At 47.7% G+C, this 143,587-nt stretch overlaps 3 protein-coding genes across 5 annotated transcripts; 1 reads left to right on the forward strand and 2 right to left on the reverse strand.

Moving 5' to 3' along the window:
• Positions 1-26,202: 26,202 nt before the first annotated feature.
• Positions 26,203-29,065, forward strand: Il9 (interleukin 9). The gene is made up of 5 exons (XM_021181124.3): positions 26,203-26,316; positions 26,405-26,440; positions 26,524-26,556; positions 27,760-27,891; positions 28,946-29,065. The coding sequence occupies exons 1-5, from the start codon at positions 26,203-26,205 to the stop codon at positions 29,063-29,065; spliced, it is 435 nt and encodes a 144-aa protein (XP_021036783.1).
• A 5,174-nt stretch (positions 29,066-34,239) lies between these two features.
• Positions 34,240-72,712, reverse strand: Slc25a48 (solute carrier family 25 member 48). 2 transcript variants are annotated; one of them, XM_021180338.3, is made up of 8 exons: positions 72,501-72,712; positions 68,490-68,533; positions 62,226-62,297; positions 60,027-60,285; positions 44,701-44,943; positions 43,342-43,475; positions 37,926-38,056; positions 34,240-36,440 (listed from the first exon to the last, which is right to left on the reverse strand). In XM_021180338.3, exons 1-7 carry the CDS (start codon positions 72,544-72,546, stop codon positions 37,934-37,936), a joined length of 921 nt encoding a protein of 306 aa, XP_021035997.1. In that variant the 5' UTR covers positions 72,547-72,712; the 3' UTR covers positions 34,240-36,440; positions 37,926-37,933. The 2 variants fall into 2 exon arrangements, with proteins under 2 accessions (XP_021035997.1, XP_021035998.1); XM_021180339.3 differs by lacking the exon at positions 34,240-36,440 and adding an exon at positions 36,528-37,825.
• Positions 72,713-77,041: 4,329 nt separating this feature from the next.
• On the reverse strand, positions 77,042-84,674 carry LOC110308338 (uncharacterized). Of its 2 annotated transcripts, none has more exons than XM_021180805.1 (4): positions 84,559-84,674; positions 81,729-82,178; positions 80,636-81,016; positions 77,042-77,601 (listed from the first exon to the last, which is right to left on the reverse strand). In XM_021180805.1, the coding sequence occupies exons 2-3, from the start codon at positions 82,173-82,175 to the stop codon at positions 80,789-80,791; spliced, it is 675 nt and encodes a 224-aa protein (XP_021036464.1). In that variant the 5' UTR covers positions 82,176-82,178; positions 84,559-84,674; the 3' UTR covers positions 77,042-77,601; positions 80,636-80,788. The 2 variants fall into 2 exon arrangements, with proteins under 2 accessions (XP_021036464.1, XP_021036463.1); XM_021180804.1 differs by having other exon boundaries at positions 84,455-84,674.
• Positions 84,675-143,587: the final 58,913 nt, after the last annotated feature.

Genomic DNA, 143,587 nt, shown 5'->3' on the forward strand with positions numbered 1-143,587 from the left:
GAGGCTCGGATGACCAGCGAGGCCATACCAAGAATCACATAATACAAGCCATACAAAGTAATAATGTTTTAAACCTAGAATTAGCTTGTTAACTTGTTGTGGTAGTTTGAATTTAAAAAGTCATATGTTTAAATGCTTAGTCACGGTGGAGAGATACTACGTGAGAGGGATTAGGACATGTGGCCTTGTTGGAATAGGTATGACCTTGATTGAGGAAGTGTGTCATTGGGGGTGGGCTTTGGGATTTCAAAAGCCCATGCCAGACCCAGGGTTTTTCTCTTTCTGCTGCCTTCAGAGTCAGATGTAGAACTCTCACATACTATGTCTGTCTGTGTGTCACCATGCCTCTGACCTCCCATGGATATAATAGACTAAACCTCTGAACTGTAAGCAATCCCCAGTTAAATGCTTTCATTTTTATGAGTTGCCATGGTCATGGTGCCTCTTCACAGCAATAGGACAGTTCCTATCACACTGGAGTAGTCCCACAATTCCAAAATGTTCAGCCAATACCATCCACATGACCAAAGTGAAATAATGGGGACCATGGAGAATAAAGAACCCTGAGTAGGAGGTGTGGAATTTCAGCTCAGGCTTGGTCACCATCTAGCCATTTCACTTCAGACAAGAATGTCATCTCCTTTGGAGACAGAAACCATTGTGTGATGTTACCTGGGGGAGATGTGAACCAATTATCAATTCTCCCCATAAATGTTAGAATGTAGTAATTCCAAGTGTAACATTGCACAGTGAACTTGTCAGGGTTAGTTACAATCACCTAGCTAACTCAGAGGCAGGTGCATCTCTGAGAAGCCCACCCAGCCTGAGCAACAGTTCATGAAAAGCTACATTGTTGGAGTTCTTGTTCTACCAAAGACAGCTTAGGAGGTTGGAGAGTCTTTTTCAGTTCAGTTGATGGGAACCACTGCTGGGCAGCTCAGCTGAGAAGGTGGGTTGAGTCTTTTAGGCAGTGGGCTGGTTTCTGTCTCTTTAGGGTAGCTTGCTTGGTCTGGGTGACTTTTTGGAGGCCTTACTATTTACATACTTCTAGGGGAGGGTGGGACCTAGTAAATCTGGTCAGTTTCAGGGACTTCCTAAAGCTATTGAGTTGTTTTCTTCCTGAGTTTAGCTTAGCAAGCAAGCTTTCCTACTGCTTGGACTGTTTCACCCCTTCCTGTGTCTAAAGGAGCTTTCCTCCAAGATGGAAGGTTTTATCTGGAAGGAAATTACTAGGCCACAATATTGGAAGGGAGAGAAGAGGGAGAAGGGAGAGGGATGCTAGAGAGAGGACTGAAGGAAGAGAAATCCAGCAAGTTTCCAGTAAACAGCTTTTCCTTTGTTTAGCAGACCTTATAATTTGCTAACGAGTATCTTACAAGACTTCAAAGGATGTCACGAGGCGTGTCTACCAAGCAGCTGTTTTTTCTTAAATGGAACAAAAGAAACTGCAAGAGAAACCTCAGACCACAGGGGCTTGAAGATTAGGAGTGAATGAGGTAACAGAAGATAGTGACTCTTGATACAACTCCTCATCATGCCAGTTCCATGAACTGCTTATGACAGGTCTATGGTGGTGTAGACAGCAGCTTTTCAGAGGCTCCATGTTGGGGCAAATCATGTGAAAGTGTGGGCACTCGGTGGGTTTAGTGACACAGTGAATAGAGTTTTTACAAACCCAAATGTTTGAGGAGGAGGAGGAGGAGGAGGAGGAGGAGGGAAGGTTGCTCTGACAATCATTTAGTATGGGCTGTATCAGTCTCTCTGATCAGATTTTTTTTTCTTTAAAACCACAAACAGGATGCAGAAGACTTGTGCTGAGACAAAAAAAAAAAAAAAATGTTTGGGTGCCAGAAACAGATCACTAAGAGAGTGTGTTTTGCATAACTTTGTCAAAGTAGGCGACCACTTTAAAACTTGCCATTTTCTAGTTTTAAATTCAGTCATGACAAGCAATACTTCCAGTGATTCTTTACAGCTATAAACACATGCTGAAAGTTGGCTTACCCATCCTTTTATATGCAGGCATTATGAGCGAAGAAAAGGGAAACCATTTTGCTACCATTTATATTATATAAATTATATTAAAATGATGCTTTTTTCTTATCAAGACAGATAGGTATAGTAAATCTCTAGAGAGCACCACAAACTAGAAAAAAAAAATACTCACTTTTAGAACTATAGTCAACATTCTCCATGATGTATCATGTACTGTTCAAACAACAAGCCTCAGTAAACTTGTAAATATCAAATAAAAATGAGGTTTTATTTATGTAAAAATCTTCACGGGGACATACTGAAAAGAAATCTAATTTCAGTCATAAATGAGTTTTAAAGATACTTTCTTGTAAGGCTTAGGAGATGGCTCAGCAGGTGAGAGTACTTGCCACCAAAGCTAATGACCTGAGTTTGATTCTGGTAACCTACATGGTAGACAAACAGAACTGACTCCTACAAGCTGTCTTCTGACCTTTGCATGCATGCCATGGTGTGTGTGTGTGTGTGTGTGTGTGTGTGTACGCAGACAAAGACACACAAGTAAATAAACAAACATTCTTCTACAGTCTCATATTCCAAGCTCATAATGGTACAACTATTTTTTGGCTATCTGAAGTTCTGGGAAATGGAGTTATGATACCTGGTAAGAGCCACCAATGGTGTTAGCATCAACCTGCCATGTTTATTTCCATTTGGGGACTCAAATGCAAGGCTAACTGCCTTGAAAATTGCTTTTCATTTCCTGGTGTTTATTCTTCTGTCTATGGGCCTCTCATTGCACTTCGCAGCACCGCCTAGAAATTCTAAAGACTTAACTTTGCTGGTTAGCAACCTGCCGTCTCGTTATGAGATGTGCACAATAGCACCATACGCAATTTTAACCGCAGATTCATTAAGCCGGTGCCATTCAGCAACACGTGCCATTCGCTGATCAAGACTCTGAAAGCAAGAGCGGGGCCAGACTGCTTTCTGACCTCTGGAGCATTTATCTCTGTGGAAGAGAAAGAGAACGAAATGACGTACAGACAGACGAATGAGTGGGAAATTGATTTCAGAGGCCGATAAGTGTCACTAGGGAAACAGCAGGTAATATGATAGAGGCTGCAGGAGGGGGGTCAGCTTAACTGTGCTATTTAGGTCAGTCCTTACTGAGGACATGTCATCCCAGCTAGACCCAAGGGACAGGAAGGAGCCACACTGTTCATTCCAGTCCCATAGAACAACAAGAGCAAAACAGGAGGGACTGGCATCGTGTTAGAGGAAAAGGGGTCAGTTGTGAGAAGTGATGAGGATGGGGAAGGAAGCAGAGGCTAGACCAGAAAAGGCATCATCACAGGCCATGGTGGGAAGCTATAAGTCTGGCTTCTGAGTCAAGGATCTTCACCAGAGTGAGGAACCCTGATTTACACAGGTGTCCCAGTGGGAGAGGGGAGGGCTGCTGGCTATCTATGTGGTCCTAGGTTGAACTCTATGCAAGGGCATCAGGCACAGGGGGTCAGTAGGGGCCAAGACCTACGACTTGCCTACACTGTAAGTTCTATATCCAATACAGGGATGACTACCTATACAAAAAAGAGGCTCTACTGTTTGATGAGACAAAATGGCTTCGGACTCACTATACAGCTCAGGATGGCCTTGAACTCCTGGTCCTCCTGCTTCCACCTCCCAAAAGCTGAGGTCACAGGCATGAGGTGCTGGAGTCTGAACTCTTGACAACTGAGTCCCGTGTCCCCAGCTCTTAAAAGAGATCTCTTTTTCATAGCACACAACATGCCAGGTGGAAGCAACCTCCAGAGCGAAGGCAAGGGTGTGTGTTGCCGCAACGTTTACAAGGATTAGTTGTTGTAGAGGGGAGAAGTGGGCGATTCTGGCCACATCCAGAGGTAGAGACGGCTGGTGGGTGAAATATCAAAGTGGGCCTTAGGCTTGAGGGGAGCAGTGTGGACCATGACTGAGCTAGGGAAACTGGGATTTTTCTTTGGGGGAAAGGGTGAAATATTTAGCTCAGGCTACAACAAACAAACCATGCATCATATTAGAAGCCAGAGTAGCACCTGTGTCCATTGAGGAAATTTACAGTTTCAGTAAACGTGATCCCAAAGCACGAAGCTGTACCTGCACTTTGGATCCTCCCATGATTCCCGACCCACTAGGAGATGGAGGTAAGGAAAAGATGGCAGTTAGGGCACTGGAGTTAGTTCAGCCTGGGATGCTTAGGTCAAGGAAGGTACAACCTCTCCAACATCCAGCCTTCCCCTCTTCTCTTCCCTGTGATGGTAGGAGCCTATGGAACCCTTTGTGGCGGGAGTAGTCATGCGTCTTAGGGTCTTCTCCTGCCACATACTCTGGATCTTCGCTGTTCTGCCCACTGACCTTCCCTACTAGACCCGGGAGCCAACTGTGACTGCATGAGTCCTGCTGATATCCCTGGGGGTCTCTGACTGACACAGCTCATACAAGATGGACCACTATAACTGTTGGTGTCTGTCACACCTCAACCCAGCTCCTATCTCTGTGGGCCAAGGTATCTTGTCCCTTATATAGGATGCTTGCTAAATTTCTACCCAGATGAAGTATAGAAAACCTTTGGTAACATAGGGGTTTCTGACTCCTGTCCCTGTGCAGGAAAATGAAGGAAGATTTACCTAGCTCCAGCCTCCTTCTGACTCTGTCTGACTATACCATTGAATTTACTTAGACATACTGTTACCACCTCTTTCCCAATGCCTAGGTGGGTGGCATAATGATTAAATGGGGGATAATTGCCTCTTGGGGGCTATAGTGGCTATTCCTGGTTGTCAACTTGACTATATCTGGAATGAACTGCAATCTAGAATTGGAGGGCTCACCTGTGATCCAGATCTTGAGGCTGGAAGACACAAGTTTCTGACCTGGATCTTGGCATGGAGATCTTGAGGCATAGTGGCCATGAAAAGCTTAGGCCTTAAACAAGGTAATACATGCCTTTAATCCCAGGAGATTAAGGCAAGGAGATCTAGGACAATCCAAGTCCCAGATCCACACCTTTAATCTGGGCCACACCTTCTGCTGGAGACCTACATAAGGACACTGGAAGAAGGAAGATTAGCTCTTCTGCGCCTACTTGAATTTACTTGCCAGCCGAAACAACTAGCCTCATGGGACTGAGCAGCTACTAGATTCTTGGACTTCCCATTCACAGATGACCATTGTTGGCGAGTTGGACTACAGACTGTAAGTCATCACAATAAATTCCCTCAATATACAGAGATATTCCATATGTTCTGTGACTCTAGCGAACCCTAATACAGGGGCCCTCAGAGCAAAATAGGCAAGCATACTCACCATCTTCTCAAGATTCACAGCGTAGCCCTGACTAGGGCTAGGAGAGTGAAGACAGTCACCCCGTGCTCTCTCTGTCCCCCATTCTGTCCCTCTTCTCACAAATGTCTTGGCACTAGATGAGGTAGGCTTCCAACTTGAATTCCTCCTACTCTGCATTTCTGGCCCGGGACAGCTAGCCTCACAACCCAGCCATCAGTACGGAGGGCAGCCTTCCATCTGCGTACTGGATCTACATACAGTGAAGGAATCAGCTTGCTACACCTGGGTGGTTGAGCAGTGACTAGCTATATTTTCATACAGAAACATCTCATGCTTGCAGCATGAGTCTGTGATCCATGAAGCCGTTGAGGCTGGAGACAACATCTGAGTCTGTGACATGTGTCTGAGTAACACTAGAGACTGGACAAGGACTTTAAGTCACGCCAGAAAGATCAGGACTACCTCAAGTATCACCTCCTGACCTAGGACAGCCCACTGTAAGTACACTAAATCATGAAGGCACCTCAGAGCCCACAGAAATGAGGTTGCATTTGAGACCGGAATGTGCAGAGAACTGGAGTCCAAGAGATAGCAAGTTTCCAGACAGACAATGCTCAGCTGAATCAAATGTTTCTGGAAGATCTGATTATAACAAGATCCCAACACAGATTCAGATCCTAACCCAGACAGACACTCACCCAGAGTGTGGAATTTTCCTAGAAAGACACTAGGGACTACTTTCTCCAGATCATAAATAAACTCAGTTGACCAAAGAGGACGCCTGGCAAAGAAAATTCACAAATGCACGCCACCATTTTCAAGGAAGACAGCGAATACTGTGCTCTTTGAGCCAAAATGAAACTCCAGCAGCTGACTGTAATAGGAAGTCCTGGCCACTGGAGAGTCCCCGTGGTTACTGAGAAGCATGTACGAGCACTCCAGGGGATCCGCCATCTCTTACTGAACATCACACAGACAGGGTGACTCTCTCTCTGCTTTGCCTATCATTTTCTGAACTCAACCTGGAAAACACTATCATTCTTGCAGGCACACACTGAAGTGCGAAGTCATGGTGAGCCAGACCTTTGCTGGACAGTACACATTATGTCTCAGGTGTGCTGGATGTGGTAGGGGTATCACCAGAGATAGACCCCCCCAATTCCAACAATGAAGCAAAATCCTGGAGTATAAAAGATGCCCACTTCCTTCTGCCTTACTCCACCTCCACCCTGAGCTCCTGGTACCCCCCCCCCCTCCCTTTTGACCTCAACTGCCATCTGTGATTGTGGTCATTGTGGATATTTTTATTCATGTCTCCCATTCCATCTAACCTGTTAAATCCAATTGAGATAGAGCCAAAGAGTTTGTCTCTGGGCTGTAGTCCATTCAGGGGAGCATGGTGAGAAGCAGAAATAGAAAAAGACGTCAAGTGTGCCTTTGAGGGCAACCCGAGAGAGAGCCAGCAGATCTGAAGGGAGATGAGGAAGTCACCTCTACTCTAGCTTCACCACGCTGTCCTGACACAGAGCCTTGGGGAGGGAGGGAGCAAGTGAGTAAGTTAGGTGACTCGTGGGAGCATATGCAAGCTGTGTACCCTCTCTGATGTCCCTCTGGACTATTATCTGGTGACCATGCCTTCCCTGTAGACCTGACATGGGGTTTATAATAAGATAGTATATGTATAATATTTAAGCCAAGGGCTAGTTTGTAGGAAAGGTTGAAAGAACTATTACTGAACAGCAGACTGGATGTTTTTTATTTTGAATTTTAGGGACTGGTGGGATGGCTTCACAATTCAGGGCACTTGCTGCTTCTCCACAGGACACCGGCTCAGTTCTCAACACCCAAGTAATACAAGCTCTGGCACACGCCTTAGATGCTAGAGCTCCTGGGGCCGAGGCAGGGAGATCTCTGTGAATTGGAGGCCAGCTTGCTCTACGTAATGAGTTCAGGTCAGCCAGAGCTACGTAGTAAGATCTTGTCTCAAAGATAAACGAATTGCTTAAGTAAAGCTTAGAATGTAAAAAGAATTTAAATTTTTAAAATTTGTATTTACTCATGGGGTGGGTGGGTGGGAGGAGCAGGTTTGTGAAAGTGCGAAGTCAGTTCCCTCCTTCTACCATGTGACTCCCAGGGACCCAACTCAGGTCAACAGGCTTGTAGGCGGGTGCCTTTACTAACGAAGCCATCGCTCCAGCCCAGGCTTTTTCCACTTGGAGTCTCCTATATATTTCCAACTTATGAAAAATCCCTAATTTCATGTTCATCATATTCAAAATCAGGCTCACAGTGCAAGACTAAGCAAGTCTACCAAACCACTTGTTTGTGCACATTCTTTCCTTGCAGCCCAGACCATTCCAGAAGAAAGCATGATCCCGCTAGAGCGTGTGGTAGAGTCTCTCCTTAATGCTAGTGATCCTCTAAGACTTGTGTCAGGTCCCATCTTCTGTTTGTCACGCACTGTGGAGCCCTCCTGCTGGGCATCTGAGATGGACACAGTAATGGGATCCACTCCCTCTCTGCAATGGTCCATAGATGACAGTGACTTCTGCTAGCTGATACTCACCTCAACTTGTGCACTGTGATAAAGCCAGTTGCCATATTAGAGATGCTGGCATTTTGTCTAGGCTCCACTCCACAGTTACCTGGCAATAGCCAGGTGTGTCCGACTAAAGCACAAGAGAAGCTGTGATAGCAGCTGAGATGACTCTGCAGCCAACAGCCAGGGAAGACTCACTGCATTCGGTCCGACCACCCATGAGGAACTAAATCTACCCACATCAGCTAGCAGAGGCAGGCCCTGCTTCCAATGGAACCTTTGGATGGAACCACACTCCCTTTGTTGACACCTGGTGCAGCCTTATAGGGGCCTCAAAACACAGGATACGGTTGAGCCTTGCTTGCTCTTGGGGTAACTCAGTGACTAAATAAATATTGCTTTAAACTAAAAGTGTTTTTGTTACACAGCCATAGATAACTAAAAGGGCCAACTTGGCACAGTCTCACTGGTATAAGTGTCGGGGTTAGAGTCAAACCATTGTCACCTTCACGCCAGAGGCCAGGTAATACCATCAGTGAGTGGGGAGTGGAAACAAAGTTCAGTGCTTTTGAATCTTCCATCTCAAGCACCGAAGAAGGTACTGGAGGCTGAGCAAAATGGGCCATCAACCTTGCTCCTGAGCTGGGTCAATGGCAGAGCCAGTCCTCTGGGAAAAGGAGGATTCCATGAGGTTGGTAATGACCTGGTGCCACCTAGTGAGAAGTGCTGGGTCAGCCAGCCTCCAACTTCTACAGAAGCAGGTTACAAGCCATACAAGGAGCGCTCAGATTGTACAACCCCCTCCCGAATCTCTAAGCGGCTAAGGTACACCTAGGGTCCCCAAGATCTGAAGACCTGGTTCAGTCCCAGAGCCCATGGGGTGGAAGTAGAGAATTGACTTTCAAAAGTCTTTGTCTCTGAGTTCCACGTTTCAGCGCACCAACAACCATTCACAAATAAACAGCGGCCGGGGGGGATTTAAAATACACACATAAATTGTTCTCTGTTTTTGTTAAGGATGAGGAGAAATTATATTGGAAAAATGAAAAGAAATTATATTGACTTACATAATCCCAGCTGGAGATTATCTCGGCTACTAATACTGATTTTTATTATTTTTCTGAGCAAAAACCTATTTGCATTAATGGAACAAAAACATTACCAGATGCGTAAAAGACTCAGCAGTTTAAATAGACCCCTCAGTGCAAACGACTCTCTCTCTCTCTCCTCTCTCTCTCTCTCTCTCTCTCTCTCTCTCTCTCTCTTTCTCTCTCTCTCAGTAAAGGCTCTTCCTAAAGAGCAGCCTCCATCTATTTCATATGCTAATTATAATTCTTAGTGTTATATTGTATCAATAAGGCGAGAGCAGGTTGTTAGAGAACAGAAACTATGTTTAAAAAAAATCCTCTCAGTGGGACAATAACACAATGACCACCTCTGTAAGGGCTCTTCCTAAAGAGAAGCCTCTATCTATTTCCTATGCTAATACATTGTATCAATAAAGCAAGAGCAGGTTGTTAGAGAACAGAAATTTATGTTCAAAAAAAAATTGCTGCAGACAAGTCTCAGTGGGATGCTAGCCACAATGAGTACCCCTGGTGCCATTCTTACACCTAATGTCATTTCTTCTTTAGAGAAATGGACGCTTCTAGGACCGGGAAGAGTGACAATATGAGCCTGGAGTATCTCATGGCAAAAGGAAGGGAGGGTGAAGGGGAAGAAAAGGAGGGGGAGGGGAGAAAAGGGAAGGGAGGAAAAGAGGAGAGAGGGCAAGAGGGAGAGAGAGCAAGAAGGAGGACTTTTCCCTCCCAATACTAAATCTAAAAAGCCATACTGATGAGTTCAAAGGGTACACAGAAGACAACTTCAACAGGCTCCTGGGGTGATCAAACTTGGAACTATGTGAGCCATAAGTAAAGCGCCATCAGACTATCAGATGAAATATACTCTATCCACAAATCTCTGTGGGTAAATACTTTGCTTGATACATTGGGAGGTGGCGACCTAAGTGCAGCCAGCGTGCAGTGTTGTTCTCCCGAAGAACATCTTATGGGAGAGGAGGGGGAGGAGTCACCTCAGGACAGAGAAGGGGCAGGACCACCTCAGCTGGAGCCATCAAGGCAGCGTGAGGAGTGAAAAGGTTGGCAATCTGTATGTACCTTTGACATCAAAACACTAAAAGGTCTAATTAAAAAAAAACAACAACCCTAAAGTAGAGAATGTGATTTTAAGATTAAAGTCAAGTAGATGCTGGTCAGGGATGGCCAAGGACAGATATAACCAGACACTTCCTACATATGTCTGAATTCCTGTAGGGAGGGTCATGTTGATAGGAAGAACCAAGGTGTTTCCTGAGGAGAGGAAACAACAGTAACCTCCCCAAAGGAGAGACAAAACTGAAGACAGAGACTTTAAACATTACACTGAGGGGCCGGAGCTGGCTCAGTGGTTAAAGGTACCTGCTATTCTTCCAGGGGACTGGAGTTTGGTTCCCAACATCCATGTCTAGCAGCTTACAGCTGTAACACCAGTTCTGAGGAATCCGACACCCTCTTCTGACGTCCAAGGGGATCTGCACACATGTAATATACCTACCTACCTACCTACACACATACACACACACATCAAAATAAAAAATGTGTGGTTGCCTGAACTCTGTGCTACAATCTAGGAACCGTAGGCTGTGTTCTGAAGATGGCTGCTTCCCTAGAGCATCCATGAAACCTGTTCCAAGGCCTCTTCAAGGTTTCACTTTCCTATCTTCAGACAATGGTATCAACCACTTCCATGATGATAAGTGGATCCCTCGCTGTTGTGGTGACTTCATTTGCACAAATCATTGATCCTCTCCTTATAATGGGGCTCAATGGTGACCCAGTGATATAGATTCTAATATCATCCCCTTCTACAGATGAGAAGTTAAGGCACAGTTGATATGCATAAACTCACATTTATACAGAAGCAGCAGAGGCTCTCTGGCTCAGGTTAATACTCATAGCCATCTTGCTTTAAAGACCCCTTCTGATGTCTCACAGGAAGTTATGAGGACTCGGCAGAACAGCTTGTTTTAAATGTGTGGCTGTACCTGCCGAAAGATCAATTGTAGATACTGTTTGTGTAGAAAAAAAGACAAATGTGCAACCCACAGAGAAAGAAAAGAAATGGTAAAAATAAACTTAAATCAAATAGATAATAAGGGAAAGATACATAGTCAAATTAGCGTGGTAGTTTGAATAGGAACTACCCTCAATGGACCCATCAGCTTGAATACACTGTGTCCAGTTTATGTAACTGTTTGGGAAGGACGAGGAGGTGTGGCCTTGTTGGAGGAGGTGTGTCACTGGGGGCAGGCTTTGAGGTTTCAAAAGCCTCTCACATTCCCAGTGCCCTTCTACCTCATGCTTATCAAGATGTGAGCTCAGAGCTTCTGCTCCAGCACTATGACGTGTGCCTACTTGCTGCTATGCTACCCATTATGACGGTCATGACCCTCTGAAACAGTTATCCCCCAATAAACTCTTTCTTCTGCAAGTTGCCTTGGTTATGGTGCTTTATCATAGCAATAGAAAAGCAGCTAAGACAACTGTGACAGGCTTGACTATGCTTTTTTTGAATGTGGAAACCTTTGGGATTTTGGATTAGGAATGCAGTTGGATGTGATGAGATGGTCTGCATGGGCCATTCTAGTAGGATCTTGGAAGACAGCAGTTCTGAGAGCAATGTAGATCAGAGAGATGCAGAGATGGACTAGAAGAGGTTTCAGAGGGAAAGAATATTAGCAACTGGGCTAGAGACCATACTTATGATATTTTGGCAAAGACTATTGTGGCTGCTTTCTGCTCTTGTCCTAAAAATTTGACTGACACTAAATTGAAAAGTATTGGGTTAATTTCCTGGGAAAACTCAAGAGAGTCTAACATTGACTCTGATTCATTATTAGTGATCACTCTTATGCAAGTACACAGTGAAAATTAAGAAGCTTTAACAAAATAAAAAAAGAAAGAAAGAAAGGAGCTGGATGCTGTTAGTGCACACCTTTAATCCCAGCACTTGGGAGGCAGAGGCAAGTGAATCTCTGAGTTCAAGGCCAGCCTGGTCTACAGAGCAAGCTCCAGGACAGTCAAATCTACACAGCCTTGAGCTGTCTTTAAAAAACAAAACAAACAAAACAACAATCACAAAAAACTCTTAAATCAATGTGAAGTACAAAATATGTTTTACAGAGTTTTATTAAAGGGAAAATTTGATATAGTATATAATTTGTCAATTTTTATTTCAACAAATCCCAGGTCATGTGTTGAGGTTTGGTCTATTGCTATGTATCGTAAAGCTAAGTGTGGACCCCCAAAGTCTGATTGTCTCAGAGATGGAGAGTCCACACGCAGACTCCAGTGACACTATGCGACCTTGATCCCAAGTTTTTTTCTGATTCATGAATAAAGATGCCCACAGCCAATAGCTGGGAAGAATTGAGAAAGGCAGGGCTTGTGGTTCCCAGGTTTGGAGAGGAGATCAGGACGGAAGAGAGAAGGTGAGGAAGAAGGAAGACATCATGGGTTAGAAGACAAGAGAGCATGGCCTTAAGGGCTGGCCAATTGGAGTTAAGAGCAGCCCAGACAATACATAGGAAGCAATAACTCGGGATTTTTCCATAGGAAATAGATTTTAATAACATAGAGGGTAGGTTTCTGCCCAACTATAGTGCTGATTAGGGCTTATTATAAATATAAAGGTTGTGTGTGTGTGTGTGTGTGTGTGTGTGTGTGTGTCTTTTATCTAGGAAATAAATGCTCAAAGGCAAGGTAGAAGGCCCCTGATTGAGATTACATACTCTTCTACAACCGTCATGTTCTAGGAAAATAAACATTCAGAAAATTAAGAGGTAGGAGGGCTGGCGGGTAGAAGATAGCATGCTAACACTTTTCTGTTGTGGTGGGTTGCATTTGGCTCTCACTCCTCTCTTCTCCCATACCCATGCTTTCTGCTGTGTCATCCTGCAGAGTTCTGAGCAGTGGCCAAGGAGTCTTCTTGAGTCATTCATCGACCAGCTATATGACTCTCTTTGGCTCCGCGCACTCGGCAGATGTGATTGCTGTGAAGCTGAGCTTTAAGCTTGATATACGTCCCCCGTGACCATGAGAAGAATGCCCAGCCAGTCTCAGGCATGCGAGCAGCGAGCAGCAAGCACGTCATTCAGTCCACACAAGCTCAGCGGATCCTTCTAGGAAACCCCAGCTGAGCCCCATAGATGTACGTAAACTTAATATCATTAGAATCTGGTGAAGTACTGTGGTTGGTTGTTACACCACAAAAGCTAACTGCTGTATTTAACCATCAGCAGTAACAAGTTGGAAGACACACACACACACACCACACACCACACACTATATGTATTAAAGTAGAAAACACTTCATCTTTTGCTTATACTTTAATACCTAAGTAGATATTCTACAAGGCCCATGAATACGTAATAAGGCACATCACACTAAAGCATTCAAAGTAAAATGTGCTTTGCCACAAGACCCACACCCTGATCCTGCAGCATTCTTCAGCCAGCTGACAACCACTCCCCTCAGCTTCCTTGGCAAAGGCCATTGAGTCCTTTTAGTCTCGGTCTCTCTCTCTCTCGGTCTCTCTCTCTCTCTCTCTCTCTCTCTCTCTCTCTCTCTCTCTCTCTCTCCCTCCCTCCCTCCCTCCCTCCTTCTCCTTCTCCTTCTCCTTTCCTCCCTCCCTCTCTCCCTCCCCCCTCTCTGTCTGTCTCTCCCTCCCTCCCTCCCTCCCTCCCTCCCTCCCTCCCTCCCTCCCTCCTTCCCTCCCTCCCTCTCTCCCTTCCCCTCTCTCTCCTCTCTCTCTCCTCTCTCATCACTTACCCAACGCCACCTTAAAAGATTCTGAGTTTGATGCTGGTTGTCATGTGCTACCCACAATGGGTCAGGCTTCCATCGTGTCTCACACGGGTAATTGCAGCAACATCCTGAAAAGGATGCCTGTAAAAGTATCTCATCTTCTATCCTTGTATCTCTTGCCCCAGCTATTCTCCGTGCAACAGCCAGGAAGAGCCTTCCCAAGTATAGGCCAGTTCATGCCCTGCCATTGCCCAGGCCCAGTGCCCACCAGAGGCTCCCACCTTCCTCAGGGTAGAGTCTGGAATCCACCTTCCCTGCCTATAGGGCTGAGGTTTGCCCTTTTGCCTCTCACCATAAGCATCCCCAAGCCTTTTGCATCTACCTATAGAAACACTAGCTACCTCGCTATCTGCCCTCTTGCATGGTAGGCACACTGGAGCCATGAGGGCTTTGTGTTACCCTCCCTTTTCCCCCTCCACCAGAAACACTCTTTCACAAGTTCTGTGCATGACTCATTCACTTGTTTTCTTTGAGCCTCTGCCCAAATCGCCATCATCGGAGAGCCTCTCACTAGGCACACAATAGGCCTCAGCTCTACTCTGCTCCCATATCCCCCGCCTCTTTGCTGGCTTTTGTCTTCCTGGGCACGTCTCATCACTTGACATAGTACCGGTTTATTTATTTCCATTCATTTCTCATTGTCTTTCTGTGCTTTCTACAATATAGGCTGTGTGGATGAGGAACTTGGTTTTTGTTCCCTTCTGAATCCTAAGAGGCCAGAATAATGCTCAGGATATAAGTCCTCATAAATACTGTTGAGTAGATGGGTGAACCTAGGAAGAAACTTTGCAAAAATGCATTAAAAATAATAATAAACTTATAAACTTAATTGAGCAAGATAGAAAAACACACTCAAATATATAGTGATAACTAAGCTTTAGGATGAGAGGTCCAATACCTAAAAGAGATAATTCCTTTTCAAATTCATTTTAATTGGACCCATTCCATAGTATTTAGTGGAGAGATCATCAAATAGATTTTAAAGGACAATTTAGAACTGTTAATGTTTGCAACTATCTGAACTTCTCTGTAAGAATTAAATAGTAAGTGCTGGAGATATGGTCTCTCACCATGTGCAAGGACCTGTGCTGGGGCCTTAGCATTGAAAAAAAAAAAAAAAACAGAAGATAGCCGTATGTTCTCTACCATCCATTAGGACATTTAGAAAACTACAGAAATAAGGTTATGGCAACACCAGTGGGAACAAACATTTCGCTGAAGCAGAGTATATAGTCCAGAAATCCAGGATCACCCACAGTGATTTTCTTTTTCTTTTTCTCTTTCTTTCTTTTTCTTTTTCTTTTTTTTTGGGGGGGGGTGAGGCTTTAAAGTGTTTTTTGCCTTTTCTTTGTGTTTTTTATCATATTCTTTAAAATTTATAAAATATTGTAACAATAAAATTGAGTATTATAAAAGTTGTTTGATATAAAACAACAACAGTCTTATGTAGATGCTTGTCTACAGCAATACTAAAAATATATACGTTTTTCTCAATATAAATTTTAAATAACTCCAAATATATTAACTGTATGATATTTTAAAATAATATATCACTATTAGTTTTTTAAATAAACATAAAGTCTTTTTGTTTGTTTGTTTTGTTTTTAGTAGAGCTTAAAATCTTGGCTCTTACTGTAATACAAACACAAAATAAGAACAGTTTTTGGACATTGGAGTTCATTGTAATAGGGCTGTACTTGAATGTCCCTCATATCACCAAACAATTTTACCTCCATAGTAGATAAGCTAAGAGTTGACAGTTCAAAGAATGAATTGTAGGCACGATTTTTGGATACACATTTCCTGCTATGGTCAAAGCTATTTGACTTGAGTTATTGTCATCATTCTCAGCCTGCAGGGAACAGGTTACATTTGTTTAAGACATGGTATGTGTATTAAGATGGTCTATCCATGAAGTCATTCATCAACTGTTTCAATGAACAATGCTTCTGCTTGGAGGGTGGCACAGATGTTAGGTGAGGGTAAGATTCTGATTCACTGGTTGTGATGCTTTTGAAAAGCATTCATCTCAGAATAAGAGTAAATGATAAAGTTCTCTTCTTCAAAATTGATACAATAATTATAAATATCAATCAAAGCCTTCAGTCTCACTCTTTGCTGTTCTCTTACAAGCCACCTCCCAAATTAATTGTCTACATTTCTTTTGACTGTATAAATAATTTTTAAATATGTAAGCTGTTCTGAAAACCATTGTATAGTGTAAAATCATCAAACAAGCAATCCTACTAATAGAGAGACTGAGATAGGAGAAGCATGATTTCAAGACCATTATGTGATACACAGCAAGACCCTGTCATGTATAAACAAGCAGAAAGTGTATATGGATTGTACAATATTGGACCTATTTCTCCCATTACCAAATTAGAGAGACCACGGGATGACAACCAACAAATTTCTAATTTTTTTTTCTTTAGACAGTGTTTCTCTGTGTAGCCTTGACTGTCCTGGAACTCACTCTGTAGACTAGGCTGGCCTCGAACTTAGAAATCCGCCTGCCTCTGCCTCCCGAGTGCTGGGATTAAAAGTATGTACAATCATGCCTGACCTAATTTCTCATATTTTTGAATTTCAATGGATTGGGATATGTTGGTAATATTAATTTTCATATTAAGAGATATTAAGGAAAGGTGATTGTTACTTTGTGCTAATTTTCTTGTAAGAGGTGGAATTATGTTTATGTGAGTTTGTTGGAAGATTACTTTCTTGCTTCTTCTAGAGTGTAGTTTCACTCCTTGTGTTGGTGTTTTCCATCTATTATCCTTTGTAGGGCTGGATTTGTGGAAAGATATTGTGTAAATTTGGTTTTGTCATGGAATATCTCGTTTTCTCTGTCTATGGTGATTGAGAGTTTTGCTGGGTATAGTAGCCTGGGGTGGCATTTGTGTTCTCTTAGGGTCTGTCTGACATCTGCCCAGGATCTTCTAGCTTTCATAGTCTCTGGTGAGAAGTCTGGTGTAATTCTGATAGGTCTGCCTTTATATGTTACTTGACATTTTTCCCTTACTGCTTTTAAAATAGTTTATTTAGTGCATTTGATGTTTTGATTATTATGTGACAGGAGGAATTTCTTTTCTGATCGAGTTTATTTGGAGTTCTGTAGGCTTCTTGGATGTTCACAGGCATCTCTTTCTTTAGGTTAGGGAAGTTTTCTTCTATAATTTTGTTGAAGATATTTACTGGCCCTTTAAGTTGGGAATCTTCACCCTCTTCTATACCTATTATCCTTAGGTTTGGTCTTCTCATTGTATCCTGGATTTCTTGGATGTTTTGGGGTTAGGGGCTTTGCTTTTTGCGTTTTCTATGGTATCTTTTGCACCTGAGATTCTCTCTTATATCTCTTGTATTCTGTTGATGCTTGCATCTATGACTCCTGATCTCTTTCCTAGGTTTTCTAATGCCAGGGTTGTCTCCCTTTGTGATTTCTTTATTGTTTCTATTTCCATTTTTAGATCCTGGATGGGTTTGTTCCTTTCCTTTGCCTGTTTGATTGTGTTTTCCTGTAACTCTTTAAGGGATTTTTGTGTTTCCTCTTTAAGGGCTTCTACCTGTTTACCTGTGTTCTCCTGTATTTCTTTAAGGGAGTTATGTATGCCCTTCTTAATGTCCTCTATCGTCATCATGAGAAGTGATTTTAGTTCTGAATCTTGCTTTTCCAGTGTGTTGGGGTATCCAGGACTTGCTGTAGTGGGAGAATTGGGTTCTGATGATACCAAGTAACCTTGGTTTCTGTTGCTTATGTTCTTACACTTGCCTCCTGCCATCTGGTAATCTTTAGTGCTACCTACCCTGGCTATGTCTGACTGGAGCCTGTCCTTCCCATGATCCTGGTTGTATCAGAACTCCTCTGAGTCAAGCTGTCTCTGTGATCCTGTGATTCTGGGATCCTGAGATCTTGGTGTGACCAAGCTCTTAGGAGTCAAGCTGCCTTTGGGACCTTAAGATCCAAGCTCTTGGGATCCTGGGATCCTGGGATCCTCTGATCCTGGGCATGTTAGAGCGTCTGGGGGTGGACCTGCTTCTGGGTGTTGTGGGGCTGGCTGTGAGTTGCACCCAAGGTCTGCTCAGGGCACCGGCCCAGACAGACCAGAAGGAACTCGTTCCACTGGTCTGGTAGAGTTCCTGTGTGCCTGGGTCCCACTGGTCCCAGTTACTCCCGGTGTTGGGGACAGATGTTGTGTCCTCCTCACCTCTGATCCTCTGATCCTGGACGTGTTGGAGCACCTGGGAATGGAGCTTCCTCTGGCTGATGTGGGGCTAGTTGCAGAGTTTGTGCCCAAGGTCTGCTCAGCATCCATACTGATTTTTCAACTTAATAAGCTTTAGTTTCACCTAGACAAACCTCTAGACATGCCTGTGAGGGAGTTTCTAGATTGCATTAACTAAAATGTGAATGCCCACACTAAATGTAGGTGGCTTCAATCCCTAGGCTCAGATCCTGGAGTGAATAAAAAGAGAGCAGGCTGAGCATTAGCAGATACTGCTCTCTACTTTTCTAACTGTGGATACAATGTAACCAGACACCTGCTCCTGCACAATGGACTGTAACCTCAAACTGTGAGGTGAAATCAATCCTTCTTCCCTCAAGTTGCTACAATGTTGCGATGGCAGTTTGGAACAGTAACACAATTAATCTCTCTCCTATCTACCTCCTTGTATTAGTTACTTTCCTTGCTGTGACCAAATAAAGAACTTAAAGAAGAAAGGTTTTATTTTGCTTATAGCAGTCAGGGATACAGTCCATCCTGATGGCGGCATGGCTGCAGGTTCAAGAAGCCAGCTAGTCACACTAAGGCCACAGCCCGGAAGCTGCAAGTGATGGCTCCTTGTGCTCAGCTTCCTTTCTTGTTTTAAAAAGCATTTTAAACTTATTTTATGCATATGAGTGCATGTGTGTCTATGTACCACACTCATGATTGGTGACCACCATAGGCCAGAAGAAGGCCTCAGATCCCCTGGGACTGAAATTACAGATAGTTGTGAGCCACCATGTGGGTGCTGGGAACTAAACCCTGATCCTCTGGAAGAGCAGCCAATGCCCTTAACATCTGTACCATTTCTCCAACCCCATTTTCTTCTCTCAATTCAGTCCAGGATCCCCAATTCATGGAATGAGGGGGTCCTCTTATCTCAGTTAACCTGGATAATTCCTCAAAGATATGCCCAGAGGCTTATGTCTTCAGTGATTCTAGGTTCTGTCAAGTTAACAGTGAATACTAGCCACTATACCTCTTGGTTTTTTTTTTTTTTTTTTTTTTTTTTTTTTTTTTTTTTTGTGGTGTATTGAGGCAGGGTTTCTCTGTGTAGCTCTAACTGTCTTGGAACTCACTCTGTAGGCCAGGCTGGCTTTGAACTCAGAAATCCACCTGCCTCTGCCTCCCGAGTGCTGGGATTAAAGGCGTGCGCCACCACCGCCCGGCACGTATCCTTTTTTTTTTTTTTTAAGATTTATTTATTTATTATTATAAGTAAGTACACTGTAGCTGTCTTCAGACACACCAGAAAAGGGCGTCAGATCTCATTACGGATGGTTGTGAGCCACCATGTGGGTGCTGGGATTTGAACTCTGGACCTTCGGAAGAGCAGTCGGGTGCTCTTACCCACTGAGCCATCTCGCCAGCCCCACTATACCTCTTGTATACCACCCACCATCCACTATCCACCATACCCCATCCACCACACCCCATCCATCATATCTCATATACCATCCACTATCCATTCACCATACCCCATCCACCATACCTCATATACCATCTACTATCTACCATACTCCACCCACCACACCCTTTATACACCATCCATCGTCACTACTCACCATACCCCTTATACACCATATACAGTACACCATACACTTGGAGCTATACTGCCTTTCTGATTACATTAGGTAACCTTGGAATATAGGATGTGGTGGCATAGGTAATACAAATAGAGATTGCCTCCTGACATCATCCACAAGCATGCAAGCTTTGGTATTTGCTACGTTTTATTCAAGCGGTGACTTCTGTGACTAAGACATACCTTTCCATACCTTGGCATCTATTGCCACATAAATATATCAGTTTTTCCATATAAAACATTTAAAAGAAAAAAGGTTAGCGAGCCCAGTGCGAGGAAACACAGAAGTGTGCTTAATACGAACATCTAACTGAGTCTAAGATCTCTAACATGGCCACAAGAATCATCAGCTTTTCTGAGCCATGTGGACATCAATAAATCAACCTGAGCCAAGGGGTCCCTGTAGTGCCTGAGAGACCTGGGCAAGTTTCAAGCAGTGACAGACTATGCTGGCAGTAGAGTGTGAGAACTCCATTTACAAAGACAGGCTGGGTAGTTGTTAGGCAGGCGTGGGGACTGAGAAAGCAGGAAAGAGTCCTAGATCTCAGGCTAGGGAGTGCTTCGTGGCCAGTCAATGGGGAACAGCATTCTAGCATCAGGCAAAGAAGAATGGGCTTAGGAGAGATTCTGGGGAGCAGGCCATTGGTATCCAGTTCAAAAGCATCCTCCTTTAGAGAAAAGTGTATCCAGGGGGGTTTACCCCCCGATAGCTGATGAGAAATACTGGGCTCAGAATAACTATTTGACAAGAAATTAGTGCTGAAGGATTCTTGGAACTGGTTATCTCTCCACTGTTTAGAGTAAAATGTGGAATGGGTTTTCACTTGGAAATTTAGCTATTTAAGAAAAAAATTTTGGGGGGTCATTTTGTGTTGTGACTTCCTAGAACAAATAGCCATTTTGTTGTAGAAATAATCTATGACACACTAGGCTTTTAATCACAAAATAAGTGTGTTGAGTTTTATCTTTGGAACAAAATAAATGGTTGATTATTGTCCCTGTCATTTATTGCAAAAGATAGCATCTGCACTCGATCTTGGCCTGCGTTCAGCTCCCCAGCTTCCCCTGGAGGTAATGTCAGTGAGTCATTTTGAAGTTGGGCGTATTTCCTGTGGGTCATTTGCATACTTGCAGTCTGATGCTGAGAAAAATCCTAGAAGCCTAGCTTCGAAAGTCACACAGGGCTTGGACAGCGCCTGCTGCCTCAATGGTGTGCTCAGTTGCAGTGCTCTCCTCCTGGTCCTTACCCTGCTTGTTTTGCATAAGTGAGTGTGTGGGGCTGTGGGGACAGGATGGGAGTCCCTGTCCCACAACCCTTCCTCCTGCAGCCTTCATGATGAGAGCAAGCCCTGCACCAAGGGCTCAGATCCCCAAGTCACCTCCTCACTCCTCAAATGCTTCCATGTTCAGCTTCTTAAGACCTTAGTTAATCATCTGCTGGGAATGATGTGTTGGTTATGTCTAAATTTTATACATGTTTTATAATAATTTATATTATCAATTGTTTTTATATTAGCAATTCTGAATGAGATAGCAAGTAAAAGAAATATATATTATGTACACGAGAGTTTTCACAAGAGCAAATTTATCAGTCATTTAATCAGTAGTTGCTGAGTACTTAATGACTTTAGATTCCGTTTTTACCGGTTTCTCTTAGAATGCCTTTGATATTTGGATGGAAATTGTGTTAACCCTATAAATTACTTTGGGTAGTATAGACATTTTAAATATATCCATTCCCTCGGTGCACGGGCATATGCGGGTTTCCCTTGTGTGTCCACAGACCATCTTCAGTTTCTGTTTTCAGTGGTTTGTAATTTTCACTACAGGACTTGTTGTTACTTCTTCGGTTGAATTATTTCTAGACTTTGGGGGTTTGTTTGTTGCTGGCCCTGAATGGTTCGCACCATCTTGCTGTCTCAGCATCCTAAGTAGCTGGGACTATGGGCCTGCCCTCCCAAACCTGCTCATCCCAAGGCAGCTATGTTGTCTTCTATAACTTTAATTTTGCTGCTGTTGTGAATAGATAGAATGCCTCTCATATCTTCTGAGGAAGCTCATTATTAGTGTATAAGATATGACTGGCTTTTATGATGGATTGTTATATCCTTCAGTTTCACTGCATCCCTCTACCTGTGTCTTTTGGTGGGATTTGTAGAGTTTTGATATATATATAATGTCATTTCATAACAGGTGGTTTGATTCCCTCTCTTCCTATTTAATATGCCTCTGATTTATTTTACTTGATAATTTCATCCATTATTTTAAAAAGTAGTAAATGTTGACTGGTGAGAGGCAGGGTAGAACTTGGGCACTGCTGGTGGGAAGGTAGATCAGTCCAGACAGCTTAGTGTCAACCTTTCAGAAAGATGAAGGTCAGGCTAGCTGGAGAATTCACAATCCTACATCTGGTTCTATTGAAAGGAAAGGACTAGAGCATGTAACAAGCAGAGCATGGCACTAATGCAACAGCTCAGATGTAAGATCAGCGTCCAAGTCTATGACAGACAGAAGAAGAGAAAAAGAAAATGTCTGTGTGCCTGTGCAAAGGAATTTGTTCTGCCATAACACTAAATTCTGCCACCTGTGGCAGGATGCACACAACTGGAAGACAATATGGTGAGACACAGAAAAGCAAGGCGCTCCCACACATGGAAACCAAAACCCTAGGTCTCATAGCAGACAAGAGTGGAATGATAATCCTGGAAGACAGGAAAGGTTGAGGAGAAGATGGATTAAAAGATGGATAATGGGTACCAAGAGACAGTTGGATGCAAGGAGGAGGGAGTTCCAGTGTACTATAGCCTATCAGGAGGAAACAGTAGTTCACCAAAGCACAAGAACTCAGAGATGCCAAACACAGGGAGAGAGATGACTCCCTGTGTCCCAGAGCACTGGCTTCTCTTGCAGAGGACCGGGGTTTCATTCCCAGGACCCACACGGCATCTTACAACCATCTGTAACTCCAGTTCTAGGGCATCTGATGCCCTCTTTGGCCTCCATGGGCACTGCATACATGTGGTAAAATTACACACATGCATACAAAACAGTCATGTATATAATTTAAAAAAAAACTGTTTATAAAGAAGCTCTAAATGTATAGAAGTGATAGGAGCTAGAAAGTGAGTTGTCTTGGGTAATAAGGACACATTGTATCCATGCACTGAAATATCAGCACCTGGGTGTCTCACAAATACATCCAATCATTCTGTATCGATTTTAAGGAGCTCTGGATACATAGAATTGCAATTATTCCTGTGGTCAGGGAAAACCTGGAGAATGAGAGCAGGCTCTGTCGGAGAGAGCTGAGGAGGGGCAGTCCAGGCAGAGCTTAGCAAGGTGAAGGATGACAGAGGCGGTAAGAGATATCAACATGTCCTGAGGGAGGTCAGCAACCAGATCAGACCAAACTTCCAAACTGTGGTTAACTGCTGGAATATGTATTCCGAATTGAACAGTGTTATCTTTCTGGGAGGAAGCCCTGAATGGATGACGTCTCTACCCTGATTCCTTAGAACTGAAAAGTTAGGTGATCAGCCTAAGAAGCACGCATAGGTATGGACACCATCTTTGCACCATCTCTTCTGGGTGGTGGCCAAAGGGTGACACAAGGACAATGGGTTAGGGCAGATCTTTCTAGGTGATGTAAGTAGCCAGGATTAAAATGAGATCCTGTTGCAGCAAAACTGTGAGGAAAAAGTAGGTCTTTAGCTAGTTGTATTGCCATACCAAACTCGCCAGAGTTCTGTCAGAGAGAGGTGTAGATCCAAACTGAAGTAGAAACGTAAGGATTCTTTGGGAAGTCAGTTGTGTTGGATGGCGTTTTGCTGGCAAAACACATGAAGAAGTGTTTTCCTGAAGCAGACACAAGTGAAAGGATATTTTGCTAAAACAAACATGTGAAGGAACATTTGTTGAAGATGACACAGGTAAAAAGATGTTCTGTTAAAGCAAGCACATGAAAGGACACAGGATGAAGGATTCTATGCTAAGGACATGCATGTGTTGGTCCACCTTACATTGCACAGTTGAGCTTCATTTGTTGGGACTCCGTAGAGAGAAACACCAAAAACTGTTCTGGTGTTGTGCTGCCGCTTCTTGCCACTTCCACAGATGCGTCTGAGGCAATACACGTGGAAGACACGTAATGTTTAGAAGGAGTATACAAAGGACTTAACGGACAGTGACAGAGGCTGGGCTTGCTTACATAGCTAAGCACTTCTTAGTCGCATATCTTTTTTACTTCACTGAGAGAGGCACAGCCGAGATATTTTCCTGGCATTCCTGTTGGCCCTGCTCCTTCCTGCTGACCTGTGCTGAGGATGAGGCCTGGCTGTCTCTGCTATGTCAGATCACTGCTGCTGCCATCCTGACTCTATCGAACGGGACTGCTGGTGTATCCCTGAAGTATTTGCAAGTGGATCGAGTTGCCGCTGCTGACCTGTGACCTGACCTGCTGAATTCCTGAAGACACAGATGGGATTTTTTTCTCTCATTTCTAAACAGGTCCACTTCCCCCATGTCCTTTCTTTTCCACTACCTCTGGTGGGTAGTGGGCTAGAAGGGAGGTTAAAGCATTTAAGAACCATCACTAAAAGAAGGCTTTGAAAAAAATTAAAGTTACACTGGACTTAGAAACAAAAGTGTTTTCCATAGATTAGGAGGCCGTCAGCAAAAGGCAAGTAAGTATATAGGACTAAGCTGTGAGATTTGAGAAATTTAGGAAGAAGCCATCCATCTCTAGCTTGTTTACCTCTAAGAAGACTCTCTTTTTCCCACTGTACAGCCAAATTCTGAAAGTGCCCCTTTCTCCTGAGAAAAGAAATTGAACAAAAGCACCACTGCCACCCTCTCTCACACTGCACAAAGCTTAGGGGCTTATTCCTGCTGACAACTAGAGTCAGTGTGCTCAGCCAAAGAACCTCTTTCTTGCCTGCTGATCTGATGGTACAGGAGGCAAACTTCGTTACCCAAATTTATTTCTGAGTATGTATATGTAGCCTTGAAAACTTCACAGAAACCCAGTTTAAATGAACCTTTCCAGTAACCAAAAAAAAAAAAAAAGTTTCAAACTAATGTTTGAAGTCAGTCAACAAACATTTAGAAACTGGACTGGAGGAACAGACCATAAAGACCCTGGAATATGGGTGGGAGTGGGTAGGGCAGAGCAGGGCAGAGCAGGGCAGCTAGGGGACACTCAAGAGTTGTTCAATAGCACAACTGGGAGAAGCAGCAGTGCACAAACTGGACAACCCAGGCTCAATTCCCAGACCCCACGTGAAAAGGCAGGATGCTGTGTTACTTGCCTGCTACCCCAGAGCTCTGCCAACAACAGAAGACATAAGAGAATTGTCCAGAAACTTGCAGGCCAGTTACTCTGGAGTATACAACATAGCCAAAACACCAGAGACAAGACAGAGGGAGAGAATGGACTACCCCAAAGTGTCTCTTTACCTCCATACACACATACCACTTGCCTGTCAGAATGTAGCTTGTTAGTACAGCATGCTTGCCTGGCGGAGTTCAATTTCTGCAGCCCCCAAAAACCTGCACTTGGGACTTTCAATTCAGAATCTACAGATTCCCAATTGTACGACTTTGGGGCAATTGTTTCTTTGTACCTCAGTTTCCCTATGTATAAAATCCTGAAGATAATTATAGTGTTTGCATCAGTACATCACAGAAGTGTGCTGTCTGGTCTTAGTGATGAACTAGAGGACCTGGTAGCTAAGATGTATCTAGTGACTCCAGGGGTAGAATGAAAATGGCAACTTAGTATCCACTGGCAACTTAGTATCCACCTCACTTGGTGTTAATTTACATAAAGTGCCTGGGGTGGGCTGATAGATGCTGTGAATGCTCTAGTGATAGGGGGTACCCTGTTTTAGTACTGAGTTGTTTTGTGGTTTTAACCTAATGTTGCCTAGTACACACGTATACATGGTCTGTAAAGATTCCAAGGATCCTCAAGGCCAACGCTAGCAAGCACAGTTCCAGCATCCACGTACTTACAGAAAACAACTCCTCATATACTCGCATAGAGCGACTTCTCAGAGGTGTATGTATGAGGTAGAACTTTTGTTCCTAGGCCTGACATACTGTGAGTATCTAGCAATCAAGTAAACTGAGGCTCCAATAGCCAGAGGAAAACCCCAATGAGTGAAAGGCAAGTCTTGCTTTCCCCTGATATCCCCAGCGTGACCCCTTCATTACCACCCCTGTAACTCACTGTCTATCAGCATTTCTCACTAATGTGGAGGGGAAAACACAGACCTGGGCTTTCATGGAAAGTGTTTTGAATCTCACAACCAGAATTCCTGCCTTTAATGGGGGTTGGGGCTAGATCTTTAACTTTTCCTTTAGTATTTCAGAACCCGACTGTTTGAAGAGCATCTTTTCTGAGGAATGGTATTTCCTGGCATAAGACAGCCTTTGTCAAGTGACTCAGACTGATTTTTTTTTCAATATCTCAATTGGCCTCAACTTACAGAGAAAAAAGTGGGCACTGGGTATCAGTTTGATGTCAGGGTTTTTCCCGGTTTGAAGAGCTTTAAATACAGCTAGTCTGGAAGATGCTGGTAGACTGAGTTCCAGACTCCCGTCAACATGTTGGTGACATACATCCTTGCCTCTGTTTTGCTCTTCGGTTCTGTGCTGGGCCAGAGATGCAGCACCATATGGGGCATCAGAGACACCAATTACCTTATTGAAAATCTGAAGGTAGATTTAGGGGTCTGGGGAGAGCCATCAGCTGGAGGATGGCAAAAGGGGCTCAACTCACTGGGGGTTATCTCTTTGCCTACTGTAGGATGATCCACCGTCAAAATGCAGCTGCAGCGGCAACGTGAGTGAATAATCTTTAGAACTTTCCAGACTTCTCTCAGTGTTCACAGCTAGAATGCTCATACCGAGATTTCTCTCTTGCAGGTGACCAGCTGCTTGTGTCTCTCCGTTCCAACTGTAAGTATAGTCAGAAAAAGGTCAGGGGACACTGTTTACGCTTTGAAGAGCAATCACGCAACTCATTTGACATTCTAAATTCCAAATTACTGTTTAAGTGGGACTGTTAAAGTATAGACCCCACCTTTAAAACTTATATTTATATATGCATCATACACACAACTATATGTTTAAGCTAGCATCATGCCCTTGAGAAATCTGGATATTTTTCAGAGTCTAAAACGTATTGACTCTCTTCTGAGATCAATGGGCATGTATAAAATGAAAAAAAGAAAAGAAGAATATTGCTTACTGGTTGATCTGTGGTAAGTCCAGATTTGTGAAACAAACAAAATAGTAACATCAGGCAGGGATCATCCAGATATCATTCATACACACACACGCACGCGCGCACACACACACACACACACACACACACACACACACCTCCTTTCTCTGGCATCTTCCTACTCTTTCCCCCTCCCAGTCTCCATCTCTCCCTCCTTCTGCATCTCCTTGCTGGTCTTTAGTGGCTCCCAAATGGTTCCAACTATCCTCTGGGAAGACAGTATCTAAGTTTGGTGCTGAATGGGACCCTAAGAGAGCAACTCCCATCCTGGCAGGGAGGGGAAGGCAGGAGGCTCTGGAGCTATTCTAACTCCTGGTTATGATGAGGGAGTGGTCACCCAGGCCTGTAGCCACTGCAGGGCTCACTCTTCAAGTTGGACCAGGGAAAAGCTGAGCTTAGAACCCTGTGGAAGTCAGAAGCCCCATTTACTGGAGTTCTATGGCTAGGGGAGGGTCCAATCTACCCACTCCCTTCTCGATGCAGGGTTGTAGCTTGCAGCAAACAGGAGCCCTATGCAAATGGCTTGTCCCATCAGCTGGCATGAGAAAATGCTTTTCCTTTCTCTGGACTTTCAAACTCTCAGCCACTGGACCTGCACAGGGCCACCAGGTGCGAGACAGATGCAGTACCACCTTTGCTAGGGCATCAGGTCTACATTTCCTGTGTGGAGTCTCCTCAGGAATGTCACTGGGAAATTGACCTCACCTCAAATTACTTAAGAGAGTTTCCTCGGGTGGCCAGGAAGAAGAGCATGAGTTTGGGCGACATTGGTTAAATTAAGTTGCTCTTTAAAATCCTCTTGGCGATTCTTCCTGAAAGCAGTCCTAGGCAGTTTTTATTATAAATCCTTTTTATAAGTCCTTGTTATTTACCAGGATGATTGTACCACACCGTGCTACCATGAGGGACTGTTACAGCTGACCAATGCCACACAGAAACCAAGACTCATGCCTGTTTTCCATCGGGTGAAAAAGATAGTTGGAATCCTAAAGAACAACACGTGTCCGGTGAGTTTTGTGTCCGTGTGTGACAAAAGTAGGACCTTTGGGTCAGAGCCTGTGGCAGAGGGCCTTGAGAGCAACAACTGTCTGCTCACATCCAAGCAAATGAGAGAGGATGGTAAAGTTAAAGCAGGTAGGCCCAGGCCGGAAGGGGGTCAGGCAAGAAATGTAACCAGGAACAAGATCACTGCAGTGGAACAGATCTGCTTCGGGGTCCGTGGTTCCCCTGATTAAATGGAGACCGTTGATAGTGAAAGAATTCACCTAATTGTAAGCAAAAGCCAGACTCTAGAGAATCAGACTGTAACTCATGCAGCACTAAATCATCCTAAAAATTCACTTTACTAACCGAGGATGTGGGAGCCTCTAAGTCAGGTTTGTGTGTGTGTGTGTGTGTGTGCGTTGGTTTGTTGAATGACTGAAAGGTTTTGTAAAAGAAAAGACGCCAAGGTCTAGGTAAGTACTTCCGCCTGCCCTACTGACTATCAGCATATACCCTGGTTCCTGAGGCAGTGGTCTGTCACCGTCCTTTCTCCCTGTGTGTCCTTTCATAAGAGAACACCAGCAGTCCCAAGTGCTGTGGTCGGCTAGCCTAGTCACATATCTCTGCCCCCAGTGGCACCTGCACTTGGCTATGTTACATGAGCCATTACGCTGAGCACCTGCCTTAGAGGCCAGCTTTAGCTCTGTTCGCCAGCTCCATAGGGAGGAATGCGATACCCGGGAAAGTTATTTTTCTGATGCTATTGTATTTTATAAGAGACAAAGCTGTGACTTAAACCCTGGTCTCTGTGAATCCAAAGTCTCACTCAGAACTACGTGTGTGTGTATGTGCACAGACTCCTGGAATCGTGACCCCAAATTAACACTTACATGGTCTTACCAAATGCTAGCTAGCCCAGGATCAACCTTCTTATTTCCCTCCCATCTCAAGCTTCTCTCCCCTGCCCATCAACTGGCCCCCAGGTTTGAGGGAAGCTGGTCCTGGGCTGCTAGGAGTGTATTGCTGCAAAGTGGGCTGCGGATGCTCACCCTGTTCTGCCCACTTCTCTCCCTGCAGTCCTTTTCCTGTGAAAAGCCATGCAACCAGACCATGGCAGGCAACACACTGTCATTTCTGAAGAGTCTCCTGGGGATGTTCCAGAAGACAGAGATGCGAGGACAGAAAAGCCGACCATGAAGACAGATGCTATTTATTCTATTTATTGAATTTACAAAACCTCCCCTCCTTAATTGTTACAGTGAAGAAATAAACTAAGCTATTCTAGACCAAAGCCCTTTTGTGTCCTTTTGCTTCACAGTTGCTTTTGGAACGATGGGGAGGGAGAAGTAAAAGGTATCTGAAATAAAGATCCACGGGGAGGGAGAGAGACAAGCTGTCTCCAGACCCTTCCTCCGTGCCTACTCCTTCCTGTTGCTCAGAGCAAATGAAGCTCCCGGTGTTGCATAGGTAGAATGGATCAAAGACTTGGTAATAAACAGAGTTATAAGCCAGAGCACAGAACCAGAGGCTTGAGCCTTGTCTGGTCTATAGGCAAGCAGTTACAAGGGGGCACAGCCTGAAAGGTGACAGCAGACAACAGCAGCAGAGGCTAAGAACAGCATGAGGGAGACACAGGGCACTACCAAGTTCTGAGACCCCCAAAGTAGAAAGGACCATTGTTTGGTGAGTCCAAAGGCTGAGAGAGTCCTTGGGAATCTGAGCATGGGAGCTGGAGAGATGGCTCAGTGGTTACAGCATTTGCTGTTCTTCCAGAGGACTCAAGTTCAGTTCCCAACACCTTTGGCAGGAGGCTCCCAACCATCTGTAACTCCAGCTCCAGGGGATCTGATGCCTCTGCCCACCAAGGGCACCTGCAGTCATGTGTACATGCCCACATGACTTTGCAAACAAACACACCTACATATAATTTTTAAAAAGTAATTTTTTTTAACCTAAGAGTGCAAAGGCCTGGCACCAGGTCTGGAGCTGGGTCCCAGAACAGGGTCTCTTCAGGTGAGAGCTTGAAGTAGGGAAGTGTGAGAGCAACGTGGCATATTTACCTGGAGCCTGCTCGGAGAGTGCCCACCATGGGCCAGCCAACAAAATCCATGAATCAGACTGAATGACTGGCAGAACTCGGATACAACCATTCCCCTCAGCCTAACACCCTACATATCCCACCGCAGTACCCACTCCTGGTCTCTGTCCCACGATGCTCGCAGCCTGCTAAGCATGCCTGCTTGCCTCTCCCGATCACACCCCGGCTCTCCAGGGACCAACTCCATTCACTCTTGGACTAGCACTGAAATGCCCTGCAGGAGGCGCCATGTGAATGTGGCCTGAACAGATGACTGGTCTCCAGGGTGCAAGGGCACAACTGGAACTGGGTCAAGAATATGCATGCCTGGTGGATAGATTGGGCCTAGATCATTCTGTGGGTGTCTCTGCAACACCTCCAGGCAGGTCAAGGGTCAGTTTATACTACCTGCCTATCCCGGATAGAAGACTTCAGGCCTTCTGTTTGGCCCCTTCAGCCCCGACTGATACGCTGGCAGACACAAGGTCAAGGATAGGATCTTTGGCAGAGAAAGTGGTCCTCTCCCCTTCTACCTGCTGATACAGAGGTGTGAGGGAGAAAAGAACCTGGGTTCTGTCTTCATGCATGAAGTTTCCAGAACTATTATTCAATGCCTCTATGCAGGGCATTGAATAAGGAGGGTGTCTGAGTCTGTGTTGTGCCTAACTCATGTCTGGTCTGTGGTTCCTGCCAAAATGAGCCAAATCCTTCCAAACTTAGCACTCAATGTGTGACAGACACGAGATGCTGAGGGAGTGCCACTCATTTACAATAATCATCAGATCAAACACTTCACATTCTGCACTGTTTCTGTTTGTACCAGGAGGCAGAACTCAGGACTGGCAGGAAGTAGACACTGGCATTTCTTTTTTATAAGCATGAGAGTCAAAGCTTTCCAGGTTGGAGACGTTCCCAAGAGCCTTCAGCTGGTGGAAACTGAAAAGCAGAGAGCCACTTCCAGCTGGTTCTGCTTGCCAACCCCTCTCTCTGCCCACCCCGTTCTGTCGCTCCCCTATCTGTGTGAGATTTCTACACTACTTCCTCTGACAGCCTGAGGGTCAGATGGGTTCACCGCAGCCCCAGGGCACACTCACTTATCCAGCAAGCAAAGGTCAGAAAGGGTTCAGATTTCACCCTCTTTAGTCCTTTCAAAAGTTAATGCACAATTCAAGTGCCAATCCTTACATAACACCCATAACAGGACCTGGGGCAAAATTCTGTAATTAAACGCATCAATATTCAAAGCCCAAGAATGTTCACACGGATAGGTCAAGGTTTACAGCCAAAAGAGTCACAACAATGTTGAGCTGGCTGAGCTGTTTGGGTTTCAGGGTGGCGCTAAGGGATTGAGGAGCTGAGTGTACAAGACAGCTTTACTCCAGCCTGGGGCTCACTTACGCTCCCTCTGGCTCTGGGTCATCTCCAGGAGGAACAGAGGTTTCTGCAGCACCCTGACTGGCTGGCTTCATGGCAACCCGGGTGGTTTCCCCTGCATCTGGGTCTTCTGAGTCAGACTACTCATTGTGGTTTGTGCTGACTGTACTCACTCAGGATTGCAGGGAGGGGCAGGCGGATGCTGGTGGTTGGGATGGTCTCAGAAGACAACACCAGCTACTGCAAGGGGGAGAGGCCGAGCAATAGAAACCGAGGCTTGCTGCCACATCAAAACCACCTGCCAGCTTGGTGCTTTCCCTTGGCTTGTCTGTAAAGTTGAGTAAAAAAAGATTCACTCCTGCAGACAAAGTCCGAGGATGGCACACCTGGAGTGAGGAGGACTCACCTGGAGTGAGGAGGACTCACCTGGAGTGAGGAGAGCTCATCTGGAGTAAGGAAGGAGCACACCTGGGGTGAGAAGGGCACACCTGGAGTGAGGAGGGCACACCTGGAGTGAGGAGAGCTCATCTGGAGTAAGGAAGGAGCACACCTGGGGTGAGAAGGGCACACCTGGGATGAGGAGGGCACACCTGGAGTGAGGAGGGCTCACCTGGGGTTCCTGAGGCTGTATCCCAGCCTCAGAATCCAAAGTCACCTCCAAACGGGAAAGGGAGCCATCTCGAGTTGAACATTTCACTTGGAATTCCGAAAATTTCCCCACAAGTGGCAAAATCACACCCCAGACCCACTCCTGGGTATTGGATAGAATGGGGCTTAGTGGGGTGGGGGTGGGGGGTGGGAGAAGTGAGGCCAGCTGGGGAAGGAGGAGGACAGTTAAATTTAGGTAGAACATAAAAACAAGTTGCATCTGTGTCCCACGCACCCAAGGACGCGGTTCGATGACTCCGCAACCATAATAAGCATGCAGGTGCAGGAAAGATGACGTGCTGTGGGACCATGAACACCGTTCTTAGGACTTGGGTTACCTAACCCAGGGGGGCCCCCTCCATGCTCAGGGAAACCAAGCCCAGTGAGCCCTCTCTATGCTCGGCCAGTGGCCAGAAGTCACACTTCTCTGGATGTACGGCTCCCTGGATGTCACAACCGAATCACATGCTTCTGGAATCTTCTTTGACAACAGCTTAGCACAAAGGATTCTGGGAGTTAGAACCCAGACCAATAACCCGTCCTGTGTCCTGAGCATTCGAAGACCCATTCAGTATTTGCAACTACCCCACTCCAAAGCATGCTTATGAAGACACCAGGGGCAGCTGTGGCTCTCGGGGTTTCACATGGACCAGGCCCAGGGTACACAGATACATCATCCACCCTTTGTCAACCTCTGGGCAGAAAGCTGAGCAGCCCTGAATCGCGGAGGAAGACTGGCTTTTGTTTTTGTTTTTGTTTTTGTTTTTTATAGATGAGGAAAAGAGAAGCCCACGCAGGCAGAACACGTGGAGATTATGCAGATAGGCATTGAGGCTGGAGCCCAAGGAAAGGACAGCACCCTGGGGCAAGGCAAACAGTGAGACAGGGAGGGAAGTGCCCAGGACCTATGCTCTACAGGTCACCAGCTAGCAGACAGCCTTGGGATTTAGTTGATGTCTGCTGCCATCAAGTGGCGATTCTATGGCATATCAGCCAAACAGGCTTTTGAGGGACAGTGTTTGTCCCACAAGACCAAAATCTAACTTCACATGATTCTAAGATACCGCCTTCCTCTCCACTCCTGTTTTCTCGTGTGCACATGGGATCTCACAAGGACTGTACAGCAAGCGATGTCTCAGACGACAAGAAGGGCTTCCAGCTGCCCCCTATGCATTCACTACAGAGGAGTAAACTCTCTGCCTATCTAGGAGCACACAGTGGGAGATCCTGGCTGGCCTCTGAACACACCACTCTTCCAACCCAACTGTGCAGCCAAGACATGCAACCAGGGCACGCCTACTTGACACATCCTGGAATGGGATAGAGGAGGCACTCTGGGTCCATCTCGGCATCCTGTAACACACTAGGAGCATCTCCTTGCCAGCACCCTCAGTACCTGCCTGTGGTGCTGTGGTGGGAATGAAGCCAGTCTCTTCCTGTTAAAGGGTCTAGTAAACTAGAATGAAAACTCTGCTGGGGCTCCTCCACTCTTACCCCTGGAGACAGTGCCTACAACACAGCAGGTGCTCAACACACGTGTGATGACTAAGTGACCAGGGGCCCCATAGCCTTGGGTTCAGAGCTGCCCAGGGGAGGGGGCTTTGAACTCCAGGAGCTGTGGAGGATGGATGTGGAGAGAGCACTGTGAGGAAACGCCTGTGATCTACACAGGGGAGAGTGGCTATGTCAGCCTCGGGGTGGGGGGGCAGCTGTGATTTGGTGCTCGGTCTAGATCACATAGAGGTGGTGGATCCCCCTACTACCTCTTCCTTGGAGCAAACCAAGGGAAATCTTTTTTTAAAAAGATTTATTTCTTTTATGTATGTGAGTACACTGTCACTATCTTCAGACACACCAGAAGAGGGCGTCAGATTTCACCTCAGATGGTTGTGAGCCACCAGGTGGTTGCTGGGAATCGAACTCAGGACCTCTGGAAGAACAGATGGTGCTCTTAACCACTGAGCCATCTCTCCAGCCCCCAAGGAAGATCTTAAAGGCTTGTTTTTTACATGGCTGTGAGGACAGTTCCTCACTGGAGTATAAGATCACCCTGGAGCACATTTCTGCTTGGCTGGTGGTGCCTGCCCAGGTGACAGTGTTGGACGGGACTCTGAAGCCACATTCCAGCCGTGGGTGTGCTGAGAGAGGTTTGCGGGGTGCAGTAGGTGTGGCTGCTGCAAGTACACACGTGAACACATGCCACACAATAGCAATGCTACCTCCTAGGCGGTTCCCATAGGAGGTAAGACAGATGCACAACGTCACACTGGAAAGCAGACTGTGCCTTTTATTATGATTCCCACATAAAAGTCATGTCCACAGAACACCCACCCCTGCAAGCTCTGGCTGTCACCTGCCACGCACAACACCATCACATGACACTGCTCAGGCTTGGGAGAGAATCTTTGGATATTCTTATCCTATATGTTCTTTTCTAGACACCGAGCCCTCCCTCTCAATCTTGAGGACCGGGAAGAAAATGACACACACTGGTTTCTCTCTGGGATGGCAACATCTCCACAGATCTAAACTGGATAGAGAGGAAGGTGACCAAGGTCTCTCAGAAGCCAGGGTGAGAGCTCTGCATGTCACACAGAAACAACCCAAGGGGCTTACGGTGGTTTTATTTGGGAACTCAAGTCTATGCTGGGTTTTCATCATCTGTGGGCACAGAATGTTTTGCCTGTTTTCTCAGGTTCTAATCCAGAGCTGAAAGAGATGGTGGCTGCCTGGTTCATGGTCTGCTGCTTCCTTCCATCATTAGACTGGGGAGAGAAACAGAGTCTGCAATCATGAAGGGAGGGAGTCCAAGCTCAGGATGATGGCTGTGGCCCACCTGGCACTGAGCAGAGATGGCTGGGTCTTCTACTCTCCAGTAATTTGCTCTTGCTGGTTCTACAGGTATTGTCAGCATCTGCTGTGGGATGAGGCCTGCTCAGATTACAGTAGCCCTGAGAGGAGAGGGGCCACATAATGAGTTCTCTTTTTTCAGCCAGCAGGATCTAGGCTCGGACAACCCACACGGAGATGGCTCTCATGCCACAGAGATGCGGTAGTGATCACCACGTGCTGCAGTCAGTCAGGAAGGCTGTGTGGGAGTGTTTGTAAATGTTCAAACAAGGGGTCACAGGAAGAACGCATCTCCTTTCTTTGTTTATGAAGCTCCTTGTAAACAGAAAGCAAGCTCCCAGGTTTGGAGGATACACATCAGGGCAGAGTATAGCACAGCTCCGTTCTAGGAAGGGATCGGCTACCAGGATCCTGAAAGGGCATGGACTGATAACACAGGACTCATGAGGAAACCTAAGGACGGCTTATGAGTGACTGGGACCCTCTTCCTCAAGCCATCCCCATGACAACGAACTACCCCATACAGGGCTGACCACTGAGCTTCACAGCTCTGCTATGAGTAGCATGGAAGGAGACAGAACTAGGGATGGACGGGAAGGAAGGTGCCATCTCCCCGAGACTCTAGGGAGCCGAGTCCTCTATCCCAGGTATGTATTTGGAAACCATTTTTATTGACCCTATGCCTGGGACTTTGGAGACCGTCCCCATCCCACCATTTCTTAGGGTCTGCAATGAGTGTTCCAAGGTCATCTGAGATACACTGTCTCCTCCATTTTGGGGACTAGGTGAGGAGGGCGGTGTTGCTGTTCACTTCTTCAAAGAGTTCACATTTGTGCTGCAGACTGTGGCCTGCTCCAAACCTTTGTAAGTTAAAGCTCACGCTTGCTGGCAGGCCTGGTGTACATGGCTTCTGGTTAGAACACGATGTTAAACGCCTTGTTCAAGACTATGCTGCTAGCTGGGCAGTGGTGGCGCACGCCTTTAATCCCAGCATTTGGGAGGCAGAGGCAGGCAGATTTCTGAGTTCGAATCCAGCCTGGTCTACAGGGTGAGTTCCAGGACAGCCAGGGCTACAGAGAAAAACCATGTGGGGGTGGGGGTGGGGGTGGGGGTGGGGGTGGGGGGAAGACTATGCTGCTGGTTCACTCTGTCCCACTTGAGACCTCCAACCTTACTGCTGCTGCTTAGAGGGTTTTATTTTGTTTTGGTTTTGTTTTTGTGTTTTTTTCCCTAAGGAGACGGGTTTCCCAACCCTTTACAAGGGAGAAGACATTCAGAAAGGAAAGCTTCCAGCTGGCTCGGATACCGTGCTCTCAAATGCCACGAGTTGGCTCTCTAGAAACTTCCTCCAGCCGCCTTAAAGAGCCAGTCCTCAGGGTGGCCAAGAGTGGCCTAGTGTGACAACTAGGACAAGTACCCAGTCACTCCGGGGAGCTGAGGTCTTGCTTCTAAAGCCATTTTGTAGCTGAAGATTTAAACCACGTGACTCGGACATGGTTCCAGGCCATTAGGCAGGAAGGCAGCTGCGCTGTGCAAAGTCGGCTCTGGGTTTCAGGCTACGATTGGACCTTATGGTGATCACAGGAATTCTTGCTTTGCTCTTTCTGTAGTTTCTATATTATCCTACAATGCAAAAACACATTGATTTTGTTGCAGGATTTAAAACATTTATTTTTCCCTGTTGGAGATCTAGTGGGGGTGGGGGTGGCGTGGGGTGGCGTGGGCGTGGGGTGGGCGGGGGATGTCTGTACACAGCATTAGGAATGAAACTGTGGTTCTGCTCTGCCCTGCCTTGACCTGGACTCCATCCAAACACAAGGACGCTTCACCAAGAGCTTTAATCTTGTGAAATGTGCAACTACCCTCTTTTTATTTTATATAAAGGGGGCAAAGAGCCGGCGAAGCTGTGAGTGTTGCAATTCTAGTGAAAGGCTGCAAAGGTTTATTTAAGGCCAGCTTCTAGGTTCTCTGTGGTCAGCCTGGCTGCAGGCCCTCTCTGCTTGCATCTAGGACCCAGCATGCTGCACTGTCTGTCTGTGCTTCCCAGCAGCCCCTGCAGTGTGGGATTGGAGGATCTAAGTCAGGGCTTCTAGGCTTCCCTGATGGTGGCCATCCTCCTTGGATGAACTGGTGGCCACAGAGGCAGAGTAACAGGCTTCTCGCTGATGTGAAAATCCAGTGACCGAGTCCCTCCATCTTTGGAGCTTGGCAAGTGACGCGTTAGAGCCCAGGAAGGAGCAGCAATAGCAGGGAGGAACCGTGCTGAGTCACCATCATGAAAAGGGTGGAGAGAGGACACCTGTTGTTCAGGGCCATCCACTGGGAAGAACGGAGGGCAACCAGGGCAGCTAGGGGGTGGTCCTTAGTAGGCAGACCACATCTCAGCAAAAGAATCAAGCTGCCTTCCTGGAGGAGGAGTCCTCCAAGCAGCCCCGGAGGACAAATAACTGGTGAAACCAAGACCAAGAGGGAGTTGGCTCAAGGCACCATGGGAATACAGACGGGGGGGGGGGGTGGCGGTTAGGGGTGGGGAGAGGTACAGGCAGAAGGGGGGTGTTCAGGATGGGGGGGAGCCTGACTGAAGGATGAGGTGGCAATATGGACTGACTTCCGGGAACTGCTGAGAGCATTTGAGCAAGCAGTCAGCTGTGCAGAGCTATACTGATCCTTCCTTGTGAGAAAGGAAAAGAGGAGACTCCGGTTGTAAGTGGCCGTCCTTCAGAGCTTTGCAAAGGAGTAAAGTAGGCTTAGTCGGAAGAGGGGAGATGGCCTTGTGTGGGCTTGGGTGGCCACTGGGGATAGTGTCCACAGATCAGAGATCACTATGTTTTAAGAAAGAGGCTATAGGCACTTCTCTCCAAGGGCTGCGGAAGCTGCGAGGGGGGACCAGAGCAGGTGACATGGCTGTGAACTGTGCCCAACTTAGTCACTGGAGTCCCACACACCACTGCCAGCCACAGCTACTTCAGAATTGCAACGTGATGGTGAGAAGGCAGGCCTCTCCGCTCCTAGACTTACCAGGGGGGACAGAGGGGCACTTCAGAAACAGTTTCACCAGGAAGAATGGAGGCCCAGCTCCAACCCTGGCCAGGAAGAAAGCACACTGACCTGATACCTCATTCGCTTCTCACGGTGTGCTCTCCCCGGAGCGCCTTCAGTGAGAGCTCATACCCAAGGAACATGGCCGCACTCATGGGGAAGCCGCGCACAGCATTCACAGTGATGCCCCTGAAAAACACCTTTGTGGGGGAGAGGGGGGTTATGCCAGGGTTAACCCTCCAAGTGCCAACCCACGCTCTTGGCAACACTGCCTCTGAGGGTGAGGGGGGGTGACTGCAAGGTAGCCCAGTCCTGGACTGACTGGAGCCCAAAAGATCTGAATGTGGAAAGACCCTAGCATGTTTCCAACTCACAACACCTGTGATGGCGCCGGGCCTCATGGGCTCTGATGCGCATGCGCTGAAGACTTCCGAAAACTGAGGTCCAATCAAGTCTATACTGTTATGCCTATGTTCGTTCTCTCTGTCTCCCTGTCTCTCACTGTCTCTTTCTCTCTCCCTCCCTCCCTCTCTCTCTCTCTTCCCTCCTCCCTCCTCCCTCCTCCACGGGGCTGGAATCTGATTTTTAAAAAAGCACCCAGCCATGTACAATGATAGATGGTGCTTTCTGAAACATCCCTAAAGCGGTGGTAGAGGATAGGACAGATCAAGGACAATGCCTAAGATCACAGGCATGGATAAGGTGACACCATGGGGAGGTGACAGCCTCTCTAATTATAGTATGTAGAGACAATCTCTTGCACTGTGTGGAAGCATCACCTGTCAATAAAATGCTACTGGCCTATTAGCATAGGCAGGAAATAGGGAGGTGGGAGTTCTGGTACAAGAGAAGATTCTGGGAGATGGTCAGGGCAGGAGATTTTCCCCAAACTCTGAGGAGGAGACAGATACCTGAAACTGACAAGGACATACCAAGTCATATGACACATTTAGAATAGAATAAATTGGATTATTGAGATATGAGCTAGTCGGGGAACAGAGCCAGTGATATTGGGCTAAGCATTTATTCATATATAAGAAGTCTTAGAGTCATTACTTTGGGGGACAATGTGGATAAGTGGAAAAGCACGAGGTTACAAGTGTATTTAACTACAATAGTGGCAACATTGGGCCGCTAAAGGGTGTTCCAGGGAACAACCCAGACAATGCTTCTTAAAGCCTTCCTAGTACTCATTGAACCAGTGGGCACCCAGTGACTGCTCATCACCTGTGGGAGCTGAGGTGGCATGGTCTTAATAGAGAAGCTGCTAGCCTCTGCTGTGTCTGTGTCACAAGACACGGGTATCATGACTGGTCACTTGTGTTTTGTCTTCTATCCCTAGGTAATGCTTCCCATGAGCTCCTGGCACCCCACATCTTTCTGCTTTGTGCTAGGTAGCTACAGAGAAATGTGGGCAATCTAGAACCTCTTAGATAAGCCCAATCTGGAGCAATGGCAATGACGGGATCAGAGAGGGGTCTAGGGAGCTGCCCCTTAAGGCCTACTCTGGAAACTGCACACTCAAAAGGTAAACCCTACCCAAAGCAAGATCAGAGAGCTATCAGGAAACGAACTTCTCTTACACTGAATCACTTCAAAGCATAAGACACAGAGTGGCTCATTTTCAGAAAGAGGCAAACGTCCGTGCACGTGCCCACTAGCAGCCACAGGATGCAGCTCAGCCTAGGAGAGGGGTTGATGGGCCACATCCTGGTGCCCTACACATCCATGTGGGATGTGGGCAGTGTTGGCACTCCTTTCTCATGCCTGACTGTCTTGGAATTCTTCAGGATCATTCAGAGTGACTTGAATCCAGCTCCAAGGGGAAATTTCCATGCTGGTGCCCAGACTCCCTGGAACCTTGGCTTGAGTCTGCTCCAAGGCAGTACCAGGTGCGCCTGGCCTTAGAGCACAGTTTGCTTCACAAAACAACATTCAAGACACTGGGGCCAAGGCATTCCTCATGAAACCTCCATGGTTACCTGCTACCGGCATGCGCCTACACTCCTCAGCCTGTGAAGGATGGCCCTCTTGTCCCAGTCTTGCATGCTCTCAGACTGCCTGTCCCATCTACCTCTCTAAGCCACCTCTGGTCTCTGCTTTGGATGCCCCCTAGACCTGCTTGCAGCCTCTGTCTATCCAAGCATGGCCACGCCAGAGTGGACAGCAGCACCTTCTTGATCACAGGATGCCCTCATTGTTCCTCATGGTCCAGGACTCGGTAGACCATGACAGGGTAAGGAGCACGGTCTGTGGGTATGGTTCCCCTGGTCTCAGCACTGATGGGGCCTCAGTCCTGAGTAGACCTTCTATAACTGCTTATTAAGCGAGCCCCTGAAGGATGAGCGAGTGCATGGACAACAAGGATAAGCAAGTGCATGGGTGAGCCAAGAGGACCCAGTGCTGAGGGATTCCTCGCAGTAGTAGTTGTGAATGTTCAAGTAGTGTTAGGACCTCAGACCCCTAAGGGGCAGGACCACCAGGCCACTGACCCTGGCCCCTCACAGCGCCTGATTACCACAAACTCTTCTCCCAGCCCTGTTCCAGGCTCGTCAAACCACCAAGAACCCGTGGCTCAGCCTCCTCAGTTCAGGGCTAAAGTCTCCTTTCAGGAGACGGCTCACACGGCCCAAGACAACCCTCTAAGCGCGCGGAGAACAGGACCAAAGCATCAGGTATTGCTTTGGTTGTAGGTTAGGGGTGGGTTCCTAAACTCTGGGCTTCTGGGTTTCTCCCTTGAGATATGAAGACCAGATGAACCTGCCGCACGAGTCCTCTCTGCGTCCATAACTAATAACCCTGAGGTTTAACAGTCCTAAAGCTCAGCTCAGTAAACAGCTTAATTTCTAGTCACCCGTCTACTTCAGGAGCTCCGTCAGCATACATAGCCCACAGCTGCATCCTTCCAGGCAGGGATTTCTACCCAGAAGGCCTTGAAACCACAGACAGGTCCTCCACCTGCTTGGGGCTCAGGGCTGAATTTGCTTCTCACATTGCCAGCATATGTAGGTGAGAGCCCCTGGCACAGCAGTTCTCAACCTTCCCAGTGCTGTGACCCTTTACTACAGTTCCTCATGTTGTAGTGACCCCCCCATCGTAAAATTATTTTTGTTGCTACTTCATAACTGTAATTTTGCTACTGTCATGAATAGCAATGTAAATTTCGGATATACAAGATATTTGATTAAGTGATCCCTGCTCAAGGGTCAGTGAACCCAAAGGGGTCATGACGTACAAGTTGAGAACTACTGCCTAATCTAGACTATTGGCCACTCCAGGGGGGTACAGTCTGGGGAGTTTTTAGAAGAATTAGACAACCTGCCCTGTCCACAGACTATAAAACTAAATACGGATAGCAGAGGGCTCTAGTGCACACACACACACACACACACACACACACACACACACACACACAAGCAAAATGAAGACAGCTCTAGTAGACAGGAAACACTCATGTAACACAGAGTAAGCAACAATATAAAGCACAGGAAACCACAGGAAAGACAAGGTCACAAGTTCAACTGGCCCTCACTTCCATGCACAAAACTGCAATGTCCAGTGTTTGCAGACCACCGGGGCAGCACCACAGAAGATATACAGTGCTATTGCACACAGAGGGGATAAAGACAGTCTCCATAATGATAGCATTGGAAAAGAATAAACGACACAGAGGAACAGATGAAGAACGAGCTAGGAAAGGAATCTATCCTGTCCAGCACAGCAAATCAGCAAAACCCCATTACTAAGAGGGAAACAGAAAAGGACAGACAATAATCCAACCAATCAGAAAAAACGACAAGATGGCAGGAGTCAATAAGCTCCTCTCAATATTAGCCTAAAATGTAAATGTCATCAACTCATGAATACAGAGATTCGGACATCTGACTGGGCGGAAAGATCAGCCCAGCTGCCTGTTGTCTGCAAGAAACACACCCCACACCCAGAGTCTAAAGGCAGAGGACAAATGCTAGCTGGCCTAGACTGGAAGGTAAAAGTCAGCTGGTGTGGCTATTCTGCTATCTGATAAGATAGACAGACATCAAACCGAAACCAGAAGAGATAAGAAGGTCACTGCTTAGGAAGGAAGGGGACAGTCCATAAAGAAGACCTAGCAATTGTGCCAAATGGCACTCAATTTTGAGAATAAACACTAGAGGAAATTACAGGTCATACAGTTCCTGATATAATAATAGTGGGTACTTCATTAAGTATCCCACGTTCATCTAAAGATGGACCACCAACCTAAAAGTAAAAAAAACAAAACAAAACAAAACAAAAACCAAAAGCTCTCCACCTTCCATTACAAGATAGATTAAATGGATTTAACAGACATCAATGAGATATTCCACCCACTGGATACGGAATATACGCTTTTCTAAAGAGCCGGACGAGCCTTCTCTAAAATAGGCCACATTCTAGGACACAAATTAAATCTTGGCAAATATAAAAGCATAAACACAGTCTCTGTTTCTTATCAAATCATAGTGGAATAAAACGAAAATTCAACAGCAAGATAAAGCACAGGAGCAGTGAAGATGCATGGAGATCAAACAGTACGCTCACCAACGATTCGTAAATGTTCACTGAAGAAACCAGGGGGAAATGTAAAAATCCCTCGAATCAGACGAAAGGGAAAACCATCCATAGCTAGGGATGCTGACTTACAGGAAACCGAGCAGTTAGAGATAAATACCCTAACAGTGCACTTCAAAGTTTAGAAAAAATTAACAAGAATTAGCCAAACCCCCAAGTAGTGAGCGGTAAAATAAATAAATACATAAATAAATTGTAAAGGTCCGGTCAAAAATTCGTGAAATGGAAATTAAAAAAAAATCATCAGTCAAGGAGTTGGTTCTCTGAAACAATAAGCAAGATTGACAAATCCCTGGCTACACACACACACACACACACACACACACACACACAGAGACAGAGACAGAGAGAGACAGAGACACACACACACACACACACACACACACACACAGAGAGAACGTTTTTCTGAAATCTACAATGAGACAAGGGTGTCCACTCTCTCCTCTTCTGTTCAATACAGTGTTTGAAGTCTTCACTGGAGTATCAGGACAAGAGAGGAAATAAAAAGAATATAAATAGAAAAAATAAAAGTCAAGTCGTCCCTATTTGCAGATTAGCATAATCTTATCCTTAAAAACCTAAGTATTCCACCCCAAAACTTGATCCATATTTTCAGCAAAATATCAGGGTAAAAAATCAACATACAAAATCCAGTAACAATTCTATATACTAACAAATAAACTTGCTGACAAAGAAATCAGGAGGTGGGGTAGGGGAGAGGTCCCATCTACAATTGCTTCATAAAACATGAACTATTGAGGACTAAACTTAACCAAGAACAGGCTGGTAACCTCCAGCACCTGCTCTCCCAGTATCCTCCTCTAGCCTCACCAGCAGCAGCCTCACCCTCTGCCAGGCTGCTGCTGACCCAGGGCAGCTGCGTGCAGCTTACCTTAAAGCCTTCTTGCCGGTAACTCTGGGAGATGCAGTCCATGACTCCTCTGTATTTATTTAAATAGACCCCGTCTGCTTGGATTCGACTTTTCACGACATCCATCGGAGTTGCTGTCCCCCAGGAAATTGCCCCTGGGAAGTCAGAGAAACCACTCATGTCAGAGCTTTCTGTCTGTCTTGGCTCTTCAAGGCCTGGCTTCCTGAAGATGCTGTCCTCCAATGCCCCCTCCCCCATCCCATCCTCATAAGTGGCGGGGGAAGCGGGCTGGCCCAGAACATGACTTCTGATCCTCTCTCTCCACCCACTCGTGGTCCTAGTGGAAGCCTCCCACGCCTCCTCTGTAAACTGGGCAGCAGAGTTGTGTTGATGAGGCCGGCAGGAGACCGGAGCAAGAGACCGGACCATATCGGAGCTCCCCACACAGAAACATTATCAGTGGAATAGCGACTGCTTCTGTAGTCTCCCAAACAGGCAGAGAGCCCAGCGTGAGACCTTTGACCAAAAGCTTGCAGTTATGGCTAGGTTTGAGTCTGGGGAAACTGAACAAAGCCTGTCTGTCACAAAGACTGATCACTGAGAAGGGCCAGCCTGGGAAAATGGAAAATGTGTAAAATCATCTTTAAACCTGTGGCATAAAACTGAGAGAACACACAGAGGGGTCGTCCTTGCAGGATCAGCTTGAAAATTCCAGTCTGAGCATTTGTGTGACTTTAAAGGGTTAGGGAATTGGGAAAAAGGAGGAGGAAGAAGAAAAGGGAGAGGAAGAGGAGGAGGAGAAGGAGAAAGAGGGAAAAAAGGAGAAGGAGGAGGCCTGAGAGGCAGTAGGGAGCCACATCAAAGAAGGCATGTGGCAAACCACTTAGTGCATGCTGACTTCCCTCTGAATGAACTGGGGTTGTGGCCCAGGTGACAAAATGAGCAAGTGTGGCTAGCCTTGGATCTCTGTGACTGCTGGGCCCCTGGGTATCTCAGGGCAATGCGGAGATTGGATCCCCCTGACCCCTGTACCTAACAAGCCTGACATTTAGCAAAAGTGAACAGAGATAATAGCTTCCCCCATAGCAGCTCAGCAATGCCTGCCACAGAGAACATGCTAGAATGCACCCATTGCCTCACAGTCCAGTGAACTCACACAGAGACTCTCATAGCCCTGGAGAGAAGGACCTGGGAGGTCAAAGGGCCATTTTCTCTACTAGGTGTGGCACAGAGTCAGTGAAAGGAAGGCTCCTGCATATTTGGCTGGATGAGGCCCATCTCCTCAGGACTAGGAAAGTGGTGCTAAGCTCCTCTATACTCTACCATTACTGTGGCAGGCCCAGGACCCAGGGACGGGACTTCCGAGACTGGGGTCCTTACCTGCAATGCCCCCTGCCAGCCATGCTGCATAGGGGCTGGGCCCTGTGCAGGCCTCAGGTGTGATCCACTCACTCAGGAACACATAGGGAATAAAGTAGAAGCAATATCCCGGGATGTCTCTCAGCAGCATGGCGCTGGCTCCCCGGTACAGCCCTGTCAGGCCCTCCATCTGCACAATAGTTGCAATGCAGTGCACTGGTCCCTGGTATGCTGCCACCGCCCTGGACTTCAATCCATGGCTAGCTGAAAAGACAGGAGGGAGATGATGCCAAATGACCAGGCAGGTGAGAGACTGGCCAGCTGCTGGCACCACAGCCAGTCCCCTGACAGACAGTTCCCACTCACGTGGCTCGTTCATTTTTACCAAGCTATCTGTCACCCTTGGCAACTTATACCAGAATTCTGAGTCTCCAGGAAGAAGCCCTGGCAACCAGATTGGAAACAATATAAGCCAAGTTGCCCTGGGATTCACAGAGCCTTCTGTTCAACCATCACTATGCATTTCTAAGCAGCTGTGGTTGAAGAAAGAAGACAGTCAAGTCAAGCTCTCTCTTGATGGGGAATTAATAGTCAAATTATTTGAAACCAGGCTGTCCTGGATGCAAACCTTCCTCCACCACTTAACAAATGTCGGCGTTTTCTGCTCTTGTTTTCTAGTTCTTAAAAGACAGATCAAGAGTCATGGATACAAGTCAGGTAACATGCCAAGTCCTTGACATGGTGCCTGGAACAGTGTGGGGTTCAACAAGTTAGCAGCCGATAGTCATTGATAGGGTCCACTGGCTGACTAGAGGACAGACGTGTTCTGACTCATGCCAGCCCTGGCCTGAGCTATGCCCTAAAACAGCTGCAAGGCAGCATCAATAACCCTCAACATCAAGGGCCCTGGATTCTGTTTCCTTTTGTAACAGGCCCCAGACCTTAGCACAACTGACTCCATGATGGAAGTGCCATTCAGGCTGTAAAACTCAGCATGCAGAGAGAACCACCTGCCAAAATGAAAACAAAGACCTAATTCACTAGAGTCCATAGCTTTGGGAAGTCCTTAAATGTAGGAACCTTGATGTTTGACATCTACAGTTCTACTTCTGTTCTTGTTAGCTAAAGTGTGTTAACCCAAGATCTGGGTTTTGTGCTTAAAATCTCACCCTGAAAAGAGCTCAGGCTACAGTAGAATACCAAACACCAAGTGTAGTCACCAGAGGCTAATAAAGACTTTCTATTGGCTTAAACCTATACCCAAGCACTCTTCTCTGGTGGATACCCCATAACACTTGGAGGCTTGGGGGTCTATGCTGGCTGGTTGTGGTCTGTTCTCTCTTAGCTTGTCTAAGGTTATACAAAACAGTAGAGCAGTAGTCGCTCTGCCAGCCGGTCCTCCCAGAGGCTACCTACCATCCTCCCTTAGACTCTTCTCTGCTATGGCTCATAGTCAGAAAGGCCTCCAAGGACAGACACACTGGCACTCAGTGGTCCTTCTGAAGGGTCTTCCCAGCATTCTGTAGTCAGGATGAATCAGGAGATCCAGCCATGACCACAGCACTGTCTGAGCCACTGGATTCAACCCCTGATCCGGGCATCTGATTGGCTCTTATTGCATGCTTTGGACAGGAAGTGGTCTGCCATCCTGGGAGCTCTTTCCCAAGTCCTCAACATTCCATCTTCCCCCCACCCCCATGAGCATTCAGCCTCAAGGGCTGTGTGGTTGGGATTGGAGTAAAGGACACAGGTTTTATCTCATCCTTAAAAGTCCACAGGAGCGAGGGAGAGGCTGCACTGGCCTAAGAAACCCATCTGAGAAAACTCCATGAATGCATTTCCCCGTGGGGGTTGGGGATGGGGAGGGAGGTGGACAGGGTGGGTAAACACCACCTTGTGGTGCTTTGAGAAAAAGTAGACATTGTGGCCCTTGAGAGGCCCCAAGAGGTCATTCTTTCCCAAAACTGTGATGACATCAGCAGCGTTATCCTGGGAAATTTGCCTAAGACCAAATAGGTGTTGCTGTCTGGCTATGAGAACACTGGCTGATTGAGCATGCTCCTCTCTAGGCAAGGCTGGCCTGACCCAGGAGTCAAGGCTCCTCTGAATCAGCTTCTACAGGGTGGCTCTCCGGAGTTACTGATTGAAAGGCTGTGTCCAGATAATGATCTGCTAGTTTGGCGGTGCTGATGCTGTAAGAACTGCTGCCAACCTGACAACTAGCCCTGTGTGTCAGTAAACCCTTCTTCCAGCTTCCCCTTTCCTCCCTTGAGTTAGCAATAAGAAAATCCTCTCACATTCCCCTAAGTGTTATAACATAAGCAATCTAGCGGTGATTGGTGTATAGTATTCATTTGTGGCTATTAAAGCAATATACTAGCCAGTAAAATATATAATATATAGGCTATAATAGAAGTTATAATAGGAACAAAAACAATCACCAGATGCTGACACAGCTCTGCACCAACCCAAACTCGAACTGTTAACACTTGTCAACTTGGCAGTACTGTAACAAAATACCTGAGGTAATTAACTTTTAAAAAGGTTTACTTTGTATCATAGTTTGGGGGTGTGGTGAGGCCTTTCAATGGTTTATCAGCCTCATTGCTTGGAACCTGTAGCAAGGTGTCATGGTTACATAAGACAACTTCATGCAAGTGTGTAACATCCTTTGAGCATATCAGCCCCTTACCCTGCTGCCCACCCATCTCTTACTTCTCTATTTCCATTTTCCTTACTCAGTCTTACTTCTTGCATGCCATATATACATATATTGTTTTATGCACCTATATAAAATATGAGAGCCACAACTGAGAGAAAACATTGAATCTTTTTTTTTCTTCTAAAACTGACTTACTTACTAGATTATATCCAGATTTATTGGTTGTCCTGTAAATGACATAACGTCACTCTTTGTGGCTCAAACAATTCTACTGTGCACCCAACCACACTTCCTTTGTATACCCTGTAGTCGCCATCTGGGATGACCCTATAGCTCATCCACTGTGGCCCTGTTGCAATAAGCACTGGTGTTCAGGTGGTCCTGTTGTGTGTTGACTTGGTGCTCTTGGCAAACACCCAGGAGTGGTTCAGCTGGCTCAGTTTTGGTTTTTGAGGAACCTCCATAGTGATTTACACAGTAGTTAGACTAATTTATATTTCTATCAAAAGTTCCCCAGTACCCTACATCTTCCCTAGCCCTTCTCTTTCTTTTCTTTTCTTTTCTTTTCTTTTCTTTCTTTCTTTCGTTGTGGTGGTGGTGGTGGTGGTGGTGGTTTGGTTTGATTGGTTCATTCTTTGGAACAGAGTTTCTCTGTGTAGCCCTGGCTGTCCTGAAACTCACTCTGTAGACCAGGCTGGCCTTGAACTCAGAAATTCGCCTGCTTCTGCTTCCCAAGTGCTGGGACTAAAGGTGTGCACCACCACTGCCTGGCTGATTTATTGTTATTTAGTTATTTGAGATCTTTCTATAACCCAGGTATTAACCCTCTGTTAGATATCTAGACATCAAGAATTCACTTCCTTCCTGCAGGCCGTCCCTACACTCGGCTGTTTCCTTGTTATATAGAAGGAAATTTTATGAAACCTCACTCGTCGATTGTTAGCATTATTCCCTGAGCGACCAGGGTCCCATTCAGAAAGTCTTTGATAGGCCAATGAGTTGATTCAGTGGGTAAAGATGCTTGCTGCCTAGACTGATGGCCCCAGTTGCATCTCCTAAGACCAACAAATGGAGAACTCCCGTAACTCTTCACACATGCAGTATGGCACCTGTCTCCTCCAACTCTCAATATAATTTAAAATCAGAAAGTCCTTGCCATGCTGATGTCTTAAAGTGTTCTGATTTTTTTCCTCTAATGCTTCCAGGGGTTCAGATTCTACATTAAAGATCCATTTGGAGTTGACTTTTGTACAGGGTGAGGGAGAGAAGAGTACAGTTTCAGTCTCCTTAATCTAGCTATCCAGTTTTACCCACACCATTAGTTGAAGAGGCTGTATTTTTGTCTAATATTTATTTTTGACATCTTTGTCAAAAATCTATTACCCATAGTTGTGAGAGTCTATAGATGGGTCCTCTGTGCTGGTCTGTTCTGTTCTTCTGTTTTGTTCTGGTCTATTCTATGGGCTACATGGTTGGTTGTTTTTTGTTTTGTTGTTGTTCTTAAAACTCGGTAGAGCAACTTGAAATCAAGTTTGGTGATATCTCCAGGTCTTTTTTTTTTGGGGGGGGGGGTTAGTTTTGGTTTTCCTCCCTTAGAATTATTTGACTTTCTGGAGACTTGTGCCTCCATGGGTATCTTAAGATTGGGTTCCCCCCCCCCAATTTTTGTAAAGAATGACACTGGAATTTTTTATAGGTTTGCCTTTATATATGATTTAGTGTTTCTCTACCTTTCAATGTTTTCTTTGCTCTCTTGGTTTAGTATTATAACTGAAATGTGAAGTCAGTGGGTTCTTTCCTGGTCTTGTCTGTTTACTATTCTAAATGCCTCCTGGTTCTATGGTCATCTGTTTCTCTAGATTTGGGGAATTTTGCTCTATGGTTTTGTGGAACACATTTTGTGTATATATATATATATATATCTTTAAATTGAAGTTCTATCACCCATGACTTACAATTTTTTCATAACTTATACATTTGATCTTTTAATGGTGTCTAATAGATTTCATGTGTTCTGTTCATATTTTATTGCTTTATCTTTGTCAATGTCCACAGCATTTAACATCTGTTTTCCACCTCTGACAATCTGACTTCTATTTGGTTCATTCTGTTAGTGGGGCTTTGTAAAGAAGGGGTTTTTTTGTTTGGTTGTTTTGGTTTTTGACTTACTAAAACCTCCATTTATTAAATTCAAATTTAGCATTGAGTTCTTATGTCAAATCCTGTTTGACTCTCTTCATTTATTTAGATTCTATTTCAGTTCATTTGATAGTTTACTTGTGTCCTCTGATTTCATTAAACATTTTTTTATATAATGCTTTCTTGCTTCTTGCATAGCCTGTGCTGGGACTTAGGCATCTGGGCTTTTGTGTGTTGGTTAGATGTTATCAGCTGTATTATTTCTGTTGAGTTATCCACAATGTTCATTGTGGGGCCAGAGTACGGCAGAGTGGGTGTATAACTCAGCAGTTAAACTCTCAATCCATGTGCATAAGAGCCACCAGGCACCTTCTATTACTCCAAGAGTGTGAGCTACACAAACAACCACAATAGTTGGCTAGGACTGCTACATAAACGTCACACTGGCCAGTTGAAAATAGCCATCCCTCTGGCTTCAATAATAATTGAGGGACAAACAACAAGGTTTGAGTGGCATCAACAAGAGCCTGGGTTGCTGAGATCAGCAGCCAAGGGAATCAGGCTGGGGAGCAGTTTCATCAACTGAGAAAAAAAGCTGAAATGAAAAAGCAGCTGAGAAAAAGAAGTTGGGGTAACTTCAGGGTGCACCGAGCTCAAAGATCATTAAAGCCATGGAAGGCTCCAGTTAAGGCGTAAGAAGAGAAAGCACAGGGGGCAAGAGAGAAGACATGACATAGGAACGAATGAGGGAGAACAATAGCTGCTCACAGAAAGAACAGTAGAGCATTGACTCTGAGAGCAAGTGGAAAAACCCAGAACAATCATAAAACCTAACCAAGCAATGGACAAACCTGAACAAGAAGACTGTGATACAATCTCAGAAACGCCAAGGTTACACATTAACAAAGGTTAAACGCAACAAAGAAAGAAAAAATAAAAACAGCGCATCAGAAAGCCCAGTAGATTAAAAATCAGTCAGTGTTTCTTCTTCCAGGTGGAGTGGGTTTTAAACTCAGTCCCTGCTGCGACATTTCCTGGGGCGAACTGCTAACAGGAGGAAGCACAGTTTGCAATGACAGTTCAAAGCTATAACACCAGGTTTTAGAGTACACGTTGCCCCCAGGAGAGTTTAGATCGGCTCCCTTTCGGACTGAGTTTCAGGTGCAACTGTGAGGCTGATGGGGCATGGAGTTCTCGGTCCAGGGAACTGCCTCTCTCTGGCTCCTGTTCTTATTCTGCAGCTGCGACAGCACAGGGGGATGCAAAGGGCACACCTACCCCACCCCGACCCAGCATCACAGCACACACTTGGGGCCCAAGATTTCACAGCCGGGACTGATGTCCTAGGTCTTCTACCCATGGTGCATCTGACCCTTAGTCCTGCCACATATAGAGCACTTCTCTCTGGCTGCATAACTTTATCATATGACCTATTTCAGGTGGGCTGCATGCACCAAATGTCTAACCCTAAATACTTCTGAATGAACACATATCCTGAGGGTTGGGATGTCATCTTGCTAACCTTAGTAATCAGGTTCATTCTACACTGATCATACCCTGATCTCATCTAATATCTATCACAAAGCTGCAATTTGACCTCATGATATCCCCGATAGCATTTTCCTCCTCCAGGAAGGAATCTCGGCTTTCCATCTATGACATTCTCATGACACCCACGTTCAGGAGGGAACAGCCTCTTCTTGCTATAGAACGGTCCTCACCCAGGGAGTGTTTGGGGTTCCTTGTTCTTTCAGTGAAGTGCTCGTCTCCCAGTTTCTTCATGATTTTCTTACCTCCTTTTTCTAAGCCTCAGTTTTAATCAGTTTGATTCTAAATTTACACTTAATAAAAAGCTTATCTCGGGCTGTCGAGATGGCTCAGTTGATAAGAGCACTCACTGACTACTCTTCCGAAGGTCCTAAGTTCAAATCCCAACAACCACATGGTGCCTCACAACCATCTGTAATGAGATCTGATGCCCTTTTCTGGGGTGTCTGGAGAGAGCCACAGTGTACTTAGAATATAATAATAAGTAAATCTTTGGACCAGAGCAAGCAGGGACTGAGCAAGTGGGGCTGACCGGAGCAAACGGATTAACCAGAGCAAGCAGAGGTCCTAAGGTCCTAAAAATTCAATTCCCAACAACCACAAGAAGGCTCACAACCATCTGTTCAGCTACAGTGTACCATATACATAAAATAAGTAAATCTTAAAAAAAAAAAGCTTATCTCTTCCGTGACAATGCATGCACCTATAGAGCCACACCTACCAAGACGCTCCACAGCCTGTACTGCTCTCCTGATAAGCTCAGGTTAAAGAACACCACGCTATCTATCATCAAGGAAGTGCTCACGAAGCAGGAAACCACCTCCGGGACGGTGCCTGTTTAGCATCCACCTGCACAGGTTCAAACCTGCATGGTTTACCATCAGGACCACGAAGAACGTGTCATCAGCTGCAGACATTGCAGTGCTAGGCCCACGTGAAAACACATCACAGTACTTACAATGGCCAGGATGAAGACTTTACGTTATATTTATCAACTCAGCAGCAATGGTAAGAGCCAGGGACAACTATACCAGGTCAATACTCAGCTGCTGAGTAGGTTTTAGAATTTTTTTTCCAGAAAACACTGGGAGTTCCAAAAGGTTGATCATGCAGCACTCTGAGCTGTATTCCTTGGCCCAGAGGGTGTGACTTGGAGTCCCTACCACTGGCTGCCAAAAAGCCCTGGGTGAGAGTCCTCTGTAGCTCTAGCACAGACTATGGTTGGTGAAGGCGAAATGTGAATGATTCTTATAGGCTGATTTGGGAAATAACAGGAAAATGGCTCTTAGAAATACATGTGCTTGAATTTCCTAGACCAGCATGCCATTTGCCCAGTGTGACTAAGGAGAGATACAGGATGCTGAATCTGTGCTCAGTCACTAAACTGCTGATGCCCCGCCAACATCTTGAGCCTCCCAGGGTTGGCCCTGGGGTAGGAGTTGGGGGCCCATGTATGTGGAAGGATTAACATATAACAATATTTTCTTCTAAAATAAAATATGTTAATATCTCTAACCATACTTTTTATATTGAGGACAGTCATAAAAGAAATGAACCTCTGATTGTTTCTTAGCATGAATGCTTCATCGTGGAGACAGAGCCGCTAAGACTGATACTTTCCCTAAATCAAAAACATGTTACCATCCTCTAATTGGTATAGATTATAGATCTCAGAAGACCTACAGCCCCATTGGCACATAACTGCCACACCACTGGTTCCCAGCCTTCCTGATGCCCTTTAATACAGTTCCCCATGCTAAGATGACCCGCCCAACCATATTGTTTTGTCTCATTGCTACTTTGTAACTATAATTTTGCTACTGTTATGAATCGTAATGGAAATGTCTGATGTACAGGATGTTTGATATGCAACCCCCAAAGGAGTCATGACCTACAGGTTCAGTAGGGCAGTCGCTGCCCAACTCAGAGACTGGCAGGATGTTTGAGACAAGAAAAAGGACCCACTGCTACATTCACTTTCGCCCTGGGGTGGGAGCCCCACATAAATCTACAGGTCTACATCATCAGTTTTGGTCCCTGTCATGACTGCTTTTTGACAGTGGCTAACTGGTCTTATGGCTCTTCAGCAAGTGTCCTGATTGCTGGCCTCATCTCTGGCCATCCATCTCTGGTCTCTCTCATCCCTCTGCAGGATGCTGCTGTGCTTGTTTGGTTTTGAGGTGGGTAGATATCTGAATTTGACATTTCTATTTCCTCGTATGCTGTCTCATCCTTGAGTCCCATTACGTTTTCTTGTTTGTCTTTCTGTCAAATTGACATGGGCTGGGATCATCTAGGAAGAGGGATTCTCAGTTGAGAAGATGACTCCATCAGATTGCTTGAGTGACATTTTCTTGATTAACAACTGATATGGGCCTAGCCCACCAAGAATGGTGCCATACCTGGGTTGGCGGTCTGAGGTGGCATCAAAAAAGATTCCAGCTGAGCAAGCCGTGGAGTGTGTGCTAGCTACTTTTATGTCAACCTGACACACATACAAGACTTATCTGAACGGAGATGATCTTAATTGGGAAAACACCTCTATAATATCTGGCTGTAAGGCATTTTCTTAATTAGTTATTGATGAGGGGTGGCCCAGCCCATTGTGGGTGGTGCCACCCCTGTGTGGTCCTGGGTTCTATAAGAAAGCAGGCTGACCAAGCCATGGGAAGCAAGCCAGTAAGCAACACCCCTCCATGACTTCTGCACCAGCTCCTACCTCCAGGTTCCGGTTCTGCTTGAGTTTCTGTCCTCACTTCCCCTAGTAATGGACTCCAAGCTGGAAGTGTAAACTGAATAAGCCCTTTTTCTCCCCACCTTTCATGGTCATGGTGTTTTGTTGCAGTGATAGAAACCCTGACTAAGACAGAGAGCAAGCCAGTGTTCCTCAATGGGTCTTCTTCAGTCCCTGCGTACAGGCTCCTGCTGTGAGGTTTCTAGCCTCCTGACTTAACTTCATGATGGAATGTTGATATGAGAGGAAATAAACATTTTCTCCACAAGTTGCTTTTGGTCATTGTATTATCAGAGCAACAGAAAGCAAACACCCTTTCTGAGACAGGACACTTCCTTATGGTAGGAATCTGTAGCCTGAGACCTGAACACTTCAGCATCATCCCATACCCATTAGACGAGCAGACCTGAGCAGGTCCCCACATCAAGGCCAAAAGTTCATATACTTGGCATTCAACAAAATCCTCCCCGTCATGTTCTCATCCACACAGTCTAAGGTAACAGAGGCATCCCATATGCTCTCTGGGCAAACAAACCAGCTATACCCTCTTAGGATTGGGTTTGGGTATGAGCAGCCTGGTAGACCCCTCAGATCACATGTCGAGAACTTCTCATCTGGGGTGCACTTTGCTAGCTATTGTTTCTCAAGAGTCCATCAATTTCCCCAGGACTCAGGGGCTCCAAAAGAGTCAGGTGCTTCAGTAGAAAGAACCCTGCCTTAAAACACACCAGCATGCCCGAACCTGTTCAGTTAGTACTTACTGAAACCCGCTCAAGGGACCAGACTTCCTAGGTCTTTGTTTCTTTATCTATAAAGAGGGGACAAAGATGAATGGCGCTCTACTTCCTTGGCTTTGTGACATAGGAAGAAAGCGTTACAGACACACTTCACTGGAGTAAGTGTTTTGAGACCCCACTCTGCTCAAGAGGCATAGTTACCATTCTTCTGCTTATTGTTCTGCCCTGATAGAATCTGTGATTCTGAAAGTATACAACCTGTCAACGTCACCACCTAAATCAAGGCCACTGATAACTATCTGGGAACAAGAACATTCAAGGCTGGCGTCAAGACATCAGGACAACACTTAGTCTTGCCCATTGGTTTTAAAACAAAACCAAAGCAAAACAATAGCAAACACCACAATGTACCTCCAATGCATGCAACGTTAACTATGGTATATCATGCTGAGTGCACGGCTTTATGCACAGCCACTCTAGGCCTCCTTCCTCCACTTCTAAGCTGCCAGGGCCCCAGCCCTCACTTCCTTTTGGCATCTCAGAGCCTTCTGGAGAAGCACAGCCAAACTATCAAGGGCCGGAATGTGTCTGGGTTTTTAGGGTCTCACCTGTGTCCCCAGAGTTCCTGACTTTCCACATAGTTCTCTTATTTAGAAAGTGAACAGAGCTATCATTAATGATTTTATCACTTAGGGGATCTTAGAAAATCTGCTGCACTTCCCAACTGGAGAAGAATAGAGTATATATGGTGTGCATGTGTGTGTGTACATGTGTGTACATGTGTGGTGTACATATGTTATGTGCATGTGTGTTATGTGTGTGTTAGCATGTGTGTGCACATGCGGTGTGCCTATGTGTATACATGTGTGCTGGCATGTCGGTGTGCACATGTTCTGTGCTTGTGTGGTGTGTGTGTGTGTGTGTGTGTGTATATATATGGTGTGCAAGTATATACATGTGCAGTGTCCTTGCATGTGTGCATGTGTGTGTACGCAATGTGTGCATGTATGTTGAACATGTGTTCTGTGCATGTGTGTGCACCTGTGTGTACATGTGGTGTATATGTGTGCATATGTATACATGTGTGTTGGCATGTGTGCATGTGTGATGTGCTTGTGTGGTATACATATATTGTGCATGTATGTGTGTGCATGTGTGGTATCCATGTGTGTGTGCTTATGTGTGTGTATGTGTGGTGTGCACATATATGTATGTGGTATGCATGTGTGTATGTGGCATGCTTGTTAGCCACACATGTGTACAGCAGCAACCCAGCTATTCTGTGAAAGAGAAACTGATGCGCCCAGGAGCACAGAAGCATGGGGCATGTCCTCTCCAACTGAGGACTTCTGAGGAACCAGTGAAGCAAGAAAACAGGTCTGTTCCCATCTCTGTTGCTATACAGATCTTGTGTTCTATGCCCAAACTGCCTGGATCCAGCCCTCAGCTGCATGTCTCTTCTGCTCACCATTCATCCCCCACTGACATGTACGACCATCTCCTCCATCCCTAGCTATATTCTGGCCTCTGGTCCAGCTAGAGTTTCTTCTCTGTGATGGCACTGAGTCCAGCACCCCCTCCATGTCTCTCTTCTCACTGAGTCCAGCACCCTCCCTCCGTGTCCCTCTTCCTCACACTCAAAGCTTCTCTGTATCCCCTCCCACTTTGGAGAAGAAAGCCTTCCCCTTCTCAACTCCATCCCTTCCTCAAAAGCCAATTTCTGCAAGGACATGTCCCCAACACCACATGTCAGTGACCCTAGAGTCTCAGGATTCTGCTCCCAGATGTCAGCGCAGCTGAGCTAATTACCCGTGTCATCTTGAACACAAGTGTGAGTCCCACAGCCCAAGCACCTACACCTAAGGCCTTAAGTTCAGCTGTCCTATGGCACAGCTGTGGTGGGCTCACTCTGCAGGCCAAGCTGCATCACTGTGGGGCAGAATCTCCCTCAGCCTTGGCTAAGAAACTCTTCCCACCCCACCTCATGTCTTTCCAAGGGCCTACCCTCCAGATTACTCACCCTGATACACTATTTCCTGTCGCTGACCATTGCTCCACATTGCTCCCTCAATAGGAAACACTCCCACCCCAGATCATACTGCTTCTCAGCAGCCAGACAGCACTCGTCGTGCCTGCTGCCTCTCGTGTGCCTTCCTGACCCACACAGACAGAGGCCAGGGTTCCAGAGAGGACCCTTGACACAGATGTGTGTGGCTTCCCCAAGGCTGGTGCTGTGCACCACACATCTCTGCTTTACCTACTCTGAGGGGCTCAGAGGGGTCCAGGAAGTGATTACGAAGGATGGACTAGCCCCAGAGTAAATGCCAACAGGCAGAACACAGCACAGTTGCCTCCAGCTGGGCCTGCAGCTGACTGAGATCATGGCCAACGCTAAGTCCCCTCACGTCTGTCAACCTCCTTCTGCTACATATGAGCCTTGGGAGGCACACTTAAGGGTTTTGGTGGGTACACAGACCCAAGAGCTTCCAGGTAGAGGAGAGTGTCACTGGCCATCTAGGATACACCGTGGCAGGGCCCCCAGGTAGGCTCATTCATGCCAGTAAGAATGCAGAAGGGAAGGCAGGTTTCCTCACTGGGAGGAGCACCTCTGAGAGAACCCAAGCCACTCCTACTTGCTTACCAATGGGCAGGAGCCCCAGGAGACTAGCTATAGGGAGCTTGAAGAGTCTAGAGGAGGTTGTGGGGCATGCCTGGAAAAGTGTAGAGTGTGGTGTGTGTGTGTTTATGCCTGTGTATGTGAGTGTGTGCACTGTGTGAGTGCATGTGTGCATATGAATGTGCATGCATCGGCATGTATATGTGTGTATGAATGTGTGTGTGTATATATGTGTATGTGAATGTGTGTGCATGTATATGTGTGTATGAATGTGTGTGCATGTACATGTATGTGTGCATGTATATGTATGTGTGAATGTGTGTGCATATATGTGTGTATGCATGTGTGTGCATGTACATGTGTATTGTGTGTGCATGCACATGTGTGAGAGTGTATATGTGTGTTGTGTGTGTGTATGTGAGTGTATGCACTGTATGAGTGTGTGAGAGTGTGTGTGAGTGTGCATGTGTGTGGATGTGTGTGCATGTGTATGTGAGTATGTGTGAGTGTGTGCATGTATGTGAGTGTGTGCATGAGTATAAGTGTGTGTGCACATGTGTGTGGTATTTGTGCATGTGTGTGTGGTGTGTTTGGTAGCCACACATCTGTACAGTACCTACTCCTTTCAACTTCAGCAGCTGCCAGTGCAATGTGACAAGGCGCTTCTGCATAAATTTCACAATGTGTGCCAAGAATCTTAAAAATGGCCACACCCTTGGGCCCACTCATGAGTTGAAGAGCCCACGCACTGAGAGAAGTAGCCCCAGTGAAGGAGCTTCTTTATAAACTAATTGGCTGCTAACTTCACTGTTTGGAGTGAAGACAAAGAGCAAACAGGCTAAACGGTCATCTGCAGGGCATTTTAAATAGCACAGCTACCATACAGGTGACAGTTACTTCACAATTTCAACATGCCGGATGCTGGGCCAAGAGCTCCATGGACCTCCTGTCTGTCCTAGCAGTGAAATGACATGGCTGAAGTTTGGTGGCACCAGGTGAGTCATGCTAACTTTCTCAGTTTGGGCAAAGATAGGATTACTGACGGCCTAACTTCAGAAATGGAATTCTTATCATAGGGTAATGGCCCTGACTGTGTGCCTGTGCTTGTGTGCATGTGCATGTGTGTTTGAAGGAACAGTGCACACCTATTTTAAGTATCACACCTATTTTAAATAAATGCATATGCCATTGTGTCTGTTTCCATGGGGAATATGAGAGGATATAAAACTGTGTACATAGTCTGGGTGGATTCCCCTAGAACCCTTAACCTAAGAGATTATCAGAAGCGGGCACCGTAATGAGTCCCAGAGTGTGTCTACTGCAGGCCACTTCCTCTGTTCTGCTCAGGTTTCAGCCACAGAGTACCATCAATACACATTCAGGAGGAAGTCACTGGCTCTCCCAAAAAAACGATGACCCAAGCCACCTCACTGACCTCCAGCCCATCTGTCACATGTCCTAAAGTAGATGACACAGAGTCATCTGGCAATTTGCTTCAGAATGTCCGGCTGCCTCTCATAGCACATGCTGGTTAACCTGGACGTGGACCGGCAATTTGGGATTAAAACCACAAAGCAAGGGGATCCCAAGTGGCGCCCACACTGCCTGGAAATGCTGCTGTCGTTCAGGAGGGCGTGGCCAAAAGCCGAGACTGCAGGTTTCAGTCAGCCCCGGCCCGCTCCGTTCAGTCCACACGTCAGGCCACACGATTGTCTCTCTTAGCTTATGTAACAGAAGTACCTGACAATTTTTAACTGTGATGTCTTACAGGAAGGTCCATTTTTCTGTCTGGTCTTAAAAAACCAGAGGATCCAAACATATCAGACCACAGGATGGCAGCCATGGGTAAACAGCACCCTTAGTTGTCTTGTTGAAGGACACTGCCAAGGTCACCACAACACCACTACCCCCTCAACCTCCCCCCCACCCCACCCCCGGCAGCTTTCAGATATGGCTGCCACCCCCCTTTTGCCTGGGCTGCCTTTTTTTTCTACCCACAGAGGGAGGCACGCAATGAAGTATACCCTGGGTTCATGTCGCAGTCAAAAGAGGGAAACTGAGACCAGGAAGAAAGATTGTTTCATCAAAATGGGAGGGGGCATGCTTCCTTCGACTCTCTGTTTCCTGTGGTTACTGCCTCCAATGCAATTGTCTGAAATCTCTCCCTGCATCCTTGCTTTCACCCCTGGAATAGGACCAGATAGGCCTGCCTCATAGCTCCCTGGTGACTCTGTTGTCATTCTGTACCCCTTCCACCCTGACACTGACCCCATCTATTGGAGACAGACACACATCCTCAGAGCAGCTGAGCCTCAGGCCTGCCCTGTGTACGGTGGGGAGCATCAGTCTCACGCTCAGAAGGCTTAGGGTCTGCACCAGACACTGCCAGGACAGGGGGCTTATGGACCTGGTCCAGGATGCTCCTGAGTGAGCTTGTGGGCCTCCTGTCATGTTCCACAGCTGAACCCCAGCCTTAGAGTGCAGAGGGGTCACACAGTGACCATTCTGAAGGCTGCCAGCAAAGGCGGGGTGGTTGGGGGGACTCATCATACATACACTATAACAGGAAAGACCAGAGATCCAGCCCCTCCATTCTATAGACATGGAGACTTGAGAATGAACCAAGAACAAAACCCACGGTATTGAAATATGTCTCCTCCAGCACTCAAGTCAGCCAAAGGTGACACACAGCGGGTTCCCCTCTCCTCTCTTTCCTCCTCTGTCAAAGCCACTTTCAAGAGCAGCATGGGAAACTCCCAAGAGGAGAAAATGAGATGCTCCCTGTGGTGAGCAGGGAGGAGGGTGGTCTTGCTCACTGAGGTGGTTATGAACAATGGGACCACAGATCCAGACAAATGGGAATGGGTCACGGGTCCTCAGACACCAGATTTCTCTCCATCGGCCTCTTACCTTCCCGAAACGGCTGTGTTTGCATCTGCAGTCGGATCTTGATGAGTTCCACGGGCCCGCCCAGCCCAACAGAGACCACACCAGTCAGCATGCTAGCCAGGAGCAGGTCAGACAGACTTCGGCCAGTGCCAGCCTCAGGTTCCCCACAGCGGCACTTGCTAAGGAACCGCTGGGTGTTGCTGAAGACCCCGAACACCACGGAGTTATAGATGGCGATGCTGGCCAGGGGGAAGGACATGCCCTTGAAGAAGCCAAACACCTGTGGCAAGGAGACCCAATGGGAGGAAGTGTGAGGCCAAACGGCTCTTCAGGATCTCTCTCTGCATCCCAGGTATGGGACCTCCCCGCTCCCCAGGCTCAGAGTTAATAATCCACCATGCCACAGAAGAGCCCCCAGCAAGGGTCTAGATGACATGGACATGATAGGAGAAGGCCACATGCAACTCAGGCAGTCATTCTAGCCCCAAAGATGAGCCTCCTGCACAATGGAGTCTTGGCCTCAGATATATGCATGCCCCAAATGGCAGTGTCAGAACTGTGGCTGCAGAATGACTGAGGAGCCCTAGTGAGTAATGGGGATGTTAAGTCCCAGCACATCTACTCACTAGCCGCTCACGCAAAGCTAGTGCTGTCTGTCTGTCTGTCTGTCTGTCTGTCTCTCTCTCTCTCTCTCTCTCATTACTTTCTGTGAGTCAAATCAATAACAAAACAGTGTTCACCCTCACTGAGTTCATGGTCTTGGGGGTAAGGCAGATGAGGACAGGATGGAGGGTTTAGACAAACTGACAGGCAACACTGTACAACTCACTAAGTCTGTGGTGACCGGCTGACAAAGGGAATTACCAAGAATCCCGGGGACAGCATCTCAGAATGAGACCCTTTCCACACACATACATACACACACACACACACACACACACACACAAGAAAAGGGGGAGAGCGAGGGATGGACAAAGCAAGAAGCAATGCTTCCAGCAGGGGTCAGAGTCTCCTCTATAACTGTTCTCAATGAGCCCCCACACAGGTGCTCTAAGGGAAACCGGAAAATTCCACAGCCATCAAGAGAGCTGAAACAGTACACATTTGCCAACGCCAACGATGAGGAAGTTCTAAAAAGCCACGTCACAAACAAAAATGTAGAAAGCTATGCCACAAACAGGTTATCGTGACTGGAGAGGACACCTCACAGACGTGTGTACACATATGCACATAGGCATCCGCCTTGCCTCATTTCAGGCTCTTCCTCCATAACTTGAGACACTGAGCTACATTGTCTCAGAAATAACACCTGAGGTCCCCACCAGAGGCTGGGCACTGGGACATTGGCTGGCAAGTACTGCCGGGAATGTGAGCCAAGCAAAAGAATCAATGGCCATTTTTCAGTGGGCTGGGGAGTCACGCCCATTTACCTTAGAACACCAAGTACAAGGTTGGCACTATTCACCCTGATTTTCAGAGTGGTCAATCAAGAGTTAAAGCCACACTGGCATTCACCATGAACTTGTCTGTTGGCAAGCTTGGTACCTACAGGAGGCTGTACAAGCCTCGGGCATTTGTTACAATGTGGCCTGTGACAGCAATAGTCTCCCTGGGCACAATGCCAGGACCCCAGGAAGCTCAGAGCTGCCATGAACATGCATTTGACTATTTCTTTAAATGGGGCCATTTTTATCCTAAATGTAACTTTTAAAAATCCTAGATTCCCTCAAAGGGTAGTCTCAGAAAGCAACCTGCTAAACCTTAAGAAGGAAACGGGTGTTAAAAGTATTATTCCATTTCCTATTTGAAAATCAGCACCTCAGTCACGTGTTGGGGGTGGACGTGGGGTGGGGGTGGGGGGGAATTCCTGCTGCATCCAGATAGAGGGATGCTACTAAGGCTCAGCTTCCCTGCAATCATTGTGTCCACTTTATTTGTGCAGGAACTTTCCATTCTGTGGTTCCAAATTCCTCAGAGCTTCTCCAGAGAGTTCATACAAAACTCTTTGGGAAGTTTCTTCTCAGCAATGTACTAAGTGACCAGGGGTGAGCTGAGGTAAGGTAGCATTTGCCTGTGTGGTACCAGATGAGAAGAAATAGGTGAGCCACAGCAGGAACAAGCTGCCTCCCATCTGTTGCCGTGATGTAGGAGTGTGGCCTGGTCCATGTGGTCCAAGAAGGCTCTGACCGGTAGCACCCTCCACCCACCCCAGGCACTTACACGCTCCCTCTTGTACACCATGCGGATACAGTTGAATGTGTTCGAATAGCCGACACCAGCTTGCAGGCGAGTCTGCAGAGAGAGAGGCAAGGGCAGGGAGCCACTCAGAGATAGATCACAAGCCCCCAAAGACACCCTACCCCAAGAGACCCACCCAAGGAGGAGGACCAGACTCAGTCCTGGCCAGCCGGGACTACATAATCTTCAGGGACACTTACTCCACTATCCATCCAGCCCAGTCCCATGCAGAAGGCTGCTTTGGATCAGGGGATAACCCAGATCGGTTAGATGTATAAAGATGAGGTTGCTGGACTCAGGAGGCCAACCTCTTAGGTACAAAATGCCAGACCTCAGCTCTGTCCCTTTTGATGCTATCTCTCACTACACTCTTCTAGAAGCCTCTAGGGACACCTGCTCATTTCCCTCCCCCACCCCCGGCAGGCATCTTTCTAGGCTTTGCCCCTTTCTCACCAGAACACAGCCTTGGCCCTAGTGTCTCCCTCTCACCTCCAGCTGCTCTATGCCACAGCCAGGCTGATTTTTCTCAAAATAATTGAAATCGTGTCACTCTGTTTAAAACTCTCCAGGGCCTCCTGTGCCGAGGACTCTCGGGATTGGCCTGCCTGTTACCCTCCCAGTCACTTCCTCCAGTGACATCTTGCCTCCATGACAACTTCATCTACACTTCCTGCCTCCAACCTCTGTTCTGGCTGGTCCCCTAGAATTTCCTCCCATCCCTGCTCTCCTGTTGGGTCCGAGTTTACACATAGTAAGGAGGGTTTACATTAGGGTACCCTATGGGGCAGGGCCCCCCGCCGCCTTCTCCTCTTGCCCTTGCCTGGAGTTGGGCACAGCCCTGGCACAACTCTTTGCAGCTCTGCAGTGACTGAAGGTTACCTAGGAAAGGCAAGATGGCAGGGCACCCTCTGAGGAAGCCTGGGTGATCAGGGTCAGGAGACGACAGGCACCAAACATCGAGGAAGCTCCTAAGATTGTTCAGAATAGTGTCTGTCCTGGACTCCAAGGTTCTGCTTCTCTTTTAGTCATATCGCCTGGCATTTTCTCTAAGATGCTTCCTCAGTCCCCTTATCATGCACTGTCTGTTAGGAGTGTGAGAGCCCTACAATGGTCCTGTCCCCTACAGTATCCAGTGTGCAGCAAGGAGTGAACCCTGCCCCTCCCACCACCAAAACAGGCCACCAAAGTGGCAGTCTCCCAGATGTCGTCTTACTGCAGCCCCAACCTTCCATGATATGCAGGGCTATCTTTTAGCACATCTAGTTTTAAAGGTAACTGCTAACTGTGCAACTAATACAGGAATACATTACACCGACAAGTCTAACTGTAAGTCCAGACCCTCCTCTGACCCACAGTTCTGTCCTACTCCCCTGCCTCTGAGCAACAGCGTGGCCTCTAGCATGGCTGAGGATTTGATTGGCATCCATTAGTAGCCATAGACAATGAAGGGGAAGCACTATCGGGCTGTCTGTAAGTGTCAGATGAGTTAGCCACCTTGCCGGACACCAGTTGTTAAAAGTCACAGATCTGAATCTGTTCCAACCCTCAGAAGATTCAGCAATAAGGACAGCAAAATCTCAACCCTCGTGGCTAATACAGCTTCGTGAGGTTGGGGGGAAATATCCCCAGGAGTAGCTGGGCAACATACACTGGGCTAGATGGGATTAAAGGAAAAGAGGGACTGGAGAGGTGGCTCAGGGGTTAAGAGCACTTGCTGTTCTTGCAGAGGACCTGGGTTCGATCCCCAACACCCACAAAATGGCAAGTTCACAACTGCCTGTAACTCCAGATCCGGGGATCTGATGCCCTCTTCTGGCCTCTGATGGCACAGTGTATACACGGTTCACAGACATACTGGCAAAAATGCTCATGTGCATAAAATAAATCTAAAAACAATTAACCCTAACATGGAGAAGGGTGGGTAGTAAGGTTGGGTGGATCTGGGAGGAACTGAGACAGGGGAGTAAATGTGATTAAAATACATTGTATTTTGTACTCAAAGAATAAATAAACCATTGCTTTTTTTTTTTTTAAATCATGGCAAACAATTGGAACATATAGCAGACAGTAAACTTCAATGCTTTAAGAAATAATTCCAAAATGAAGTATATCTGGTAGCTGAATGTTATATACATATATATGTATATATGTGTGTGTATATATATATACATGTATATATATGCTTGTGTGTATATATACATGTATATATGTGTGTGTATAGATATATACATGCATATATGTGTATATATACATGTATATATGTGTGTGTGTATGTGTGTGTTTTTGCTAGTGTTAAGAAGGGCTGGGTGGGAGAGACACCCTAGAACATACATTGTGGGGCTGAGCCCTTGTAGTATTTTGGTTAAGCCTAGCCACAGAACTTAAGCTTGGGGTAGGGTTTTCCCAACCAGGACAATGACAAGGACTATGGGAGGTGATGTAGGCCTCTGTCTATATCCTATGTATCCCTCACTGGCCCCAGATCTGCCAGATCTGTCAGACCATGGAGGAACAAGCCCCCACAAGATTGAGTATTCAAAGCACTGAAGCCCACGAGTAGGCTTAACTCGTTAAGAGTCTCTTCAGGGCTGTGAATGAAGCTCTACCAGACATGCTGAGCCCTTGGCATAATGCTGAGGTCAGCCACCAAGCCAAGCTCCTGGACCCTGGTTACCATGTGCACTGACTGCAGACTGTATAGGGGCATCAGGAAGCCCTTTGCCAACCCTGCAGATGAAGAACACTGCTGGGTTTAGTTTCCATGGTTGCCATGGCGCCTTGAAGCAGCCCAGCATATTGTCACACATCTCTAGGTATCAGACATCCCAGTTCCTCACCACAGGAGCAGCCAGTAGCCCAGGGCAGGGGAAGGAGCCTTTGCCTGAGACCAGTGGCCCAGGGCCTGATGATCAAGGCGCTCCTAAGCACTCAGGCAGGCCCTGGCTTAACTCTCCTACTCCTTAGACAATCCTTATGACAGCATCACCTGGGAGGTGCTGTTTACCCATTTTACAGACAGGAAAGTGAGGAAGGCTCAGTGTCAGGAATGAGTGCATCTTAGTTACTTTTCTATGACTGTGAACAAACAAATACGGCCAAGGCAACTTATAAAATATTCAATTTGGGGGCATACAGTTCCAACACTGAAGAGATTATGGTAGTAAGCAGACAGGCATGGTGCCAGAGATGTAGGCTGAGAGCTTATATCTGACCCAGACAAACGAGTCACGGGGAGTCTAACTGGAAAAGGTGTGGGCTTTTGAAACCCCAAAGCTCACCCCCAGTGACACATTTCCTCCAGCAGGGCCACACCTCTTAATCCTTCCCAAACAGTTCCACCAACTGGGAGCTAAGTATTCAAACATGAGGCCTATCGGGGCCATTTGCATCCAAACCCCCACAGAGGGCAAGTATTGTGGCTAAGACTGGATTCTTTTATTATTGTGTTTGTGGGTACACACACACATGAGGGTGCACGTGCACATATGCACATGAAGGCCAGAGGACAACCTTGAGTATCATCTTCAGGGACTGAAGGTGACTTAGAAAAGAAAGGTGACTCATATTCACTTCCTTTGAGGTGTGTGTGTGTGGGGGGGGGGTCTCTCATTGTCCCAGAACTCATCAATCAGGTAAGAATGGCTAGCGAGTGGATCCTTCTGTCTCCCCAACTCTGGTACTGGGATCCCAAGTGTGTGCCACCATGCCTGCCTGGCATTTTAACACGGGTTCTGGAGCTCAAACCCAAGTCTTTGTGCTTGCTAGGCAAGCTCTTTGCTAACGGAGCCATTTCATCAGCTTGACCAGACTTCTATTTAGACTTGCCCAAGCCTTTTCAGTTGGCAGGGAATCTAGAGAAAAACGTTACCCAGAAGGAAAGCGGATGATCCAGAACAAACAAGAGCCTAAGGTTAGATCCAGGGCAGACCACGTGAGTCCACTGCAACACTGGGGTGTCAGCAAGAGGTTCTCAGGCTGGACACATCTGGATCTTCTCACAGGAAGGAGGGTTTTCCCCAGATGCAGAACAGAATGGGAAGGAGGTGGTACCAGCCTTTTCAGGCGTGTTTGTTGAGAGTTGGGGACAGGCTTGACTATGCAGGAAGCAAAGTTACTCACTTCCCAATGGCATGAATCCAGTGTCCCATGTCCTTAGAAAGGAGACAAATCTTTGGCAAGAGACACAGGGCCACATGAAGGCAGAGGCAGGGTTGTAGCTAGAGTGGTAAAGCCATGGTCAGAACTGCAGCAACAGACCAAGCCAGGAGGAAGGCATGGGGCAGAGCCCCACTGAGACGTCCAGAAGGGTCCAATATATTGACATTGCTTTCTGCTTCCTGACTGTAAAAGTATCTTATCTTCTTCATTTGTTTGGTTTTGTTTTTAAGGTATATTTATTTTACATTTATGTGTATGGGTGTTTGGCCTCCATGCATGTTTGTGCACCATGTATTGGCCAGAAGAGGGAGTCAGATCTGCCTGAAACTAGAGTTATAGATGGTTGTAAATCACCTAATGTGGCTGCTAGTGATTTGAACCCAGGTCCTTTAGAAGAACAGCCAGTGCTCTTAACCACTGAGCCATCTCTCCAGCACCAATTTCTGTTCTCTTAAGACAGCTAATTGGTGGTAATTTACTACAGCAACCCGAGAAACTAACACATGAGTCATCTTCTTAAAGGTCAGTTCTTCACACCCATTCAGCCATAATTTGTTAAGAATTCCCTTTTATCTGGTCAACCAGAGAGACGATGACACATGCCTGTGTTCTGACACAGAGGTACAAACTTCATGAGCAATCCATGGGCAATCTACTATGAAGCCACTTGAAAGTGTCTCCATATTTCCCTCAAAATGTATATGCACAGTTTACACTGGGGAACCGTGTAACACATTCTCCGAATTTGGCTAAAATGATGTGGCAACTGCGGAGATGATTGACATGATGATATTAAACCGATGGCTCCCCATTGTAATACCTACTGGGTTTCGAGAACAGCTCTCCCAATGTTACCTGCAAGGCAGAGTAAATTTAAAGTCCTGCTTAGCAGGCTTTGTAGGTCCAAACCAGGGTCTGTACCCATGGCCTGCACAGCCCCATAGCTCACGATTTCTGGCTTGAAGTGTGCTTAGCAATTGATCCCACAGTGGTTGCTTGTCTGTCAGGGGAGCCTTTGAGGTGGGTAGACTGGGAAGGAATTTGGTGAATCTGAGTTCAGTGAGGTAGCAGGGGTAACCAGTGTCCCCCTTGTCCTTTTGACAAAGCTAAGGATAATAGCTGAGCCCCTCCTTGGAGGAGAGGTAGACAGCACGGAGAGAGTAAACCCGGCCCTAACCTAGGAGGGGCTCATTGTCACCTGCCGAGGAAGATAGGCAGAAAGGAAATTGCAGATGCATGAGTCAGAGCTCAGAGATGCTTCTGTACACAGTCCAGGCAAGAGCAGCATTGGCGGTCATGTTTCTAGAGCCTGGCTGGGTCCTGTTCACCACAGATGGGTGGTGGGTGGTGGGTGGCGGGGGGCAGAGACTCAGAATGACCCCCTTTTTTGGTATCTTATGCCTTCATCTCTCTGTTTTTCATGGTATGACAGGGGACATGCCTTCCTACTCCTTCAGGGGTACCTATGAATGTCAGGATGGCTCTGCTGGCTTCAGAGTCCCCCTACCCTATGTGTCTTTTCAGGTTATTCCAACCAAGGTCAAAATCACCAACCTGACAAGTGATACCAAGCACTCTAAGGACTGAGGGCTGACCTGCCTAGATTTGGATCCACGGCTGTAACACAGAATCAGATGAATCAGTAAAACTGGTCTTACTGGCCTTTCCCAAGCAGAGTCCCTACCCAGGGTCCCTGCCTCAGTCTCCTATGCCTGGGAGACTTCTCCAATGACTGGAAACCCACTCTCACATGTCAAGCTCAGGCTCCATCTCACATGTCAAACCTTTCCTGATTGTTCAGCTCCCCAGGTACAAGGAGGGGGAGGGGGAGGGAGGAAGGGGGGAGGGTCAGCAGAGCCCTAGTTCCTTTCTCACTGGCTCACAAGATCGCAGGGCAGAAGGGAAACAGCAAAGGAAACAATGTTTCCTAACACCCACATCCCTGGGAGCAGCAGAGGGCATGCCTGGGAGAGTATGGCTGGAGAGTCTGGGCTGGAGGGTCTCTAGGGGATCAGAAAGTGTCACAGTCCTAGGAAAGACCCATTTGAGGTACCTCCCCAAGAGGTCATGAAAAGGCAGCTACTGTACCTTGACTGTGTCCAGAGGGTACCCAACAATGACACTGGCCACACCTGTAGGTCAAAGAACAACACCTGGTCACCCAAACTCTAGACTCCTGGTTTGTCCCTGCCAGCATCTAGAAGAGGTCAGAGAGCTGAGGCACGGCAGGCATCAGTCACAGTTAGTCACTAGAGAGGTCTTCCAGTGCGCAAGGCCTGGGTCCAGTTACTGAGGAAGGCAGAGAGGGGAGGGTCAAACCTGGGCCTTAGTTTTAAAGTGGCCCAAAATAGAAATTAAGGCTCTCAGACAACTGGATACCCACATGCAAAAAAACAAGAGTTAGTCCCCTGCCTCATACTATCTATAAAAAAATTAATCTGAAATACACCAAAGGCTTAAAACTATAAAGACTCAAATATGTGGGAACTACTTTATAAGCCTGGTTCTATAACATTTGTAGTTACAGTAACACACATACACACACACACACACACACACACACAATCAAGTACAATCACCAAAAGAACAAAATAGGTGAAGTAGATATCACACTAGATAGTCCCATGAACTGAAGGCAAACAGCTTAAAAATTGTAGATAGCTTTTAGAAATCTCATTATGTGTTAAAGGTCTCAAATCCTGAATACCCCGAGAACTCTTACAGATCAAACAATGTTTAAATAGCCAAAAACAGACGTCCCTCTGAAGAAGACTTGCTAACAGCCAACAGTACGTGAATATATAGACAACATCATTAGTCCCTAGGGAAATGTAAATCAAAACAATAATAAAATTTCCCCTCATTGCAACCACCAGGATGGCTGCAATTTTTAAAAAGGAAACAATAAGCATTCACAAAGATATAAAGAAAAATTTAAAATTTTTTTAAAACTTTTTAAAAATGTGAATGAAGGTTTGCTGGCCTGTATGTATGAGCCCTGCATGCCTGTAGTGCCTATTGAGGCTAGACAAGGAAGACTGTTTCCCAGCCACTGTACTTAGAGATGGTTGTAAGAAGATGGCCACCTCTCTTGAGGGAACCATTAGACATTAGAACATCAGAACGCTTGTATGTTGTTGAGGGAGCCAGTGCCTTCGCTCTAGAAAACTGGTTATTCCAAAAAAAAAAAAAAAGGTAAGCACAGAATCACTATGTGACTCAGCATTTTCAATCCTAGATATATATCTAAGAGCTAAAAGCAAGAACTCAAACAAAACAAGCGCACTCGTGGTCAGCACGGCATTCATCACCTGTGACAAAGGTTGGGAACAGATCCAAGGTTCATTAACTGACCTACAACAAATAAACATGGGGCACAAAAATGGATTGTTATTTAGCTGCGAGAAGTACTATGTAGCCACTTCCTCCAATTAGAAACATTCTATTTTGGAGGATCCTAACATTCAGGAAGTAAAACTTACAAGTCTCAGAATTCCCTGAAACGGGTAAGATTTACAGGATTCTCTCCCCAATGTTACATAAGCAGTAAGGACTGCTGGAGAGAGATGTCTGCTCAGCTGTCCTGAGAACACGTACGCAGCAGCTCAGGAGCCGGCAGCCGTGCTGGGGTGTGTGTTCGGAGCAGCAGCTGCCTGTGAGTCACTCAGGTTCCCGTAACTAACCCCTTGCCTACACCTCTGTAAGTAACTCCAGTAAACTGACTTGTTAAGCTAGACTTTGATGGAATCATTTCTTGGATCTGTTACCCATGTTCTACCTGGAGTCACAAAACAGGGAGGATGAACCCTACTGCAATATGAGCAAACCTTAAAAATCACGGTATGCTAAGCAAGAGATGCCAGACACAAAGGGCAGATGTGCTATGCGACCATATTTAAATGTATTAGGTAGAATAGGCAAATCCACAAGAAAAACAAATAGGTTCTAGGGCTATAGGGAGGGGAATTAGGAGTGACCACGGAATGGACATAGGCTCTTCTTTGGTCATATTAAACAGTAAGCTCTAAAGCATGTGTTTAGCAAACAATGAAATGAATAGCTTCAAAGCAGGGGTGTAAGGGGGAGACAGAGAGACAGACAGAGAGAGACAAAGAGACAGAGAGAGAAGCAAATAGAGAGAGACAGAGGCAGAGAGAGACAGAGATAAAGACAGAGACAGACAGAGAGAAAGAGAGAGGGACAGACAGACAGACAGACAGACAAAACACTTGGCTACACACATACTGGTGTAAAACAGTCCCAGACCTAGGTTAAGAAGCCTCTGTGGTACCAAGCAACTGACAGTCACACAGGGCTCTTTCTCCATGACCAATTCCCCAACCACACCGATGACAACTCTGCCATAAGACGTGAGTTTAACAAGCCAGGCAACAGGGACACTTGTCGCTTGGTCTAGAACCTCCCGTCTTCTTCACTCTCCACACTCCATGAACTTGGCAGCCCAGAGGTGAACAGAAGCAGGCAAATCCTCACTCTGTCCAGCAGGGAGGGAGGGAGGGACTCAGCTCCTAGGGTACCTCGACTCCCTGCCTAGAGCAGGCAGGTATCCCCACATCTGGAGAAGTAGCTCCGAGTCAGCTGCAGACAGGCACCTCCCTGCTCACCCTTACCACCTACCTGAAATCAGGGGTGCAGAGTAAAAAGGAGGGTGCTAAGGCAGTAGTTTCTGAAGCTTGGAAAGCCTGCTGAGCTTCAAACAAATGTGGAGGATATTGTAGTGAAATTTTGTTGCACAGTGTTATTAAGAAAGACAACTGCTATAGGCAAGTTTGGGGGTTCAAGGACTTTCAAGGCCCTAGGCAAACCCTTGGTGCCCTGTTGCCTGGATTAGAGTCCTAGTGCCTGCAGATGTTCACCTTAGGAAAGTCACCAATTTCTTCTATATTTCCATTTCCTATCTGCTGAATAAGGCTGTAAAGGCACCTACTTCATTGGGGTTGCTATGTAATGAGAGAAATATGTATAAGCAGAGCAAAGGGCACAGGATGCAGGATTCAATACACAATAGCCAAGAAAAGCAAATGTAGAGGACTGTGGCTGTTCTGAAAGGTAGGGGCACAACTGTGACTCACAGGGAAGATGAGGCATGCATAAAAATACTCTGCAGCTTAGAGGGGTGTTTTACCTCTTGGTGGAGTTACTAAAAATCATCAAATCATACACTTGAGCTGGAGGCATTTTTTAATGGAGAATACAAACCTTGGAAGACACAGCACAGGTACTTCAGCCTACCTGGAACCTGCTAAGCATCATGTCCATGGGTTGCAGGTGACTGGCTATGAGACCGGCTTTGCAGGGAGCCTAAGGCGGAGATTCAGGCTCTCAGCCTCTGACTTGACAGAGACCTCAGGACACAACAAGCTCCAGCTGTACTTTATTCAGAAACTTTATTTTTGTTAACTATTCCGGCTTGGTGGTGAACCTAGCAACAGCTGAGGGGTTGGGGTGGGGTACCAAAAAGTTCAGATGAGCTAAAGATGGGGGCGCTGAAGGCGGCCAGACCAGAGGGATTCTTCTCAGCTGTAGTGTAGAGCCACTACAACACAGCGCTCGACTTCCTACCCTGCGGGCTCCTCTCCCTTCAGGATCAACGCCCTTAAGACAACCTGATCTTGTAGTCCAAGTTCTTGGTCAACCTGAGACCGGGATTTCAGCTGCCAAACCAAGCGCTAACCCAAGCGCTAGTAACTTGGAGATGTCACCAACTCGGGTACGCCCCCCGGGTCACTGAAGGGTGTGCGCATATTCGGGTGACTCCATTGGTTATCTGCCCTGACCAGCGGTTTAATTATTATGAGACCCGAGTTACGTTGGAGCCTACGTTGAGGCAAATCAGAAGCTCGAGAAAATCGATGTGACTCTTAAAGAGCTTGGCTTCACAAATTAGGAGGGACCTCAGGACCAGCCAAGCGGACTGGGCTAGGGACACCGGGTGCTACAGGCGTCGCTCACTCCAGGATTGGCAATGCAAAGCGCACTAACTGAGCACACTGGGTGCGAACAGCTAGCTCGGCGGCGCCGCCGGGCAGTTTGCCCTGTGATGCGGGGGTGGGGGTGGTCTTTCGCAAGCAAACTCACCTCCGATCCAGCCTGCCACAAAGTCTTCCAGCTGGAAGCTGCCCATGACCGACACGGCGGCGTGCGCCTCGCCCTCCCGCAGCCGGCGCTACACACGCTCAGTGTGTGTCGGGCATGGCCCCACGGGATCAGGAGCACAGCAGAGGCGCGACTCGGTCACTCTGCAAGTTCTTCTCTAAACTCCGAGTTCCAGCCACCCGCGCTCGGGCTGTCAGCGAATGAGGGCGGGTGGTTGACAACCCGCCCCCAAAGGACCTTAAAGGCACAGCACTTCGACAAGGTGTGATCCAGGAGGCAGGGCCCCAGTCTCTTAGGGGAATTCCTTTGGTTCTTCTTGCCACTACTCTTTCCCCAACAATACAGCTTCCGAGTGAGTCTTCAGGTGGAAGCGCCAGCCAGACGAGCAGGGCCCTGTTTGTTTGCAAAGTTCATCAAAAGACATAAAGAGGTACGCTTTACAACCACCAAACGTTGCCTGCAATAGAACTCACCTGGAAGACTCACCTGTGTTAAAGCAAACAGTCCTGCACTTACTAACGGACGGACGGTTTGGTGTTGCAGTAAATCTCCTCCCAAATATGCCCGGGCAATGAAAACATGACTCAGTTAATATGAATACATGCTGTGCGCCTAGATTGGGCAGATCTACCACTCCACTACCATCTTCCACATACATCTATGAGACCCCTTAAAACTTGCGGTTTCTCCAGGCCATGTGCTTCTGAATTTCGCCTTTCATTTTCTCCTCCTCCTCTCTCCTCACCTTCCACTCCACCTTCCCTTTTATCTGCCCAATCAGCAGCCCTCCTTTATTTTACAAATTAAGGTGGGAAGCAGGTTTACAGGAAATCACCTGAGTGCTAGCTGACTCATTCCTTGTTTGCATCTACTCACAGGAGACCAGAATTAATATCAAATATAATTATCCCCAGGGCTATCCACAACAGTTTGGGGAGATAGATGGGTTAGTGGAAAGATCACCTGCTGTGCACGCATGAGGACCTGAGTTTGGGGTCCCAGAACCCATACAAATGCCTGACATGGTTGGGTGCCTGGAACTTCAGAATTGGGGGGGGGTCCTCATAGACAGGAGGAGCACTTGACAGTTTAGTGGGAGACAGAGTAGGAGACTTAAGGTTCTCCACACATACACACACACACACACTCTCTTTCACATGCACATACATGCGTGCACACATATACACTCACATGCACACACATACATAGATATACCTGTACACAACTCACACACGTGTGCATGCACACATATAAATATATACACACAAGCACATACATGTGTGCACACACATATATGCATGCAAACACATACATGCACATGCATATACATACACATATACACACACGTGTGCAGGCATGCATATACATACATATACACAAGCACACATACATACACATGCATGCACATACACACATTGAGCCACTGCTGCTCCATCCCCCCCTCCTGAGATGACTTGGTGGGGGTTAGTATGGCTCTGTGCTGACCTGGTAAGGTAATTCCTGTCAACTGTGGCCCTTCCTCTAGCCACGCCCTCTCAGAGCCCTGTGCTCAGAGAACCTAGTGGTGCAAAGTCTCTTTCAGGCATAGCTGGAGTATTCAGTGGCAGGAGATCCCCCACCAGATTCTGGCTCAACCCACACTGCTGCAGCCAAAAGATGGTCCTCTCTGCCTTAGATTCCCTCTGTAAGCAGACCACACTCCCAGCAAAGCCCCCAGCTGCAGTCCAGGGGCATCCAGGCTGGCCACATGAGGCACCTTTAGGTTCCATTAGGAATGTCCTGCCTTCCCGTGTCTGTGGGTGACCCTGTGTTCAGGGGTGTCCAGCTACCTCCCAGCAGAGATGCAGCTCGGGGTCCCAGCCACAGCCCTAAGGGTAACAGGAGTGATGGTACTGCCTATAGGAAGTGCCTCTGCTTGGCCTGCTCTTGTCCTAGGATGGCACTTTTGGGTCAATGTATAGGAGCAACTGGCCAGACTCCTCTCAAGGCAAGACTCTGACCACTGAGTCCTGCTATAGGGTCTGCTGAGGAGTGAGGCTCAGCATCCTCCTGTAGCCCTGTCTCCTTCCTCCATGGGATATGTACAGAGTTCATTTTTAAATTCTAGAGCCAAAGCCACCCCTCTGAGTGCAGGATAAAGCATGAAGCACAGGTTGGCAAGGGTAGTCTTGCAATGTCCTACGGAGGAGGGAAAAGCCACAGCCCAGAGCTGAGCTCCCTTCATATGCACATAGTGACCCACTCAGCCACACAGTCATCACCAGCACTAGGCTCCATGCTGTACTCCGCTGTGCCCATGATTGGGACCTGGAATCTTTGGGGAGTTTACTGTTGGAGTACATCCAATGTGAAGCCAGCCAGATCCCAAAGCCACTCTTGTGGGACCACCTAGTACTTCCAGGCAGATGGCCAGCTCCTCAGTCCTGTGTCAGTGTCGTTAGGGTAGTCTTGAGTTGGCAGGCAGCATTGCTGGCAGATAAGACAGCCTCCCTGGCCCAGGGTACTGCTGTTTTGATTGCCAGTGTTCTGATTGCATGCATGAGCCTGTCCTTGAAACACATCACAAGAAGGACTGAGAGAACCCTACATCATGTGGCAGCGTGGAGCAGGCCCTAGTGGGCAATGGGACCAAGCAGAACACTGTTCCAGGACAGGGAACAAAGCTGTTGTCTTTCCTGGATTTGCCTCTAGGGGGAGCAGTGCTGCGGTCTGAATCTAAGCTGTCCTCTTGGCTGGGACACCAGCAACCAGGGCTCAGAGTTAACTTCTCAGAGAAAGGTTCGGAGACAGAGACTTGGAGAGGCTCCCTGGGTTGCCAGAGCAAAATTCCATTCCATTTCTCCCTCAGTTCTTCCACACAGGGAACCCCAGCGGTGCTGCCTGTGTGGTAGGGGCTTGTCAGGGGGTGGTACTAGAATCCTTGAATAATGGGGCCCATTTCTAGTTTCTCACTGGCTCCTTCAAGGGTAACAAAAGCCAGTCTTTGCTTCTGAGAAGGCAGCCAAGGAAGAGAGTTTGTCTGGGGTGCAACATGGAAGCTACTGGGGAGCTCTCTCTGCAGCCTGGCATCTCCTGTTTGTGCCTTGAATCTACTCAGCTGAGGGTTCCAGCTTTTCAACTCTTTTCTTACCCAAGGACTGAGTCCCTTCCTGTGTGCACCATCTACACCTGAACCAGTTGCTGACCCACTGTGGTGAGGACCTGTGGTTTTGTCTCCTATCTGTATGTAGATATGGGCTTCCTTGGAGACCTCCAGGAACCTTCCTGAATTTACCCTCTCATCTCTCCACTGACAATCCTCTACCTCACTTGACCCCACATTTCACTTCTGAGCACAGAACCTCTGCTCTTCTGTACCTCCACCTAAGAGACTGATGCTTCAAGCACATCTCTAACTCCTCCCTCTGCCAACCCCCGCCCCCAATACTTCTTCCCCTCAGCTTGGGAAACTTCACCTCCACTAAGATGGCTTGCAAGTCTGGCTACAAACCTCTCTCTCTCTCTCTCTCTCTCTCTCTCTCTCTCTCTCTCCCTCCCTCCCTCCCTCCCTCCCTCCTCCCCCCCCCCCCGGGCCTCATCCCACCAGCCAGGAATTCCTGGTGTTTTCCCTTCTCAATGGCTCCAATGTCCACTGTCCTCCTACAGTCCAGTCTCTGGCTGTGCCATCACTGCCTGAACATGGTATACCTAGGCTCTTTGTTCTCTCTGACATGGTCCTGGGCGCCATCTCCAATGGCTGCTACAGCAGGCTGCTGAAGCGTGGCCTCTGCTCTGGCCACCTCTGTCCAGTGCCCTCTGGGGATTCTGTGGCCTTGACTGTACTCGCTAATTCCCTATTAAGGCCTGTGCAGGTCAGACAGAGTCCAGTGGCTTTTCGGCTCCTTCCTCCTACCACCTAGTTTGTTCAGCTGGAGTCCAGCCAGGCAGTGTGGCCTTCACACCCCACATTCCTGCCCCGTGTGGGACTGTATGTACCAGTTCCTTGTAGAGATGCCCTCCCCCAACCCCTCCCCGTCCCTACCCTGCTCTCTGGCTGACCAGGGGTGCCTAACTCCTTTGCAATCCTGCTTGCCCGCCACCTTCCCCTGCCAGGATGTCCATTGCTCAAGTACACACCAAGACATTCTGCCTTATCTGTCCCGAAAATACCCACGTGGCTGCCTGACCACTCTGGCTTGTAGTCTACCTTGTCCCCTGGGCCTGCAGAGGCCTGATATCCAGTCAACACTCAGAGGTGCCCTAAACAGGGAGGCCATGGGACAATGACTAAAGGGCCAGCCACTTTATGTCAGAGGGAGTCCTAATCATGGCAGAGCTAAGGAGGTCCCCAGGCACCTTTCCCAGAGTCCCACAGAATCCTGGCTTCTTTTCAGCCTCCAGGCTTTTGTGCTGATCACTAGACCCCTTCCCCCACCAACAGAAAGACATTTGACTGATGCCTGTGACAGGCCCCACATGTGCTTTGGGCCTGTGTTGTTCTTGTGCAGGCTGTGAGAGGTAACTGGAGGGAGAAAAAGGCCACACTGACTTCAGGTTTGCTGTGTGAGCTTGTCAGCTTGTCATTGGGAACAGGGTTCCTTCCTCAAAGACAGCTCCCTGGGGTCTGCCCAGAGAATGCTCAGATGATTTTCAGCCTGTCGTCCACTCGGTGAGACTTCGGGAGCTGCGTGATAGCATGTGGCTGGGGAGTGAGGGTGCATTGGCCGTTTGAGGACTCAGCTGCCAGGTCGCTGCACCAGGGTTGAGAGGCTGCTGCAGCTGGTGGCTGGTGGTGTCGCTCTTTATAAGGTAGGTGTGGTGCCTTCTTAGGCAGTGTCTGAAGAATCAAACTGTAGACCTCATGGAAGCCAGCTGTCCTGACAAGATGCGCCAGGAGGGGGCGCTGCTGCACAGCCCTCGGGGCCTCCAGGATGGCGAGGTTGCCGGAATGGAGGGGTTTCCTGCCACGGGCTGGTAAGGAGCTGGGCTCTGCATTAAAAAGGTCCAGCGAGAAGTCTGAGGATGCCAGCGAGGCTGCGGGGGCCAGGGAGGGCTCTCTGAGGGTGCCAGAGGAGCCACTGAGAGTCTTCTTGGGAGTTGTAGACTGGAGGAAAAACAAAAAACAAAAACAAAAAAACCCTTACTTCAGGATCACTTGCAGCTTATAAGTAACCAGGCTCCCATCTTGCGGGTGGGCAGTCAGCTCTGCCAGGCTACACCAGGCTTTCAGACGGGAGGTCAAATTCGCTAATGTCACTCAGTGGTGATGATTGTGAGACTCGTGGGCGGCTCCACTCCAAGCCCCAAATGATCCTTCAGGCCAGGACTCAAGAAGGGAAGTGACTTTCCCGAAGGCCCACAATCCCCACCCCTCTGCATAAATGTCTGGGTTTCTCTGACTCAGCTTCTTTATCATCGATAAAACAGGATTAGCATGCCAACTACATCACACCCAAAATGCCAGTGCACGGTGCTGGAACTCCTGTGCTGTCTTATGTACGAGGTTCTGAGGGCCGAGGACTACCTGACTCCTCTCCGACTTTCTCCTCAGTTGATGGACACAAATGGGAACAGGCTGGGAGATCTGAAAATGAAGGGTACCTGTGTAAAAGGCTGACAAGGGCCACCGCTGCTAGAAACCTCACTGGGAAGCCAAGAGAAGTATGTAGGGGCATAAACGGGAGGTAGCTGAGTCACATGGTTGTCCTCCATGTGCTGGAGACATAGCTGCAGGCTCACCCATGGCAATCCGAAGAGCAGAGGTTAGCAGTGTGCAGAAAGGAAATCTAAGGGCAGATGGGCAAGTTGTGGGGAGAGGCCGTAGCGAGTGGGAAGATGGCGCGGAGTCACGGTACGCCTGCGCAGTGGCCTGAGAGCGGTGGTGGGAGTGGGGGTGGTGGGGGTGGTGGTGGTGGTCAGCAGTCCTTTGCTCCCTGGTGGGGCAGGATGCTGATGGGCTGGAGCCCTGACTCCAGAGGACCTTGGGTGGCAGAGCCAGGAGCTGAGATGATCACGTGGAAGGTGGCATTTGCAGGTCGGTGGCATCTATAGGTCAGTGGCAGTCTTCAGGGAGGATGGTTGCTGCTGTGAGTGGACAATTACATCACCCACACAAGAATACAGGCTCCTCTGAAGTGTTTGCGTTCAGGAGACCTGGTAGATCTACCACCTCAGTCGACCCTCACCCCAGAGCACACATATGTGTCAGCCAATAATCTCCAACTATCCTCTGAGGGAAGCCTGGGGTCACAGGGCAAGACACGGAGAACTCACATTGTTTTGGATCAATGCCTGGGTCTGCCCACTTGCCACAAGACTTGGATGTGTCTGGTACTTCTGTATCCATTTACAGACCTACTAACAAGGCCCAGAACTTGATCCTAGAGTTTCTCCTACACCCCCAGACATTTTACCTTTCTTTCTTTCTTTCTTTTCTTTTCTTTTCTTTCCTTTCTTTCTTTCTTTTCTTTCTTTCTTTCTTTCTTTCTTTCTTTTTCTTTCTTTCTTCCCTTTCTTTCTTTCTTCCTTCCTTTCTTTCTTTCTTTCTTTCTTTCTTTCTTTCTTTCTCTCTTTTTAACTTTGAGCTAGAGTCTAGCTAAGTTGTAAAGAAAAAGGTGCACATCTTTAATCCCAGCACCCGGGAGGCAGAGGCAGGTGGATTTCTGAGTTCGAGGCCAGCCTGGTCTACAAAGTGAGGTCCAGGACAGCCAGGGCTACACAGAAAAACCCTGTCTCGAAAAACAAAAACAAACAAAGAATAACAACGTAACAATGACCTGCTTTTTCTGGCTGGCCTTCTAAATAGCTGAGAGTAAAGGCCTGTGCCACCAGTCCTACAGGATCCAATGTCCTCAGAGTCAAGTCTGAGATCACTCTAGGCTTCGGAGCACACCCACTACCCACTGATTTCTGCCCCAGAGTCAGTATAATCACCATACAGGCAAATGTCCCATGTTGAAGAACAACAAATTTCAAGAACTCCAAAATGTCTTCTGATCCCATAACAAATGGGGTGGGGGAGGATGGGGGTAAAGAATAAAATCCTAGGACTGGTGAAGATGGCTCAGTGGTTAAGAGCACTGACTGCTCCTCCAGAGGTCATGAGTTCAAATTCCAGCAACCACATGGTGGCTTACAACCACTCGCAATGAGAAACAAATAAAATCCTTAACCAACATGGATTTTTTTTTTCCTTACAAAATGCACCTCCGTTTTCCTAACTAAAAAAATGGGTCCAGGGAGAAGAATTGGGAGAACCAGACTCAGAAGGGGCTCAGGTGCACACAGGGTGGGAAGGGGCAGGTGGAGAGTAAATGGGTCACCCAGAGCCTTGCTGGATCTCCTGGCTGTGCAGTCGGGCTCCAGCTCAGCTCCTCCTGGCCCGTCAATCCCACCATTCCTGTAGCCCCAATCATGGGCCTCTGCTAAGGCCAGTGTTCAGAATCAGGAGCCTGTCTGCACACCCCTCTGAGCCTGTTTCTTAGTCTTAGAATGAGATTATCTCTAAAAGCCTGGCAAGGCAGGCTCCTGGCTCCTAATGACTGCTCAGTAGAAGGGAGGTGGGAGCCTGGTTCTGAAGCACCACACTCCAGGTGGCAAGGCACTCCAGCCTCATGGTGACACTTGATCTACAAAGCCAGTGTATACTGTGTACCTTCAGGTTGTCCAGGAAGCCCTGGCTCCCTGTGCCCAGGCTTACAAGCAAGCTACAGAAGCAACAATGAGATCCATATGGGGACACGGTAGGAATCCCCCTGCAGCCACTTTTGTGATTACCCTGCCACCCCACCCCCCCACAGCCTCATGAGGCAGATTTCTCAACCTAGAACAACAAGGTGGGGTAGATGGTGTAGGGTGGTGAATTTATGGGTGTGGCACTGGGTGGCTGAATGTGGCACAGGCCTCTCCCTTCTGCTTCTTAATGAGAAAGGCAAGCCCAGACATGAGGAGGGAGATACCAGGGTAGAAGACTGCATCATCACCAGGCACTGATGAAGGTGTGGAGGGAAGGGGAGAGATGGTTCTTTCTGCGGGCCTGTGTGGGGAAAGGAGGATCCTCCCCCCCCCCCCATTGGTGGTCTCTCTCTCTCCACCCCCAGGAAGGAGGAACAATGAAGGTCTGAGGGCTAGGCACTCACTAGGCCAGCTGTGGTCCCAGGGCAGGTGGCCTGAGCTGTGGGGAGCCTCTGTTCCAGTTCCCCTTGTCCCTCAATGACCAGGAGGCGCTGGAGTATGAGTCCCCACTGCCTTCACTCCTGCGCCTTCCCAGGCTGGCAGCACCAGGTTGGGGGTCACTCCCATGAACTCCCCAGCACAGAGGAGGAAACCACAGGGCTGGCGCGTAGCCTCTCTTCAGGGCTCCTGTAGTATGGTACAAATCCTGAGGCCCCATGAACATGGTGCCCGGCGAGAAGGGCAACCTGGTTCTCATCACTCATGAGCCCTTGCAAGCAGCAGCAGCAGCAGCAGACTGGTGAGGGTGGAAACCCAGAGATCAGGTCTGGCCCTGCCAAGAGAGACTGGGTGAGGAGAAATAGGATGTAAGCTAGATTCAGGCCCAGATGCAAGATGGAATCTGGCCTACAACTCTACAGGGGTGATCAAGGAAGGGGACAGGACCTAGGCCAAGTTCTGTCAAGTGGGGAGCCCTTGGTAATGTTGCTTCCTCATCCAGAGGCCACTATGGGAAAGTCTGATCCTGGCCTTTGAATGCAGTACTTATCTCTGCAGTCCCTAGACCCCACGCCTAGCGGTATGGTTGTTCACAGATTAGAGGGCACAGATCTAGGTCAGAACCCAGGCTTGGCATCTGCTAGCTGGGTGACCTAGGCCAACCTAAGCCATGTTCCTTTGATTTAGAAGGATATGTGTCTCACCAGCCCTGTCTCATGGTCACTAGGATTAAATGAAATGGCTCCCATCCAGTGTCTGGGTGTGAAATTTGTCTAACCAATTCCAAGAAGTAACCAGGTGTTTCTAGGGCCTCGGCTCTGGCTTCAGGGCTTTCCTTGAATTCTTGTGGGTCATTTTTCATCTACAGAGTCACTTTCCTGCAAGGGGGGGGGGGTTGGGGGCTGGTGTACAATTGGACGGCCCCTCCTAGTCTCTGTGCCTCTAGCTACTGAGTCATCAGAGACCTGGCCAAGGTCTCAGTGGGCAAGGAGAGGTAGGTATCTGGAACATTTCAGAGTCTTGGTGTTGCCGGCCCTCCTGTGGCCTCTTCAAACTCACAAGGCATCCATCTCTGGCTGTGACTTTGTGGCAGCCATCTTGTGTCTCACTTTCCGGAAAGGGGTCTCTGGAGCCCAGACACCAGCTGCAGCCTTGAGGGGTGGTGGTGGCACTGGTGAGGTGCTCTTCCTGGGAACGGTAGTACGGGAAGAAGCCACTGGGTGGCGCTGAGTCCTCGAGGAACAGACTCCCTCGGCTGCTCCAGCCAGCTTCGTGCCCTGGGCGGGCTTCAGCCAGCTGGGCCAGCTCCTCCACAGCCAGGGGCTGCTCATATGTGCAGAAGGGCAGGTACTCTGAGCCCACTTTGGAGAGGCCGGGAGAGCCAAGTGGCTCCCTGTCCGGTAGACTGGTAGCCCGCAGTTGCTGGGACAGGTGTTCTGGGTCCTCCCCCAACAGGAGGCTCAGAGAGATCAAGGTGCTGGACTCAGCTTCTTGGCTCTTCTGCATTGTCTAAGAAGAGAGGACTCAGTCGGCCAGTGCTGCCTGCCCCCTCCCTAGTCCTGTCTATATTTGAGAGGCTTAGAGAGCTCACACCTGACCAGGGTTCCCCTCTGGGAGAAGTCTAGCAGTGCTCCTAACTATACTACTAAACCCCGGGCCCTCTAACCTCATCACGCTCTTTACCCTGCTGGCTCTTCAGCAGATCCTGGGCCCACCCTCAGTCACACCTCGCTTGACCCTGCCTGAGCATCTGCGGCCCTTGCCCCACAAGTGTTCCTAGTTTCCCCGACTGCAACCGATATTCCTTCTTTCTCTCAGAAATGCTTTTTCCTCACCCGGCTGCTTTCTCTGCCTATTCTGCACCTGGGGTGGTCATGCCCCTGACACTCTTCCAAGAAAAACATAAACCAAAGAACAAAAGAACCCAAGAAATTGTTCCTTATTCTAACCTCCTGATCTCTGACTCCCCTAACTCACTCTGTTGGGTGCACACAGGCCTTCGCTTGGCCTTTCCTGAGCAGGTCCAGGTCACTCCCCATTGTGCTTACCGGGACCCTTCCCTTTCCTGGGTAATAGCTGCATATGGTTCCTGGTCATAGTGGCTTTATTCCTGAGCTAGTCACATCACCTTATTCACTGACCCCTTCCAACTGAGAACACTCGTTCTTTGATGCATGCTCTGCCAATGAAGCACTTGTTTTGGTTTGGTTATCTTGTATCCCGCTAACTATAAATTTCATCTACCTAGTTGACTTCTGTTTCCATGGGATCTAGAAAAGCCCTGGTGCCCAAGCAGTCAACAAAGAGTGGAAGGAGGAGGGAGGGCAGAAAGTATGGAAGGAAGAAGATGTAAGAGACAAAGATGGGGCTGTAGACATGGCTCAGGGGGTTAGGAAGAGCACTGGCTGCTCTTCTGGAGGATCCAGAGTCAAGTCCCAGCACCCACATGGTGGCTCACGGCCATTTGTAACTCCATTTCTGGAAGGATCTGATGCCTTCTTCTGACCTCAAACATCAGGCAGGCATGTTAGTGGTGTAGACACACACATGCAGTCAAAACACCCATACACATGAGAGGGGGAGGGAGGGAGAGAGGGAGGGAGGAGGGGGAGGGAGGAGGGGGAGGGTCAGAGAGAGGGAGGGAAGGAGGAGGGGGAGGGAGGAGGGGGAGGGACGGAGGAGGGGGAGGGCAAGAATGAGAGAGTAAGAGAATGAGGATGCCCACAGACTCGCCCGGGCTTGGTTGGGCGAACAAGCCATGTCTGATGAAGAGGCAGAGAAGAGAAATGGGGGATTCCTTCTTGGCCAGAGGGAAATAGAGACTACGAGTCTCCATTTCCATCACTACCTATTTGGACCATATCCAAAGGCCTCAAGCTGCTCCAGCCTAGAGACCATGGGCTTCAGGAAAAAGATTATTATAGCCTGTCCTCTGGCTTTCCTGACTCGTCTAGGGGGTCTCAGCTCTTGAATCAGTGATAGCCCCTAAGTCCCCGAATGTCACCTAACTCCTGGAGAAGTCCTGGTCATGGACTGATAGTGCCAGGAAGGGAGGGAGGGACCAGAGCATACAGGTGACACTGAAGAATGGCCCATGCTCTTAATCCTCAGAAGGTCCACGAGGATGGACTCGCCTCTCCTGCTGCCCAGCAATGGGGAAGCAGGCTGGGCAACTGTACCAGGGCTGAGCCCCATCTGTCCCTCTGAAGTCCAAGCTCTTCGCTGTACATATGTGAAGTGCATGTTCCCTGTGAGGGACATCCCAATCCTAAGCCCTGGCATGGTGACTACGCCCTTATTTGTATGATCTTGGCAGATGCAACCATTTCTAGATAAGTTTTACTGGATTAGGGCATACCTTAGATCTATGACTGAAAAACTTGGACACAGACACCCAGGGAGCATGCCATGGTGTTGATCTCCTGTGGCAGAACATGGAGTGACAACTTTTCCCCTGGAGTCCCAAGAAAGAACTAACTCTGTTGACACCTTGACATCAGGCTTCAGGCCTCCAACACTGTATGGAAATGAACCATTTAAACCCACCAAGATTTCAAGTTGGTTATGGCAACCCTAGGATCCTAACAGATATCAGAGGGCTGGATGGCTCACTGTTGAGTTAGAAGGCCTTGCTGGTACTTCCTATGGAAGCCCCCTATGGCCACTCACCCTATGTCTTATCCTTCCTGCCATTGAAGGGGGTGCCAACCAGGACTGACTGTTCTAGAGGGAAGGGGGGGGTCCATGCTTTTGTCTTGCCTCCTGGGGCCCTGATTCCTCTTTACCTGCTAGGCCTGGGTTGAAAGGGACCAGGTGTGAGGTGTGACGGCTCCAACTCCCCAGAGGGCTTCAGAGGAGCTGCCCCACAGGCTCGGCTGCTCCCACTCACCTGCACTTGCCCCTTAGAATCCCTGGAGCCCCAAGTGCTGACACTAAACCTAAAACTCTGCCTAGAGCTGGAAGATCAACATCTCTCCCCTGTGAGCCTCCTCCCTGCCTGCTCTTCACCAGGCAACCCCTCCTGCCTACTGAGAGAAGATTCCACCATGAAGTCACAAGGCCTGATGCCAGGCAAGAAAGCCAGATGGTTCTGTTGCCATGGAGACCTGGGCCCTACATGGAGCACCTGTGCTCCTCACCTGCCTTTTAATTCAGCTTAATCCAGATGGCCCCAAGAGAGCAGAGAAACAAAGACTGGAAACATCTGCAGTCAGACCAGCTCTTTTCTCTGGGGCCAGTGACTCACTAGAGGCCTGTGCGCAGAGACCACAGAGTGACCCACCCTGGGGTGGAGAAGACAAAGGTTTACACGGTCCTGTCCGATGATCGCAGGGCACTCAGAGGGAGCCAGCACTGTGTGAATTTCTACTCACCTGATGCTCCAGCCTCTTAGATCCTGGCTGAGGCACCTTGCCATGCCTCTTCCTAAGTCACCTGTAAAGGGAGCAGGTCTCAGGACTGATTACGCAATGTTTGTTCCCTGTCACAGAGCCACCGTTCAGGTTCCTGCAGCAAACCAAGTGTTCCTGCTCAGGGGGAAGGGACCAGCCTTGTTGGCCCTCCTTGATTCCTAGAAGTCTGCAGCCATGAGGGGTCACACTGTGTGCTCCCGTGCTCCTCTCTGTAAGCTTTTGAGTCAGAAGGGCACCACTGTTGTGTTGTTTCAGGAAGGGATGGAGCTTAGGCAGGAGATAGAAGGCTTTGGAGTTCTCTGAAGCCTTGGAGCATGAGATGGGAACCTGGGAACTCCAAGGTCTGTAGGAGCTTGAGTTTCCCTGGGTGTGACCAGTGGGGCTCTCTGGCATGGCTCTCCTAGACTGCACCCTAAACTCACTCTGACAGCCTCTACTGCTTGCTCACTGGGTGACTCTTTTTTAAAAATAGACCTGACTCTTAGGTGGAATTCATTTTTTCCCCATAAATGGATATAGTCCTTGATTTTATAACTGGGATGGCCAACTGACTCAATATCATTTGTAAATATTTCTCTCCAAAATTGATTTGAAATATCAACACAATCCATTTATTAACTTTTAAAGTTCAAATCAGTTTCTAGATTTTTTTTTAAATCCATCTCTTTAACTCTTGGTATAATTAACATACTGTTTGGACTCTTTTTCAGACTTATTTACCTTTAGTTCATGTTATATAGTCAATACTACTTAAGGCTAATATCATTAGCAAATCAGTATGTCCAATGCAGCAGCCAAGTCCCGCCCCTTGTACCCTCAGACCCAAGAAACTACTGTTTGGTTTCCTACTTGGGGTGAGTAGATTCCTGTCTCCCTAGGAATAATGTCACACACACCTCCCTCCCTCTCTCCCTCTCCCTCTCCCTCTCCCTCTCCCCATCCCTCCTGCCCTCCCTCCATCTTCCCTTACCATCCCCAGGAACCCAGCCACCTGCCATCACCACACAGGGCTTTACCCTGTCTGGAACATTATAAAATTATACCAAGCAGATTAGTCTATTGGGCTCTCTTGCTCACACGCTGCTCCTGACTGTGGTCCTGTCACCATGTGAGCCAATGGCACCCTCGCTTCTCCAACTGGTGGTGCGGCCTCTGGAGTGGACATATCACTAACCCACTGTGAATGGTGTTTCTTTGTTCAATTGAATTTTTATCTTTGTTTCCAGTAGTCCAAGCTGCGCCGGGGCATGGTCTCCCCAGAGCACATCCTCTTGGGGTGCACGGACACTCTGCATATCCCAGGCTCTGCCCTTTACAGACTTTGAGTCTTTATTTCTTTGAGCATTTCCCCAACACTATTTCTCCTCTTATCTTGGAAATCTAACAAGGAGCACATCATTAAACCCTAAAAATATTTTCCCACTTGCCTCAAGGCTCATTTTTAAAACCTCCCAATTTCTCAGGCTGCACCATATTTACTGGCACCCCATCCGTGCACCCCTCTTTTCTAGCTGTTGATTCTCCCGCTGGATCATGCAGGGAAATTTTTTTCATTCAGATTTTATGGATTTCCATCCTAACACTTCTGCTTGTTCTTTTTAAAAGTATCTCTAAAGTTCTTTGTGGATGTACGGCTCCTTATTCCTCTTCCGCCCATCGCTCTGGATCTGAGGGAGCATGCATACGCTCACTGCAGCCTCTTTGAAGTCTTTGTCTGGTAATCCAGCAGCCAGTGACTCACCTTGGGATTTGAATGTATTCTTTTTCCTTGAGAACTGGCCGCGCTTTCCTGGCTCTTTGCATGCTGGGTAGATTTGGATTATATTAGAGATGGGAAATGTCATTGTGTGTAGATGCTGGGTCCTACCCATAATCTTCTGTCTGAGAGGCATTGGTATTTTGTCCTAGCCGGTGTTCAATTTGCTTAGATCTAATCTCAGGTTCAGCATCGCCGTGTGCGGACGGTGGTTCCGGTCTCGGGCACTGTCCTGATTTGGGGTTGTCCCTAGCAGGCACTATTTAGCAAGTGTAGTTTAAAAAAATAGGGACATGGTATATATTTCAGTTTGATTCTCAAGGGTTTATGCCACTGTTTAGGTCTCTGTGATTTGTGCATAGCTCAGGGGTCAGGCTAAGCCTACTGCTTGTTCTCACAGAATTAGGGGGCTGTTTTTTTTTAAATTATGTATAATCCTGGATATTCCTCACACCACCTTTCCAGATGTGTCCCCCAATCAGATTCTGTTGGCTAGAAAGAGGGGCTCCCTTGTGCTGCATCCTTTTGCTGCTTCCATGAGAAGCAGGAGAAGGAAGAAAAACAGGAGAAGACAGGGGAGTGAGGAAGAGGAAGAAAAGAGGAGGAATGGAGGGGGTGAGGAAGGACCAGACAAGGAAAGAGCAGGGGGAGGGAGGAGGGAGGAGGGGGAGGAAGGAGGCAAGGGAGGAGAGAGGAGCTTTGCCCAGCACGTGGCTGCTCACAGATTTTTCTCTCTTTTCCCCCAATCTGCATTCACTCACCTTTTAGAGTTCTCACATAGCAGCTTGTATGTTCTATTTAGAATTTCTAGTCACAGTAGGACTGGGCTGTCAGGAGCTTATATTATCATCTTATCCTCATTTTTGCCCGTTCTTGTTGTTGCATAGCAAACACTCCTTATATATGCAGGATACAGGTCCCTTGTCGAACATTTGCATTGTGAATATTTTCTTCTTAGGAACGCCTTCCTAAAGTTGTTATTGAGGCCTTTCTGGGAAACAAAAGTTTACTTTTTTGTTTTTTTAATGAAGTTCAGTTTGTTTTTCTTAAATCGTGCCAGTTCATCCCTGCAAACAGCCCAAGAGATAGGAAAAGACTTATGCGGGGCTGCACAATGGTGGACCCACGGCCCACTACAGAAGCCTACACCAAGGATCCACTTAACGTACATCTTCATATGAACATCCTGAATCCCAGGGTCAGAGAGTCAGATCTGGAGGCACAGCACTCCAGGCTGTGCTGCCAGCTTCTGTTTCTGCCAGTCTCTGCCCAGAGAGTACACATTGTGGGTAGAAGGGACCCTGGTCCCATGATGAACAACAGCAAAGGTTGAAAGCTTGAAACTCCTGATTTTCGGGCGCAGGCAGGGTTGGAGGAGACAGAGACTCTGAAGGCTGGGGTCTACGGGATGCTGCAGGGCTGGCTGCAGTCACAGCATCTCTACACGACAAATGCACAAGCACTGGTCCCCAGGATGACGGGCTCAGAGGAGGAGACCCAGGCCCAGCAGCCCACAGGAACACTGCTGCAGTGTACTTCCGGCCCCTCAGGGGGAAATCAACAGTGGCCTGCTTCCTTGTTGGGAGAAAAAATATCTCCCAAACCCTTTGCATTCTCCTTCACGTGCCAGTCCCGGTGCTAGTCCCATGTTTGCCCAGAAGCAGCTCCTAGGGGTTGGCAGAACCTGTTTGGACAGCATCAAGGCTCACCGTGGTCCATCAGGAGCAGAGCCTTCCCCTCTCCATGCTTCTGGCGTCATCCTGCCAAGATTTTCTTGCTCAGGGAGGGGCTTTAGTAGCATTTCCATTCTTCACCATCTCAGAGCCGTGTGCCAGGGACCCTGTAGGTAAAGGGCGTCGGAATCAGCCAGATGTGTAAGAGTACATATACCCCAGTTCCCTCAGAACTCAGTACTTACCGTCTTGTCCACAAGGGGGCGACTGATTTCCATTTATTCTGGAAGGTCCCTATTGGGTCGTCATTAATGATTACTTAAGATGATATTTCTGTTTCTTTGTGTGTGATAGTTTCAGAGAAACCAAATCTCCTTATGCAAGGGTGGCGCCATTTTCCTCCCAGCTGACAACTTTCAGATGGCCGTTTGTTTGAAAACATATTTCTGAATCATTTACACACATCTTCCCCTGCAGTTAGTCACGGGGTGGGCGATTGGGAGGGGGGTGTCTTCTAACAAATACCACATCTCGACCACGAGAACAGAGTCTTGTGGTCTTCCGCACCGAAATCAGGCAAATTATTTAAATTCACAGGAAAGGGAGGGGGGCGTCTTTTTGTCAACATCAAACAGAAAGCATTCTCTCTTTGAACATGTAAATCCCTTAAACATATTCAAGAATTTTAACAAGCATTCCAGAAAGCTATCCTGTTACTCTTTGAAGCCCTGGAAGGATTTTCTTAAAGTAGTCACAGGCTCCTCAGGGCTGGGAGAGCCTTTGCTGTGATGGAGGTAGGAGCTCAGGCCCTGGGAGTCCCTCTGGTCCAGAGAGGCCAGGCAGCTATCCAGAGAACAGGTAGGCCAAAGGATGGTAAGAATCTTCCAGAAAGAAGAGACATTGGATCCATTTCCTATCTGCTCTGCATCGTGGGACAGTACGGAGACCTGTCTGCTCGTTCTCAAGGACGACTAGCAGCAGCTCTGGACTCAGCAGCTCCATCCAGGGAACCATATGTCCCTCAGGGGTCAAGAAACTGAAAAAGTCTACACAGTTCAGCTGTGTCTCCTTTGGAAATGGCAGAATGTTTTCAGAGACAGGTTTTTGATGATGGTGTTGTCAATAACGGGGGTTGGGAGGGGAGAGATGAGTTACAGAAATGAAGCTGTACTCATGTCACATCACATGACATGAAAAGAACAACACAGACCTGTGTTTACGGTCAGGGAAATTAATAGAACTTTCCGCTTACTAAGGGAGAGTTGACCAAGGAGGTTCTCTAAGATTCTTACGCAAGGCAAAGGAACCAGAGAGAGTTCTGGGCCATGCATGGGTCAAATGAGATAAGTCACCCCAGATTTTCTGTAGCCACAGTGGTCAGGACCACATGGGGATGGCAGGGACAGACGGATGTGTCAGTGAAACAGAACTGGAAGTGGACGTGCACAGCCACGCACAACTAAGCTTCAACAGGAGTGTGAAGGAGAGAGAGTCTACAGGACTGGGAGACAGTCTAACAAAGGACGGCGGAACTTTGGGTGTGTTTGAGGAAAAAACCCAAGCTTCGATGAAAATCAATATGAAAGTAAATGTAAGAAGTACATAACACCTCAGAAGTTTAGGAGGGAAACGAAGACATGGGGGAAAATAGCTTGTACCCACAACAAGGTAAGGGTCTGAGGGCATCAAAAGCCTGCGTAGAGATCTGGGAAATTAACCCTGTGGAAGTAAAACTTCTGCTCTGAGAAACATCCCTCTAAAAGGAGGGAAAGCGACATCCAAAAGGGGGAAAGAACAGGAAAAAAAATCAACAAAAACAAAAACCTCCCAGAGCATACTGTGACAAGTCACTGCAGGACCTTAGAACTGAGCCTGACCAGCGAAGCACTCTGTGGCTCCATTAGAGAGTGGACAAATGACCAGGGGAGACAGTTCACCAGACTGCCTACGGTGACCTGTGAGCACCTGAGAAAGGGTTCGGCATAAGCAGCCTTTAGGAGAATGCAAATTAAAACCACAGTAAGACACTACACACACACACACACTGGTACACACTGCATCAGAACACAGTGAGACACCACACACATACACCACACCACACCACACAAACACCACACCCCACACTACACACACACACACACACACACACACACACACACACACGCTGGGTCAGAACAGCTATTTAACAAATGACTAGCAAATGCTAGAGACACCCATGAAACAGGGTCACTCTGACCCTACAGATAAGAATACAAAATAAGACAGCCAGTCTGGCAGGAGGAGGCTGCTTAACAAAGTATGTAACTCCCACAGAATCCAGCATTTGCACTCCTGAGAGCACACACACACACACCAAAATCTGCATAAATTATGATGTGAGATTTATCCATGGGTGAAAGGGTGAACCAACTGTGGTATGTCCATACCAGAGTGCTAGTCAGCCATAGAAAGGAACAAATTATTCACAAATACACATCCTTAGTGAGGAGCCAGCCAGTACGCCGAGGAGAACAAGCAAATGCAAAGCGTCACTCCGGAAATACGGAATTTAGAAGAGAACATCTCAGCTTCTAAACTTGCAAACTGTTGGGTGGTCGGGACAGAAGGGAGGTGGAGAGGCTGTAGGGAGACAACATGGCGGAAACAAATCTGTCCCCTTGTGTCGATGTCAATGGAAATATCCCTATTGACTGTATGGAAGCCAGTATCCTGGTTCCTGGGCTGACTATGGCTCAGAGGGTAAAGGTGCTTGCTGCCAAGTGTCATGATTTGGGTCGACTCCTAGAACTTACTAAGGTGGGAGGAAAGACATGATTCTCCTACCTTGTTTTCTGACCTCCAGGCTGACCTTGAACTCCTGATCCTCCCCATGCCTGCTTTGAGGCAGTTTGGGGGTAGGTTGAACCCATGGCTTCATGCATGCTAGGCAAACAGCTTGCCCCTAGAGCCCACCCTTCATTGTTTGTTAGACCCCCGTGTGAATCTCATGATCTCCAGACTCAAAAGTTTAGTTTAAAAGGACAGAGCATGAAACTGCCCTGAAAACCAGAAGCTGTGAATTTGTGTCCTGGCAGATGTGAATCGTAGGGCTTCGCCGGGACTCTCACATTTACTAATCATCCAGACGGCGTGGTCAGGTCCTAGGCACACTGTGCGCTCTAGGAGACCCCTGGATGATAAGCTACGGGGTGAAGCAAGCAAGTACCTAAATGTCACTGCAGTTCCTCCTGAGTCCCTAGGATACTCCCTTCCCCAGTTTGCTGGTCACAGGGAGGGAGGCAAGGAGGGAGGAGAGTGGGAGGGCAGTGCCTCCCTTCCTTCAGTTCAGGGTTGCTAGTAAGGCTGGCCAGCCTGGCCAGGCTCCCTGGGAGGCAGCCTGCAATGCTCACATCAACACTCACACCGCCCTACACAAGTGAGATCTTGCAGTCAGTTAACATCCATCAGCACGCAGCAAATGAGCAGGCAGCAGTAATTAAAGCTCACATGTTCTTTCTCTCCAGAGTTGTCCTTCGCTGGGTCTAGAGTCCTTAACAAGGACAGCTTTCTCCAATTAAAGAAACACAGGTAGCTTCGCAAATCTCAGCTGTCCGCCTGGTAGCCAGGAGGTAAACACGGCACAGCACGACTTAGCGCCCTGCAAGGTCCAAGAGATGCTATTTTCATCTGTCAGCTGCTCCTAACAAGGACACAGCTATCAGAGATGTAAACAAGCCATCAGTCTGAGGGGACTGTCTGGGGGCGCTGAGTAAGGTGGCTGGAAAACCTCACCAGGCACGCAAGCAGGATGCAAAGGCGGGCACCTGAAGGGAGAGCAGTGTGAACCACAGAGCAAAAGCAAAGCTTCAGAGGAAGCCTGGGAATCCTGGCAGGGGTTGGCTCTCTAGGGAGGCTCTCCACAGCACAGTGCTAATAGAAGATGGGGTTGAGGGTACACACTTGCTCTGTTCCCTACCTGAGTGCCCTGCCTCCAGGTCTGCACTTAGTGGGTCCCTCCAATCTTGCCTCTTCTTCAGAAGAGCCATTTCCTCTAAGCTGGCCTCTGGGCCTACCTCCAGTCACATGCTCCCTGGCTGTCTCCTCAGAGCACTACCTCAGGAAGCACGCTGCTTGTCTGGTAGCCTGCTGAGCCCCTCAAAGTGGAGGAAGTTGTCCATCCATGTGTGTTTTATTCACTCCATGTCTGCCAGCTTCACCGAATGCCCGCTGAGAGCAGGGTAGGGCTGCCTCCATCCTAGAGGCTTCATTCTGTCAGGAGAGCTTTGGGTTCCCCAGAGAACAGAACGATTCAGATTCCGGGTGGCTTTAAATAACCACGGGTAGCTATGATATCATATAGGGATAGAATAATTGGGGTAACTTGTCTAATCTAGGTGGGCATCTTGTATTATTATTATCAACTGGCTTTGAAATTATTGTGTGGGCATTGTGAATTGAGAATGTATTGATATATAAATCTGACAGATTAATTATAAGCATCTAGAGTTTTTATTTACTGGGTTACTGGAATTTGAGATTGCCAATCACAGGGGGTTTATGGCTGAGAAGGTACAGGCGGCTAGGAGATAGGAAGACTGCTGACTGGGGCTAACTAGAGGCGGCAAGACCGCCGGGCAGAGAGTAGCTGGGTGTAGCTCAGGAACTTGCCGTTCTTTTTAATATTTCCCTGCTACAGGTGGGAGAGGAACTTCTCTCTGGGAGTTTTAGAGGCAAAAGCAAGTCCTTCCCACCTTATAAGGAATAAGCTTGAGAGGGCAGGGCAGCAGGTTTGAGGCTGCTAGGACCCTGGCCTTGGTTCCTCTGGTACCCAAGTCTCTGCTATCTGCCCTTCCCGCCTCTACCCACCAGGTCAGGCTGTAGTCATTCCTCCCTTTACTAGGCAGTTTGAGGCCCAACAGCTTCTGCCTTTTCTGAGGACAGAGAAACTCTAGAGTAGACTCTAATGTCTCTCCTTCAACGGCAGGTGTGTCTCTAGAACCAGCTCACCTAAGGGAAGGTTGGAGCCTGGTCACAACCAGAGCAATTAGATTCTAGCCTTGCCCTACCAATGACTCAACTACTCTCTGAGGCAAGGGCCTTCCTGACTCTGGTCCCTAATGTGTGCATCCCAGCTGGTCAGCTTTGCTCCGTCCAGGGCTCCTGCAGGATAGGGTTGGGGGCTTGCTTCCCCTATAAAGACAGATCTCTTTGTTGGCATTTGTCTAGGCTCTGCCCCATAGTTACCTGGGAACAGCCAGGTGTGTCTGACTCACTATAAAAGGGGCTGCTTGCCCCCTCCTCACTCTCTTGCTCTCTTCTTTTGCTCCCTTATCCTCTTCCCCATTGCCCTCTCCCCCTCTCTCCATGTACTCATGGCTCCTCTCTCTCTCTCTCTCTCTCTCTCTCTCTCTCTCTCTCTCTCCCTCCCTCCCTCCCTCCCTCCCTCCCTCCCTCTCCCGTACTCCCTCAACTCCCCTCCCCTCCCCTCCCTGTGGCCTAAATAAACTCTATTCTATATACTATACTGTCATGTGGCTGTTACCTCAGGGGGAAGGGATGCTTCAGCATGGGCCTGCAGAGGCACCCCTTCCCCAACACCATACCGTGCCTCTACCAAACATATCCCTGCCTTCTCTTTTTATAAAACACAACACCTTGCAGCTTAAGGCCACCCCAGTCCCCACAGGTCAAGCTCTGACTAGAAGACTTGGTTGGTGTGCCTGACTCACTATAAAAAGACCCTTGAATGGGCCTGGAGGGAATGAGATGGAGCAAAGCAGGCTCTGAAAGTGAAGACATGGCTTTGAAGAAGCCGCATCAGCATCCTAAGCCTGCTTCTTCCTCAGAATCTGAAGGTAACTCCAGCAGGAGCTAATGGGGTTCAACAGCCACATAAAAAACACTGAGTGCCAGGGCTAGAGCAGTGGCTCAGCAGTTCAGCGAGCGCACTTGTTGCTCTTCCAAAGGGCCTGGGTTCAAGCCCTAGCACCCACGTGGCTGCTCTCAACTGCTGTAACTCCCAGGCCCATGGGGATTTCACCCTCTTCTGGACTCTGAGCACCAGGCAAGCATGCAGAAAGAACACCACCCATGGATATCCAGTACATTTTAAAAATATACCGAGTGCCCGGCACAGGGATGTGTGGCTTGGAAAGATGGTGTTGGAAATGGACAAAGGTGAACATGAACCGCCCATTGAAAGGCATGATCTCACCTTCTACCAAGACGGCATGGAAGGACAGGTAATGTGTGAGAGACCTGTTAGAAAACAGGAGTAGATAAAAGCTCCACAAAAAGTGACCAGCATGGCAAGATAACCCAGGGCACAGTAGTGGCACATCTACCATGGTGGTAACCAACAGCTCTCTAATTGGACTTAAGACCCATTCAATAAGAGCTAAGCTTGGTTGGTATCAGAAACCTAGTCAACTATACAGAGTTAGTGAAGTCATAGATCTTAAAGGAGAACGCACAACCACCCACGTTACTAAACTAGCATATTCCCTAACTACATCCTAAATATTTGTCTTTATACCCACAGATAGAAGTGGGCCTCGCCTCTCCTCAAGGAAACTTCTCTTTGCAACAGAGATGATTACAGAAAACCAGAGCCAATCAAAATGCAGTTGCATGATCCCATCCCGATGGATACATCTACAACCCCCGGAAGGTTCGGGATCACTTAAGGGCCAGAGGATCGGAGAGTTTGCTGTGAGACTCTATCTTCTAGTAATGTCAGAAGCTACACCCATAAGATCTCACCAACATGGTTACCTGAACATGAACTGAACAAGTTTAACAATAATAGACATGTCAATGCAGGCAGGAATGGGATCAGGAGAGGGCACAGGGCATCAACCCTACATAAGAGAACTACATGCAACTATGAATTCTGAGAATGGAAGAAATGGTCTTCCTCAAGGAAGGGCAGACCAATTTGTTATCCAAAACTACATGGTCAGCCCTGAAAGCATACCCAGGAGTAACAGTGTGCACATTGAGCTTGTGGTAGTTACGTATTTTGGAATGTGTATACACACACACACACACACACACACACACACACACATATATATATATATATATATACATACATATATACACATATACACAAAAACATACATGCTGTATATATATATGTATGTATGTATATGTATATAACAACAGTGAAAAGGGGGGCATGAATTTGAAAGGAAGCAAGGAGAAGGGTACATGAGAGGGTTTGGAGAGAGGAAGAGGAAGGGGGAAATGATATAATTGCAGTATAATTTCAAAAAGAAGTAATTAAAAAAAAAAAGAGCTCTAGCCTCAGAAACAGTACCTGACCCAGGGAGACATTTTAGTGCCAGATAAATCTAGAGTCCAGCAACACTGAGAAATTCTTGGAATGTTGGGTGTCCATTCCTGGTTGCCTTTAACCTCTTCCAAGTGACGACAGGATGGTCATCTGGGGGACTGGCAAGCAGATCATGGGAGTTTCACCGAAGGGCCCATGAGGGTCCATTATAAAGGATTTCTAAGAAAGTCTGTAGCCATGTGGAGCAAAGGCTGAGAAGCAAGGGGCAGACCGCTGCTCTGATTATAGCTGTTTACAGAAACGTCTGCTCACAGGCAGGCTCTGGGAAGATTAGGAAGGGGAGATTAAAAACAGTTGATTTGGTTGAGTGATGGGATTTGGGGTGATTAAAGCAGCATTCTGTTACGGTCGTTACCGTGTGGTTTGTGCAAGTCTTTAAGCGGAAAAAGAGAAAGAATTGAAACTGAGTCCTCATACCTCAGTGGTCCCCTGAAGCTGCTCCCTGCCCCTATGATTTATCATTAAAATACATGTAGCTCCAACAAGGCTAGCAAAGCAGGGTTTAAAAAAAAAAATGAAGGGGCTGAAACTTGTCATCTGTTACTGCACAAAAGTTCCCAGAGAGACAGGTGGTAGAAGAGACGTTTGTTGTATCAAGCTGGCTGATGGGAACACGGAGGCCACCTCACCTCCTAAAGGACCGACTTCCTAGCTGGGTTGGGGTGTGGTGTAGAAGGTGGGCAATCGCAATTCATGAGCTGTTTCTTACAGCAGGGTGATCAAGCGACACCTAAGAGCAAAGGCTACCTCCTCAGGCCATGCTTGTACCTGATATATCGCTATGCAGCTCCTGACATTTCTTATGGTGAACACACTGGGGAGGGTGGCACCTGATTCCTGTGGCAGACAAGGGTCAGGTGAGGTTGAAGAGGATCAGCCAATGAGGAGCCCCTGCTGAGCTTTGTCCAATAGAATGGGAAGGGGTTGCCATGTATCAGCCAATGAGGAGCCCCTGCTGAGCTTTGTCCAATAGAATGGGAAGGGGTTGCCATGGATCAGCCAATGAGGAGCTCCTGCTGAGCTTTGTCCTGTTACCAACAGAATGGAAAGTGGCTGCCACGAGGGCACATATAGCCTCACGTCCTCTGGTAGAGGCAGGGGCTGGGGGTGTACCACTTCCTCAGGCAGGACACAGCTGGCTACACAGCCTTGTTAGAGCAGCAGGTGCTCTATAGCAAGCAGAGTGGTTCTTAAAGGGTTAATGGTCATATCTAGAGGAGACACCCTGCATCCTTTGTGCAGCCAGGGTGGACTTGCTGGACTGTGCACAAGTGACAGTGACATGGGAATTTCTGATTTTGTCAGAGGCTGAATTGTGTCATGTGATATCTTTCTGGAAACCGACTTAGGAGAGGATGTTTTGCTGAAGCAGAGAGAATGTGGGAACAGACGTGGTGTTTTTCTGGAAGCTGTCTTGTGAAAGGGCAAGTGATGTTTTGCTGGAGCAGACACACTTAAGAGGACCCATGATGTTTGGAAAAAATAAATTTATAACCAAACAGCAGTGGAAGACACTCTTGCACGGCATCACCTTGCAACTCTTTGCTGGTCTCCATTGGGCTTTGCTGAGGCTGGTCTCAAGGCTGTGTGGTATTGGTTCCCCTTGCTTTCTTCGCTGACCTTCATTTGCCGTGACTTTGTAGAGAGAAATGCACCAAAGAACTATTGGTAGTGTTCTGGCAGCTTCTTGTCGCTTCCACTGACTCAAGCCTATCGGCCGAGCCTATAGTTTCTTCTGCTACTGATTCATGTTTGGTGTTTCTTGAGTGGACTGAACTGCCACTGCTGGTTCGTGTTGGGTGTTTTGCTAGTGTACTGGACTGCTGACAACGAAGACTGGAATTGCTAAGAACTATCTCTAAATAGGGCCACGACCTGTTTCCTGTGCTGGGAGGTTGAAGCACTAAAGAACCATAGAGTAAGTTATGAAAAGCCCAAGCCTACGGACTAGGGAAGATAGAGAGACCCAGCAGTGGCCAGCCTGGATAGATCTTACAGACAAGAGAAACACTCAAGGATATTCTAGGATCCTTTGACTGTCAGGAAACTGATGGCAACCTCAGGACTGTCCTACTTGGTCTCCTCACGCAGTCCCAAAATGTCACATGTTCACTCTGATGAAGTTCTACCACAAGTGAGAGCTGAACTTCCAGAAAACAGGGCACTTACCTGGCATCCAAAACCACATGTGCTTGTCAATGACTGTGGATCCAAACCCCCAGGCCCTTCCTGTTCTCTGTCACAAAGAAAATGAAGCATAGCTGTGAGCCTGGAGAGAGGCGACATAAACGCCGAGGCTGAACGCACTCAGTTATGAACATACACAGGTGCCTCTGCTCACCATTCAGACAGTCTAACCACCCAGGGGGCTCCTGACACCACCACTAGTGGGAGACTCTTGAGACAGACTTCCTTTAATTATTTCAGGTGTACAGAGCAATAGACATCCTGACAACATGCCTTCTTCACATAGGCTGAAAACCGCACAAGATTTTAAAACAGAGACAAAGGGGCTTTTCCCTCTATGGCTGCCCAATTAAGTGAGTTAATTAGTCTAGTAGACCACATATTTATTATATAGCAGAATGACATTTAAATTGTTTGCTGCTCCAGGCCTTTTAAAATGGTCAATAGCAAACGCTAATGTACGGAACATAGATTCATGCCCACATGGGGGCCAAAGCCCTGTGGGATGAACTGTTCAGGGATGCTGTGGAGCTCTCAGGGAGGAGGGAAGTCCCACTTCCCTGGGCTCCGGGCCCACCCCTGCCAGCCATTGCTGACTTTCAACAACATGTAACCACTCAAGCACGCCCTACAATAATCAAAGAGGAATTCAGAGCATGGAGACCTCATCTTTCTTGGACTGCATCCAGGTTAATCTTCATCTTCCCAGAACCTTGGCATCTTCCCTGCCGGTGAGCATGGCTGTCAGCAGCATGCCTGGGGCACATGAGGCTTCTTGCAGCCCTCTTCCTTCCCACCTTTTCGTTCCTCCACCTGTCACCCCTGCCTTCCCTCACTCATTCCTGAAGCCAAGATCTATCTGATTACGCTCTCACATCCAGCTAATGTCTTCCAAGCAACGGTTGAGCTTTTTCACAAATCATTCTCTGGTGGGCTCGCATAGGGTGCCAAATAGAAGACGACACCCTCTGCCTTCCTCTGCCATCTGTCCTTAAAAGCATTCTTCCTGTCTTCAGCATCATTTATACCCAGCCATGCTCTGGAACACTGAGAAAATGGGTAAGCCAACATCAGAGGTAGGAACTGAGCCCAGAGAATGTGCAGTATGGCCTCTCTAGCCCTCTGCACTTGCCTCCTCTCCCATCATTAAGTGAGCATTCTCATGGCTGGCTTGTGTTTCTCCTTCCCTTGTGTTCTTTACTGCAATCCTGGAGCAAAGGATTATAGGGGAATCATGGAAACCAGACCCTCCGCGACTGTACTGGGACTTGTCTATGTACAGGACAGGGAGATGAATGTCAGGTGCTTGGTGCCAGGGCATCACACCCTTGTGAGTGTCCCACTGCTTTTCATTATCAGTGACAATCAATACTGGGGTTTCTGGGGTTACTTCTTCCCACAAGGACTCATTTTAATCCTTTGTAAATATGTCGAGTCCAATAGGCTGGCTAGGTTATGGAAGAGTGGCACAGTGGAGTAGGTATTAAGACAGCTGCCAACTCTCGGGTTGTGCCCCTCACACTGTGCTGCCAACTCATAGTGTCTCAGGATGTGATTCCCCTGAACCCTGCCCCTGCCCCTGGCCCAGGAGCTCTGTCTACAGATAGCCCAGCCTAGCATGACATAAAAATAAAAAGTACACAGCTGAACTTAGTTTGGGGTGCTAGAGGGACTTGAACTTTCCTATGAGGGCAGCACTTGCGAAGCTATGGGATCCTGGGCATGTTCCTTCATTACCACCCAACCCATGACAAGGCACTGACCTGCTATCAAGGACAGGGGTGAGAAGGACTTCGGGCAACTTCTGAGTGATGGGATAGCAAAATGGGCATACTGACTCTTGGTTTGCAGGGTCTAGATCAGCTCATCTACAAGCCACTTCAGAGGCTTCCTTCCTTGCCAGGCCCTGTCTCTGGTTGTATGGGGCCTTTCCCCCTTGGTGCCATCCCAATCAGTGGAGAATATGGTATCTGCCACCACCAGAGTGCAACCTTGGGCCTACAGGAGAGTGCTAGTGCAATCCACAGAAATACTGAGCAGAATTTATTTCCAGCCAGAAAATTATTGCAGAATTTATTTCGGCAGAGAAGGGTTAAGGACTCATGCCTGCCTGTGGCCAGGGCCAGTGGTTAACACTGCTGTGCTCCGCAGCTCTCTTGGTCCTCCCTGTAACTTTAATTTTTTCAAACCTCATTTTTAATGATGGCTCTTAAGTGCCTTAACCTCCCTTGTAGCCCACCACCCACCAGAGGTAGTGGGAAAGAAAGGATACAGGGGAGGTGGACCTGTTTCACTCTGTGGAGTCCTATTTAACCCTCCAAACATCACCTGTCTTGTCTTACCATGTCTCTTGTCTCAGTACATGAGTCTGTCCCAGATGACATCACTTTGCCAATCAGCCGAGTCCTCAGAAGCAACAAGAAGCTGAGGCACACCACCAGGAGTTTTTGGGTGCATTTCTCTCTATGGAGTCCAGACAAATGCAGCTCAACTACACAATGTAAGGCAGACCAATACATGCATGACGTTAGCAAAGAATCCTTCATCACATATCCTTTCATGTGCTTGCTTTAGCAGAACATCCTCTCTCCTGTGTCTGCTTCAGTGAAACGTTCCTTCACGAGCCTGCCTTAGACTTTCCTACCTGTGTCCACTTCAGGAAAACACTCCTTCCCATGTTTGTCCCAACAAAACACCATCCAACACAACGGACTCTCCAAAGAACCTGTAAGTTTCGTTTAGGTCCCCCACTTCCCCCACGTTCCCAGCAGCATCCAGAACAAGTTCAGGCACATCCCTGCTTTGGGGTTCACCTGGTTCAGCACTGACCCTCAAGTTGAGGCATGAAGAAGGAGGGGTATCCTGAATGCTCTGCTGCTTCTCTGAACCCCCCTCCCCCCACCCCATCATCCTCTCCTGTTACACTACCTCTGTCCTTCTCTATTGTGGGACTCAGGGCCTTCCGTGTGGGAGGCACACACTGGGGCTTTTTCTCCAGGGCCCTTTTTCCAGCCTGCCTGCTCATCATCCCAGCCTGCTCCTAGACCCAACACATGCACACACACACATACACACACACACACACACACACACAAACAGTGGTGGACTCATGTGTGTATCTTTCAAGTCATTATGACATACAGCAAGAAAAACAGGCCTAAGAAAATCCTGAAGGGAAAAAGAAATCCTAGATCATAGTGAAGCCCAAGGAGCTCAGATTGATTTTGTTTACTTTCCTTCATCCAAAGCCAATGTTTCTCATGTTCATAGTTTATTTTGGCATGATTATATAGTTTTATGTCAGTGCACACCTTATCTGGTGTCCCCAGTGAAGGCAGCCTGTGAAACCATGCCAGTCCATCACAGCCAGGACAATCTCACAACCTGAGCATGCTCATAATATCCACAGTTGAACCGCACCGTTCTCCTATGTATATGGGGAAGAGGAGGGGGGAGGGGAGAAGGGGAAGGGGAAAGAGAAGGGGAAGGGAGGGGATAAAAGAGAACCATTCAGCGCAGTTTTATGTGTCCATCAATCTCATCAGGATACAGAAAAATTCCAAAGTGATGAGAGTCCCCACAGTGCCCTTCCATAACTACATCCTGTTCTCTCCTACCCGCCTAATGGTGCATCACAGAATCGACACTCATGCAGCTTAGTGATCTAGGAATTTGTTCATGTCACTGAGGGATGCAGAATTTGTTCCACCTGCCTGGAAGAGGAGTGGAAATGTTGTAACAGCCAGGGGACCAGAATGTCTGCTGAGATACTTTCCTTCTATAGGACAATGGCACCGCACCTGTAAAATCTCAACAATGTAACTGCTTAAACAAGACCTAAACAACAACAGTAACAATTGGAGTATTTTTCGTGGGTGGGAAAAAACTCACAAGGACCCACCCTTAGATGAAGCGCTACAAACCATCGATGGCTGCTAAGCGCGGGAGACTCAGTTTTGCCCAGAAACGAGCCGCTTACCTGGTTATCCAATCCCGGGTAGTCAGCCCTAAGAACATGCAGGTGCAAGCAAGGCTAGAAGAACTCAGCAGGTTTCATTTACATATATTATTCTTACAAGTAACAGTAATAATTAAAGAAAAAGAGAATAAGGATGTGGGAGGAATTAAGGATAGGCTCAGGATGTGATCAAAATACATTATATTATATAAAATCTCAAAAATTAGTAAAGGCACATTAAAAACAAATTTTCCTTCTATTGCTCTGTAATATTGCAAAACTCTTCTTTTTAAATTAGTTATTTACCTTGCATCTCAACTCCAGCTTCCTTTTCCCCCTCTCCTCCCAGTCTATCCCCTGACCCCTGACCCCATCCACTCCCCCTCCCTTCCTTCTCAGAGAAGGGCAGGCCTCCCATGGATCTCAAGCCACCATGGCATATCAAGTTGCAGTAAGACTAGGCATATCCTCTTCCATTGAGGCAAGACAAGGCTGCCCAATTAGGGCAAAAGGTTCCCAAAGGCAGGCAACAGAATCAGAGACTGTCCCTGCTCCCGCTGTTAGGAGTCCTACATGAAGACCAAGCTATACAACTGTTACATATGTGCAGAGGGCCTAGGTCCATCCCACCAGTGCTCTTTGGTTGGTGGTTCAATCTCTGTGAGCCTCTGTGGGTCCAGTTTAGTTGATTCCGTAGGTTTTCTTATGGTATCCTTGACCCCTGGCTCCTACAATCCTTCCTCCACCCTTTCCACAGGATTCCCAAGCTCCACTTAATGTTTGGCTGTGGGTCTCTGCATCAGTTGCTAGGTGAAGCCTCTCTGATGACGTTTATGATAGGCTCCTGTCTCCAAGTATAACAGCATATTGTTAACAGTGTCAGGGTGAGCCTCCCTCTCATGGCATGGGTCTCAAGCTGAACCAGTCATTGATTAGCCATTTTGACCCCCTATTTCTGCTCTATTTTGACCCCTGTAACATCTTGTAGGCAGGACCAATTGTAGGTTGGAAGTTTGCGGCTGGATTGATGTCCCCATCCCTCCATTGGGATTGTTATAGGGAGATTGGCTTGTTATAGGGAGATGGCTGGTTCAGGCTCCCTATTCCCCATTGCTAGGAGCCTTAGCTTGGGTCACTCTCATAGACTCCTGGGATCTTATGTTGCCCTAGGTTTCTAGCTTGTCCTAAAGATGCCTTCTCTGGCGCCACCACCATCCCGAACCGACTCTAGTTGTCTCTCCCAGTACTCTCTCCCTCCATCCTCCTTGCGCCTGATCCCTCCTGTTCCTGTCCCCTCCCTCTCCCACCCAGTCCCTCCCCCCAAACCCCCCTCCACCCACAATGTCTATTTTATTTCCCCTTCTCAGTGAGATTCAAGCATCCCCCCCACTGAGTCCTCCAGATTGTAACTTAGCTTCTTCGGGCTTGTGAATGATAGCATCTTTTACTTCACAGCTAATATCCACTTAAAGTGTTACCTCTTTCAGGATGACTTTTTTTTTTCTAGTTCCATCCATTTGCCTACAAATTTCATGATGTCTTTGTTTTTAATAGCTGAGTAATACTCCATTGTGTAAATGTACATTTTTCTCTATCCATTCTTTAGCTGAGGTTCATATTGGTTGTTTCCAGTTCTGGCTATTGTAAATAAAACTGCTATGAACATAGCTGAACAAGTGTCCTTGTTGGTATGGTGGAACATCCTTTGGGTATATATCCAGGAGTGGGAATAGCTGTGTCTTGAGGTAGAACTAGTCCCAGTTTTCTGAGAAACTACCAAATTGATGTTCAAAGTGGCTGTACAAGTTTGTACTCCCACCAGCAATGGAGGAGTGTCCCCTTTGCTCCACATTCTTGCCAGCATGAGCTATGGCTTGAGTTTTTGACCTTAGCTATTCTGATGGGTGTAAGGTGGGCAAATTCTTCTTTTTAAGAGGTAGATTCTTTATTTTATTTTATTTTATTTTATTTTATTTTAATGTGCTCTGCTGCATATATATCTGCCTGCCTGAAGAGGGCATCAGATTCCCCCCCCCCCCTATAGATTGTTGTGAGCCACCATGTGGTTGCTGGGAATTGAACTCATGACCTCTGGAAGAACAGCAGTGCTCTTAGCCACTGAACCATCTCAGCAGCCCAAGAGGTAGATTCTTTGTTGACAGACCCTTTGCATGCTCACAGATATCACTATTGTGTGAATGGTGCTGCACTGAATTACTCTGAGGGCTTCACCTCCACTGGAGATGGGTGCTTCTGGACCCCCTGTCTAGACACAGAGAGTGTGGTAGCATGAGCCCCAAAGACAGGGCTCCTCTTGGCTTATTGTAACCTGTGTACCTAGGAGGATTTGGGCCACCTCTCATGTTCTCATGAAGTCACTGTTAACAATGGCTTTGGTGGGAAAGGTAAGGTCATCCAGCTTGAACACAGTGCTTGGCTATTAGTTCTCATCAACACTGAAGGCAGCAAAGGTTCCAGAACGTTTCATGAGTCAAAGCCTGTTTGGGAGCCATGGGGCATCAGTCTGCCTCCACCCCCTTCAGAGCCCGAGCTCACTCCTCATGGGGCATGTCAGGCTATGATTTTTTACAGAAAGTTGGCTTCCTGTGTGTGTGTGCATGTGTATTTGTGTGCGCATGCATGCATGCATCTGTGTGTGCATGTGTATATGTGTGCATTTGTGTGTGCATGTGTGTGTACATGCATGTGTGCATGTGCGTGTGTGTGTGTGTGTATAAGAAGCCGGACATGTTGGAAATTTTCCACCTTTATTACCTGACCATGGTTTCTCTCCCTCTGTCTGTCTATCATGGAGTTTTTCTAATTCCTAGTCTCTCAGTAGTGGTACAGAGATCCCACCAGAGAAGGCCACTCAGACACTATCTATAGCCAACCTTATTCCAACTAGCTGGGACTACACTCTGGTATTTGAGACCCAAGTGTGGCATCAGAATAAGGAGTTTTTAAAGGCAAAAACCACATCTCACCCAGAAGCTGCAGGGTAGGTGGGTGGGTGGGGTTGTGGAAGCAAGCAGTTTATCAGAAGCTAAGATAAGCAGTTAGCTGAATGGGGAGGTCCTGCACAAGCAGGCCATTTAACAGAATGTATTAGTCAGGGTTCTCGAGAGTAACAGAACTTATAGAATGAATCTGTCTCTGTGTCTAGAAATAGGGGGAGGGCTACTGGAATGACTTACAGGGAGTCCAGCTAATCCAACAACTGGTGGCTGTGAATGCAAAGTCTGAGAATCTAGTAGTTTCTTAGTCCACAGGCTGTACATCCTAGCTGGTCTTCAGTATCCACTGGAATCCCAAAGAAGTAATGTCTAATGCCACCAAAGGCATGGATGGACTAACGAGGCAAGAGCAAGAAGGCACAGGGCAAAACCCTCTTTCTTCCAAATCTGTACAGAGCAGTGGTTCTCAACCTTCCTAATACTTCAGACCTTTAATTCAATTCCTCGTGTTGTGATGATCGCCAACCACAAAATTATTTTTGGTTCCTACTTCATAACTGTGATGTTGCTACTGTTATGAATGGTAATGTAAATATCTGTGTTTTCTGATGGTCTTAGGGGACTCCTGTGACAGTCATCCCACTGCCACAGGGCTTCCCATCTAGTTAAGCGTGAAATGGCCTCATCAAGAATACAAGATGGAGGAACTTCTGCACCATCTTGCCCTGTCACTTAAGGAAGCAGCTGTCACTTTGCACAAAGGAGGTCTTTAGGGACACAAAAGCGGTGTCACCAGTGAGAGTTCTTCTACAATGTAAACCATACCATCAGGAAGCAAGGGCAGCAGACTGTGGCTGTCACAAACCTTGGAGACAGACTCTCAGACCTCTCTGGGTAAGGACTGCTAGGAATAAAAGAGTGAATTATACAAGACCTAACTTGTTTCCAGTAAAACCTGAGAAATATAACGTGAGACTTCCAGACCAGGTAGCAAAACCATATCACAGCGAGGACTTGTGAACTTCCTGTTAGCCTCAGAGAGCCATGTCCTGGGCCAGCAGAGCCTTCCTGCTTTGCAATGCTAGAGCGGATTCTTGATAACGGGTTCAAGCAGTTCCAGGAGAGAGCCACCTGGGTGATCCAAGTTGGATGTTTTCTTTCAGGAGGCATTAATACAGTCCTGATGGATTTGTAATTTAAGAAATTTGTTTTCTCTTACGAATGCTTTGTGCATGACAATATACTGGTGCCCAGACATTTATCCATTCCCTGGGGGCCCTGAAGAATTCTGAGAGGTGAGTCACAGCCTTCCAGCACCACCTGGTCTGAGCAGCAGGCCACCCAGCAGGCGCAAGCATTATTGGGTAAGAGCAGTAAGGGGAGGATAGCTTGGGTCCTGCTGTGGGTGAGGGTAGGGTTGAGAAAAGCCATCAAAGTCAACAGGAGTCCCCTCCAAAGCATACTAGCCACCTTGGCAGGCTTCTAGGAAAAGCCATAGCACCAGGAAAAGGTAGGGGCTAACTGCCACTCTCCAGGACCTGAACATTGCCATAACCCATTGTGCCCCTGCCTCATCTTATGAGTCACACAGAGAAGTGCCCATCTGGGCTGGAAGCCCAGCCTGCACATGGAGCCAGTGTGAGCACCCGCTTCACACAGAGAAGCCCAGCCTGCACATTGAGCCAGTGTGAGCATCCACTCTGTAGTATCCATCAGCTGCCCCTTCTGCAGTTTCTTCCTGTCTATCCGTTGCTAGTTCAGCCCCCATACCCACCTCTGTCTTGGAAAACAGCTTCCCGGCCTTCTATGTTTCCTGACCCTCCCCATCCAGGTCTCCTTTCTCTCCTGCCTGGTCCATAGCATATTTACCTGTACCATAGCAGATAGTTTTCTCTGTCACAGACTCAGGCATCTACCTGTCAGGATCTGTCATCTCTTAAGTATCATTTCTCAAAACCTCCAGGCCTGAGGCCAGAGCGTCAAGCCGAGTATATAGTCCAAGTCCTCTCTGCCCAGGTTTTCTTGCACCTATGCAGGCCATGCTGCCTTCCGAGTGGGGACCCCAGCAGGTGGCTGAAAAGGCCTCTCTGCTCACCAGCATTGTGTTCCCTGGCGATGATGGCTCAGCAATTGTGCTCCTTTGTCCCATCTGGGAAGCTTGACCCATGACAGAATGGTAGTACTTCTAGGGCTGGAAAATGGAATGGCATCACACATAGAATATGTTTAGAGCAAAGGCCAGCAGAGGAAGTACTCAGAGTGTCTAACATCATCACCTATGTCTGCCTGGGTTTCCTGTCAGAGCATCTAAGTTAGGATATGGGTAAAGACAGACCCTGAGCTCAACTGCCCCAAACTGTCATGTACCCTGGCTGGCCTCAGGGCTGCAGCTACCCTCAAATGCCTGAGACAATAGGCAAAGGTTGCCGGCTCTGAGCTGGCCCCAGCAGAGCAGCACTGATGGATGAGCAGCCAAGAGTGTGGGAGATGGCAGAGGGTCGGCACGGAGAGACCTCTGCCCTTCCGGTCTCTTAGGCGCCAAAGAAGCAGATATTTTCCGAGACTAGGCCAGGAGCTGGGGAGTTTATGGAAAGGAAGATGCTGCATCTGCCTGTCTTCTGAGGCTCTCGGGGGAGGCTTGGAGCATTCCTGTGGTCCAGGTTCCCCTACGCAGACACCCTGCCCTTCCTGATTACTGTGCCCAGCTGGTGGCCTCTCTGGAGTCAAGCTCTCCCCTCTGCTAATGCGTCTCTCCGTATTTGGAATGCGGCTAACCAGCTCCAGGTGGATGGCTAGGACCCAAGGCCTGCGGGATGGGGAGCCAGGGGAAATGGCTCCAACTTCACAAGCCCACAACCCGGAAACCATTATGGATAAGTCCTGCCTTGAAGCACTTTGTGGCCGCTTCTTCAAACTGGGTCCTGGGGAGGTGGGGCTGAGGGGATGAGCAGCAGGTGCTCAGCTCGCCCCACTGCGGGATCCCCCATGACCAGCAGCTTCCCCCCAAGGGCATGTGGGGGCAGGACAGTGGGCCGTTCAGAGCACCCCAGCTCTCTACCTCATTCTATACAGGACCTCACTGTAGATTCAACATCAGAGGCCAAGGAGGATTATGGAGAAAGAGACCCACAAGTCTCCTTGCAATAGAGCATCCAAAGGCACCTTACCCCAAGGATGGCCATTTTAGTCAGTCAGAAACATGCAAAGTTAGAACCTAGGCTGAGAGGGTAAGGCCTACTACCATGAGTCAAGCCCTTCTCAGTCATACTGGAACCATAGATTTTTTTCATATTCAGTAGGTAGATGGTCTCCCTCGGGGCTCTGCACTTCTGTATTAGTTCAGCTATCAATTACACAGCTATTAGATACCAGGCCTAAGAGACGGTAGCCAGGGAGGAAACTGCTGGGCCCCTGGTGTTTCCAGAAACTCAGTTCAGTGGCTCAAATGAGCCAAACCAGTTCCTATTTTTGAAAAAGCTTTGTGAGGTGTGAAATGTCAGAGTACTGACAGCAGGAAGTGCCTAGCATCAGAAGTAATCGTGCTACAGAGAGGGCAAAGTTGCATAGCCTAGGTTACCACTCTTCACACTACAGCTTGCTTCCAACCGATCACGGATTGGCACGTGCTGGACAGTAGATCTGGGCTAAGCCTGTTTCCAGCCAGCTCTCCGTGTCAAGGATCTATAAAGCCACACTTTGGATAGTAAATTATTATGCTAATGCTGAGCAACCTGTTCACTAAACCTAAACTATGAGTCAATTGATCTAATTAGCTACCTGATTGCAGGATTTGATGGGAGAGGAACATAGATCCCTGAGACTAGGTAGCTAGGTTCTTGAGGGTGGGCTGTGTGTCTCTACCTGTCTGGCTAGATATGGATCCTGCAATTAACTATATAGAGAAAGCTAGATAGATATCTACATCTCTAAATAGATAGAGGGATAGATGGATGGAGGGAGGGAGGGATAGAGGGATGGATAGACAGATAATAGATAGTAGATAATAGATGGATGGATAGAGAGAATGATTTATGGGTCTCTAGATGACATTCTGTTCTTCAGATGAGACATAAGAGGTAGACAAAACACTTCACACTCTTCCTCAGTGTTGTTAGAGTTAAGGTTCTAATAAGCCCATATAAAAGACACATTTCAGATATTTTATTTATAAGTCAAATGCCTAGACTGGGCAGATCTAGGACTATTCTAACTTATTCCCCAGCTCTAAAGCCCCTTGTCACTTGCTGCTTCTCCTAGCTATGTGGTTTTAATCCATTGTGGCTTCCCCCTTCTCGTCCATCCTCCTGTCCCACCTTACTCCCTCTATGGCCCAGTCACATGCTCTAGCGTTTTACTGACCAGTTAAATTGGGGAGAACCTTAACTTTTTCATGTTCATGGCATCACATGAGTGCCTGAGTATCAGCTCCTCAGGGGTGATCATACCTTATAAGGAGCCAGTTTTAGCTATAGGATGCAAGCAGCATCAGAGGGACCCACCACACCTCAGTGGGATGTCATGTGCTTCCTGGGGAGGAAGATGTCCAATGCTAGGGGCAGGTACAGTTTGAGCACAAGTCTTAGATATGTTTTGGCGCCCTGATCTTTCAGTGGGGTCTCATCTGATTGAACAAGGGAATAGCACCCTCAAGACAATGGATCAAATGTGAGCCCAAGGTGGGGGACTGTAGCCCAAGAGGGCAACTGGAGGTTGGTCTCTTCCTCGGGCTTTTTTGGACCTCAAAAGCAGCAGCCTTGCTATCTGCTACAAATGAGGGCAGGGGGCACCTGAAAATCCTGTTCTTTCCTTGATGAATTCTGTTCCCAAAATAAAGCCGACAAAACTTTGTCAGCAGCTGGAATCTTCCCTCTTGCAGAGAGCACCTCGCCTGGCAGTTGACTTAAGCGGTTATTTGCAGGCTATAATTTTCATGAAAACAGTAGGGTGTGCCTGGCGGGAGATGTTTTCTACAATTGGAAAGAAAACAATGAGAAAACTTTGGAACAAAGAGCACTCAGATTCTTACCCGCCATTCAGGGTCAAGGCTTAACAAAGACAAAGCAAACTTTTCAAGTGGAGTTAGGGAAGTGTGCTGCAGAAAGCAGAGAAAGCACACAGCCTGAAAAACAGCTGGGTAAGAGAGGGGACAATGGAGACCTACGGTTGTCCATGGGAGGAAGTGCAGAGGTTCCAGAAGTGACACCAGTGAACAGGGAGGAAGGATTTGGGCAAGTGAAAGCCACCAGGCTAAGAAGGTGGCCCAGAGACAATGCTGTCTTGGATGCCCATCCCAAGAAACTGAAAGGCACAGCCCAAGTGATGAGAAAAACACACAATGGCACAAGCAATTCTGACATGAGGCAGGGACTGGGGTCAGTAGCAACTTGAGAGCAGCCTCCCTCCTGTTTTCATATTTAAGTTCCACATGCCGTGGGCCTATAGGAAGAGGGAAGGATAAAGTAGATAAATGGGAGCCTTTGGGGAAAAAAAGCTATGAGAACCTCACCTCTCAAGGCCTCTTTCTAGTGGTCCATAACCCCCACCCCCACCCCCACCCCCACCCCAAACATGAACATGACAGTTAACAAAGTACCCCCAAAACCCTTTTGGTTAGTTCACACTGACACATGTGGCCCAAAGCCATCTGTGAGGTAGATCCTTGGAAGGTTTCATTTCATTAAACTCTACAACCAGGAGACACTGACAGAGCCCACAGAGACAGGAAATAACGTCAGCTTTAAGCAAGGCTGGGCCTCTGCAGATCGAACTCCTTTAAGCATGAAGAACAGGTAAGTAGGAAGGACGGTGGGAAGGCTTTTTTGCTCCTTATTCTAACCTAGCCCAGATACCTGCTGTGGCTTTGAAGAGACCTATCCGCACGCAATGTCCAACATTTCTGGGTTGCCCATACACGGTTGTCTGTGGACAGCATTTGATAATGCAGAACTCAGCCTCTGATGTTGGGGCTCATATTTGAAGCCACTGACTGCTTTCCCACTGTCTAGGCCCATGACAGCAGTACCAGGAGAGTCTAGCACCTCGCTCAGCACCTCTGGGATAATACTGGCTGTAGAATGCTTGGAGCAGTTCCCAGGCTCTCTAAAGGGCACTGTGCTTATTCAGTGTCTTAGGATTTACGAACACTAACTGCTATATCAAAAATATTGACAGTCTGCGTAAAAAGCTTTCACAGTTGACCTTTGAACCTTTGCACCATGCAGACTGTGAATACTTATCTTCTTCCCCTCAAACACATCCAGTTGAGAATTTGCATAAAGCATCCCATTGGTCAGAGACCCCCCCCCCCAACTAATAGCCTGCTTTTCATAGAAGCCTTGGTGACCACAATTGCCTTATGCCTACTTTGTTTGCCATATACATCGTACAGTACCAAGCACTCAGAACCCGTGAGGGACCACCTTTTTGGTCGATGAGTTAATCTGCTCTCTTGGGGATGGTCAGCACACACAGTGGCATTTTAAGCAGAGACTCGCAGCATGTGAGCCTGTAGCCACAGTCACTGGAGCGACACCGTGTGCTCAGCAGTAAACTGCGCAACCACGGTTTGCTCCTGCATCTTCACACCTTTCTCAAGCACAAACGACCTCTCAGGTATGCACACAATTTGGGAAGCTATGAAGTTCATCTTTGTAGGGGAATTTCCCCTAGTTCTTTGATTGGCTGATAAAGACAACAAGAAGCCAATCATTGGGCGGAAGATATGGAGGCAGGATCTTCCTGGTAGAACAGGAAGAGAAGGGGAGGAGAGCAGGGTCAAATGAGATTGAGGACCGAGGGAAAGAAGACAGGTTTTTGTTGTTTCCAATTTGTCATAAACATCAAAACAGTAAAACCTCACATAAGGGGATGTATGGATTTGTGGTCAAGCCTGTGTTGTTCAGAGTCAGCTGTGTCTGTCGCTCCCAGGAGATCTGAGGGGCCTCTCTGCCCTGCATGGCACCCTTGCTGGGAACTTAGGTCCTTCTGGCTCCACCATCTTTGAACTCGCCATCCTTTTTGAACAGGCCTGTAAGTTATATATCAGCACATAACGCTTGCAGTGTCCGAGTGTCTGATAGACGGACATTTATTCACCTCACAGGGCTAGAGAATTTGAAGAGTAAGCTTTGTCCTAACACAGTGGAGAGGTGGCCAAGAGAGAAAGACTAGAGGGAGCTACCTCACATCTTAAACCAAAACATGTCAAGAAATTCCTCCGGATTAAGAGGATAAATAAATAAATCCACATGGGGAGTTTTATAGGAAGAAATTTTTGTTGTTGTTGTTGTTGTTTTTGTTGTTTGTTTGTTCTTTGAGACTGTGTTTTTGACAGTTCCTTACACAGACTCCTGTTGGGCTAGCAGAACTCACCATCAAGCAATCTGTGCTGCCTCACCTGTGGGAAGCAGCCTGCTTTCCCAGCGAGCTTCCCAGCCTCTAGAATAAAGATGGCTTCCGGGGAGTAGTCAAAGTTTGCTTCCCATTCATTTAGCTGCTTTTCTTTTCCACACTTGTCCCTGGCATGTGACAAATGCTTAATTCACAATCTCCCTGGGAAGCAGAGTGGTTGGGGACGTGGCCCAAGGTCACACCACAAGGGTCCTCTTACTTGGCAGTACTGGGATTTGATCTCGGACAATCCCGTTCAAAAGCTCACACTTGTTACCTGACACAAATATGCTTTGACACTGTTCAAATTTTTAAAGAGAACAGACCCAGAAGAAGCCAGAGACAGGGACATCTTCAGAACCCTGAGCCCTCCGTGTGGCTCACAGCAAATGGGAAATGATGGGCTGGACCTTCTCCATCCTTTACTGCTGAGCCATCTCCCCAGCCCCTAGAATCTGGGTGTGTCAGATCATCAAGATCTCTCCTGAGTTTCCTGGCCACAAAGGTGCAAATCAGGAACTTTGGCCTCCATCTAACCCTGAGCAGGGACTCTCCAAAACTTCTCACGCAAAGTAGGAAATCTAGTTAAGAGAGAGGTCTAGGTCTGACGTGGGTTTGGAAGAACTTAGAGCCCAGTCAGTTAAGATCTCAGTTTGGGGGCAGGTTTCATTATGTGAGGTAAAGTCTGCAACGATGCCCTTCTCTTTCCAAAATAGCTTTCCACCTTTGATAACAGTACGATCAGCTTGGCCAAAGCCATGGAACCTGAAGAAAACCATGCCAATAAAATGGCATTCTGCCAATTCCAGGCAGAGCAAAGTCACGCTCTAAAGCAAAGGTAAGGACCTGAGGTGTGAGCCCCTGGGGCCATGCTGTGCTGATGACCACCTAGTTTCACAGGGATAGCCCACCCACCCACTGGGATTCAGGAGAGCTGTCTCCAGTGTTTTTCCACTAAAAGTCATGAGGGGTGACTCTCTAGGCTCTCCCTCAAAGTACCCCAGGTCCCTGACTCAGGAATCATTCCGTCCATGGCTTCCACCCAAGCCTCACTGTCCCAAAGCACCCAGCAGCAACAACACAGGGTCCAGCCCAGCTGTGATGAGGCCACCTTAGGACAGTTTGGTCATCTCTGCCTGTCTGACAGTCAGGCCCCACCCACCGTTCAAATCCAGAATGAACTCCTGTCTCTCAGTGGCTGTAAAGCCCAGCCATCTGGACCTCCCTGGGAGGCCTCAGCAGACTCTTGTGAGGGCTAATCTTAACGAGAGCAGACAGCCCGGAAGACTTGGGGTGCAGGGCAGAGGAGAGAAGCTGGGACAGTCTGGAAAACACTGGCCAGGGAATATTTCTAACATACACACACACACACACACACACACACACACACACACATGCACACACACACACAACCACCATACCCACAGTCCCTGTATTAGCTTTTGTATAACCCTCCTGGGTGAACGAGGTATAGGACAGACAGACCAAAGAAAATGGCTCTTGAGCAGTGAGCAGCTGGGTGTGGCTACACTGCTTCTTGAATTGTGCTGATGTGTGGAGTAATCTATAACAGGAGGCAGAGGCCTTCACTGGCCATACTCAACCCACCTCACTCAACACATAAACACATATTCCCTATTATCTGTTTCAGACCAGGAAACCCGTACCATGCCAGACATGGCCAGCAGTGAATACAGACATCATGGACCTTGATGTCCATGGCTTACCCTGGGTTGTCCCTGTACTTGTCATTACATTCCAGGCTAGTGCTGAGAGCATCTCATCCCCTTAGGCCTTTGAGGCAGGGGATGTTGTTCACCCAGGCTACAGATGGTAAAACTGAGGATTAGAGGGCTTACCCAAACTCAATGACAACTTATAGTCGCACGAGGATCTAAGTGGAGCCCAGGGTTTGTTTTATTCTATTAGAGTCCACATGTGATTCCAGGGCAGAGGTCTGGACCTCTGAAAGCCCCAGTGCAAGACATGGCAATGCCTGGCACAAGTCCCCAGAGCCCTGGAACACATAGCTCTCCTCTTCTTCCTTGTTGTCCAGGCCTTAGTCAGTCACTGCCCTGCAGAAAAGCCATGTTTACTCAGGTGTCAGGTGTGATGGGCAGGGGCCCTGGCCTGAGGCTGGGCAGCCTCTCACAGAGAGGCTTGGAAAAGAAAGGGCAGCAGTCAGAGGGTTCAAAGCCACTCCTAAGGACAAGGTGGAAAAGCCACAGCTCAAACACACCTGCACTCAGCCAGGCCTGCCCATCCTCAAAAGCAGCTTCCGCCAGCTGCTGCTGTGGCCAGCAGGGAGCCTCTGCTGTGGAGACCAGCCACCCTACAGGAGTTGCTGATATTCCCTGTGACCTGGGATGGCCTGGTGTCCTGTGATAGCCCTGGCTCTACCTCCCAGGCTTCTCTCTGTAGGCAAACTGTCTCAGAGTGGATGGGCTCAGAGACCCTAGCAAAGTTGGGCAGACTCACATCCTATGTAGGTAGTTTTATGCTGGTCTGTTAGGCAGGTACTGAACGACTCTTGTCCAGTTTAGAATGGACCAGGACCTGGTGCACACATGCACCATGCGATGTTGATACCGCTGCCCTCCTTACTGTCACTGTCACCAAGCCTCGGAAAGCATACTCACCAGGTGCTAAAGGCTTTGCTCAGATCACTGTATCATCTCAGGGCTCCTCATGGCTGAGGCCCGACATTCCCATCTGGCAGAGTGACCCTCTCACTGTTCCATGGTGGTGACAGGGACAGGGACCCTCTGAAAGCGGCAGCCCATTCTCCACCAAGCTGGATGGGCCACAGAAGAGTTCCCTGGCAGCCCACAAGTCCACTGAGGCCCTGGGCTTCTTCATAATCTCAAGCCAAATCCAGGATGGGACATGGTAGCTGGAACACTGATCAAATGGAACACACTGACAAAGACATTACTGCATGCTATGATGGAAGCCTTTGTGAGAGCCCGAGGCCACTGTGGATGCAAAGCATGGCCAGAGGCACTATACAAGGCTGACTCCCGGGCAGGGGCTCAGGGGGCTCCAAAGACACTGCCCTAGACCTTTTGGGGCTGGCACAGGGCAAAGGGGTGGTTGTGGGGCACTCAGAAGAGAGGGCAGATGTGAACACAGCCATGAGGTCACAGTGAGATGTCACTGCCTAAAGAAGGACATCAGGGAGGCAGAGGAGGGTAGCAGGGACACAGTGGCGGGGGGGGGGGGAGAATCAGCAAAGGCTTTCTAGAGGAAAGACATGGGTACCAAGAAATGAACCAGGTTAAGGTAGGTAGTGGGACAAATGGCAGACAATGGAATGCCAGAGGAAGGTGACAGAGCCCAGCCAGATCAATCACTATGATGTGAGATAAGGAAATCAGGCTCTGGCACCTAAGCAAACATGTGGCTCTCTGTTCCTCAGGCCCAGGCACCTACACTCAGGGTAAGGAGATGCCCATGGGCCCAGGGAGACCTGGCAGTATGGCCTGTGGACACATCACAGAGACCTTCTCTGCTGGGTAAGGGACACAACTGGGTATCCCTAGGTAGTGACTGAGGGCTTCGGGTATGGCATTAGGAGCAGCCAATGCAGCGCTCCTAGCAAGCTATTCTACATCGCAGCCTCGTCTTTACCCCCAGATGAAAGTGCTCGGGCATGCACATCTGCCTCTGCTATTTCTGCCTGTGGGCTCTGTCTGATACTAAATATTACCCTCTTGTTCATGGCTCTCTGTGAATGGCACTTTCATAGGAGTTTCTGTTATAATTAACTCTCTCGAGGTCTTTCATGTCTCAGATTTGACGAGAGTGACAGGGGCTGTCAGGAGTGATGAATAAGCCAAACAGGTTTGGCCAAGAAGCAGCCAGAATAGAGCCAACAGGAATGTCTGATGGTATCGGATGGCATTTCTCCAAGTGTGTGCCATCTTGGCTTGCTGGGGTGCTGTAGAGAGGGGTTCCTAGGTTGGGTTAGTTGAGAAGACTCTTGCTGAAAGGGTGTTGAACAGCCTTCCTAAGCTTTGAACCTTCTTAGCCCCTCCCCTGTGTGGACAGCACTGAGCCCTAGCTGCTAACCTCTGCACCTCTGCATGGCCCGTATTGTAGTACTGCAAGAATAGGGAGTATACATAGCAGAGCCTGGTAATATAAGCCCATAGCCCCAGATACTTTGGAGGACAAGATTTCTGTTCAAGGTCAGACTGAGAAACTTAGTAGGACTGGAGGGGGGAGGAGGAGGAGGAGAAGGAAGGGGAGAAGGAGGAAGAGGTGGGGGAGAAGGAAGAGGAGGAGGAGGGGAAAGGGGAGGGGAGGGGAGGAAGAGGGGGAGGGAGCTGTGTGTGTGTGTAGCTCAGTGGTAAGCACTTGCCTAGCATATACAAGACCCTAGGCTCAATCCTGAGTACCACAAAAAGAAAAGACGGTGATAGATACATCACAGCACATGGGGATATCAGAGCAAACTCTCAGCCAGCTACTATGGAATGGTAGGTGTGGTTCACGCAGTTTGATGTTAGGAATGCCTAAGTAAGGGCCTTGGCAGAGTCCTGCTCCCTCTGAAGGCTCTGGGGAAGATCTCTTTCTTGTCCCTTCCTGGCCTCCATTGGTGACCAGCGGTCTGTGGCTTTCTTCAGCACGTGAACATGTCTCTCTCCTCTCTGTCACCTTCCTGGTGTCTCTAGGTCTTCACTGATAGCCCACCCTAGTCCAGTGTCACCTCACCTCAACGTGGTTATACCACTCGTATCCCATAACAAATATGAGCACACTCGCAGGTCCCCAGGATCAGGACTTGGCCACTTGTTTTGGAGGAGGGAGGTGTCACTATTATGGATTAGAGAGACTGGAAGAGTGGAAACAGCAAGAGAGCACAGCACAGAAGCCTCTGAAGCCAGGCTTTGTCTCTGCAGCCTCCTAAGGATCTACCACAGGCTCTCAGGCCTCATCTTTGGAGTCTGTACAGAGACATCCTAGTAGCAACCACGGAGGATGGTTGTAGGGTGGAGACTATAAAATCTACAAAGAGCCCAAGCCTCGGATCCCAGTAAAGGCAATGGGAAGGGAACAATTATTTCCATTTCTCTTTGGTTGCAGAAATCCCTTCCCAAGATGGCTGTTACATATATGATATCTGCCTCTCCTTCGCAGGGCACAATACCAAAGAGAGGTACAAGCCTACATAGGTCACTCCAGGGAACCTGTGAGTCTATCAGGATTGCAAACAGAGCTTCAGCTGAGGGGTTACAGGCTGTCACACCAGAAAGCCTGCACCTGGCATGGATGATAACCCCTCCATGGACACACAGAGGGAGCCCCCTACCCTACTCCATCCAGACTCCTACATACTCTAGCCTAGTGGTTCTCAACCTTCCTAATGCTGCAACCCTTTAATACAGCTCCTCATGATGTCATGGACCCCAACCATAAAGGCATTTTGTTGCTACTTCATAACTGTAATTCATAACAATACTATTATGAATCCTAATGCAAATATCTGTGTTTCCTGATGGTTTTAGGTGACCCTGTGATAAGGTGATTTGAACTCTAGAGGGGTCATGACCCATAGGTTGAAAACCTCTGCTACAACCCCTCTCTAAAATCCTAAGGCCATGTGCAATTCAGGCAGAATTGTACACAGCTGGTTGGGAGATTGGGAGATAGCTAGATTGCAGACAAGAGGCCCATAACCTTTCCCTTCCCTCTGTGGGAGTGGGGTGGGGGAGGGAGCAGGAGGTGAGCAATCAACAAGCCTGGCTTGATGATCTTGTGAGAGCACAGCTGAACTTCTGAAGGTGGTGGCAATCTGTCCCTGAGGAGAGTCCTCAACAGTATGGAGGACAGGTAGGCACAAACAAGACTTCCATCTCCATTTTGATGGGCCCCATCATATCTGAGGAAATCTCCTAGCATCTCATCTGGCCAGACGTGAGAAAGAGCAGTCTGTACACCAGGCAAAGATCTCCTGGGGAGCATCAAATATAGGCTGTCTGTCCATCTGTGTATCAGCTCAGACACGATCATGAGACATCAGAAGAATGGCCAAGAGTTTGGGGAGCCTGTGTTCTTCTCTTTAAGTGGAATGATTGTTCCTCAAACACACCCTGAAGGTTAACATGAGGAATGAAATAGTAATGCAGAGAAGAGCTTTATGATAAGCAATTCCCTGTGCATATGTGTGGAGCGGGTGACTCTGTCCCTCAGTGAACTGTGCCCCTACGTTGGTGCCAAGGCATGTGAGGAGAGAGAGGCGATCTACCATAACTATAAAGAAATGTGCCTCAGCTTGTGAAGCCACATGGAACCATACTTGGACTTCAGAGCCTTGACATATAGTGATGGCAATGGTCCAGAATGAGGGACAGTGCAAGGGGCTGAGTGACCAGGTTAGCCATCCAGGAGCAATCACTCAGAAGTCTTGACTGGGGCCAGATGACCAAGTGCTAAGACAGGTGAGCATGGCTCTGTCCATCTCTGCTGGTGCTCAGAAGGCAGTAGGAGGAGAGAGAAGTGTGGGTCCCCAGGTGACCACAGTGCAGGTGCAGCAGATGGCATCCTATCACAAACCTATGGGCAGGACAGGGCCTGGCAAAAACTCTTCCTCCCTTTGAGAGGCAGGAATGTCGGTTCCCTGGGGCATGGCTCCTCTAATTTATGGGGCCTGTGATTTATGGGTTTGTGTCAGCCTGCACCAAACCTACCTTTAAAGGTGGGAACAGAGACAGGTCTAGCCTCCAGGCCGTGAGGCATATGCACAAACACAGGCACTAGGTGCAGGTGTGTCCTCAGAACCTCAGAGACGGGGAGCTGGCACAGGTCCACATGCAGTGGGCCTGAGGGGACTGTCAGAACTCCCTCCCCAACTGTCTATGCAGCTACCTGCTTCCACAATCCGTGTGAGGGGTGGGTGCCTGCGTCTGCAAAAAAAAGCGTTTCCAACCTGGGACCCCCCTCTGGCACAAGGTGGAGCCTTAAAGGACCACACAAGAGAGTGTTCTGGGCGTGGGGGTGGCTGGCGTAAGTATTGTCTGGCTGCTGAAGGGTGCTAGGGTCTGAGGTTCAGCCCCTAGCACAGTGCTTAAGGCTCAGTGGATCCTTGCAATGCTGAGGTTCATATTTTGGTCAATAGTACTTCCCAAGTGCCTATAGGATATTTTGCAAACTGGATAAGACCCGGAGATCACAAATTGAGGGCCAAAGAGACAAGTATTGGAATAGGTCCATGGTCCCGGGAGTTCCGCTTCTGTCCTGAGTTCTCAGGGCTTTGTAGCTCCCTCAGAGACTCTAACTCCTCATGAGACAAAACGAGGTCTCTGTGGGTCCCACCCCACTAGGCGAACAAGAGTGTTGTGGACACCAGTGCTCATGAGGTTGGCCACCATGATCGTGCAGGTGGCCGCCATGATCATGTGGTTGACCGCCATGATCATGTGGTTGGCCGCCGTGATCATGTGGTTGACTGCCATGCTTGCACACGAGGTTTCCAGTGTTGGTTACTGACACCGTCTCAAAAGTTGTAGTTTGTGTAAAATAAAAGCACAGATCATAAGCGTTGTTGAGAACTAACTATGTGGCCTTCATACCCATCTCCAGAGCCAGACAGCAAGGTTAAAGGCTCCCAGTAGTCATAGAAAACCCCTGGTGATCTTACCAGTTAAGCTCTGTGTCCTGGTTGGCATCTCTGTGGCCGTGACTTGACGGGGAAGGGTGCATCTACCTTACAGCTCACTGTCCATCATGGAGGAAAGTCAGGGCAAGAACTCAAGCAGGAACCTGGAGGCAGGCGCTGAAGCAGAGACCGTGGAAGAGGCTTGCTTATTGCTTCATTCTGCATGGTCCGCTCATCTGGCTTTCTGACGTAGCTCGTCTGCCTAGAGATAGCACCTTCCATGGGGACTTGGCTTTCCTATGCCACCTAGAAAGAAAGAAAATGCCCATAGGCCAGAGGGATGGAGAAAATTCCCTAACTGAGGCTCCTTCTTCCCAAGCTGACAGCAAAGCTTAGTCCTTAGCCCGCTCCCTTGTTCCCAGAGGCAGCCTTTCGGAGTTCCAACATCACAGATGAGCTGCCTCTCCGAGGCCACACCCTTTCATCTGGAGTTTTGCTCAGCATACTGTTCATAATGTTCACCCATGCTGTTGTGGGTATTTCCAGTCCGTTTTTTTTTTTTTTTTTCTCCTCAGTGCATAGAATCTTATCATTTACCTTATCTCTAGTTCAGGGCTGTTATAAATAAGTTCACTATAAACACCTCCTGTAAATATTACAGGTACACATTTTCACATCTTTTTTAGTAATAACTAGGGTGGAATCAATCGCTGAGCCATATCACAGACAGAATTGTATGAAAAAAAATCTATTTTCAAATAAGCATTAAAATAGTAAAAGTTAAAATTATGCATTAAACAAGGAATGCCTACAACTAGTTACTTTCCTATTTCCGTGATAAAATCCCGAGACAAAAGCAACTTATAGAAGAATTTATTTGAGCTTATGATTCTAGGGGGACAAGAGCCCATCATGGTGGGGAAGTGCGGCAGCGAGCAGCAAATGTGATAGCCAGAGGAGGAAGCTGTGAGCTCACCTCCTCAATGACAAGCAGGAGAGCAAACTGGGACTGGTGGAAGATCCGAAGCTCTCTAAGCCCACCCCAAGTGACATAATTCCCCCAGTCAAGCCATACTTCCTAAACTTCCCCACACAGTGCCACCAAGTGCAAATGAGTGTTCCCGTGCCTGAGACTATGTAAGTCACTCTCCTTTAGACCACTGCATTGCTGAGCTGTTTTTGAAAATAATGTTACCATTGCACAATCTCGCTAGCAACTCTCGTGAGCTCTGATCTTTGCAGGTCCCCAGCACTGGGCATTACAATCCCTGGTCTCAGCCAGTCTATCTCACTGAGGCATCGAATGTAGGTCAGGGCCCGCTGAGGATATGAAACGTGTCTCCTGTGGTTGTGGTCACCTGCACACCTGCTTTTGTGAGGCCTGGGCTTTCATTTGTAAACTTGGCTTACTTGTCTTTCAATGTTAACCAATATTTTGCCTATGACTGGACCAGCCTGCCTCTTGACAGGAGAAAACACTTAAATCATGGCTTCTCCAGGAATTAGTACAAAGAAACCCTAAGGAACAAGCTAGGCCTCAGGCTTGGGCTCACAGTGAGTGAGCCTCAGAGATGTTTCTATCTGTGGGTGGCTACTATGACATTTACTTTCTTTCTTCAATATTTTATTTATTTAGTTGATATATATCAGTACACTATAGCTGTACTTGAACACACCAGAAGAGGGCATCAGATCCCATTACAGATGATTGTGTGCCAACGTGTGGTTGCTGGGAATTGAACTCAGGACCTTTGGAAGAGCAGTCAGTCAGTGCTATTAACCACTGAGCCATCTCTCCAGGCGACACATTCACTTTCTTCATGGAGTCTTGCAGTTGATGCTGTTTGTTTCTTGCCCAAGAAAGCTTCACTCACCCCAGGGCTGTGACTAGTGTGGGATTTTTTTTTTCTTGTTTTCGGGAAGCTGTTTTGTTTCTAGGTTTTATAGTCAAACCCATGATGCGCTCACATTGTTTTGTTTTTAAGTTTTGGTGGTTGTCTAGTGCCATAAACACTAAGGAAACACTCTAGTTCTTTGCAGGATTGAACCTGACTTGAGCCTCAGGCTAAAGACGTCATTCCAGTCCGAAGAAAGGCCTTTTGTTACCATTGTGACTTTGAGCCATCCCCAGAGATCACACCAACTGACCGCAGGCTGCAAATGACTGGCTTCATATCCACTAGTCAAACGAACCGCTTCCTCCCCTCCCCTGGATTTTTCAAAACCTGCTTAATAAGGTGGGTTCTTTAATGCTTCAACCTCCCTTCTAGCCCACCTGCTAGAGGTAGGGGAGAAGAAAGGTTACTAGGAGACGAGGGATGTAAACCTGTTTGCTCTTCGGGGCAATTCCAGTTTTGGTTGTCAGGATATCAGCAGTCCAGTCCAAAACACCAAACGCAAATCAGTAGCAGGGGCTTGACCAGAAGAACCGACGAGACTGCACCAAATTGGCACGAGTCTTCAGAGGTGGCAAAATGCTGCTGGAAGACCATAGGAAGTCCTCTGGTCTGTTCTTTCTACGAAGCCACAACAAGCAAAGACCAGCGAAGACCAGCGGAACATTGTAAGGCAGATCAATGAAAGAGCGTCCTCTCACTCCCCGTGGGTTATATTCTTTCTAAGCCTCCTGAGTCCTCTCAAGCATCTGCTCTGACAAAACTGGTGCCCTTTCATAAGACAGCTTCCAGAAAAACATCGCACGACACAACTGAGACCCCAAAGAAACCAGAAACTCCTACTTCAGATGGCCCTCCTGTCGCAGGGCTGATCCATCCTGCAGGGGTACGGGGGTCTTGCCTGTATCCCAGCACCCTGAGAGCCTTGCAGGCTCTGTGGGCACAATGACACACCCCTGTCACCTGCCCATACTGCAGGGACCAAACACTCGAATCCTGGTGCTGCTACTTGGAAGTCACAGATGAGCAGGGTCTTGCTCAGGTCCCACTCCTTAAGAGAGAACAGTGTCCCAGCTAGTGAGCGGGGATCCAGAGAACTGAGCAGGCAGTCTGTCTCTAGAGTTAAGAGGCATCCTAAGGCCACTGGTCCAGAGGGGTCTGGCTACATCCTCCATCTCCTGAACACAGGACTCAGATGGAGTCCAGCATTGAACACGGTGACCACTCTGCACAGAGCAGGAGAGGTAGCTGAGTCAAGCCGGGCTGCACTGCCGAGGAGAAAGCCTTATGTCACCTCTTTCCTCAGAAAAGAAGCATTACCTGAGGTGACCTGTGACATTCTGGGTTCATCTGCCACTTAAAGAGTTTTTTTTTTTTTTTAAAGCCAAGTTTCTTCCCTGAGTCTCTTTCAAGAGAGTCATCTGAGCATCGTTTATAACTCAAATGATTCTGGTGTCAATTGTGTGTCTCTAATGAGCCCAGAAATTTTCATAATTATCCTTTTTTTTCCAAAGACATAATTATAGGTTAGAATACATGCTACAGACAAGACATTTAAATAGAGCTTTTTACACGCTTAGGCATTCTGCCTCTCCCTTCAAAAAACATTTTGAAGAGGGTTTCCAATTATCCTTCGCCTGCCTTTCTTCCTCTGAGTAAACACTGGGAGGTAAGATGATCATTGTCCCTAGACATGAGTGTCCTATGCCTGGCTAGTGTACCCAGCCCAACACTGTCTCCTGTGTCTCCACTGAGCACAGAGACTGGCAGGAGGTGACAGGAGTTGCCTAGAGTACTGCCCTATATGGAAAGCCCAGGTTAACCCCCAAGCAGTCTCAGTGTCTTTGATGGAGACAAGGGAATGAATGTATTAAGCTCTGACTGATGCTATGGTCAGAACCTGTACCCAATGATAACCCAGGACCTCATTCTATGGCTTGAGCTTGAACCGGCAGGGGGAGGGGTGGGGCTGAGACAGAACAGAGACTGAAGACGTGTGTCTGCCTGAGACATGGTGGCGTATGGGCTGTAAAGGGACACATGACCTGCTCTCACAGATCCTGCTTCTCCAGCTCTTTCTTGTTGAGTGACTAAAACTGCCGCCCCAACCCCATTTCTAGAGCATGTGTTTACTTCTGAGCCCAGTAACTCATGTTCTGGGGAGAAGTTTGGGGAAGGAGCAAAACCACACGGGCTAGCCTCAGAGGAGAGGCTCCAGGGACCTCTGTCCTCCAGCTGGGGTCCAAGAGGAAACACAGCTGCCTCTGGCACAAGGAATGGGAAGAAGGTGCCAGCACAGCTGCCCAAGGTATGGGGCCAGCCAGAGAGAGGTCCTGTGGGGGGCAGGGTGTCCACTCCTGTCCAGCAATGGCTCAGGAGAAAGGGGGTGGCAGTTCAGGCAAGAATTTGACATACCAGCTGCAGGGAGTCTGTGCCCATCACAGCCCAGCAGCCTACAAAGTATGCTGGGAAAGCTCAGGGCAAGAAAAGTGTCCTCTGGCTCGGGAGTTCTACCAAAGACCTTCTCACCATAGCCTGCTGATCGACAAGACGATTTTGGTTGGCTTAAAGCCTTATGCTTGTGTAGATTCATATTCTTGGGAGAGAGGGGGTCTGGCTATAAGCAAAGATATCAGACAATTTTGGGTATGTAGGGGAGAGCATGGTTCTGTAGGGGGGAAGGCTTCTGCGTAGACAGACTTTTGAGCAGACCCACCCATGACATCAGCCTCTCCTCCACAAGACCCTAAGGTAGAGGGACAGGCTGGTTCAACAATGCAACCCTGGAGCAAAGCGGGGCTCTGGAGAGTAAGAAGATGCCAATCATGAGGAAGGCAGTGGAAGCTGGCAGATCTGCAGCAGTCAGCTCATAGCCTTGGACTCCATCTTGTGAGGACTTGGAACTTCACAGTGAGGGCCCAGGAAACGTCTGGCGAGCTCAGTTCTGAATCATTCTGTTGTCTGAGCAAAGGCTCGGCCCAGCAAGGGCCATGGAGGGACTCCTCATCTTAACGTTGTTCATAGCAGCCATTTTACATCTCTAACCACGTAGCTAGTGTTCTAGCAGTTCTTATTCTCTCTCACGGATGATAAAGGCAGGCCACTCAGATAGTTTCTGTCTCTGCAGCCTCCCCCTCCCTGCTGGTGTGGGTGGACACATCTGTGTATGCAGCACTTCAATAAAAAGCCTTCACACGGCACACTGGGCCGCCCGGGAGACACGGCGCATTTCATCCACCTGCCAAGAATCTCCTTTAAAGTCTCCTCTGCCTTGTTGAGGGGCCGCCACTCGCTCCTGCCCACTGTTATGGCTGCCTCGCTTCCTGAGACACACTGTCCGGGAACAGACACCCCTTGGCAAGCTGCAAGGGTGAGCTGGTGGCCTGAGGGTCACCATCCCTGCTCTCCAAACAGCCTTTCAAGTGAATCTCCTTAACTGCTCCTTGAGGAAGTGTTTTTTTGTTTTTGTTTTTTTTTCTAGAATGTTCTGATCAAATGACCCTGGAAACTATCAGGACAAAGGGACCAAGAGGCTTTGGGAAGCTAGGGAGGCCCCATTAAGCCACATGCCCTCTCCTCCCCCTCCCATGAGAAGCTAGGACAGCAGAGGCCTCCTTCAGGCCATCCCTGGGCAGCTCTTCCTTTGCTCTCAGGATGACAACTGTGTTTGGCTTCAGTTTCCTTTGCTTGAAAGCAGCTACTGTGAAAACAGTGTTAATGGGACTATAGATTATTGCCTGGCTTCAAGGCAAGAGGACGATTGATTGGTGATGTCTAACTTGAAACAGCATAGGCCTTGCAGGCAGGCTGCCACATTAGCCCCCTCTAGCCAAGGCTGGTAAGTTTGGAGACCTCAGGATGAGACCTTTCTCTTCTCTGTAAGGAGAGGCACGTAGGAGCCACCAGCTAAGCACTGTCTCTGTCGTCTAGTTATTGCACCTCAGTACATACAGGGCCCAAGGTAAGATCGGCCCTGGGGCTTCTCAGGCCTAATCCCTTCATTTGATGTAAAGTTCCCCATGTTCATGGCAACTAAAACAGGTTTCAAACCCACAATCCTCTGGGGCAGTTCTCCACAGTCAATGAAACAGGGTTAGATCTCTCGTAATAAACCAAGGTAAGTGGTAAGTATTCTAATGACATGTAAAGTTTAAAATCTTAAAAAACAAACCAAAACTAAGAACATTTCAAGTGATTAACAGTCCCCTCAGAAATCAAGCGAGGAAAAAGCATGCCAATTTACTTATGAAATTCAAGATGATTTAGTTTGAGTGTTTTGTTTTGAGACAGGGCCTCACTCTATAGCCCAGGCTAGCCTTGAACTTGTGACAGTTCTTCTACCTTAGCCTCCCCCCTGCTGTGGTGACAGGTGTGAGCACCATCCCTGGCATTGTCAGAGCACTTAATTTAACTTTAACTGCTATGTATGTCTACTTTAAAGGCGATCAAAGGACCAGGAATTTGAGGCCAGTTATACTGGCTGGTTTTGTGTCACCTTGACAGAAATTGGTGTTATCACAGAGAAAAAAGCCTCCCTGGAGGAAATGCCTCCATTCAGCTGTAAGGCATTTTCTCAATTAGTAATCAGGGGGGGGGGGCATTGTGGGTGGTGCTGTCCCTGGGCTGGTAGCCCTGGGCTCTATAAGAAAGCAAGCTGAGCAAGCCATGGGAAGCAAGCCAGTAAGCAGCATCCCTCCATGGCCTCTGCATCAGCTCCTGCCTCCTGTTTCCTGCCCTGTGTGAGTTCCAGTCCTGATTTCCTTTGATGATGAACAGCAATGTGGAAGTGTAAGCCGAATAAACCCTTTCCTCCCCAATTTGCTTCTTGGTCATGATGTTTGTGCAGGAATAGAAACCCTGACTAAGACACCACAGTCTTGGCTGTGAAGTTGTTGAGGCAAAGGTAGCCTGGGCTATAGGAGACCCTGTCTCCAGAAGAACAATTTAAAGGCATTTGGAGAGCTGTTACTCTGGGGGACCTTGCATTCTAATGCAAGCCTCCACTCTTGGGGCATAAGTTGCAGTGACAAACAGGCACAGGCAGATCCAGCTGACCGGAAAACAAATATGCCTCTCCTTGTTGACTGGCAGGCTTAATTGGCAGCCTCCTCCTATTTAATTGCTAGATTATCAGCAATGACAGTGGGTATCTGCATAGCATGTAAATGTGGAGGGTGATTCTGCCCTGAAACATTTTCCAGAGATTCAGACCTGGGAAGAGGGCTGAGAGCACCCTGGACACGCACTGCTGGGCTTCCTGTCTGCCCAGACCTTACTCTATGCCTGCTATGTTTCTGAAAAAGCAGTAACCCATTAGAAAGACAAAGTGGGAAGGAATTCTGGAACACTCAAAAGTGGTCCATCAACAATAGCCCATCTGAATTATTGTTACCTATTTTTCTATTTGGACAAATCAGGTATTCTAAGTCCATTCATAGAAAACTAAGCCAGGCATGGTACCCCATGCTCATAATTCCAGGACTCAAGAAGCTGAGGCAGAAGGATGCTGTGCATTTAAGACTGTGAGATAAGCCTGGATTATGTGAGTTCCAGGTCAGCCTAGACTCTAAAAGAAATAAGGAAAGAAGGGAGGGAGGAAGGGGAGGAAGGGAGGCAAGGGAGGGAGGGAGGGAGGGAGGGAGAGAGAGAGAAGAGGCTGGTGTCTTATAAGTCCATTCTTTGGAAGCTGGTTATGGGATGGATCCCTGGATATGGCAGTCTATAGATGGTCCATCCTTTCGTCACAGCTCCAACATACACTAGCAAAATTTTGCTGAAAGGACCCAGATATAGCTGTCTCTTGTGAGACTATGCTGGGGCCTAGCAAACACAGAAGTGGATGCTCACAGTCAGCTATTGGATGGATCACAGGGCCCCCAATGGAGGATCCAGAGAAAGTACCCAAGGAGCTAAAGGGATCTGCAACCCTATAGGTGGAACAACATTATGAACTAACCAGTTCCCCGGAGCTCTTGACTCTAGCTGCATATGTATCAAAAGATGGCCTAGTCGGCCATCACTGGAAAGAGAGGCCCATTGGACTTGCAAACTTTATATGCCCCAGTACAGGGGAACGCCAGGGCCAAAAAGTGGGAGGGGGGAGGTATGGGGGACTTTGGGGATAGCATTGGAAATGTAAACGAGGAAAATACCTAATAAAAAATAAGTCCATTCTTTTTTTTTTTTTTTTTTTTTGGTTTTTCTTTTATTTATTTATTTTATTAGGTAATTTCCTCAATTACATTTCCAATGCTATCCAAAAAGTCCCCAATACACTCCCCTCCCCAGTCCCCCACCCACCCACCCCCACCCCTTGGCCCTGGCATTCCCCTGTACTGGGGCATATAAAGTTGGCAAATCCAATGGGCCTCTCTTTCCAGTGATGGCCTACTAGGCCATCTTTTGATACAAATGCAGCTAGAGACAAGAGCTCTGGGGTACTGGTTAGTTCATAATAATGATCCACCTATGGGGTTGCAGTTCCCTTTAGCTCCTTGGGTACTTTCTCTAGCTCCTCCATTGGGGGCCCTGTGATCCATCCAATAGCTGACTGTGAGCATCCACTTCTGTGTTTGCTAGGCCCTGGCATTGTCTCACAAGAGACAGCTATATCTGGGTCCTTTCAGCAAAATCTTGCTAGTGTATGCAATGGTGTCAGCATTTGGAAGCTGATTATGGGATGGATCCCTGGATATGGCAGTCTTTAGATGGTCCATCCTTTCTTCACAGCTCCAAACTTTACCTCTGTAACTCTTTCCGTGGGTGTTTTGTTCCCAATTCCAAGAAGGGGCACAGTGTCCACACTTTGGTCTTCATTCTTCTTGAGTTTCATGCGTTTAACAAATTGTATCTTATATCTTGGGTATCCTAAGTTTTTGGGCTAATATCCACTTATCAGTGAGTACATATTGTGTGAGTTCCTTTGTGAATATGTTACCTCACTCAGAATGATGCCCTCCAGATCCATCCATTTGCCTAGGAATTTCATAAATTCATTCCTTTTAATAGCTGAGTAGTACTCCATTGTGTAAATGTACCACATTTTCTGTATCCATTCCTCTGTTGAGGGGCATCTGGGTTCTTTCCAGCTTCTGGCTATTATAAATAAGGCTGCTATGAACATAGTGGAGCATGTGTCCTTCTTACCGGTTGGAACATCTTCTGGATATATGCCCAGGAGAGGTATTGCTGGATCCTCTGGTAGTATTATGTCCAATTTTCTGAGGAACTGCCAAACTGATTTCCAGAGTGGTTGTACCAGCTTGCAATCCCACCAACAATGAAGGAGTGTTCCTCTTTCTCCACATCCTCGCCAGCATCTGCTGTCACCTGAATTTTTGATCTTAGCCATTCTAACTGGTGTGAGGTGGAATCTCAGGGTTGTTTTGATTTGCATTTCCCTGATGATTAAGGATGTTGAACATTTTTTCAGGTGCTTCTCTGCCATTCGGTATTCCTCAGGTGAGAATTCTTTGTTCAGTTCTGAGCCCCATTTTTTAACAGGGTTATTTGATTTTCTGGAGTCCACCTTCTTGAGTTCCTTATATATATTGGATATTAGTCCCCTATCTGATTTAGGATAGGTAAAGATCCTTTCCCAATCTGTCGGTGGTCTTTTTGTCTTATTGACGGTGTCTTTTGCCTTGCAGAAGCTTTGCAATTTTATGAGGTCCCATTTATCGATTCTCGATCTTACAGCGCAAGCCTTTGCTGTTCTATTCAGGAATTTTTCCCCTGTACCCATATCTTCGAGGCTTTTCCCTACTTTCTCCTCTATAAGTTTCAGTGTCTCTGGTTTTATGTGGAGTTCCTTAATCCACTTAGATTTGACCTTGGTACAAGGAGATAGGAATGGATCAATTCGCATTCTTCTACATTTCGCATTTTTTTTGTTTTGTTTTTTTTTTGTTTTTCAAGACAGGGTTTCTCTGTGCAGCTCCGGCTGTCCTGGAACTCACTCTGTAGACCAGGCTGGCCTCAAACTCAGAAATCTGCCTCTGCCTCCCAAGTGCTGGGATTAAAGTAATGGCATTTATAAGTCCATTCTTATCAGTACATCTCATGGTCCATGACACAGGGCCTCCTTGTTGGCTGCACTGAGATGGACCCATTGCCATATGAAGAGCTATCCTGAGCTATCATCTACATTTTACCCAAAGGCTTCTTAGTTTGAGTAGTGGTTTGAGCTGTTCTTGAGAGGCCCTGTACAAGGACTTACAGCCCTTCTAGGCTGCCTCAGGATGGAAGGGAAGTGAGCCAAGGCCCATTCCTCAGCCTGCAGTGGTCCAGCTGCCTTGCCTGTGTCCTTGTCCTAGGCTTAGGGTACACTCACCCCACTGCATCCAAACCACATCTAACCCCCAGGGATGTGAGTCTGGAGCCACCCACTGCTCAGCTGCGAGCATAATCTCTGAAGCCAACACTCAGTTAGTTCCCTCTGCATTTTGCAAAGCTTCTGGACAGAAAAAACTCCCATAAAAAGACAAATGCCTCCCAGAACGGGGTTGCCTAACTCACTCTCCTTACAATCCTCTTTAGCCCAAGAAAATCTTAGGATGTCCTAGTTATGTAGGCACATAAAGTTATCATAAAAACAAAAACATTTGCTGGTAATAAATCACAAAGAAAAAAATTTAAACAACTGCTTGATATATATAATATTTACACATGTGTGTTTATACTTATTTTAATATATTTATTTATATATTATATACATAAGACAAGTGACAAGATTATGTGTATGTATTATATATATATATATATTTACATAGTGAGATAGATGTGCTTCCCCCCCAAGGAGTTAAATTTTGCCAAATATCTAATATTGCTGGAGAAAGAATTTTGACATCTCTCTGAATTCATCAGAATATTAATTTTATAATCATCAATACCAAGAATACTCCTTCACAATTTTGTGATTTTTCAGAAATTCCATCCTAGTCCTAAAGCCAAATTTTATTTAATGATCTTTTTTAATGAAACTCAAGTCAGAAACTCAAACAGCAACTTTGAAAGTGGAAGATCCTAACAACACAAACCAAAGACAGACTTACGTAAGAGGTAAACTTTTGTGGTCCCCTGCAGTGTGAGGTCTGCACAGGGAGCAGGAGGCGCCAACCCCTCTCCTGTGACAGTCTGAGTGTGACAAGATGTCTATGTTGCGGAACCAAGGATCAGGTAAGGGGTGGTCTCAAGCCCCAAACTGTTCACTAGATTCGGCTGTGCATCCTAAACCAGTAAGACCAGACTTTGGGGTAAGACCTGCCCTATGGGAGGAGAGATCAGGAATGTCTTACGATATGGGACACATCACACATTGATGGCAATAAAACAAACAACCTGAGCAGCTGAGAGAAATGCAAAACTTCTTTGGCCTTTAAAGTTTCATGCCAAATCAGCAAGCCAGCCATTTTTTTTTTCTCTATGCTGCCGGCTTTTCTGTAGAGTAATATATTTTAAATGCTTTACGCTGGGGCACAGCGATGCACACCTTTAATCTCAGCACTCTGGGGCTGAGGCAGGCAGATCTCTGTGAGCTGGAGGCCAGCCTGGTCTACATAGAGAGTTCCAGGCCAGCCATGGCTAGATATTGAGACCCTGTGTCAAAAACCTCAACCTGCACCTCCACCCCTAGCCCCACCCCAACTCCCGTGGTTCATTTTTTACTTTCTTATTATCCACTTATTTCCTATACTTACATGCTAAGGAAATGAAGATAGGAAAACATTGTCTTTCTTTCCTACAACTAAATTGATAAAAACCTGGCTGTATATTAAAACATCCTCAGTTCTAATACAGTGTATCATGAACTGTGTACTGCCCCTGTTTCAGCCAGCACCCCCTGGCTGACATGGCATACCAGCATGCGCAGTGCAGAGTGCAGCTGTGGCATACACCTGATGTGCAGCGAGTGCTAGACATTCCTGTCAGCCCACCTGCGCTCCATCGGGTGAGCTCGCTATACACTGGGAGGTTTACTTGCTATGTGTTTAAAACCTTTTTACTCCTGAACATCCCCTACCCAGACCCACACTCAGTTATATGACCCCGTATGAGGTTGTGGCCCACAGTTTAAGAAGCTGGAAGTTAGGTCAGCCTGTCTCTCTTGGCTTGTTCAAAATGTTCTAGAGTAGAAATCTCACACCTCAGGATGCCCTCCAGGCCTGAGAAAACCAAGACAGCTGTTGAGCCTATGTCTAAACAGCCAAGGAGGCAGAGACATAGGACCCTACCCGCAGTGTGGTGTCTCTTGGGATGGAACAACTCGACTCTCCCCAGTCCCTGTTCCCCTGCAGAAGCCCAAACCCAGTGCTGGTTGCCATGCAAGACTTGGACAAGCAAACCTGGCAGAATCCAGCCCTGGGTGAGGAGCCTTCTGTCTCACACTCCTCAGTAGAACCATGGCCTTCGAGCAACGGGGATATCTGAGAGCAAAATTTATGAGCCCTGTTTCCACTGGATTCGGCCTTTTAACCCCAGGGATGCTTAATTGCCTTCTCCAGCCTCCCTTTAATAACCAGCTCCACTCTTGGCCAATTTTGGCTGAATTGAGAAACGTTGACTGTGCGTCTGGGAATGGAAAGCTCATTACTTGATACTTGATACAGCCTGTGCCAAATCCTTCACTCATTCATTTCATTGTTGCGGCATCTTTCCATATAGAAATCCATGTCACACCACAGACCCGGAGCGTCTGTGAGCCTGTATTTTGGTAAGAATGCCTGCCACCTAACTCCGGAACGTGAGTTGCACAATGACTTGTAATTCTCAGCCTCTTCCAAAGGATTCCAGCCTCTCTTTGGGGGGTGGGGGGGGGGCTCCCAGCCCCAACCCTTCCTTCTAAAGCAAGCACACAGAGTCAGGTGTAGACATCTGGTTCCTGTTTTTGGAGTCAAAATTGATCTGCTGGGTGATTCTTGGCAAGTCACTTAACTTCTCTGAGCTTAAGCTTCCCTAATCCTAGCTCACCAGACACCTCTCAGGAGGAGGGGCTGGTGGCCACTTAATGAGCAGGTGTTTGGGGGAAGGATAGCTGAATCACAGGGAAAAGAGGGGACCAAAGTGGAACGAAGCTGGAGGGGCCCGAAGGCATAACCCAGCAGTAGCTAAGCCTGCAGATTAAAGTGGAGACGGTCATTTGTCCAACCGTTCTCATGTTCCACTGATGCATCTTGAGTGTTTAGGGCCTTTGCAGTACACTGGTCTCCAGGTGGCCTTGCTCAAGTCACCTTGCCTCCTGTGGGATTCGTCCTATGAGGCGTTTCTCGGCCCCACGAGATTCTCATTCCTTTGTGGATCTCGAGAGTGTTCCAACCCAGAAGATCCCCGTCCTTATACATGAGCCTCCCCTCATTAGCCAGAAGATCCCCGTCCTTATACATGAGCCTCCCCTCATTAGCCAGAAGATCCCCGTCCTTATACATGAGCCTCCCCTCATTAGCCTTCAGAAGATCCCCGTCCTTATACATGAGCCTCCCCTCATTAGCCAGAAGATCCCCGTCCTTATACATGAGCCCTCCCCTCATTAGCCAGAAGATCCCCGTCCTTATACATGAGCCCTCCCCTCATTAGCCAGAAGATCCCCGTCCTTATACATGAGCCTCCCCTCATTAGCCAGAAGATCCCCGTCCTTATACATGAGCCCTCCCCTCATTAGCCAGAAGATCCCCGTCCTTATACATGAGCCCTCCCCTCATTAGCCAGAAGATCCCCGTCCTTATACATGAGCCTCCCCTCATTAGCCTTCAGAAGATCCCCGTCCTTATACATGAGCCTCCCCTCATTAGCCAGAAGATCCCCGTCCTTAAACATGAGCATCCCCTCATTAGCCAGAAGATCCTTGTCCTTATACATGAGCCTCCCCTCATTAGCCAGAAGATCCCCGTCCTTATACATGAGCCTCCCCTCATTAGCCAGAAGATCCCCGTCCTTATACATGAGCCCTCCCCTCATTAGCCAGAAGATCCCCGTCCTTATACATGAGCCCTCCCCACATTAGCCAGAAGATCCCCGTCCTTATACATGAGCCCTCCCCTCATTAGCCAGAAGATCCCCGTCCTTATACATGAGCCTCCCCTCATTAGCCAGAAGATCCCCGTCCTTATACATGAGCCTCCCCTCATTAGCCAGAAGATCCCCGTCCTTATACATGAGCCTCCCCTCATTAGCCAGAAGATCCCCGTCCTTATACATGAGCCCTCCCCACATTAGCCAGAAGATCCCCGTCCTTATACATGAGCCTCCCCTCATTAGCCAGAAGATCCCCGTCCTTATACATGAGCCCTCCCCTCATTAGCCAGAAGATCCCCGTCCTTATACATGAGCCCTCCCCTCATTAGCCAGAAGATCCCCGTCCTTATACATGAGCCTCCCCTCATTAGCCAGAAGATCCCCGTCCTTATACATGAGCCCTCCCCTCATTAGCCAGAAGATCCCCGTCCTTATACATGAGCCTCCCCTCATTAGCCAGAAGATCCCCGTCCTTATACATGAGCCCTCCCCTCATTAGCCAGAAGATCCCCGTCCTTATACATGAGCCCTCCCCTCATTAGCCAGAAGATCCCCGTCCTTATACATGAGCCCTCCCCTCATTAGCCTTCAGAAGATCCCCGTCCTTATACATGAGCCTCCCCTCATTAGCCAGAAGATCCCCGTCCTTATACATGAGCCTCCCCTCATTAGCCAGAAGATCCCCGTCCTTATACATGAGCCCTCCCCTCATTAGCCTTCAGAAGATCCCCGTCCTTATACATGAGCCTCCCCTCATTAGCCTTCAGAAGATCCCCGTCCTTATACATGAGCCCTCCCCTCATTAGCCAGAAGATCCCCGTCCTTATACATGAGCCTCCCCTCATTAGCCAGAAGATCCCCGTCCTTATACATGAGCCTCCCCTCATTAGCCAGAAGATCCCCGTCCTTATACATGAGCCTCCCCTCATTAGCCAGAAGATCCCCGTCCTTATACATGAGCCTCCCCTCATTAGCCTTCAGAAGATCCCCGTCCTTATACATGAGCCTCCCCTCATTAGCCAGAAGATCCCCGTCCTTATACATGAGCCCTCCCCTCATTAGCCTTCAGAAGATCCCCGTCCTTATACATGAGCCTCCCCTCATTAGCCTTCAGAAGATCCCCGTCCTTATACATGAGCCCTCCCCTCATTAGCCAGAAGATCCCCGTCCTTATACATGAGCCTCCCCTCATTAGCCAGAAGATCCCCGTCCTTATACATGAGCCTCCCCTCATTAGCCAGAAGATCCCCGTCCTTATACATGAGCCTCCCCTCATTAGCCAGAAGATCCCCGTCCTTATACATGAGCCTCCCCTCATTAGCCTTCAGAAGATCCCCGTCCTTATACATGAGCCCTCCCCTCATTAGCCTTCAGAAGATCCCCGTCCTTATACATGAGCCCTCCCCTCATTAGCCAGAAGATCCCCGTCCTTATACATGAGCCTCCCCACATTAGCCTTAGAGTTTTCTACCATCCCTTCATTTGGACAGAAACTTTCTGGTGTAACACACAACACAGGGCTCTTGAGACGCCTCTCCATCCCAGATGAGCCCAGACTGGCTGCCAGCTGAGCCTGAATGACTGGGTCATTTCCCAGTTCCCAGCGCTTCTGACTCCTCTCCTCAGTGTTCTGCTGCTGTGGTCCAGGCAGAGCTGGACTCCCAAGAACAGAATCATTGCTGTTTGAGAGAAGCCAGGCCAGAGGAGACTGGGATGGGTTGGAGGGTGGAAAAGATGCCCAATTGAATAAAACACATCTTCACCTTTAATGCCTTGCTGGCACCTCTTGCTCCATTGTAGGGCACATTCCTGCACAGAGACAGAAGCCTTCAGAGAACATCTCTTATCAACAGAGAGATGAAGAGTCTTCACGGTGGAGGACACCGAGTTCAAGCTTGCGCAGTTGGCTCAGGCCCTTTGGTAGTTTAGACTGACCTGATATGTATGTATGCTGCCACCAGGGCTGGATACTACTGAGAACCAACCTCAGCCGAGCAACTCTCTATTTCTCTCTCACAGCCATGAGCAGTGGCAGGGCGTAGGGTAGATGGGTGGGCAGGACAGCTAAGAGGCTCATCTTTGAGAAAGAGGAGGTAGAGGATGACCCAAGGGGTTGTGAAGCCCCCCAGCTTCTTACCACCAAAGGACAGCAGGAGAGCACCACCTGACCTCGCTGCTTTCACAAAGGGCAGGGGTCAGAAGCATTGGTTCTGCCAGGTTAGGTTCAAAGTGGAGCTTGGCAAACTCACTGGCCATGTTGCGCAGACCTATTGGCTCCAGGTAGCCTTGCCTCCAGAGAGAACTCAGCCAGGTGGGCGTGGCAATGGCTGGCAGAGAAAGCATCTATCTTACTACCCCCTCTGCTTCCCACCTCACAGGCAGTGACAGCTCCCCCCAAGGACTCAGGGTAGGCCACAGGGCCAGACTCATTTCCATTGCTTCCATTGTATAAGTTGAATGTCACCTTCTCACACCAGGAGTCAAGCAGGGGACCGGAACTACAGTCCCTGGTTAGTAATCCTTTGGTTCCTTCTGGTGTCAGCTCCTGAGTGGTCCTGTCAGATACGTGTAAATGTGGCCCAGCTGTAGCAGAGGAGCAGTTACGTCCATGACAGACTTCTCCACTGTGTCTGGGTCTCTTCACATGCTCACACTGCCCCAGGTATAGCCAAGAGAACTGGGTTCCAAAGTCATGTCCCTTACAGGAAAGTCTGGGTTATGCAGAGCCAGACCCCAATAAGGATGGAGATTGATGGTAGGAGTGGACGGTGGAGATGGATGGTGGAGGTGGATAGTAGAGATGGGTGATGGAGGTGGATGATGGAGATTGATGGTAGAAGTAGATGGTAGAAATAGATGGTGGAGACAGATGGCAGAGATGGATGGTGGTGATAGAGAGATGGATGATAGAGATGGGTGATGGAGATGGATGGTGGAGATGGATGGTGGAGATGGATGATGGAGATGGATGGTGGAGATGGATGGTGGGGATGGATGGTGGAGATGGATGGTGGAGATGGAGATGGATGATGGAGATGGATGGTGGAGATGGATGGTGGGGATGGATGGTGGAGATGGATGGTGGAGATGGATGGTGGAGATGGATGATGGAGATGGATGGTGGAGATGGATGGTGGAGATGGATGATGGAGATGGATGGTAGAGATGAATGATGGAGATGGATGGTGGAGATGGAGATGGATAATGGAGATGGGTGATGGAGATGGGTGATGGAGATGGATGGTGGAGATGGATGGTGGAGATGGATGGTGGAGATGGATGGTGGAGATGGATGGTGGAGATGGATGGTGGAGATGGATGATGGAGGATGCAGATGGATGGTGCGGATGGATGGTGGAGATGGATGGTGGAGGTAGAAGTAGAGACCAATGATGGAAATAGAGAAGGAACTGGAGATAAATGGTTGTATACAATATTTAACACCACTGTGCTGTACACTTGAAATAGTTAATGTGGTAATTCTTGTAACTGCAATTAAATAGGAAGGAGTCTTGATGTATCTGTCAAGAAATCCATACACAATAAGCTCCACTCAGGGTAAAGACAGATATCCAACCACAGTGCCATAAGAACTAAAAGGAGAAGACTGGTTAACAAAAGCAAAGCAGATGCCATTTCATACAAGACCAACTAGAGCTCCACGGTGTAGTGTACTCCCAGAATACAAGATCTAAGGGGGAAACGCCGCTTATAATGGCAACCCCGTGTCATCATGGAATTGGGACTTATGACCACGTGCTGTTGGCCAAGAGAGGAGAGCAGCATTGAAGACAAAACTCAAGATGATGCAGAGGAAGCAAAGCTCTCAAGCATCACTGCCGCTGTGGGGACCACAGTGGCAGGTGTTCGGAACACAAGAACACAGTTGTCATGTGATCCAGATGTCACTATGGAGTGTGTGCCCAAAGGAAATGAAAACATGGCATTAAGGAGACATTTAAGGGGCTGAGGATCCAACACAGTGGCAGAGCATTGGCCTAAGATAGGGAAACAGGACCTGAGTTTAAGCAAAAGTATGGAAGCAACCAAGCCTTCTACTGGGTAAAGGGATAAATATGATGTAGTGCATGGGAACAACAGAATGTCAGTCATGGAAAGAATAGAAGCTATTATTGCAGCAGAATGGATAAAACTGGAGGGTTTTACTGAAATAAATAGGTTGCAGAAATCAAAATAAGGTAGGCCCAGAGAGGTGGCTCTGCAGGTAAAACACTTCCCAAGGACCTGAATTTGGTAACTGGGCACCCACATGGTGAAGAGGACTCGCTCCCATGAGTTGTCTTCTGACTTCTGCATGCTGTGGTCACAAAAGCTTACAGGTTTCCCACAAGTGAGCAGCATAAACTTCTGCAAGACGACATCTCACACCACAGCACTGAAGTCAGAGTCCCATAGCCACCTGCCACCTGGCCGCTGCCAATGCAGGAAAGATGTTGGGTGGGGTTTTTTTGTTTGGTTTGTTTGGTTTGGTTTCTGTCTATTTCTAAACCTACAGGAACATTCTGTGTCCTGCCAGGCCGTGAGTAAGAAAGGAGTCCTCCGGATTTCTCTGAAAAACTCACAGGGATGAATCCAAGCTGATGGAGGAACCTTTACCGGAAACTTACATTCCCAGAACAGAGGAATAGAAAACATGGGTAGAGGGTCTTCAGGCTATCAGCCCTGAGAGACAACAGGGCTCGCTCTCTCATCAAGCTACTTTCTGGGAAGATACAGGAAGCCTGACCTTTCCTTGCCTGCTGACCACCCAGCCCGTCAGCACATACTTGGCAGGTATGTGTTCCTCCTTCCGGAGCTTCTTCCAAACCAGAGTTGCTGATTTCACAACCTGCCAAACCCTTGCTTCCAGAAATTTCTTCCTTACCCCTCTTGTGGCTACAAAACTGCAATGTTCCGAGCGGGGGATTTCACAAAACTTCTCAGTCATCAAGCATGCCAGTTGGCCCAAGGCGAGGTAGAGTGTGGAGGCACTTCCCAGCTTTTCAGACTTGGGGGGCCAGGGGGCAGTGAACGCCAATTCCGGTCCTGACCACATGTCAAAAGCCTTTACAAAGCTTAAGTCTTCAGTTACTAGATTTTGTCTTGTTCACAGATCTTTAGACCCCGCCCTCTTTGCACTCCATCCCTTGGCCAGAGCTGACCCCACACAGAGCTTTCTCCATTCTCACTCAGTCAATAATAATATGTGTTATTGATAGGCCTGGCTAGGCTCATGGAGACCTGAGATCGATGCCAGGGATGCAAACAGTATTGGAAGTGTGGGGATTCCTTGGGCCACTCAAAAGATGTCTGCTCTTGAGAGCAGCCACAACCACTCTGTGACCAGACTAGTTCTGCCTCCTTCCATTCAGCCATTGAACTTTATACTCTGCTCTCAACCTGAAACAGTGTGATTGCCTGGGAAGGATTGTGAGGTGAGAATTTGGGGAACAAAGGCAATTTTGGGGTACTTAAGGGCTATGGAATGAGTGTTCATCATTGGCCAGGAGCAGGGTGTTGAGGATGCCACATTTGTATGAACAAGAATACCAGGTGGTGCTGGATGTGACCTGACCAGGGGAAGGAAATCTAACCAGGCTACTAGCTACATGATTTTTCCTGGCAGGGCAAAGGTGGGAATGCAGGACTATCTAACATGCGGGTCCAGAGCAGGGGAGGGAGTGGACCCACTCCTACCTCTCCCAAGATGAGATTTCTGGGGTTGGACATGACTCTACCAAGTTCCCCTGTGGACCTGCTCCTCCTGGTTCCACAGTTTCCTGGGCCCACATGCCATAAAATGGCTAACTAGTTATCACAACTAATCATGTTAGCAACCTAGACATGTTGCACCTCACTATGAGATCATGGGTAGAATTATATGTTTCATATGAAAGACTGTGTCAAGGCAAACATTGCTTAGATGCTGTCCATAGTCCCATTCTTCAGACTGAGTAACTTCTGTTTGTCTCAGAAAGAGGCAGTCACCAGTCCATTCTGAGGACCACAAAATGTTTTTAATTGTGGTAAATTATAATTGGGACCCACATTTTATCTCTCCATGGTTGGTAAGTGGAAACTGTAGGTTACTGGGGTCTTTTTGTTCATACACAGATGTGCACACAAATACAGTCATCATACTTGGACACGCTAGAGAAGCACACATCCAATTCCTTTGCCTTATCCTGGAACAAGTTGGAAAGAACCAAGAAACTGTCTTGACAACGAGTAAGGCCAGAAATAATGGAGTAACAGAATCAGATCTCTTTAGCTGAGAGCCAATTACTATGTGCCTGAAGCAACTCCCTAGGGCCAGGAAGAACCTGCTGTCAGTGAGAAGTGAGGAACACTCACCAGAGATGGATCACCCAGAGCTAGCAGGAGCTTATCTTGCCACAGTCCAGAGTCGAGAAGCCTTTTGTAGGCTATGGGGCAACACATTCAAGGTGGGAATCTAGACGTTTTCAACTACAGGCTGTTCTGGCCTCTAGGAATTAATCTTAGAAAGAAGCCACTAGAGGATTAAACTGGTTCTAAGTAGGGTAAGTGAGTTCCAGAATAAAGCTCAAGGACAGAGGAGTACGGGACACCGCCCCGCCCCCCCCCCCCCCCCCCCCCGCACACACACACACACTAGTCCGGCATTCTCTGCATAACATCAAGGCCAAAAAGTCAACAGACCCAGACATGGCACAGGAGGCAGAACTAGCAGACCAAGAAACATAAAGGCTCGTCAGACTGTTTTACCTGTGTTCCAGGAGATACAGGAAGGCATAGGCTGTTGAGAGGAGACATGAGAGATGCCCACATGTCCTGCAAAGTCTTTAATGAAGACACATGCTACAGAAGGTAAATAGAATAGGGACAACTCAGGGCACAGAACATAACTTAGTGGTATCGAACTCGTCTATGAGTGTGGGGCCTGGGTTCATCCTCCAGTACTGGGAAGGAAGTGTCAAAGAAAAGATTAGTGAACTTGAAGACACAGCAATAGAAAGTGTCAAAAGATAAATGCGAGAGAGGGATGCGGGGAAGGGGCAGGCACCAGAAAGCTGAGAGGCGGTTTTAGTGACCGAGGAGATGCAACCGTAATCCCAGAACGACAACAAAGCAAAACAAACCAACGCCCCTAAACCTAAAGTGAATATTTAAAAATATCTGAATTGTATAACGAACTCATCTATAAATTCACATTAATCCTGATTAAATTCTCAAAAAAAAAAAAATTCCCAGAGTAGGAATGGTCAAGTTAGATATGTATAGAAATGGAAAGGGCCTACGCTATAAATAAATAATTTAAAAAAATCTTTGAAAAAGCACAATATTGGAAGATTCACACCACCTAATTTGAAGACATAATTATACACCAATCAGGCAGTGTGGTATTTACATAAGGTAGATTTACCAAAAGGTGGTGCATAAAGATCCAGACACAGACCTACATATATACCAAGGAAGGACTTCTGATAAAGAAGAAAGCTCTGCCCCAGCTCATGTGAGAGCCATCAGCCAGCTGTGGGTAAGCAACAGCAAGACCCATTCGGCCTACCTCACACCATGCAAGAGACCCAGCGCAAGCACTAACACCGTGAAATCCATAGAAGGTAATCTCAGTAAAATCTGAGTGACGCTGGGCTTGGGGGGAATTTCTTAAACATGACACAAAGACCACAAACCACTTGGATGAAGAAATTAGACATCATCAACATTTCAAATATTTGCTCACTGAAAGATCTCTTCATGGAAATAAGGAGGGCAATCCACCAATTTAGGGAAAAAAAAAAGGTAAAACATCTGACTTTGACTTAGAACATATAAAGAATACTTGGAATTCGGTAATAAAAAGAGACTCCAGCTTCAAATGAGAACGGGTCGGAGCCAACATTTCACTGAAGAGACGACAGACACATGGCAAGATATGGACCATGTTACTCATTAGGGAGACAGAAGCTGAAATGGCAACTGGCTCTCACTCCACTAGAATGACCAACAGTAAAGTGTCCACACCTCACCATGTGAGGCCTGACACTCCCCGTGCATCTCAGGTTGAGGCGCGGTAAGGTGCAGACGCTTTGAATCACGGCCCAGAGGTTTCCCAGGAAGTTCCATTTCCACCTTAGACCAGCTACCAGTTTCATCCAAAGAGAAATGGAAACCCATTTCCACACAGAGACTCTTCCAAGGATGTTCATTACGGTTTCATCTGTAATAATCCCACACTGGAAATTAGCCAAGTGCCCATCAACAGTCAAATGAGCACGCCTTGTGGAAGAGCCACGTAATGGAATATGACTCAAAAGGAACAAGGCTGGGTGCATGCAACAGCATGGTGAATGTCAACATAATTACGCCGAAAGAAGCCAGATCAGAAAGATATAGCCTCAGTTCTTCCAGTTATTAAAAATTCTAGAAAATTCAACTTCATCTCCAGAGATAAAATCCAGACGATCATAGGCCTGGGGATGGTGAGTTGGGAGGAAATATTTACAAGAACCTGAGAGAACTTTGAGAAACAAGGAGTGTAACTATCTTTTTCAAAAGATTTATTCATGTACTTGTATGTTTGTGTGTGACTTTAATTTTTTTCAAAACCTATTTTAAATGATGGTTCTCAAACACTTTAACCTCCCTTGTAGCCCACCACACACCAGAGGTAATGGAAAAGAAAGGTTACCAAAGAAGTGGACCCTGTTTAGAAAGGTTCTTTGGAGCAACTCTTGTCTCTGGCGTCTGGAAATCAGCGGTTCAGTTCACAGGTTAGCAGGCAGTGTGGCAGCTCGATCCACTCACAAACACCTCAGGGATACACCAAGCAGTCCAGTTCGGTAGAGTAGGGGAAGCAACAGCAGCGGCGACATGACCTAGCAGAGACAGCCAGGCCTCAGGCTCAGCTCAAGTCAGCAGGAGAGACCAGCAGAAACTCCAGGAGAATTTCTGGGCTGTGCCTCTCTCAGGGAAGCAAAGATCAACAAAGACATGAGACCCATAAACTTGTACAGCTAGCTCTCTATAAGCAAGCCAGGCTCTGTCCTTGTCACTCTCTGGAGTCCCGTTTATACCCTCCAAACATCGCATGTCCTCCACATGTCTTGCCTCAGCAAGTGAGTCTATCTCAGCTGACGTCACTCTGCCAATCAACCCGAGTCCTCGGAAGAAGCAAGAAGCTGGGGCACACCACCAGGAGTTTTATGGTGTGTTTCTCTCTATGGAGACCCAACAAATGCAGCACATGCCTACACAAGGTAAGGCAGACCAATACATGTGTGTTGTTAGCAAAGAATCCTTCATCACGTGTCCTTTCACATGCTTGCTTTAGCAGAACATCCTTTCACCTGTGGCTGCTTCAGGAAAACATTCCTTCACGTGTTTGCCTCAGCAAAACACCATGCAGAACAACTGACTCTCCAAAAAAACCCTTAAGTTTCCATGTATGTGTGCCTGCATTTGAGTTTGTGCATTACTTTCATGCAGATGCGCGCCAAGGCCAGCAGAGGGTGCAAGAGTTGTGAGTTACCCGGATGTTGAGCACATCTAGACCCTCTGATAAGCAGTGAGTGCTCTTCACTAATGAGCCATCTCTCTAACGCCTGTGTTTATTATCTCAGTTGTAGTTGTGGTCTTCACAGAGCTACACATACACCAAATACTTTAAAGACAAGTATCGAGTGCACATCTATCCCAATAAAGTTGTTTAAGTAAGGATAACTTTCAAAAAGCCATAAGAAACAAAGAATGAGATCGGGTGT

This window comes from Mus caroli, unplaced genomic scaffold, assembly GCF_978045245.1.
Source record: "Mus caroli unplaced genomic scaffold, Mus_caroli_1 scaffold_15, whole genome shotgun sequence".
NCBI lineage: Eukaryota > Metazoa > Chordata > Mammalia > Rodentia > Muridae > Mus > Mus caroli.

What these genes read in the sequence shown, in the direction of transcription:
- Il9 (XM_021181124.3), top strand. Translation starts at nt 26,203, where the DNA reads ATGTTGGTGACATACATCCTTGCCTCTGTTTTGCTCTTCGGTTCTGTG. An exon ending in AATGCAGCTGCAGCGGCAAC is followed by an intron (nt 26,441 to 26,523) that starts GTGAGTGAATAA and finishes TCTCTCTTGCAG; the next exon opens with GTGACCAGCTGCTTGTGTCT. An exon ending in TAAAGAACAACACGTGTCCG is followed by an intron (nt 27,892 to 28,945) that starts GTGAGTTTTGTG and finishes CTCTCCCTGCAG; the next exon opens with TCCTTTTCCTGTGAAAAGCC.
- Slc25a48 (XM_021180338.3), bottom strand. Translation starts at nt 72,546, where the DNA reads ATGGGCAGCTTCCAGCTGGAAGACTTTGTGGCAGGCTGGATCGGAG. An exon ending in TGTGGCAGGCTGGATCGGAG is followed by an intron (nt 68,534 to 72,500) that starts GTGAGTTTGCTT and finishes TTTGACCTACAG; the next exon opens with GTGTGGCCAGTGTCATTGTT. An exon ending in ACCGGCAAGAAGGCTTTAAG is followed by an intron (nt 38,057 to 43,341) that starts GTAAGCTGCACG and finishes TCCCCCACAAAG; the next exon opens with GTGTTTTTCAGGGGCATCAC.
- LOC110308338 (XM_021180805.1), bottom strand. Translation starts at nt 82,175, where the DNA reads ATGCAGAAGAGCCAAGAAGCTGAGTCCAGCACCTTGATCTCTCTGAGC. An exon ending in CAGCCAGAGATGGATGCCTT is followed by an intron (nt 81,017 to 81,728) that starts GTGAGTTTGAAG and finishes CTCCTCACCCAG; the next exon opens with TCTCTCTTGGCAGGGCCAGA.